The sequence below is a fragment of the Grus americana genome, chromosome 15 (genome assembly GCF_028858705.1).
Source record: "Grus americana isolate bGruAme1 chromosome 15, bGruAme1.mat, whole genome shotgun sequence".
Lineage (NCBI taxonomy): Eukaryota > Metazoa > Chordata > Aves > Gruiformes > Gruidae > Grus > Grus americana.
In genome coordinates this window covers 7,616,464-7,758,118 of record NC_072866.1, presented here as the reverse complement: position 1 = coordinate 7,758,118, position 141,655 = coordinate 7,616,464, and the positions used below count along the sequence as shown (strand labels likewise).

Genomic DNA, 141,655 nt, shown 5'->3' with positions numbered 1-141,655 from the left:
AGGATTAGCAGAGACTGAGCATGTCAGGGGGCTCGTGTTATTGTTTATGAGAGGTTTGCATGAAATTTTAGGATTTACAAAGTAGTCATATCATTTAATCCTCTTTAATGAGGTTTGGGGATTTATGGGCCAGACATTTTCATTTGCAGCTTGCACAATTAACCTTGGTTAACCTATAAAGAAAACTTCAGGATAAGTTTGATTTCTTCAATTATTAAAGCCGGGGACTGGAAGAGCGGCAGGCAGCCCGCGGTGCCCCGGCTCACTCACGCTATTAAGTATCGTGTACAGAGAAGCCAGCGGCATCCTGCGCGTTAGGAGCAGTCCTGCCTCCCAGCTGTGTACGTGCCTGTGTACAGTCATTCTCCGACAGTTTATCCAGGGATTAAACGTCTGCGCTGAGCTGTGGTAGAGCTCAGCAGCGCTGCTGGGTCAGGAGCAACGTTTGCTTGCATAGGGTGCCCCCCCCCCCCCCCCGATGGGGCTCTGCGGCGTGTCCGTGGACAACTGCTCCTCTCCTCCCAAAGAGGCACCACAGACACCCGCGGCCTGGCTGCGCTCTGCTCTCCAGCTGGGCCCCTTGCTGCTCCCCGCACAGCCCTGGCTCCGCAGCTCCCCGTGCCCCTGTGGGTCCCCGTGCCCCCGCACCCCTCGGGTGGCTGCGGGGTTGCTCCCCGCATCGGGGCTGCCACTCGGTGCCTGCTGCAGCTGGGGCTGTGCTCGGCCAGAAGCCACAGCGGGGACAGCCACGCTGCCGGGAAAGGACCTGACTGGGACCGAATCCCAGCCGGGAGCCCCAGCGGACGTCGCTGCTGTGGCTGGAAATGCTTCACAGAGACAGCAGCGCTGGCCGGGGCGCTCGGCTGTCAGCAGCGCGGGAAGGCAGCAAGACCTCCTCTCCCGGGGCACATCAAGTACACAGGGCACGGACGGCGCAGGGTCCGGGGTGATGGCAGCAGCACCTTATCCTGCTCCCCGGCTTTGCTGCAGCGCTGACGGCCCTGAGGAACCACCCGCAGCTCTTGAGTGCAAAGGGGTCCCCGTGCCCCGGCTCTGGAGTTGCGGGCTCCTCCGCCTCCAGCCCCCAGCAGTGCCTGAGCTGGTGGCAGCGGTTTGGGCAGCGCAGCCGGTGTCTCGGCCGGCACCGGACACATTGGGAGGACAGAGCAAACCCACGGCACAGCAAGGTGTGCGGCACATGGGAGGGGAGAGCCCTCGGCGTGAGAGGGAACACCTGGGCAGTGTCCCCAGCCGGTGGTGACATCTGGGCAGCGCTGCCAGCCTTTTAAAGCTCTTGTAATTCCACAATAAATCAGTATGGTAATTTCTCTCTGCAATAAAGCCCCTATTCCCGTCACAAGCTCTCATAACCGGCACCTCGATCTTTCTGTGCTCTTTGCTCTTTATTACCTTTCAATGACTTAAGCCCCTGAACTGAATAACTTCATCAAGGTGTCAACCTAAACAGATTTTTCCCTATAATGGCCCAACTCTCACAGGTTCTTAATGAAAAATATTGATTCCAAAGGATTAGTTGCAGATTTATGTGGTGGATGCTGATCCCTCTGTCACCTGATACCTTATCAGTGGATGAAGGAACTGATCCTCCCCGCATGGTTTTAAAAAAGCAATCACAGACTGTGTCAAGCAGGAGCTTATTCCCAGAGAAATGCATATAATGCTGTGTCTGGATCAGATACAATGCTTAACAGATAGCTAATAGCGGGGGCTGAGGAACAGCCTGCGTGGCCAGGCTGGTTTACATCTCCCTGCCTGGTGTGGCTGGGCAGAGCCGGCCTCGCTGGTCCTGCTCCCGAGGGGCACAGCACGGCCCCAGGTGCAGGAGGGCTGGGGTCCCACGACAGTGTCCTCTGCCACCCCTCGCTGGCCTGGCCTGGCATGTCTGCTCCTGGGCAGAGCAGGTCTGAGCCGTGGCTCACGGGGCTGCAAACGCAGCACCCCAGGTGGTGTGGTGGGAGTTTGCCGGGTCTCAGCACAGTCCATGCAGTCACGCTGTCCTGTCGCTCTGTAGCTCCAGAGCTGCCAGTCCGGCACCACAAACGGCCCCGTGTCCCTCATCTCCCCTCTTCCCTCCGGGTCCTTAACATCCCAGCCAACCCCTCTGCTTCCCACAGAACCCAGTTACGGCTGCTTCGATAGCATCTAAAGGAGGGTCCAGCGTGCACGAGAGTGTGGGAGGGGAGGGCTGCTTGTGACGGGTGAAAGAAAAGCAGTCTTTGCAAGGGCAGGAGCTCCTTGACGCTGCGTGGGGCTCATCTCGCTGGCTGCTGCCAGCCACGAGCATCCCACACCGCAGCCCTTGGCGCTGGCTGGGCACCTCCTGTGGGCTGGGTGGCTCTGGGGCCGAGGGGGTAGAGCCCTGTCCTGCCTCCTGCTCCAGGCTGCAGAGGAGATTTAACACAGGGAGAAGGTCCCTTTCCCTGGAGATGGCTGGAGGGCTGGTGAGCAGCGCTGTACGCACAGGGCAGTGATGGAAACCCACTGGCGTGGCCCCAAACTGATCCATGGTACATCGCCCGCCAGCAACTCCGGGCTAATCATTTGCTCTAAAGACCATCACGAGCTTCAGTCTATGAGCTGGCAGATTATATGACACATGAGAGACAAGTGCTGATGAGTGAATCCTCTACCACGCTGTGCCGGGCAGCAGCCGGGGCCACACGGCGCATCCCTGACCTGCAGCCTCCCCCTGCCCCGGCTGGCAGGGACCCTCCCAGCACCCATGGGGACAGGCTGCGGCTGCCCGGCCAGCAGGTCCCAGGGCAGGGACTGGCCGTTCCCGGTCCCCTGGGAGCTGGTGATCAGGTTTGCGGGGCTGGCTTGGCGTGCGGTGGAGGAGACGCTGGCAGCAACGGCATTTAGTGGCAGCCACACATCCGATTATTAATCTTCTTTTTCCCTCCCTTCAGAAACTTGCAACTGAAATTAATACATAAATTACAGCCTGGAGTGAGGCGTTATAAATAATAGCAGAAGGGCTTTGATTATTTACATTTTTATGGAATCTGAACTGATCAAATACATAGAAGTCACCAGGCACATGGGAGAATTATGTCGTGTTCAGACATGATTTAAAGGCCGCGCAAGAGGGACCCCTCCACGAGAAGTGATCAGGCAGGGCTGGGCACTCTGGACCAGATGAGCGATGTACAAACACCACGAAAGAAACCTCAGCCCTTCGAAACTTGAAAAAGAGAAGAGAAAGCAATGACTGCCCGTGACATCAGCCCCTCAAACACCCCTCTGTGTCCCCACCGTTCACTGGGTGCCATAATGAAAGTTTTGGCAACAGCCTTGCTCAAAATCTAATAAAATTATTCAGGATTCTGTGAGGAGCCTTGGAAATAGAGGCTGTCCTACAGCAGCAGTGTGCGACTATGGCAGCAGAGCTGTGCATTTTGGGTTGATTTAAAACCTCATTCGTTTTTCATTAGCTCAGAATTGCCGCAGACGAAGGTTCATTTTTACTACGTGCGTGGAACGCGAACAAAAAATCGGGATTTTGTTTCTTCCATTTACCCAGTGTATGAAGTCACCCGACTTAAGGATGAAAGGAGTTATTTACTTCCAATTACCTAAACATGACTGAGAGCAGGTATATCCCTTCCTCGCTATCAAACAAGTTTCACATTGCTCTTCCTGATAGTCTGTTCACTCCCCTGCCCACAGCAGGTCCTGCCGGGCAGCGCTGCCTGCAGCTGGAGCTCCCCCCCACCGCCAGGTTCTGCTCACACCCCGGGGCGCTGGGGACAGAGATGGTCCTGGCTCCTCCATGCCTGGAGGATGGGTCAGCATCGCCCTGGGCAGCGCAGCCATCCTGCCTCGGAGCAGTGCAGCCCCGCTGCCCGGGCAGGTGGGCCAGGAGGAGGGATGCCACCCACCTGCCCCAGAGGGATGCGATCCCCGGGCCCTGGGGGGATGTGATCCACCTGCCCTGGGGGGATGCGATCCCCCTGCCCCGGGGTGATGTGATCCACCCTTGCCCAGCTGGTCTCCATCCTGGCCACCCACTCCGGCAGCTCGGGGGATACTGGTGCCTGCAATGCACCATGCCCATTGGGCAGGTCCTGCGGTGAGCAACGGGGCTCAGCATCCTGCAGCCCTGCCACCACCCGCGGCTCTCTGCAGGAGGGGTGCGCGTCACACCAGCCTCCCAAGGATGGCAGCGGGCAGAAGCTGCCTGTGACAGGAGGCAGAGCTGGCAGAGCTCCCCAAAAAGGGGTGCAGAGCCCCCCGTGCCCACCCATCACCCTGGCACACGGCCAGCACCAGTGCACCGTCCTTGTCACGCTGACCCTGCACATCAGCCACCCCCCAGGCCCCCTCCCCGGTGCAGCCGAAGCATTCCTTCCCTCCCCCAGAGCAAGGAGCCTGTGTCAGGCTGCGTTGCTCTTCTTTCTGATTTTGTAATTTACACGATAATCACACTCCATTCACATTTCCAATTACTTTACCATTCAGTGTAGAAAAAACTATTCCACTGATTAAAACCACAATAATTAAAATTGAGGCTTTTGTGCTGCTTCTGCCTTTTAAACATTTTACAAACTCTCCCCCAAATTCCTAATTTCAAAGCTCCCATCAGGGTCCCAATTTCATGGCTAATTTGTAGAGCCATTGCCTGTGTAATCGTCAGCGCTGCTGGCGCAGGGCAGGCAGGCAGCCCCAGCAGCCGGGGCATTCCCGCGGCTCCCCTCCTGCGGTTATACATTTATTTCTTCACTTTTGCATTATTATTCTGCAAGCATTGGGTGTTTGTCAGCATGCCAGGCAGGAGCGGGGGCTTCAGGGGGCTGCTCATTTCCCACCCACCCCTATTTCACCTGCACCCAGGCAGCCGAGCCCCCCCCATCCCTTTTCCCTGCTGGGGTCCCAGCCCTGCCTGTCCCCTGCCAGGTTTCCCACGCAGCCCCCCTCTGCCGTGCAGCCCCTCCACAGCAGCCACCCACCCACCGCCCAGCCCGTCCCTGCCCGGCAGGCACGTGGAGCCGCTGCGTATTCCTGAACCGATGGAAATCGGTTGAGCTGTAACCACAGAAAGCTCTTTTCCAGCTGCCTGCCTAAGCAGCGAGGCCGTAATGCAGTTTTATTCTGATTTTTTTCCCAGTCTGGCTCTTCCCATGAAATTCTTCCCTGTAAGCTGGCTGCACTCTGGTCCCAGACATGCCCTTTGCATGGAAAAAGAGGAGTAGAAAAGCAGCATATATTTTGTATGCAAGAATAAATGAGAATGGATTTTAATTACATCTAACTGAGTCTCCAGAATTCAGACAACTTCCAAATTAACACCAATTAACATAGTATACTTGATATCCCATAACATTTAATTAAACCTCTTAAAATAAGATCTGTAAAGCTCCCCTCCAAGCTTTGCCAAGATGATCCCATCGGATGCTGCACCTTAAAGGTATTTAAATAAAATCCTTATACAAGCAGCAGTTTCAGAGCCTACTGCAGGGAAGCACACAAGCATGGCAGAGGTGATCTTCAGGTACTGCTGTTAATCAACTGGGCTGATTAATCAGCCCACGAGCATCGAGCGGGTGCATCACGGCAAGCGGAGAGTGTCTCCCGCGGTGCTGCCCAGACGCTGGGGAGGTCCCGCACGGCCGCCAGCTGCTGCCGGCTCCCCCCACCCTCACCGGGACCCAGCAAGCGCCGGTGCCGGTACAGCAGAACTCGCCTTTGTTTCCCCCAGGTCCCTGGGGCTCAGGCACCCCCCTCACCACTGCCTGGAGACCGCCCCAGGAGCTGGAAAGTGATGGACGGGCTCGGTTTAGCTCGAGCCCAGTTCAGCTCAAGCCCAGGGTGCCCATGCACGGGGCTGCCAGCCACACGCGCGCTGCCAGGGCTGCTGGCTGCACCCTGGGCATGACGTGAGCTCGCTGGGTGGGGGCACCCGGCGTGCTGCCGAGGCATGGATATACGTCCCCTTTGGTTCCTCGTTTATTATATGACATCGCTTGAACACTCTCCTTCCTTGTGGCATAAGCCAATTACGCAAGACCAACAAACAAGACGAGGCTTTGGAAGTAAACATCTGGTTGGGAGCCAGCTGAATAACTGCTAAAAATTGTTATTTTTCTGCTTGTCACCATCACAGATCACAGCCCTTATAATTTGCTACCTACAGCTCTCTGCTGGATGTACATTTCTTGTCCCTAACCTGCATCTAAGACAGAATCCAGCTGTGCAAAATCATATTTCACTTTATTTAGTGTCATGGAAACCTTTGCCTAGACAACAGAGGCACAATGCCAGCCCGGTGCAAGGAGCTCAGCTCCACTGCGGACTCGAGCCGTGAGCAGAGTGCGGTGAGTCACCGCCTGCAGCCCCCGCGCCGCCCTCGGCGCCTTGCTCAGCCCCTGGCCATGGCACGAGCCCCCGCGGCACTCGAGCCCCGCCAGCGAGCCAGCCCTGCAGCTGTGCTTCAGGGGCTGCCGGCTGAAATAGGGGTGTCTCCAGCCACGGGCATCCGTCCCCCTGGGCACTGAGCTGTCGCTTGGGGACACCACCCGTGCTCCCGGGTCTCCCCCCTGGGTCTCCTCCCCGCATCTCCTCCTGGCCTCGGTGGCTGGCTGGGAGGTTTGTGGGGTTCCAGCCCCCCAAGGCGGGCTCCATCAGTGAGGCTGCCAGAGCCCAGGGTATAAGCGGAGGAAAAGAGAAGCTATAAATAACAGGTAACAGAGGCAGCCAAGGCTTCTGGGAAAGGCCTGGTGTAGCATCCATAACAAATAAATTATAAAAACCTGATGAACTAATACACAGCCTCCCCTCCACTCTGACAGGCTGCTGACCTCCAGCTCTCAACCGCGGCAAAGTGCCAGGAGACGAAAATAGCAAAAAACACCAATTAAATATTAAAACTCACAAATGTAATGCAGGGCAGGAGAGGGGAAGGGGACACGCGTCACTTCCAAAGGCAGGGCTGAGCGCTCGACCCAGCATCAACGGGTTTTCACCTTCTGCAAGTAATGAGGATGAGTCGTATTGGAGATTAAAGACGAACTTCCAAGCTCATTTATAATGGAAACGTTCAACGCTAATGACAGTGTTAAGGGTGCGATGGAAATCCACCTACCGTTGGGGTTTCTTCCACACTTACTCCTGACATTTGTCTGCTTTGTAACTCCTCTGCGCCTGAATTTGCTCCTCCTTGCAGCAGGCAAGGAACAGGGAGAGACACACTGCTCCTCCTGCCCCCGAGGGACCTCCTGTCCCCCAGGAGCTCCTCGCAGCCATTGCCCTTCCCCTTCCTCTTCCTCTTCCTCTTCCCCTCCCTCTTCCCCTTCCCCTTCCCCTTCCCCTTCCCCTTCCCCTTCCCCTTCCCCTTCCCCTTCCCCTTCCCCTTCCCCTTCCTGCAGCTGGCTCAGCCTCGCTCAAGGAGCCATCTGTGGAGGCGGCATCACCCACGCGAGCGGGGCCGAGCAGGGAGCGTGCCGGTCGGCACAGCCCGGCACCGCCGGCGGCAGCGGCTGCAGAACTGCCAGGGGACAGTGCCAGTAGAGAATCCAGCTGACTCAAAGGCTCCTCATGGAAATGAGGCTTTAATTAGGCGAGAGGGAATCATGTTCCTCAAAGACAGAAAAGAAATCAAGGCCTTTAAAAAGGGGATTTAGACAGGACGTGCTTATTGAATGTGGAGATCAAATCTGCTTTGAAGAAGGAGCAGATGAGAAAGTTCTGCTCCCCGAGACACGCAGAGCTGTAACACCCCTCCGGCTCCCGTGGAGCCTCCAGCAGCAATGTTCACGCATGGCCCACGGCTGCCACGCTGATGCCAGGAGGGAATGCCGCTCTGCCCGGCCGCACCAGAGCCCGGGGCCCTCCCTGGGCTGCAGAGCACGGGGCCGCCCCGCTCTGGCCAACAGCACCTGCTCCACAGAGCAGCCCGCAGCCTCGGGGCCAGGGACGTGCCACCAGCCAGGATCCGTCCTCCACGGGGCACAGGAGATGGCACCTGGGGGACCAGCCAGCGGTCCCACAGATGTGTCCAGCCGGAGGGACCATGGGGTCCAAGCACTGCCCTGGGAATGCTCATCTTCCACCCGGGGCTCTGCACAACCCCCCAGTGCCCCCCAAATCCACCCACTTAATATTGAAATGAGAGGAAGAGACTGGGAGACGCTGCCCAGGAGTGAATGCTGTGGGGCCCTGTGAAGATGCTCGCCCACGTTGAATGCATAGACAGAGTGCTGAAACACAATAAATCAATATTTGTGCTGCTCTGTTTGCACGGTTCTGCTCCCCAAAGCTGCTGCTTGACCAGACTTCAATGGATCCTTTTCAAAGTGATTTAAAAGGTGATTTTTAAACATCACATGGCAACAAGAGAAGCACTTATGAACAAAGGCCACTGCGGGTTATGACAGAGTGCAACGAGAGAGCAGCTTCCCTCCTGCTTCTCTCCATCCCCACTCGACTGAAGAAGTCTGCAGGGACATTTACAAACTTCACTACAAATAATCTGGAGTTCGGAATGACCGTAGCTGTGCGGTGTTACCATTACCCCAGCTCTACCCTGGGAGCCTGGGCTGGCTGGGGCAGCGGGGGATGCCCCCGGCCACACACCCCAGGGGAGGCTGGGACGGACCCGCCAGGGCTGGGGCTCTGCCCACCCGGAGCCGCTCCGGAGCCCTGGCCGCAGAGCATCCCCTGGGCGGGCAGCGCCAGCCGGCAGCTCATCCTGGCAGGCTGGGACTGGGGGCCGCACGCTGCCTGCTCTCCAGCCCAGCTCTCCAGCTCCTGCAGCATCCAGAGATGTCAGGAAGGACAGACCGGGGCGGAAGGGGGGGTTCTCTGTGTTAAAAGGTGGGGAAACGCAATGTAAACTACAAGCAGATCAGTTTTGCGTGGCCTTTAAAGTGTTATCACACCTCAGGAATAAGCATAAAGGTCAAAATCATTAGTGTTTGAATTCCGAATTAAATCCATTGCAATTAGCCCTGAAAAGATAACTGGAGATGCTGTTGAGATAACAGAGCAAGTATCTTCTGTAATTGATAATTACTAGGTGTAAAGGTACGTGCACTTGCTTTGAAAAGCATAATTGTTTCTCATCTGAAGAGATCACTTTATTTTAACGGTTTGCAATTATTTTTATTTTAGACAGACTGGTGCCAACATCTGTAGCCTCAAACCAGCCCATTTCTACAGGAAATTGTTGTGACTTGCTGCTTTGCCCCCCCCCCCCCCTTACCTGCTAGAGGATCTCTTTGTTGTTGTTGCAGGAAAGGACAGAACTGGGGCTGTTTTCTAAACCTTACAAGGAAATCACACACCAAAGCACATTTGTGGGCATTTTTTTCTCGATCCAGTTCTGCGTAAGCCCCAGGTATGCCCAGGGTATTTGTAAACGAGGCTATATTTGCTGTGCCCTTCGTTTGCTGAATGCTAGCTGAGAGCCAGGAGTGCGAGAGGGTACCTGAGGAAAAGGGGAAAGGGAGGCAGCACGCCCCGAGCCTGGTCCTGCCCGCGCGAGGACAGTGCCGGGCTGCGTGCGGTGGCGGGGTGGGGGCTCAGCCGCCCCCTCAAGCCTCCGGTGGGAGTCAGACCCCAAAGATGCCGGCTGCCCAAACGCATCCCTGAGGTCTGCCTTAAAGCCTCACCCGCCTCATATAACTGACGGCGAGAGACAAACGCTGACGAGGCCCTTCCGTCAGAAGGAGACTGCAGAGCACCCTGCGTCCAGGCGGGGAATCCCCATATGCTCCGAGGCAGAAAAATTTCCTTTCAGCGGCCTCTTGAATGACTCCTGCTTCTTCTGCACACCAGCGGGACGCCGACGGAGAAAGAACCTCTTTTGTCCCTTCGCTCTGGCTGGACCCTCGGCCAGGCAGGACCACGGCACCGCTCACCCAGACGGCCATGAAGTGCAGCAGCACGTTCACCTGCGTGACACAGACTGAACAATTATTTCATCATCGCTGAACAGGACTTCTGTTATCTCTGCTTTGCACTGCGACTGCCAGAGACACTGGGGCTCTGTCCAATTGCCACTTTGGCTGATAGCATCCTGATATTATGGCCTTGAACAATCAGCGAGCATCGATCGTGTCATTAGTGCACAGCCTCATCAGAAAGCAGGCAGGACCTGCGAAGTCTCTGCATTTCCCACAGCAAAGAGCTTATCTCTTCCGTGAGGACAGATCACAGGCGGTCGCACTGGAGGATGAACCATTGTCCTTGCTTTCGGGTCTGCAGAGCTGCACTGCGAGCAGCAGCAGGAGTAGGAGCAGGGAGGGATTTAGATCAACCTCCGGCTGCCGGCTCCCCGCGCTCTGCCCAGCACCCCGGCTCCACCAGCTTGTGCCCTTCACCGCTGAGCCCTGTGGGGCTGGGAGCTCCAGCCAGCAGCAGGAGGGGGACAGCCCAGCACCGGTCCTCGGGCAGGTCCCTGGAGAGCGGCTGAAATACCATTAACCAGGAAAACGGCAATTTGCCTAAAGTGGACATGCTTCATCAATGCTAAGAGGAGCCGGTTATAATTTCACAACCTTTCATGCTGTCTGATGACAGCAAATACATCTTTGTTCATTACTGCAGATACATCGAGCATCACGTGCCCGGTGTGCAGCCCTCGGAGAGGGGGTGAGAACAGGGCAAGGGGGCTGAAACTCACTGCCAGTTACTGCTAACCCACCTGGGCGCCAGGAGCTGCAGGACCACGCTGCCGGCTGCGGGCACGATGGTGTGTGCCAGCCCCCGCTGCAGGAGGGGGATCGTGGGGCTGGGGCTGCCCCGTCCCCCAGCCCGGGACGAGGCTGAGCAGAGGTGCTCCCCTTTTTGCCTGGGAGCCGCCTGCGTGGCTGAAAAAATCACCTTGAACGCAGGGGAGAGGAGGGCACCCACGGGTGCAGGCCCGTGTGCCACGCACATTGCAGCAGCCTGTGGGACTCCCAGAAACGCCAGAGCACAGACAGGCTTTGCCAGAGGTGCCGTCGTGTGCAGAACTGCCCCGTCTATTTGCAATGCACAGCAGTCAGGTTTGATTTAAATATTTGCTCTGCTTATGCCAAATAGTTGTTCAAAATCTTTGGGGACATTAATATTTATGTATGAGTTTTGAATAAATCTGTTATGATCGAAAGGTCTCGCATAATTGCGGTTCGTTGCTGCTGTCCAGGACCCTTCAGAACCCACACAAAGTGGCAGGATGGAGCGGTGCCATGGCGAGCCCAAGCACTGACCTTTGTGAGAGCATGTGCAGGGCTGTTCCTCCTGTCCGGCTGTCCTGCTGTCCTCCCACACCCAAAAGCAGCCAGCCGCTCTGTCACTGCACCAGAGCCCCGGGCTCTCCACGCCAGCGCCCTGCCCTCGGCACTGCTGCTCTGTCCTGTCCCTGTCCCCGTCCCTGCCCCGTGGGGCGGCACACCATCCCTGAAAGGCAGCAGAAGCCCTCAGGCTGGCCAGGCCCAGCGTTTCACAGCTTCTGCTCCACGTCCTTCACGTGGCAGACCAGAGCCCGTCACCCGGCCCCTCTGCCAGGAGCTGGTGCCACGTGCCAGGCGCTGACGGGGCCGGCCTGCACACCCAGCCCCGTGCCACCTTGTCCCACCGTCCCCTCCTCTGCACTGGGACCCTGTGGCTCCAGGGCTCCTGCACCCCCGGCCAGGGCGATGCTCGGGGGCTGCGGAGGAGCTGCAGCGGGATGCGGGGTGTTCCTCCAGCCCTTTGCTGCTCCAGGCTGGGCTGGAGCCCTCCTCTCCCCACCGGTACCTTGGAGCCGTGCTCTTTAGCCCAGGGTAGGCTGTGATTAAAGAATGATTCATGTTTCACATGGAGGGTCCTTCCAGCAATCCGTCTCCTGAATTAGTTTCTCTTGCGCAGAGGTAAGTAAATCAGGGCAGCTGGCGGAGAGCCTGGCCGGACAGTGTCACCCAGGGGCCTCCCCCGCGGGTGATGAAAGGCTGTAATCACCGCTGCGGGGGGCTGCCTCCGCCTGGCAGGGATTTATCACCCCCGTGCTGCTGACACAAACACAGTTCGGGGAAGCAGTGGCAGTGTAATTATTCTGCAAATATAATTAGGTACAGATGTAGTGAATAAGTAATACTAAAATATATTTATTTCCCACTATTCTCCCGACTCCTGCAGCCCATTAAAATGCGTTATTATGATAATTTGTCAGGGAAATGACAACATTTATTAATGCATTAAAGTTAATTCCTGGTAAATTAGTAATTGGCTAAACAATGCCACTCAGATTACTGCGCTGGGGCTTTTAGCAAAAGAGAGAAATGCAAGAGGAAAACAATTTGTTTTCAGTGGTTTCTCCTTCTCTCCTCCGCAGCGGCTGCAGTTCAGGGCGGCTGGGTCGGAGCGTGCAGCCGGCGAGGCTCCCCGAGCGCTGCACTGGGGCTGCCTGGCCCTTGCAGGGGCTCGGGGATGGTCCCTCGGTGGGACGGGAGCCCCGGCATCCGGGTCAGGGACATGGCTGGAGCAGAGTGTGCTGGGATGGCTGGGGAGGCTGTTTCTGAGCCTTCAGGAATGTTTTAAAACTTCTTCGAGTGTGTGGCAGCAGGAAGCTCTGGGGAAGCTGAAGCCGGAGCCGGTTGCAGCCTAGCAGGCAGCTGCCCTCACTCCTCGGGACCAGCTGCTGATGGAGATGTGTCCCCACTGCCATTTCTCCATTAGACACCGGGGACGAGCCCATAGCTTTTTTTCCCCCCTTTACATAGTTGCGCAGGGAGGAGAAAAGCCAGCACCACTTGCTCAGCCCCAGCACCGCTCCTCTGTCAGCGAGCTGCCAGCACCGGGGATGCTGGGGGGCACGGGGAGCGGGGCCGGCTGCGCCGCTGCTGCAGCCACTTCTTCATTCCACCTCCCTGTCCAGGGTTAGCCGGGATCCGGCACAGCAGGGATCCCGCTGAAAGAGCCGAAGCTGCAAAGTGCTTCCTGATTCCCGAGCCCATCATGGAAAGGCCCAAACCTAGCAGCCTGCTGATGTATGTGCTGAAAGACCCAAAATGTGGAAACCCAGAAAATTATGTAATTTTTCATGTACACAACTGGAAATATTTATTGCGAAAGATAAATGCAAACGCGCATTTGCACCGTTGCTCCCGGCTGTCTGGGCCCTTTACACTGCCCGCAAATGTAATCTTAGCAGGGTTGTTTGGGATTTAAATGTTGATGTCATTTCTGTTTGAATGCAAAGAGCTTCAGCTATTTGTTAAGTCCAGCTCCTCCAACCCCAGCTTTCCATCTTGTTTATTATACAGAAAATAACAGAGTGATGTATGAGTCATCTTCCCCGGCACTGGGAAGAGAATTTCAATTACACTGTTTCTTAAAACATTCACACAAAGTAAACTCACATTCTTAGAAACATTTGTGAAATGCAGCCAGGAGAAGACTCGGCGAGAGAGGAGCTTGCTGAGGATTCCTCTCAGTGGCACCTTGGCTTGCAGCTGCAGTTAATGAGCTTTTGAAAACAAAATGCTTTCTCTACATTTTGCTTTTCATGCAGCTGAAACACTTGTTTGCAACACCAAAGCAAACATTAAAGCCCGGTGTTAAGCACAGTTATCATATCCACCCGCAGCGGTCCTGGAGCAAGACATCCATGTGAACGCTACCAAGCGTTTCCACCGCTTGCTCCCGCACAGACGTACTTCCCCTCCTTCCCGGCTGGCGCAGGTACAGGCAGGCAGGCAGGCAGGCAGCGGGCCAGCCCTGCCACAGCCCCCACCGGGCACTGCCATCCTGCTCCCTGGCTGGGCCTGTGGCATGGGCACGTGCAGGAATTTTTCCGGATTTTGCCTCTTTTGCTTCATCTTCCATGTAATGCTTTTATTGTTAGAACATTTCCGGGTGCTTGCGTTTTTCAGAGGCGAGGTCACAAATGTCCCTTGGCAGGCTGCTCCCTGATGTACAGCATGGATTGTCACCGAGCCTCTTGTGCCCCTCACACACCCCAAAGGGTGCAGCAGGGTCCTGCTGCAGCACGCTGCACCTCGTCCCCATCCCACTTTATCTGGGACTGGGACTTCAGCCACTTCACATTGTCTAGAAATAATACAAAGTAATAACAGCAACAACAACCCCCAAACGCTCCGTTGGGTTCGTTTTAAGATGAGATCTGTCAGAGCTGCCCCTATTTTCCCTTCTGATTTTACCTGCTCTGGGTTTTGCCCCTCTCAGCCATGCTGCAGCTGCAGCCGTGTTGGGGGGCACCTCACTGCTGTGAGCAGCAATGGGGTGGACAGCCCGGTCCCTGGGGGGTGGCTCCCTGGAGCACCCTGGGGTGGGACAGCCTGGTCCCTGGGGGGTGGCTCCCTGGAGCACCCCACTTGCTGCAGTGGGGCTGGAGGAGCACACCTGCCTGTGCAGGCAGGCTCGTGCAGGCAGGAGAGCATGCGCCTGGCAGCCTCTCTTCTTGCTCCCAGGGAGGACACGGTGGCAGGCAGGCGTGCACCGCAGGCCCAGGTGTCTACTAACTGATTAGGAATGACATTTGACTTTACCACATAATAAAAGTTTCCACTTATGACCTTTTCTACATTTATTCCACGCGCTCAAGATTTCATTCAGAAAGGTCATCAACAATCTTTTATCCCCAGCAGCGGCGTGCAGATGCTATATTTATCATACAGAACTGGCACTCTGGGTTCAGCTGCTGCCAAACTTTGGAGATGCTGAACAACTAAATTGCAGAGGTGGCTGAGATGGCAAGAGGATGGCGGGGATGCCGGCTGTGATGGGAGTGCAAAGCAATGGGGTCGACAGCCTTGGGTGTCCCATGGAGGGGCGAGCACGGCATGCCGGCGCTCCGGCTGCTGCCAACCCCTGAGCCACATCCCCGCCTTGGGTCTTCCGGATGGGAACAGGGCTGTGCTGTGGGGCCATGGGGTCCCAGGGAGGCTGGAGGGGCAGTGGGTGCCAAAGCTGATTCCACAGCCTGCGTGAGTTGCTGGAGCAGGATTGCTGCTGAGGGACCACCCTTGCCCAGGCTGCCTACATAATGAAGTACCCGAACTGAAATCACGGCCTCAGTTACCTCTGTCTGCACCCTGTGAAGTCGTGAGGACATGTTGTCCCTGTTCCTCCTAATTATGAGAATTTCACACAACATTAAGTTTCCAAGAGCAGATGCTTTTGCCATGCACCCTATGAAATGAAGATTACTGGACTCAAAGAAAGCTGCCAACTCCATTTAATTAAAATTCCTCTTACTTTGGTGCCCAAAAAGTGGTCCTTCCCTGCAGCCTGCTCCCAGGCACGGCTCTCGCCTCTGTACCCCTCGCACCCCCCTCGCACTCGGGAGCAGCTCCTGGTTTGCTTGGAGCGCCTGTTGTTTTCTCCTCCGGTGCCTGTGAGTTGCAGACACGTCGGCTGAGCAGCCCGGAGAGCAGGACCCACCTCCATGAGCGCAGCCTCCGCAGCGCTCGGCTCCGGAAAGAGCAACAAGCACAATCAGTGCCAGTTAATCAATTTCCCTTAATGAAAGTGCCAGCCACAGCCTTGGATTTGGGCTAGATAACAATTTCCTCCCTCTCTCCTCTTCCTTTCATACGTGGGGGGTCATTAACCTCCCCGCCCCCCAGTCAGGGCTAGAGGGGGAGAGACAGGTACGAGTGAGGTTTTTCAGATTTGATGTGAAAAAAACTCAGTGAAAAATCAGAGCTGACAAGAGACTGGGCTGTGCATCTGAAATTGCACGAGCTTTTAATTTGGTTAAAGCCAGACCGTGTCTGTGCAGTTACGCCCTCGTTATCGTGTGTCTGTATTACTGAATGCACAGCCCGGACGGTGTTGCCCCAGCTGCCAGAGGTTACTGTTCTCATTAAATATCAATTCAGAGTAACTCAGTTGAACTTAGCAAGCTCATTTTTCAGTCATTGACTTATCTAGGAAAATAAACACACAGCCTTTGGGTACGTGTTGGAAGAGCCACTCAGTGTGAAAGCTGTGTACAGCATCTCCCTTGTTTAAGGAAACCTGCTCCCCTGGTCGCTGGCGTCTCCGGTAGGGAAAGCTGAGGGTCAGGCAGGGAAAGCCAGGGAGGCCTTGGAGGACTGAGCCTTGCCAAGCTCAGCTTGGCCTTGGGTTTGCTTGTCCGTGCCCCAGAGCCAGGGGAGCGGGAGCGATTCGGGAGGGCAGTGCTGGTGGCTGGGGATGCCACGGCTGCAAGGGCGGACTCGGTCCTCCCTATCAGGAGAGGTCTCTGCAAGACCGGGCTGGGGGAGCAGGGAGCCGCCACCGGAGAAGGGGTCCGTGCCCACCGTGCCTGTGAGGGCGGCCGCAGGCAGGACGTCCCGCGGGACTTGCTGGCCTGAGCCCTGCTCCCAGCCGCAGCCGGGGGTTTCCCCCAGACAGGAGGGAGGACGCAGAAGGGCAGAGTCTGGGCAGGGCACGCAGTGCCATCCCTGCAAAAGCCCACTGCTCTCTAGTGTTCAAAGTGTAGCACTTTGCTGGCAATAACCAGTTTCAGGAGCAGAAACACGTGCTGCTGCAGGAACCCAGGGATTTACTCCCCTCTTTGCTCCTACAGCCCATGGGCCTTGGCTGTGCCCACCCCAGCTCCAGGGCTACAATTGCTGAAGGATCAATTTGAAGCATTTATTAAGGACTCCAGCTTCAGCTTCCCATGCCCATCAACGAGTGCTAAGGAGCATCATATCATGCACTGTACTCATTTCTATTGCACCTCTTATCCCCAGAGCCTCAGCCTTGTCTAAAACACTGCAGCCAGCTGGGATTTCCCTTCCTGCACCGTGCTCCCCCAGCCCGCGTGGCAGGACCCCGGGTGCCTGCCTGTCTGTGAGCATCTACACCCCAGCCCTACAGAAACGCAGCTGGTGACCACACAACCTGCCCCGGCCGCACACCACAGTCACTACCGCGCTTGGTGAGTGACCTGCCGTGGCTGTGCCCACTCGGGCAGCAGCGTCAGGTGCTGAGGAGCTCTCTGGACAAAACCATAATGGAAAGATTATTTCCGGGAGGTAACTCTGGCAGGCTGGACACATTGACCGCGCTGGGGTTTTTGACAGCTTGTTTCTGGGACGGGGGATAAGGTATGCTCTGTCACCTCGCGTGGGCAGCGGGACAGGCTGGCTGTGCACACTTGAGGGAACGTTGATAAGCCAGTGGGAAGCCCAGGCGGTTTGTTAGGCACTGATGGCTTTGGAAGTAACAAGGAGGAATAAAGAGGATTGACTGATGGATATAGAAATCAATAGCCCTGAAATATTTCATCCAAAGCCTCCTCCAGGTGACTGCAGAAAATGTTACATCTAAATCAGGTTCCCAGATGGCCCAGGAACCAATATAAGTTGTGTTTCTTGCTAGTCCCTCACGCTTTTAGACGAGGTGTGATTTAAAGGGTTTATGCTGAGAATGAAGGTGCCAAGACGTGTGAGCCTGTGGGGCAGGCAGGCGGGGAGGCACGGTGGCAGAGCTCTCCTCCAGAGCAGCAGGTATTTATAGGGCTGGGAAGGCGCTGCAGGCAGGAGGGAGCCTGAAAGGAAGGACAAGAAGGGAAAAGCAAAACTCCCTCTCCTAGGTAGCGGCACAGAGGGAAATGCTGGGACCTTTACACCCAAAGTCTCAAGGGGCCACAGGACGATTCAGAGCTGGGTATCTGCGTTCCTGAGGGCACTGAGCGGGTGCGTGGCTGCCTGGCACCCAGCAGAAGCAGGACGAGAGGAAGGGTTGGGGCAGTACACATGGAGCAAGAGCATCCCACACCCACCAACGACATGAGGCACTAGCACCTCTGTAGTAACCTTGCTTGCATTTCTGTCTGTGCAGGGCACAGTCCCGAGAGCCTGCGCCCTGCCCGGGAGCATGTCCTACTCGTGCCACTGGGACAGCATGGAGGGGCTCGGGGGGGGGGGCGAGCTGAAAAACACCATAGGTCTCTCTCAGCAACCCAAAAAGCCCAGCAAAAAGCCCAGCTGGTGGGAATGGATGCCTAATGCCCCAGTCCGGCTCTGTGACTACAAAACATTGCCTGGAAATGGTGTTTCATGGAAAATGCAAAGCCTTCACCATCCACACTGGAACAAGCTGCAGTAGTTGGGTTGTAAAGCCCAAAGAAGGGTTTAAGGGCAGCTAGAAGAGGTAAATAGTTGTGAGCGAGGAAGTTACTCAAGAGGAGGTCAGCAAAAGGATTTAATACAGCATGAAAGATGCAGGGCCACAAATTCACTCAGCCATTCAAGAAGGCAGCCTGGCCCAGCTGGTTTGGCTGAACCCTGAGTGGCTGCAGAACGCTTCAGCTCTTCTCAGGGATGGGGCCGCATCAACAAACTGCCCAGCTCTTGTGCAAATATCTCCTTGTTACAGTCTTCTCCCACTGATTTATTCTTCAGTGTATTCAGTGCTGCAGTTTTGCTTCCGCTGCTAAAGTTTCTGAGCCCAGTTCCAAACTGAACAAGGAGAACAATGCTGCCCGCTGTCACCCCTGCCAGCCTCCCTGCCTGCAGAAGTGGCAGGCACTCTTGCAGGCCCCAGGGAGGGACAGAGGCTGCAGAAGATGCTGTCTTGTGTCCTGCAGGGCTCCATCGGTCAAAACATTTTTAAAGCACCTGTCAGATCCTATGTGACATGGGAAACTTTTTATTTAAAAAAGCCCGTATTTTCCAACTTACTCAGCTGTAATGTTGTAAATGTTCCAGTTGCACTGTGATACATCGTGGTGTGAAGCTGTGACACCCCCCCTGCAGTGGTCCCTGAGATCTCAGAGCTCCTAGCAATGGTGCATCCTCCTTGGAGGCAGAAAGCAGCTCGTGAGCTCTGGACTTGTGCATGACTTTCACCTCTCCTGCGCTAGCTTTTTGCAAAGCATGAACTGGGCCAAATGTTTTCAAATGAGACTAGCAAAGGCTACAAGATTTCCAAACCTTCCTATGCGTGGTGATAGGGACCCAACTTTTTGTGGTGGAGTTGCCACGTCCTTTTCTGATCAGGCACTGAGAAACTGCTGCGTTAACAGCATGCCAGAACTCAAACACAGCGTGTTCAGCGCCATGTTGGGGTCAAACATGTTGGAGGGTGTCTGAGGGGATGGGGACCAGCTGCTGGGAGTTCCATAAGCACTGAGAGCAGCGAAAGGCACCGTGAGCCCTGGGGTTCGCAGCAGCCTTGGGAATTCACACCCTCGGCTGTGGGTGCTGCAGCAGTAAGGTGGGAGCCAAGCTTCTGCTGGCAGGCAGGGGGCCAGGGGTGCCGGCACGTCTCTCCTGCTCTGGCCCCAGAAGCAGCAGGCAATATTTTAGCACTTTGACCAATGAACATCGTAACCCGATGACTGATGGACCAAGTGTTTTAACGTGAATTATGGACCTAACATGATGCTAACAGTTATCGATTATAAAATAAGTCTTTGTCACTGAGGCCTCCAGAAATCTTTGAGGGAAGAATGAAAGCTATTTTTTAAATATTAAGTGATCGATATATTGAATAAGTGACAAGGGATAACTTTTTGCCTGGCTGTCTGTGGCCGCAGGGGAGAGCAGTTCTCCCGGGATGCGGGCACCAGGCGCACAGAAGTCCCCCTGTGAAGTGCAGGGAAGGTGGGTGAGCACCTCCCCACGCCTCTCCCCGACCCAGGCTGGGCACTTGGGTGTGCCAGGGCTCTGCCAAGGCACCGCATCCCTCTGCCAGCATGGCCGGGCTTTGGCCCATCCCCGGCACTGCTTTTTCCTCTGGTGAGATGGGAAACATATGGATGCAATTGTGCGATTACACCCCGTCCCTGTCCAGTGGAGCAACACCACCACGTTAACGCAATTAGTGACAAATTATGTTAAAAGCGTCAGAGAGAATCGCAACTGTGGCCATGTATTTTTGTTCCCATTCAAGCAAGATTGATTTTTAAATGGGTTTTGCATAGGAAAAGTAATAACGCTGCATAAAACTTGATTAGCTGTAGGTTTCGATTTCCTGATCTGGAGGAAATTATTCTGACTTCCTTGTGTGTGTACCCAACCCCGCAGCACCGGGCTGAGCAGCAGGAGTTGGCTTCGAGGAATCCCTCAGAAACACCCCGAGACGAGCGGGCCCGGCAGAAGCCCCTTGTGCCGCCCCTCAGGCACCGCAGCCGCAGGCAGGGGCTGCCCGAGGGGCTTCTGCCGGTCCCACGCATCTCGCCGTGACGGCCAAGGCCTGCGGCAGCGCGGGGCGGCCCGGCCGGTCACACCGATGAAAGACCGGCCCGTGCCCGGGGCCCGACGGCGCGTCCTCCGCCTCTCTCCCGGTGCCGGAGCCGCAGCTGCCCCGGGGGAGGCCGGGCCGGGCCAGGCGGGGCTGCCCGAGGCCTCACGGCCCCGCAGCACGGGGCTCTGCGGGCCGACACCGACCCCTGGCGGCCGCGGAGCGCACGGCCGGCGGGGACGGGGACGGCGACGGCGACGGCGACAGAAACAGTCCACACGGCCTGGCCGCCCGAGGGCGCGGGGGAAGCAGTGCCTGGGGCCCTGGGCCGGGCTGGGGGCAGAGGCCCCGCGGGGGCGGCAGGCGAGGGAGGCCGCATCCGCGGCACCGGGCTGTGCTGTGGGACCGCCGGCCACGCGGGACCCCCGGCTGCGCTGTGGGACCCCAGATCACACAGCCCCCCCAGTCACAGCCGAGCACCCCCCCAGCCCAGCTTGCAGGCAGCCACCCCATCCCTTGCCTGCGAGCCCGGCACGGGTCCAAGAGCCCCTCGAGCTGTCCCCTGCCCTCCCAGCCCCCCAGCAGGGCTGCAGAGCTGCCACCGAGCAGGGCAGAGCTGAGGGGGATGCTGAGGGAGCCCCACAGAGCACCCGTGTCCCCACCGCCGGGTGAGAGGCTGGGCCCAGGTGCCCAGGCCCCTTGGAGAGGTCCCTGCAGGCCAGGCAGCTCGGTCTGCTCTGCCATGGGGCCAGGGCAGCCCCTGCCCGCCTTTGGTTTTGGGAAGCTCAGCCCTGGGCCAGCGTGCACTCTCCTGCCTGCGCTGCCCTGCCTGCTCTGCCCTGCCCTTCCTGCACTGCCCTGCCTGCCCTGCCCTGCCTGCACCGCCGGCTCTTCAGAGCAGGGCCTCTCCCAGCTCCTGCCCTGTGGAGGAAGGGGACCCTCACTTCTGCTGTGGCCAGAGCCCCCGGGGCCAGCGAGCCCACCCACAGCCCGTCTGCAGGGCAGGTTTGGGGCCTGCACTGAGCCCGCGCTGTCAGAGCCGGGCCTGGCCTGTGTGGGGCCAATGTGGGGCAGGCGTCTGGCCCTGCACGCCAGTAGGTCGGGCTGCGGGGCCGGTCCCAGCCAAGGCACCCTTCCAGCTCAGGAGGCCCTGCCGTCGCCCACCATGCCCGGCCAGGCTGCGGTGTTGCAGTGGCTCAGCAGAGTGTGCTCTCCGCTCGCACAACGCTGCCTGCGCAGGCAGGGAGCTGCTGCTGCTGCACGCTTGGCATGCCTGCCTTGGAGGGGGAAAGTTTGCACATTCTTTTCCTGCAACACTTTGTATCGAAGCCCTGCTGCTCTGGAGAAAGCCTAGCTAGAAGAAGATGGAGCCCCATCCCTCTCCTTCACCAGCCTTTTCCATCAAGACAGGAGTCTGCAGCCCAGCCCTCTGACAGCCTCCTGCCCGGCTCTGCGTGTGGCTCACCTGGGGAGTCCCGTCTGGTTTCGCTAGTGTCAGACCCTCCCTCTGGGCAGTAATGAGCACCTTGTGCTCATCAGCCCCAGTGAGTCTCTGAAGAGGCTTCAAAGCAACAAAACCCTTCCTTCGCCTTCTGCAGTAATGAGCGAAGCAGGATTAGGCTGGGCTTTAGCCGCACTGCCATCCGTGCTGGCTGGAGATCTCTTTGGGGAAAAGGAAAAGAAATACAGTAGCAAAATACCCTCTGTTAACCCTGAGACAGTAATGGGTTGTGCTGAAGTGGCTAGATCACCACTTATACTGGATTTCTGGCTCACCTAGAAAACATGGCCATTTTGTATTAAGCGAGCTTGCACATCTGGAAAAGGCAAGGGAAGTAGGGATGCAGGTTGCCCAGCTCCCAGGCAAACGCATGGCAGGAACGGCTGAGGCAGAGCACTCACAGGCACTGCCCCATGCTGCCCGATGCTGCCCAGTGCTCCTGCACAGAGCAAGGGCCACCACTCGCACTGCCTGCTTCAGCTCGGCTCTGCAAACTTGCGGGCCGCTCTGGGTTTTAGAGAGGCCCAGGTGGCCTCAGAGCTGCTGTCAGTCAGCTCTGTACCCTGATGGTTCTGTGCTGTCCCCACCCGAATGGCCGCCAGCCGGAGGCTTGGTGGGATGGGGGAGCTTGGCCCAGCCACAGCAGTGGCACTGCCTCTCCCCAGCACCCGGGAGCTGTCTCTCCCTCAGGAAAGCACCGTGCTGCATAGTCCTCTACGAGCAGAAACTCAACGCGCTTGCCAGGCTGGGGCTGAACCCATTCCCTCTGTGGGCTGTGTGCTGCTGCCATGCTGGAGGCCAGCCTTCTCCGTTGCCTGGTTTTGTGCAGGTGGCTGGAGAAGACAAAGGAGGGAGGAGAGTGGGTGCTGTGGGGCTTCCTTGGCAGGTCTGAGGGTGTGCCTCGAGCCCGTGGGGAGCCAGGCCTGGTGTGCTGATCTGGAGAGCCATGTCCCTGTCAGAGCGAGAGCTGCTGCTGGGGTCAGCTGCAGCCTGCAGCCCGGCGGCAGAGTGGGGCTGGAGGATTAGCATTCACATCCCCTCCCTGCTAATAGATGGGACTCCAGAAAGCGCAGCGCCTGCATCTGCCGTTTCATTACACTTTGTTAAGCACCCTGTAACTATGACCGATGGCACTTCCCCGGGCGGCTGCTGCTATGTGTGTTTCAGTCGTATTTTTGCTGTGCTGGCAGCACAGAGCTGAGCAAAGGACAAGTGTAGCTGTGTAGAGTCGTTCACGTGGGCTTCTGAAGTGATGCTGAGGGAACTGCAGCAAGAAAAGCAACAGCTTTGTAGGGAAATCCGGAGGCGGGGAAAACGGCTGCTGACAAAGCCATTGTGGCATGGCTTAGCGAGCGCCTAATGAAGGCTGGCACTGTGCTTGAGCACCTTGCCCTGCTGATGTGCTCCTCCCTGCTCTGTGCCCTACCTGCAAGGAGACCTCCTGCCCTGTCCCCTTCTGTACACCAGTCACCAGGTGCCGAAGTGTGAGGTGACCTGGTCCCTCCATGCATGCACCATTCCTCCTCGCAACAGCCAGGACCATGCCTTGCCCCAGGGTACGCTGTGAATCCAGCTCCTTGTGCCATGGTGCAGCCGTGCTGTCTGCTGCCTGGGGGGCAAGGACCTTGGAAACGTTCCCATCTATCCCCTAAAAGCCAGAGCAAGTCCCGGTGCCATCAGCTTGGCACAGAGGGAAGCTGCTGAAATGGCACTGGATCCCACGGCTGGTGGGCTGCACTTGTACATTTAAACATGCTGAATGTAGGTAAACACTACCAATGACACTTGCTTAAATGGAGGATGGATGTCTGATGTCCCGTGGACAGTCACTTAATGGACATACTGTAAGGGATGTGCTGCCCTGATTAAGTGTCTCAGGGACTTTTCTGTCTCAGAGTGAAGGCAGACAGTGAAGCACCTGGTAACTCTTTGCATGCCAAGACTTGTGGTACAAGAGGAAACAGATGGTGCTTTGCATTCACACAAGACGAGAGCAGAGCAGTCTCTTCTGGCACTTAAAGTGTGAGCTAGGCGAGGAGCAGAATTTTGTATCTTCAGATAAAATCTTCCCTAAATATGCTCATGTTCTGGCAATAAATTTTAAAAAATCAAATCTTGGCTGTCCTTACTGGTGCATCAGCCTTTGCCCTTGTGGATCTGAGCTGCAACCAGCAAGAAAGAGCAGTCAGCGTCTTGGGGTAGTTAAACACTGTGCAGCCCCCTCTGAGCACCCCTATGGCCTTTCCGAGGGCATCACAACCCTTGTAGAGCTCCCAGAGCTCACCCTGCAAATACGCAAGCCACTCTTTACCCCTGGGCATGGGCAGGTGCTGTGTGAAGATCCCCAAAGTTCAGTTTTCCAGCAGCACTGGGTATGGGGGTGCTGGGGCAGAGGTGGCTCCCTGGCCGTACAGGGCTCTGTGGCTTCTGCAATGTCAGAGGAAACTTTGGAGCACGTTGCTGTTTTATTTGCTCAGCAGTAACGTGCAGCCCTAAGGATGAGATCATGAACCTGTGAGAATTGTCAAGTCCTCTCTTTGCAATAAATCAGCATCTCATTGCATTTGTAACCTATCTTATCAGCTTAATACAATCCGTATCCAAAAAGCACTAATCCAATTCCTCTAGAGAGATGTGTCTGATTAGATTAATTAATCTGTTTGCACTGGAGATTTTCCTAACACTTGAACTTCTTCGAGGCAAACTCTCCTCTGAACCCTGAGCTGTTCTGTCTGAACTGGGGAAGAAGGGGGAGAAGGGCAAAGGCATTGCCCAGGTGGAGTAAAGGCCCTGGTGCTGCAGCTGCTCCAGTCAGTCCAGGAGGGGGAACGCACGGTCAAAGGGATTTTGGGAAGCAGGGTGTTGCCCAGGGATGCTGTGAGCCCCGCAGCTGGTGCAGAGCCCTGCTTCTGGCCGTGGCTCACCTGCCCTGTTGTGCATGGCTGCCCAACGCTCGGGGAGCCCCGGCCGGGCACCAGCCCTGTGCCCTGTGTGTCCAAACCCCACGCTGCAGACACACGACGCTGGACACCGGCAGCGCCTGCCTCCCTCCAACGTGGCACATCTGACCAGGGAGCTCTGCAGGGGTCTGCTGTCTGGTGCTTTTCTGAGTTGTCCCACTTTTTATACATATTTTGATGAGTAAATTTGCCACATCAAGCTAATCTAACTCCCAGCAGAGCCCTCTGTGCATTAAAACATGATGGAATCAAAATGATGATGTTTTAATTGCCAGTTGGTAGGGGCACACCTATTTTTAGCCATTATCTTCATAGCTGCCGAGATAAAAGCTTTGGAAAATTGTTAGGTTTTGCTTAATTACACCAAGATTATTGTGTTGGTCAATGGTGCGTGGGTGAGGAACTGAGTGGGGGGTTGGGAAGGGCAGCGGGGGGTCCCCTCCTGCGGCAGGGCTCCAGAGGACAGAGCCTGCGGCGATGTCTGCAGCCCGGGTTGGCCACAGCTCCACTGAGGTCCTGCCAACCTGTGGTCTCCTCCAGTCTCCTCCAGCCACTGTTCTCTGGGGGCTGGTGGGGATGGCAACTCCTGCAACACTCTGGGAGCCCGGGCAACTCCGGGCTGCTGGATCCCGCTCGGTGAGCCCTGGGCTCTGGGAATAGCACTGCGGAGGTGCTCCCCTGCTCTCCACCCTGCCATGCTCCTGCCGGAGGAGGAACTAAAACAGCCCATAGTGCCACCAACTTCATGGGGACTCTGCCGTCACGCTGACAGCTGGCCTTGTGGGCACCCAGGGTGCTCCCAGTGCCGGGGCGTGCAGAGGGCATCGCTCCTGCCACCCCAGCGCAGGACCGTGACTGCCCTGTCTGTGCAGAGCCTCTGCGGGCGACTCTGCTCTGGTGCAGGCCCAGGACACGGGACGGCTGCTGTGGCAGGCTGATCTCAGAGATGGGGACACATCGCTGAACACCATCCCCAGGGCTGTTCCCAGTCTCTGGAAAGGACTTTAAATATCATTAACGTTTGTATTCAGATATGCTCTCCCTGGCCCTTCTCACATACAGCAAAAGAGGTGATTTAAAATTTATCAGCGAGTGTCAAGATAACCTATGCAATTCAGAATCAAAGTGCAAAAACCAGCACAAAATGACAGCTGCAGCATCCATGGAGTCACATGTTTTATCCCAGTACGTACAGGAAAATTGCAATGTGCTTTTCTGCTATTCAGGCTGAAGGGCTCCTTTAACACAGACCATCTCCTGATATCAAAGTGAATGATTTCTTTCATTATTCCCAGTTATGAAGCCTATTTTCATGTTATTTGTCATTTGTGAAGCAATTTGGTTTAAAGATGGCTCAAAGCTTTTGTACTGAGCAATCAGGGAGAAAGTAGGGAAGGAATAACTAAGGAGAGGATTGGGATTCTTCATCTGCTCTTGCATAACCAAACGCAGAAGCTGCCCTGTTGCAGAGCAGGGATCCATTCCCTGGCGACTGGATTATGTGAGCACTCTGAGGCGCAGACGATTTCCAGGCAGGTGGGTGCACAGGAGAGGCGTTTGGCTCTGCGGTTTCAGCTTCCCGAGAACTAACAGCACCTCTGGGACACATGGGAATTTAAGTGACTTCGGAGCCAGCGACTTTCTGCAACTCACAAATTTGGACTTAAGAGCCAATCAATTGTGCAGTTGTTTTTGCACCACCAGAAATGGAGTATGGATCTGCCGGAGGAATTTTAGAGGGACTTTTTATCCTCCCATCTGCAGCTGGGCTGCTATTCCTCATGCTGAAAAGCCAGCCATAAGAGCATCCTGAAACCCAAACCTTGCGCTGCTGCAGGGCTGATATATTGCTCACTGAGGAGTAATACTGTGGCACCAGCTAGGAGGGAAACAAGGGGCAGAATCAATTCTCCAGCAAGTGTTGTTTGATTTTGTCATAAACCCCTAATATTCTATATTTAAAAACGTAGCTGCTCAGCCTTGAGATGAAAAGCTGTGGCATTAAAATGCCACGGAGGGCAGCTGCAGCCAGTGAGCACCAGTTGATTTCCACCCCAGGAGATGGGCACATCGCCCTGCTGTGCTGGTGAGCCGAGCCAGCCCCAAGCCCTGCTCACACCATGACCCACACCCTGGCAGCGGGGCTGCTTCACATCTGCATCCCTGCGGTGTCCTTGTCCCCTGTGCTCCCACAGCCGGAGCTGGCCAGGACTCGCTGTCCCCATGCTGCACCATGAGACAGAGCCGCCCCCATGCAACACATCCCTGCTCACCACGAGGGCTTTGGGGATGCTTTGCCTCTCACCGGGTTAGTGTGTACGGCTGAAGGCGAGCCGGTATCCTGCCTGCACTGTGGTGCCGAGGGGGCGTCCCCATGGAGCGTTGCACCCAGTTGGGGCTGGGGGGACCGCGGCAAGAAACACCGAGGGGTGCAGGGACCACAGGCAACGGAGGCTGAGCAGCCTTTACGGAGGTGCCACAGCCATCCCAATATCAGGTGCTGGTCCTGCGGCCGCAGATGCTGCTCGCCGCGATGAGCTGAAGGCACTTTGCACTCAAGACAGCCAGCTTTGATCTAAGTACAGAGGTAAGAATCCCATCACTTCCAGGAGGATATTTTTATTGGCTGCTCGCACAGAAGTGTCATTGCGAGTCTGAAATAGCTACTGATGTAAAAGCAAATATAGGGAATGTGCCTGCAGAGGCCCCTCCCGACGGAAACAGGCTCCATCTGCTCTGGCACCAAGCACATTTCAAAAGGGTTTTAGTCCAGTTTCAGGGACTTTGTTCTCTCTCTTTGTACTATGTATTTTAAGACTGAAGTGAGATAGGGTGACATGAGTGGGGGTTTATCACGCACACAGCAAACCCCGTCTCGTGAGCGGAGCCTGGCACAGCAGAGCCCGGAGCAGCCTCAGCCAGGGCATCCGCAGCGGGTCCCTCTGGAGAGGCAGGGACCTTCCTGGGGCTTTCTGTCCTTGGGGGCTCTTACCTGGAGACAGAAATCGTGAGGCCTATAACAGAACAGAGCCAGAATGGGAGAAGCCTCTTCCCGCTGTCAGGTGTCCTCTGAGGCTCGGTGAGCTCCTGCTGTGGGGGCAGAGGCAGGGCGGCAGGGGTGCAGGCAGGGTGGGCAGGAGTCCTGCTGCAGCCATGTGCCCCGGATCCGGCAGCGCAGGCAGCAGCTCCTCACCCGGCAGACTCATCCCTGCCCGCAGAGCACCAGGCACGCCAGTCCCTCAGACCCAGCTGCAGAAGCAGCGTCAGCGGGGTGTTTACCTGGCGAGAGGCAGCAGCGTGGGCAGCGCGGGGCTGAGCCCTGCCTTTCCGAAACCAGCCAGCAGACAGAACGGGCAGGATCTGTTCTGAGCCAAGGATCCGCTATGAAGCGGGGAACAGTAATCCTGGCTGGCAGGAGGTGGATGGCTCCGGCTGAGCCCGGTTCCTGCAGTGGGGATCAGCAGTTGCCATGGTGTTCATGTGGAAAGCGATGGCTGGTGCTGGTGGGGCCGGGGCTCCGGCGCCTGCCGGCCTCGGGCGGCTGAGCCGCTGGCTCCAGCGCTGCAGGTGGAGGGGGTGCAAACGGTGCCAGGCCAGGCATCAGGCAGCGGCTTCTGAGGGTTGTTTTGGGAGTGTGGGCAAATGTCTTTTAATGAAATTCACCGATTTCATAAAGATGTTGGGTTTTTAGCAAAAAATTTAATTTGCTTTCAAAAGATGTATGAGAAGTTGTTGCTTTTAAGTATGACCTACATGTTCTTACTTTAACTAAGATTTATGCTTTTCAAGGATTTTTTTTTTAATATAAAACTTATTTTCCCCACTGAACACCCCCTGCCCCTGCAAGGCCATTCCCAGCCAGAGCAGCTCCGTGGTTTCCCTCGCAGAAGAGTCGGGGTCCTGAGATGGTGCCCAGGCTGCCGCGCCTCGGTGCTGGCCCCGTGGGGACGGGGACGCAGAGAAGCTGGGGGGAGCCCAGAGCGGCAGGGCCAGCTCCTCTCCCCTTGCCTGCCTGTACGCCCAGGCAGAAGGAGGCAGGTGTAGCTTGAGGGGTCCCTTTGCTCCCCGTCCTTTGTCTCCCTGTGTTGCCATCGCACCTCCCTGTCCCTTCGTGTCTCTCCTGGTCCCCACATGAAACGTTTGCTGAGAGCAACATAAATAAGACAGTCCCCTTAGAAATGTGCTTTATCAAACTCACCTTTCTCCCAGCAAACCTGCAATTAATTCTGTGCTGATTAGAAGTCGCTGCTAATGAAGGAAGCTGGTGGAGGTGGGCTGGGGTGCAGCAGGTAATAACTGCACAGAGCACTTCAGAATTAATTGTAAAGGCAGCAGAAAGGTAAAAAAAAGCTGCCCTAAGCGTAACAAGTCAGCAAAGCAAAGTGCCAGCTTCCTTGTGCTGCCCTTATTGCTGCATTCCAGCCCTCCGAGCTCGCTGGGACTCACTGGTGGGTGCTGAAGACCCCAGACAAGGGGGGTTACGTTATGCGCAGCCCAGCAAAGGGCTCTGCTTGCCTGGCTGCTCTGGGCACGGCACCCCAGCTTCAGCACTGCCCCTCGCCCGCAGGGCTGTTACTCCCCGTTGCCGAAGCCCTGTCGTTGGCCATCCGAAGGGATAACCCCGCAGAGTGGGCAGGGGAATCTCTGCCGTCCCAGGGCTGCGGCCAGGCTGGGAACTGAGAGGGGGTCTGCATGCCGGGGGACCCCGGGAGCCTTCTCCTGCCTGGGGCTGCGAGGGGACACCCAGACCTTACAGCTTCTCCTGCAGGACACACACGTGTAGTGGCTCTGTTCAAGATCGCATCCTTAAAATTACAACAATCTAGAGACGAAAAGAAAGCCACTTCTATGACTGAAAATTAAAGATACTGCTTCCTGATCATCATACAATTTACTTCTAAAATAAGATACTTAATTAAATGTATCCATTCTTCTGATACTACTCAAAAGAGTTAAGTCCAGAAATGATGCAGAGATACTGTGGGATAATGTATTCATGTGGATGGTTATCTTCCTCATAAAGGCATTATGAAAGTAGCAAAAGTAATTGCATTATATTTATGTCAATTCTCTTATTTAACTTGGCTGCAAATGAAGTATTCTGTATTGAACTGCAACCCATTTTAATTTACAAAACCAGCTCTGCTTTGCTCAGTAGTATTGCAACTAATGAAAAATGACTCAAAGGAACAGATCTTTTCCATATGAATGCTTGTATAGACCCCGAACAGACAGACTCGATAGATGGAGCAGCTGCCAGGGCTGAGGCAAGCTATGGGCTGAAGGAAAAAATAAACTGAGTTTTAGCTTGCTCTGAAACTTGCAGGAGCTGAGGGCTTATCTCCCTGCCAGGCCCCTCTCCTGGGGGACACAGCGGTAGGAGCCCCTCGCCTCTCCCCAGGGCACCGCTGTCCCCTCCGGATCTGTTGCAAAGCTGCCTCCAACCTCGTCCCACAGGGAGCGGGGTCTCGGCCGTGGTTGTCTCTGCTCCTCAGCACCAGAGTCTGCTCTCCCGGGCTGGGAAGCGCTGCCTCCCGCTCTCCATGCACGCCAGCACTGCCCCTCCCCGCTCCCTCCTCCGCCAGCAGCTCCTGGCAAGCGAAGCCCATCAAGGCTGCTGAGCACCAGCCCAGCACAGCCCCATCCTGCCACGAGCCGATGGGGTCTGGTCCTGACTGACCCGAAATGCCGGATCCCTGCTGACAGCCAGCTGGGCGCTCGGCATGATGACCTGAGCAGAGCAGAGGAGCCTGGTGCTGCAGCTGGATGCAGAGCCCATCACGGGGCCTGGCGGCTGTTGGGGACATGGTCACGGTGCCAGCCCAGGCCAAGGGACTGTCGCCGGGGACAGGGGCTGCAGAGGTGCCTTGCCCGGACATCCCCCACCAGCGTGGGATGGCTCACTCACCCACAGCTGGCTGCCACCCGGTGCCAGCAGGGACATGGTTTCCACTGCGGGCTCAGTTTGTGTCTCAGGCGCACTTGGGAGGAGCGGGGCCGTCCCATGCTGGCCCATCGCGTGACAGTGACATCTCAGCCGTGGCAGAGCTGCCACAGCAGCAGGACGTGCCCTCCGCTGCAGGCGGAGAGGAGGCAGCGGCAGCACCGCTCCTGTCCCCATGTCAGTGCCGTGCACTAATCCAGCCTGATGTTTCTGCACGCAGAGGCATTCCTGAGTGTGCTCAAACATGGTAATTTATTATTATTTATTTACAAGCGACAGAATGTCTTCTGACCTTTCAGTCCTGCCGGGCCGGCTCTGGAGCTGTGGTCTAACAGTGTCTTGCACATCCAAAGAATGCCAAAAGCAGTGCTGTCCTGGGCTCAATCCCGATGGCAAGAGGGGCTGGTGTGACCATGGGAGGCTGTGTTTGTTCCAGCTGAAAGGAGCACTTAGAGCCAGCAGTGCTGGTGCGGTGGGCTCAGGTAGCTGGCTTTCCATCCCGGTGGGCAGGGAGGGCTCCCTGGGCCAGGCAGCCCCTGTGCCGGCTCCTCCTCTCCGCCATCCTCCTAAGTGCTTTATCTCACCTCTGCATCCCCCTGGCCCCAGCTTGGCCACCCCCATCAGCAGGTCCCAGCGTATCCTGATCAATCTCCCAGCCAGGCACTTCGCATAATATCTGAGTAAAGGGTCCTGCCTGCAGTGCTGGCTCTCCCTGCACCAGCCTCTCCAGCCCCCGAAATAACTCCCTCCCACCCGGTGAGTGCCTCAGCACTGCATCCATCAGACCAGCCCTCTGCTCCTCGCCAGAGCCTGGAGACACGTGTGCACATCCCCATCAGCTCTCTGCAGCCATCGCACCCCTTCCTCCTCCTCCTGCCTTCGCCTGCTCTGCAGGTCCCTGACGTCTCGGGGATGCTTTGGTCCAGCGAAAGCCTCCCTGCGCTGTGGGCAGGGCTGGGAGCCCAGGGCAGAGCACGGAGCTGGGACAACGTGTGCTGGGGCAAAAGGCTCTCTGCTCCTTCAAATATGTCAGGAAAGGTTTTGTTTATGCAACCCTGGGGATTGCAGCTCACCCTCCAAGCCCCTGGGAGGGCCGGGGAGCAGTGCCTGGTGCGCTTCCTAAACCCTGCATACCCCCAGGGCGAGGGCTTGCCCCACCACCAACCCTGGCCCTGGCCCACTGCCTGGGCTCGGCTGCCTGGCAAATGGTGCCATGGCCCCAGCCTGCTCCGTGTCTCCCTCACCCGCCCTCTGTTGCGGGCACAGGAGCTCAGGTGCTTATTAAGCACATCTGAAGGCCACCACTCACAGGCAGATGCGGAGATACAGAGATTTTCATTGTCAGTGACAATATTAATGTTGCATGATTTACAATCTCCTGCGCGCCTGCTCTTCTGGCAGCAAAGCATCTGCTTCAGGTCTTTTTGGGTGGTTTAGATCTGTCCTTGAGGATGTAATAGAGTTATTGAGAGGGCACAAACATTGATTGATTCATATTGACTCGCTTGGCAGACAGTTTCACATGGTCGTATGGGAGGGAAGGTTTGGGACAGGGGACAGGGACCCGCTGAGTGATCGCCACACACCCCACAGCCAGCCCCACTGTCCCTTCCTGGGAATGCCACTGCTTGGTAGCAGCGATGTGCTGAACCACGTCCCTGCCACCGGCGTTTGGTTCCTGGCTCCGAGCAGCAGCAAAGCCCAGCCTGGCATTGCCCCCCGGGACTCCCTGGCCCCCCACGCTGCGGGGAAGGGATGGACCTCATGCCTCTGGACCCCCTGCCTTGAGGAGCTAGCCTCCTCTGCTTCTCCTTACAGGCATCTGGTCCACAGGCCAGTCCTGTCCCAGCAGCACCGATGGCCACTCAGTGCTGGGTCCCTGCGTGGGACCTGCTCAGTGCCATCAACACTCGCTGACCCCAAGGCAGCCACGAGTGGCTGCTCCAGCCGACACACAGCCGTGCCCTGGGTGACTGCAGGGAAAATGTCCTCAAACTGTTCCTAACAAGGTGACAAGTCCTGTTTGTGCTGTTCCCGGTGCAACGTGCTCCCCATGGAGGGGCTGCCAGGACACGGCTCTGGGAATGGCACGCTGGGGTGTGCACACTTAAACCCAATGGAAAGGATGGGCAACTCCCTACTTCTCTCGGGCAAACCCTGGCTTGATGTCCCCTGGTTTTGTGCTTCTCCAGCGTGTGTGCTCTGGAGACACTCAGATGAATAGAGATGAGGAGAGGAAAGAGATGTCCATAAACATTCACCCTGTTCAATAAGCTGGAGCAGAGAGGCACTGAAATCCATCATCCTGCAAAGCCATCTCTATTTTAAAGCTTGCAGTGTTTTCAAGTAGCCAGAGCCCGCTGGATCTGGTGATGTGGGAAGCAAGGGTTTTCGAGATGGAAAATTCATGCAGATCTAGCTAGCTGGAAGGCAATGGGGGGTGGTGACCCTGCAGCCCAGGCCTGGCCTCTGGGCTGGCTCCGCACGGCATGGATGGGCAGGGCAGGCAGCCCGGGAGGGTCAGTGTGTGCTGCCTGTGGCTGTGGGGGCTCGGGCACTGCAGCCCCCAGACGGACCCCAGAGTGTGCCAGGACAGGACGACATCCCCACCACCCTGCAGCACGGCCAGCGAGGACCTCGGGGGCTTGCTTTAAAAATGCTCCTGCAATATCAGTGCTGAAGCACCCCCAGAACAGAGGCAGATTTTGCCTGATCCCAAGCACACAGACCGTGTGCCTGCACAGCACCCACGTTGGTTTTGGGGTGGGAACCCCCCCAAAGCTGGCAGCAGGCGTGGGTGGGGGTGCGCAGAGGGAGGACCTTCTCCAGAGTGCCAAAAAGGGACGGTGGGTCTCACCACTGCAGGTGACAACCTCAGGGTTCCCTATGACTGCGGGGGACAGCTGTGCAGCCGCAGGCAAGGTGGGATGCCAGCCAGCGCTGTCCCCTACCCACAGAGCCCCCTCCTGCCCCCTGTAACCCCCTGGGCACTTCCCTGGGGCTTCCCCCGCTCATCCCCTCTCCCTCTGCAGCGGTTCTGTCACATAAGCTGCTCCCTGATTGCAGAGATGTTTGAGCCAAGGTTTCTGCCACCCCAGCGGCTGCCTCCAGCCAGGGCGTCTAGGGGGAGATGAGCATGAATGCCGGCAGCCGATCCATCCCGTTCCAGTGGCACGCTATCCCTCCTCCCAGCCAGCCATCCAAGGCAATTACGGAGATGCTGCCGGTGTGCGGGCTGGAAGGGGCAGCACTGGAGGAGAGGGAAAGTTGTGAACATATTTTCTGCCAGCACAACTGACTGAATGACTAATGCCCTGCACATTCCCAGCTCCTGCCGCACAGCTAATAACCAGCCGGATGCAAAGCTGCGGCCACTGCCGGCAGCGCCGGGGCGGTGTGATGGGGACCAGAGGGCAGGAGGCGGGGGAGCAGCTGGCCCAGCAGCAGAGGAGCACAGCAGGACACGTGCCACCCCGGTATCTATAGGCACAGGGTACCGGCATAGGCTGGGTCCCAGCAGACCATCGCCAGGTCCTGCCCCCGGCACGGGCCAGCCGAGGGGGTGAGGGGCAGGGTGGGTTTGGGGGATCCTGCCCACCGTTTCTGGCTGCCCAGGGCCCCGGGGAACTGCGGCTCTGCATTGCCCTGGCTGCAACGCGAGGGGACTGGGGAGCACGGCCAGCAGCCGAGGTACCGGCCTGCTCGGATGGGAGACAGCCCCCCGAGCGCAGAGGGAAGCCTCCCGGGCTGGCAGGTCGGCCGCCCCCCGCACTGCTGGCACTCCAGGCGAGCGGCACGCACTGCGGCAGCTCCCGCCGAGCAGCACCCTGAGACGTAATTGAATTCACACTCTTGGATTTAACTCGTTATCCTGTCAAGATTTTGGCATTTCAAATGATTCACAATTGCTTCAATTATAAGAATTGGGGTGTTTAGACAATTCTACCCACCCTGTCTTCCACCGTTCCCGTGCCTGGCGTTCCAGGCTGTCAGGCACGTAACCCATCCCCACTCCAGACCCCCGCTCGGAGAAGGGCTCGGCTCTCCCTGCCGCTCCCCTCTCCTACCTGGGCACACTTGGTGTGGCCTCTCACGAGGTCCCTCACGGGAGCGGTGCAGGGTGGCACTGGGGACCCGGCCCTGTGCAGTGCATCTCCCCTTCCCTCCTGCAAAGGGTAACATTTACTTAAGGCAGCATCCGTCCTGGAAGCGCCCTGCAGACTCGCAAGGAAATTAATAGCTCTGTTTCCTGCTTTTGTGGTGCAGAATTGTAATTCTTCACGGCGCTGTAAAGAGCTGCGCACAGCGGTGCAGGGGGGGACAAACAGGAGCAAGCTCCACAAAGGGACATTTACACCTGACCTCCGGAAAACATTTGTTTATCACGGTGGGACTGGCTGGAATAAAGAGTAGCTGTCTGGAGGCGGGTGCGCAGGAGGGGACAGGCAGGAGATGAAACCGCATGGACAGTCCTGCGAGGTGCCAGGAGGTGCTGCCGGAGCCTACAAGCAGCTCCCGTCCCCCCCGGGGCGGGGGGGCAGTGCCGGGGTGCTGGGAGGCTGTCACCGTGCCCGGCATAGGGGTGTCAGGTGCCTTCGCCTGACCTGAGCTGCCCCACCAGCCTCCTTGGCAAGACCCTCTCACCGCCCCAAGGGGGTCACCCCCTTCTCCTTCAGCCACCACCCTCCAGCACCCCCAAACCCCTCCGTGCCCCTAAGCAAAGCCTTCCTCTGCAGACCCTGTGCCTGCCGGGGCCTCTCTGAGAGCAGAAACCTCCCGCTCCCACTTTGCTCCATGGTTATTTTATCCAAATCACCAGGTCAATGCCTGATCAATTTATAAGTACCCAGAACCAACTTTGGAGTCTTTAAATAAAGAAATAACCACACACCCCCAAATTGAAGAAGCAGTTACAGCATTTGCTACTTCTTCAGGACAAGAGATATTTTAATACAATTCCTTGAGAAGAGCTTAAATAATTCACGTCTAAGCACCATCCCAGCTCAGGGCCTGGGCACTGGCTGCTCCCTGTCATACACTCCACAACCTCTCCCTCTCTGCAGGAGCCCACCTTTGGATCTGAGTGGCTCCAAACCAGGAATGTCCCTCCAGTCCCCCCGAAATCACTGCAGTGCAGTCCTGTCAGCCCTGGCTGCTCCCCACACCTTTGCCCCAGGCCGGGTGCTGCTGCCGAGCTGCTAACCCACACCTGCAGGAAACGTGCCCTGAATGGACACGAAACGTGAACTCCGAGGGCAGTTTTAATGCTAAGGCCATTTGTTTGGTTTTTGTTCCTTCTTTTCCATGTTGCCCCTACCTTTTTGTGCTCTGAAAATATAAAATAGCATTGCAACACTTGAACTGTAGTCTGAAAGTCATCAGTCAAAAGCATGTAAAGTATGTATTTGTAACAGGAACACAAAATTCATCATCTTGCACACATTAAATATTTCCTATTTGGAGTTTCATGACAAAGTGGATATCAAGACACATTATGTAAAATGGACAAGTTAAATCCAATTGGCTCTGAGTTAACATCAGTATTAGAAATTTAACTTTTGCATTTCCTAGCTTTTTGAAATTTCCAATCCATAATTTCACTGTCGAGGTAAGGTTGAAGAGATTGCTTTTGATAGCTGGGGTCCCTGTGCTTCACACAGGTACTTTTAATATATTTCCTGAAATGCGTGGTACATCAGCACCCAGTACTCCCAAACAGCTGTTTAGCAGCACTCGCCAGTATTTGGCATGGAATATATTCATTAGACACCCACAGAAGTTAGCCGCAGTTTCAAAAAGCCCAAGCCCTTTACAGGGAATGCAAACCAGTTAGGTAAACGATGGCTCTGTGCTACGGCGCTGGGGAAGCCGGGCTCCAGGACAGTGCTGCCACTCCAGCTGCCACCCCAGCTGTGGAGCGGTCCCCTCCGGGAGCTCCCCCTCCGGCATGCTGGTCAGCCCACGGCGGCACCGGGGACCGGTGGTGGGATCCGCCAGCCAGATAACCCCAGAAAGCGTCTGAGCTGCGAGCACTAAGGACAGGCATGCCCAGCGCAGGGGCAGCACGTGGCACTGTCAGCGAGGAGCCGTGCGCGGCCCGTTAGCTGTGCACACACCGGCTCTGCAGAGCTCACTTCAGAGAGTCACGCTCAGGAGATCTGCTCGGAGGCAGTGGGGCCTGTCGGCTTGTGTATAACGGGAGAATCTCTCACATCCTTATAAATATTTCACTTGCTCCCTGCTTCTCAGCCCCTTTCCCAAAGCAAACCAGCATTAACTCTGCCTGCTGCCTTGCCCGCCCCGGCCCAGAGGGGCTCATCCCCGGACTGCGGGTGGGTGCCCTGTGTGGGAAACCTGGCCGGGCACTGGGGCACGAGGCAGCCTCCCCCACGCACGCAGCCTCGTACCCCCCAGCCCCTCCGCAGCCTCCGCGGGCTGTGTCCTGTGCTGCGTGCGGGGGAGCCCTGTCGCGTTCCCCTCCGCTCAGCTCGCCCCAGCCTGCTTTCCCGTAAGTCAGGCTCCCAGCGCCCCGCCAGCCTCCTCCTGCACACCGTGGGGCACAGCCCCAGCCCGCGGCACGGCTGAGACCCCCGCACCTGGGGGCTCCTCCTGCAGCCCCACACCCACGGGCACAGCTACCCTGCTCTGTAACCCTCGTCTGTACCCAGCAGAAATACATTTATACCCACGTCTATTCCTCTTTGTTCTGGTAGCCAGGCTGCTTTTATCCCGGAGGGTTTCCAAATGCCAGTCTGCTGAGGACAACACTTACACACATCTGCTCGGCTGATCGTTAATATTCCGCAGATTTTTTTAAACAGTACCTATTATTTTCCCCAAGCCCCATTCAAGAGCACGGTGCCTGCAACATGCACAATGCAGAAGCACTGAATCCCACAGCCTGTTGTGCGTGGACGCGCAGAGGGAGGGAGGCTCTGAAGGACCACTCCTCCTCATTCCCAGCGCCAGTGCCGGGCAGGGCCAGGGCAGCGAGAGGGCAGCGCTGCAACAGCATCGCTGTGCTGAGCTGAACCGCAGCAGCTGGGATTCATCACATGTGAAGCACCTTGCCTGCGGCTTTGGACTTTGCTCTGTGTCCGTATTTCTCCATTAACCCGATATACTGGATACACTCAGAATATAGTCTGGGGGATTCATATGTGGTGGCTGCTTAACTACTCAGAAATCACGCTAGAATTTCTCCCTTGTGCGGCCACCCTCATGCTGGCAGGATGGAGCTGTGTACCCATGGTGCCCCATCCCAATGAGGTCCTGCGGACCGGCAGCACCAGGCAGACCCTGGGAGAAGCTCTGCCAGGAGGGAGCAAGGGCACCAATGAGGGACAATCACAGATGCTGGAGCGCTTTGGGTGGGCATTTGCACAGATCATCCCCTGACCTTCCCCAGATATTTCAATGATCAGCACAAGCATCTGAATATTAGCACCACAGCTCATTACGCTGAAGGAAGGGGAAGGCAGATGGCGATGATTTGCAATTCCCCTTCAGAGAGCAGGGCCTGGCTTTCCTGGCCACAGGCTGTCCCTGCAGCTCCATCGTGTCCAAGGAAAGGGCTGACCTTCCATCCTCACTCCCAGGAGTGGCAGGCTGCACCCTGAAACCCACTGCACAAATCTTCAGTGCAAGCTCACACCGCCGGCCCTGGTCTGCCACAGCTCTGCTGCAGCCCCACGAGGGCTGGCACGGGCTGGCTGGCTGGTCATTCAACGCAGATGTTTGGAAACAAGAGACCTGCTTTGGGGGATGTCTTGTAGGACAGCCACCTTTCCGGTTCCGATGGCCGTCTTGGAGCCGGCTGGCATGGGCTCTATCAGACACAGGGGAAGCTTCTAGCAGCTTCTCACAGAAGCCACCCCTGTAGCCCCCCCCGCTACCAAAACCTTGCCACGCAAGCCTGATACAAATGATTTCACTGGAAATGCCAAGGAAAGACTAACCCCCCGGGGAAAAGGAAGGGGAGGTTGCCGAGCGAGAGCCCCTTGGCGTGCCCGGCACCTGCCTTCCCGGGGCATGGGCTGGGCGCTCCCCTGCCCCCTCGGAGGGGCAGCAGCTCTGCGCTGGCTCTGTCCCCAACTGGGGTGAGCCAGGGAGCCCCGTGACCCCGGGGGGGTGGCGTTTGGCTCCTCCTGGAGCCCAGGGTGGAGGGCTGGGGCACTGCTCTTTCTCCTGTGGTTTTCAGACCCTTTTTGTGCTGGCGAGAGCCCCAGCGGGGGGGATGCTCTCTCACCTCTCGCTAATAGTGGAGCGGAGGTTGGTGCAATATGTCCTGTTTGCGAGGGAATAACAGCATTTCAGAAACCGCTTTCCCCGATCACAAAGGAAAGCCTTCACCTAGAGAATATTAGCTCAGACCCCCTGATGTAAGTGTGGTTGTTGAAATCCATCTCAACTCTTTAATAGAAAAGGTAGAAATTCCTCTGCTATTCATCTCTGATATTTATATAACTAACCACAGAGCTAAGGCGCACTCTGAGCACTGATCTCAAACAAATACTTATTCAAGACTAGAGATTTAATCATTACTTTTGAAAACATAGTTGTTATTTTTCTTATTATATTTTAGAGAGACAGAGAGAGAGGCAGAGCAGCTTTTTCGGGCCAGACTTGGGTTTGCTGCAGGTATGCTCCATCGCTGCACATTCTGTGCCTGACCAGGGAGCAAGGGGCTGTGCTGACGTACCTCTCCTGGGTCTTTGCAGCACCCAGATCAGCCCCTGTCTGCAGAGTCATTCCTCATCGCGCAGGTCAGTTCTTGCCCAAGCCTGGGAGAAGCTCCAAGGGAAACTTCCCCTGATGGGAAGCTTTGCTGCTGCTGCTGATTTCAGAGCAGAGGTAGGGATGAGGTGTGGGCTGGGACTTGCTCTAAACTGGAGAGGCTTCAGCGTGAAAGATGCTCGAACTCATGATGGAAAGCGGATTTTGGAAGAAACTTCTGAACTGCAGTTGGTCTCAGATCTCCCAGCAGATTCAGAGTGGCAAATGAGGGTGCTCCTGCTGATGTCCAGGGCTTGGCTCCTGAGTAGCCTCCAGAATAACCACGTGAAGAGGCACTTTTGGAGGTCAGCGCGGCTCATTGGGAGCGCTCACAGCCCTGCGATGCTGGGAATGGGGCAACAAGTGGTTCCCTATGAGCATCCCTGCATGTTTCCCCTGCACGGCTAGCAGAGCTGTCCCCACCATGCAGCTGGGCCACCGGGCTCCAGTGCAGCTGGCTGCGGGGCCCGGGGGCTGTCAGTGACACCAGCACACTCCCTCCACACACCCTCTCAAAGCAACAGGGCAGCATAGCAGCTTATATTAATTAGGCTTTAAATTGTACCACAGCACAGACAGGAGTGCAGTTTGTTTGTTTTTAAACAGGGCACATGTCACAGTAAATGCCAGCAGTCCCAGTGCTTGGAATAATAAATGTGCAAATAGCAATTAACAGTTGCATCTTCTACTCACATGCAAAGGACATAATTAGCTAGTTCCATCTGTTAATTATACCTGCCATGGTTCAGATATTCCTATCCCAGCCAGAACTCAGAGGAAGAAGGTGAGCTTGTGCAAGCAAAACTCTTGTCATCCAAACATTAGATCCAGCAAGCTTCTGTCCCCTCTCCCTTGGCTGCTGCTTAAGCACCACGTGCCTGCAGGGTGCAAGAGCGCGGCAGCTCCCCTTCCTCCCACTGCGCCAGCCCCTCGCAGGGTCTCTTCCCAGCACCCTCCTGCTGGAATTGCACTGGTTTGGGAAGCCCCAGCAATAACTGCTCACTGGAAACCCCTGCAGTTGCAGAGCCCTTGGTAGGTGGTTTCCAGAGATGACTTCACCCGCAGCCCTTTGAGGCTGGGTTTGGGCAGACCTTTGCCAGGGCAGGAGTCGGAGCACGAGTTCAACGTGGTGAGAGGTTCAGGTCAGACCTCGGGCTGGGACTTGGTGACCGATGAGGCTGAACCCAACACGGACTTTAACACAGCACTTTTGCAGCAGGCTTGGTGCTTGCACTCCCTCCCCCTCCCCCATTTGAATTTTTACCTCCAAGGAGATACAGGACAAATGTGCCTGTCTCACCACGCAGCAGCCGTGGGTAGGGGTGGAGATGATGCGCAGCACCAGGGAAGGGGTTAGGGACGGCGCTGAGGAGTAGAGCACGAGGGATGCTTCCAGGTGGGGTGCATCAGTCCGACTCTTGCCCCTGCCAGCTCTGCTGCCGCTCACCCGGAGCGCCCCAGCCCGCCCCGCAGTGCCCGTGCCTGACCCCGAGCAGCCCCCCAGCGCCCAACCCTGCCCTGACCAGCCTTGCAGCGGGGCACAGCCCTGCAGCACCTGATCCTGCCGGGTCCGGCCGCTCACTCTCCCCTCCTGTCCCACTGCTGCCCCTTTCACTCACCCTTTGCAAGCAAGGGCTCATTCTGTTCCACCACTGCCTGAGCCTAGGAACAGCCCCTGAGAAAGCCCTGGCGCGGGGCTGGGAGGGAGAAGGGCAGCGCACCGCGTCGGAGCCAGGAGCAGCTGCTTTGCCATTAAGAAGTAACTCCAAATTCAAGTGCGGAGGGTGAGGACTGAGTGCTGGCTCGCCAGACGCGTTCCTGTATGCTAATTTCAAACAGACTTTCAGGATGTGCTCTCGTGGATCTAAGCAAGCAACAGAATCTTAACTATCAGAGCTCCTCGCTGGCTGATAAAATATGGATAAAGGAGCCATCACTTTAGAACAGCAGGAAGAAAAATAATTGCCAAGGTTGGCTCTCATTTGAATATTGTTTAAAACCCTTGTAGCATGGAGATGGCTGTTGCAGTTTCATTCTGCTTGCGTGAATAATTTTGCTAGACAGGATTCCTACTTGGCACAGCCAGAGCAGAGGTAACGAAGGGCACCTCCTAATTGCCCCATCAGACCCAAGCGATTCACCTGCTCCAGCCAGGTCCCCCCCCACACCCCGTGCAGGGGGGATCCCGGGTGTCACGACCGCACGTGCCTGTGGGGTTGCAGCCGCCTGTGCAGGGCCTGGGAAGGAGCAGCAGCAGTAAATAGCGTGAGCCACGAAGGAATGAACCATGGAGAGAGGAGCTGAGTCTTGGCTGGATTTGGTTTGGTTTTAACAGGCTTTTGTTTGTTTGGTTTTTTGTTGTGGGTCTGTTTTTTTTTTTTAACCTGAGCTGGTGCAGAGGCTGACAAGGACGGTAAAGTGACACTGACTAATTGAATTCTGAACTAGCAGGAGCAATGCAAATATCTGACAAATTGATTTAATTGCATTCACGTACAATAAAGCTGAGATCTAAAAGGTCAGCTAGAAAATGGAAAGGGTCCCTGGAGTGCTAACAGGAGGAAGCTGACTTTAATACACATTCATCACATTTTATCATCTAATTAGTTCACACAATGCCAGACTGATAGACAGAGGCCTAAACAAAAGTATTGATTGATTATTAGCCACATATCTATCATATTGCCTCCAGCCGGCTGTCAGAGTGTGCTGGCAACTCCTGTCCAGTGTATCAGCGGGGGGGGGGGGCACTTGATAAATAGTTTTTCTATAGCAGAATTTAGACTCTGGAAAGTGTTTTACACAGACACTGAATGATAAAGATCCTCACAAAAGCTCTCTAGCAAAACCGCGATCAAAACCCAGCCGGTCTTGCCTGCATCGAGAATATTTATGAACGTAGGGGCAGCCAGCTCTGCCTCAGCCCCGGCATCGCCTGGCACCCGTGGTCACCAGACCCGGGGGGTGCTGCCCGGGCAGGGTGTCCCGCTCCACTCCCTGGTACGTACACCGTCTCTTCTGAGCCTCTCATCAGGCAGTTTCCCTTCTTGACTTCTCTGAAGCAAGATGATTTTAAGCAGGCAAGAGGAAGGCTCTGTGCGAATCCACAGCGCGTCCTGTTTATTGCAGCACATGGGGCTGACACTGGGGTTCCACAGCCAAGCTGGGGTTCCTCCGAGGAATAAACCTTGGGGCTCTCCTGCCTGTGTGCTCAGGACATTGCAACCCCAGCAAAAGCAGCCGTGTGAAGCCTGGCAGAAGCTTCCTCCTGCTCGCAGCACCTGACCCCGATGGCCAGGGCCTGGTGAGCGCCCGGCACGATGCCGTGGGCTCTGGCAGGAGGACGATGGCTTCAGCAAAGCTTGCCGAGAGGCTGGGTGCTCCCGCTACTTCCCTCACCAACCCTTCTCCTGTTCCCACCACACTGGGGAAGCCTGCTCAGCCTTGATGGCTCTGCACTGCCTGCTGAGAGCATGTGTGAGCATCCCCAGAAACGCTGTTACCCGATCAAACCCAGCAGCTTTCCCAGAACGCGACTGCTGTTTCACACGACATACAGCTCCTGCTCTCGGGCTCTGAGCTCACCTCTGCCATGGGGGAAGCTCATCGATGCTCATCCTGCCAGGTCCACACGGGGCTGGCACAGGCGTCCAGGACCTGCGAGATGCACGACAACACAGAGGAGGGAGCCGAGAAGCATCTGTCCTTGGCAAAGAGAAAACCCCAGCCCATGGGAGAAGATGACTGCGAGGCCTCTGCAGTCCACGTGTCCCTTTTGCAAGCAGGGATGTCCGGCCTCTCCTGGGCCACCTGGAGCAGCTACACACACATAAGCTCTTCTGCACACACGGGTGCAGCCACTGCACAGGGCTTGGGATGCAGCGGGTGTGCTGGGCTGGCAGCTCGGATGCTGCTCCTGCCCCTCTCTGATTCCCCACAGTGCCAATGAACTCCTGGGAGACCCGAGCTCTTCGCACGTGCTGGTTCAGAGCAAGCATTTCACCTTTCCTGGGCTAGGAACCTCCCTGAAGATCCCCACAAGAGGGAAGGTCCTGAGTGCAGCTCAGCATCCCCAGGTGCTGCGAGGCTGAGCCCAGCTCACTTCGGTTCTGCCTGTGGCAGAGAGCCCGTTCCGCTCCCCCAGCCCCAGCATCACATTAGCCACGCGCCTTGGGAAGGCTCAGCATGTATTTACTATTGATTTGTAAGACAGCACATTTTATGAGCTGTAATTTCATTAAGCAGGAAGCGGTCGTGGTTCCCCACGACCCGGCTGCAGGGTGCGGGGCAGCCAGGATTGATCCCCGTCAGCCGGGCAGGGAGTGGTGGCAGCACCAGCAGCCACCGGCCGTATTAATAACCTGCAGCAGGGGCTCCTAGCAGAGGTGAGAGACTAATTAACGACAGCCAGCTCCATGCAACTTCACTCAATTTGCCACTTTGCTGCTCGTACTGGAATCAGCCCAGAGCAGGCACCGCTGAAAGGGATGTCCTTTAGAGGGGGCGAGGGGAGCGCTCCAAAAAGCAACGCGCAGAGCACACGCAAACCAACAATTTGAACCGAGTGCTGTAAGGTTACACACTGGTCTCCTGCCACACATCTACATCTGCATTTATTTGCATTATTTTTGTCAGAACATATGGGATGGAACCTCACTAAAGCGGCTTGGTTTTCCTTTTCCTTAGGCTTTGTTCATTTGTATTCTGGATTATCTAATCATTCGGGCTTTAAATATCTATAGAGTTAGAAAACAGAGATTTGACTATGGCCTAATTCAGAAGAATTAAGTTCTGCTAAGACTGACATGTTCGACAGCTGCCAAAATAACATCAGCCTTAAAAAGAAAATGTCTTCACTTTTTTTATGGTTAAAAAGTGAGTAGAGTTAATAACTGGAATGGAAGCATTTAATTGGTGCACAGAGTGTGCTGAATCTATTTGTTAATTAGACTGCAAATCAGGCCTTAGAAGCAATGCAGTTCTCAGCCTAAATATTCAGCCGGAGCTGCGGCGCCAGCTCAGAGACGTGCAGGGAGCCTTGGCCAGACCCAGCTCACCTGCATCCCGCAGCTCTCTCCCAAACCAGTCCTGCTGCGGGGAAAATCTTCCTGCAGAGACCTCCTCCGCCTCCTTAAACTCGCCAGCGATGCAGGGCTGGGCAGGGAGCATCCTGCAACAGCTTCAGCTCTGCGCAGCCCTCCTGCCCCCCTGCCCGCGCGCCGCCCCACGCTCTCCTGCCCACCGGCAGCTGCGGGCAAGGACTGTCCTTTTCTTGGGCGCTTGTACCAGACTTGGCGAAATGAGCCCTTGCCTGGCAGCCCTGCCAGGGTCCGGAGGCAGCAACACGCACCAGCCTGCAGCAGCTTCATCTCCCACCGGCATTGCTTCATTATCCTCAAATGCTGTAGGAAGGGAGGAGGAAAGAAAGTCCTGAATGCCGTGGGATGTGCAGACTCATCAGGGCTGGGTCTTCAGCCTGGCTTGGCCTCAGTTAGGTCTCTGACCTAGAGAAAGGCTTCTTACATTCTGGTGTTTAGCCTGGCTCTAATTATCTCTCTGAACAGACTACCACAGCTAATTTATTTTGAACAAAGCTAGAAATAAAAGGATAATCAGGTTATCCCACATGACAGCTGCAACATCTGTATTTTCTGGTACACTGGGCACATTTGATGTACAGAATATTGTAATGAGGCTGAAAAACTTGTCAATGATATTTCTTTTGTCCCTTTCTCAAAGGAGCAACGGTTAGCTCTCCAAAAGAATATTAATTGGTGCAAAATGTGGAAAACAGCATTTTTCTGCAACAATATTTGTTGTTTGCTCCTGACTTTCCGCAGAGAAACCTCTCCCTGCAGCAGTGAGCACACACATCCCCATCCCATCCCCAGCCTTTGGGAACCTTCGCATCCCCCTGACGAGTTTTGTTTCCAGCCAAAGACCCTCGCTGAGCTGCCCACAGCCCCCAGGGCAGGAGCTCTGCACTCCCCCCCGACCCTGTCTCTTGGGTCTCTGGTGTCCAGGCCCAGGCTGGTGTCCATGTGCCGAAGCACCCTGCAGCTGGCCCGGGGTCCCGCTGGCTCTAGCGTGGGGCAGACCATAAATCATCAAGCCTGTTCATTTAATTGCAGGGAAACTGGGGAGGTCGGTGTAATACAGGGCAAGGGCAGAGCACTGGGCCTGCCCTGAGGGGGAACCCAGCGGCTCTGGGCAAAGGCGGACATGATCCAGCCCAGCCTGGAGAGCAGCAGACAGCCCGGTGGTACGGGACCTGTGCTGCAGGCATGTCCTCGGGCTCTGCCAGCCCCTTGCCTGATCGCAGGTGGGGACCCCCTTCCGGGTATCCTCCCCACCATGGCCCCCTTCCCCCCAGCCCTGCCGCAAGCCCTGAGCCTGAGCCCCCACCAGTGCAGGGACCCGCTCTGCCGCCTGTCACCGTGTCCCCAGCTCCGCTCAGTCCTGCCTGCTCCTGGGCTGGTGCACAAGGGCCCTCCCAGCTCTTCCAGGGGGTCTCTGCAGGACTCCCCTTCTGTCAGCATGGTCACCCAGAGCATTTCTCTGCAGAAGACACGCAAACCTGCCGCACCATCTCCTGAGGCCGACCAGCAGCTCCAACGTCACCCAGGGCACCCAAACCGGCCGAGAGGAAGAGCCCCCTGTCCTGCTCTGCTGGAGTCACCCCCCCAGCACCTGGGGGTCTATGCACAGGAGGGGACTCGCCCCCGGTCAGGATGTCCTCTGCAGGCACTTCTCACGAGGGTTTCAGAACAGCTTTGAGACAGCAAAGCTTGGAGGACAATTACAGATTTTCTGTTTATACTCATTTTTGCTTTCAGCTTTTTAGCTCTGCTTATTCTGCAGGGGGATTATATGCTACTCCCCACCAGGCTATTGCTTGAGTATTTTAATTTCTTTTTTAGCTATAAATCCATTTTCCACTCTCTTTCAAGGAAAGCAGCAGCCACCACAGATTGCTGCTGGCAGGCTCAGACTGAAGGCAGGGCAGTTCCCTCCCCACGGCCGGCAGCAGAAGGTGCTGGGTGCCCCCTGCACCAGGAGGTGCTGGCTTTGCTGACTGCGAAGGTGGAGACTCTTCCTTAAGCCCTGGTAAAACTCAGGGCAGCGCTCCCTATGAAGTGCCCCGTTACAGCTTTTCTGTTTCCCAAAATTGTTGCTGCTCACATCAAAATTTTTAGCACAGTCTCAACTGAGCTTCCTATTAAGGCTGAAACCACCATGAGAGCAAATCTGTACCTAAAGTCAGTTAGAACAACAAAAAACAGAAGCTGTTTTCTTAATAGACTCCCCTCTCCCCCCCATATGCAGTAAAACCACTAATTCAAACAACACAAGGTGCTCCAGGGAAGATCCTGGTGTAGTGCAGCCTCTCTCCCTTCTCCCATCCCAAACACAAGCACAAGCAGCAACAGGCATCCATGGCTCTCTTTTACCGTAATTAAGTTTCTGCTTTCCCCTGCGTGCCCAGCTGCTGCCCCTTGCCCTTAGTCTAAACTAGATGCTGCTGGGGAGCAGGGTCTCCATCCCTGTACAGTGTGCCCGGATCCGGGGACAGCTCTTCCCCTGGGAGGGAAAGCTGCTGCACAGCGTAATGTTTTATAGCACTAAAATTACTGTGTGCTCTTCTCAGCCCTCTGCAGAGCCGACAGCCAGCGACCGGCAGGCACGCGAGCTGGGGAGGCTCTCGTCCTTCTCACCTTCGCCTGACTCCCCGCGCCCACCCTCCCTTCCCACCCGCCCCGTTGTCCTTGAGGGGCTGCGCAGATGCAGCCGCAGCTGCCCCATGGCCCATCACGTGCCGCTCTGGGTGCGGGGACTCCTGTATCTGGGTTGGCACGGTGGGGATGGGGTCACCACACCTGGGCAGACGGGCAGAGCCGCAGGTGGGGGTCTCCCTGCACGGAAGGGCTGCGGGAGCCCCCGGGTGGCCGTGGGGTAGGAGGGGGTGGGGGGACACCAGGCTCGCCGAGGGATGTGCTGGAGGGACACGTCACAGGTCGTAGCTGGCCATCTTCTGCAATCGGAGGAATTCTATTTGGCTGCAAGTTTACAATTCATCTCCTGCTTTCTTTTGTCCCCAACAAAAGTGACCGGAGCCACCCCGGGGCGGTGCCACCAGCGCGGGTCGCCCACTGTGCCGCTGGCGACACTGCCAGTTCAACGGGACTGAACGGGGTGCTGGCTTGGGTAACACTCTGTAATTCGCTAGTTTTCATTTAAATTGAGCTTTGTGCTGCTTTGACGAGGGAACGTATTAAAGCCAGCGTGGCTGACGTTTTTTAAATAAATTCCAAGATGAATTCCAGGCATATCCTGCATTAATGTGGAAGGTGGAGATAGAGGCCGGGGTGAGCTGAAGCAGAAAGTATACTGTAAATTGAAGCTTGGCATTGAATATAAATGGCAAAGGTTGCTGACTGCCAATAACAGTAAATCAGGTTCAAACAGCACGAGGCGATAAGGCTGCGAGATGGATTGTCTTTCGGCTGGAGCTTGCTTGGTCGGGATGGCGGCTCGGGGCCCGTCTGGCAAAGGGGACGGTCGCTCACCTCAGCCAGCAGCTCCCAGCAGGTGAGGAGCCTGCGACGGCAGCGCAGTGGGTGCGTGGTGTCTGCTGGCCCTGGGCAGGGGACATGGTGGTGCCCCGGGCAGCAGCCACCTGCCTGCTGGAGGGGACAGGGGGAGCTGAGAGCCAGCACTGCTTGCATGGCTCCAGACTCCCTGTCTGGAGCTGGGGGCTCAAGGTTTATGTTATGCACTGGCTAATTTGCTTGGGAGGTAATGGAGATGATTAATATTTCCTTCATGCCTGAGCCGTAACTATGCTGTCACAGGGATTCCTGCAAAGCCGCAGGGGTAAGTCCAGGGAATTTTCTCCAGGGGGTGGCAGCTGACACCTGCAGGGAGTGGGGGCTTTGCAGAGCTCTGTCCCAGGGCATCGCCCCTCCTGCTCCCCTGGAGCAGCCGAAAATCACATCCAAAGCTTCCATCTGCTTAGCAGTTCCCAGGGCGATCCAGCAGAGCCTGGCAGGACTCCAGCCTCTCCAGGGCAGAGACTCGGCTTTAGCGAAGTCAATTCCCAGCCCCCCTCACCGGAGGGGGCGATGGTACCAGAGTCACAAACTGCACCGTCCATCCTGCTGGCATACGCACACCGGGGCAGTGGCTGGGATCCGTCCCCACAGAAAACACTGTGCTTCGTCTGTCCTGTGTCCCCAACTTCCTTCTCCTGTCCTGGGGGGACACGGTGGTTAGACCGGGGAGCCGGGAGCTGGCGCAGTGACGCACGGCTGAGGAGTGGCCCTGCTGCGCGGGGGGACGGGAGCCTGGGACACCAGGTCCCCGGGGAGCGGCAGCCCCGGCGCAGGAAGGGCATTGCAGGGGTTTGTTTGAGCGTGTGAGTGTGGGGAAGAGCTCGTCTGCTGCAGGGGGAAGGAGATCACTTGGGTGAGCTAGTTCTGCCTCCTTGAACTTGGCAGGGGGTGGGAACTGCTTGGTGATAAAGCCGATCGCAATTTGTGCCACACAGCCTCGGTGGTGCCGGCGCCGGGAACCCTTCGTCAGCCTGATGTGTGCTGCGGCTCCCTTGGGACCAGCAACGTGGTTGGCAGCAGAAAGAAACTGCAGTGTGGGGGCCTGGGTGAAAATTGGTGAGCGTGGAACTCCAGGGCTGGCCAGAGCATTGAAGTGGGATTGCACAGACGCTCTCCTTCCCGTGAGCACATCAAAAGCACAAGGAGACTTCAAAGCTCTGCAGCTGGCCTTTCCGAGGGCAGAAACCCAGCGGTGTGAGCGCTGTGAAAAAGAGAAAGCTCAGAGCCTGCTGGGTACAGAAGAACGCAATGGAAAGGGTCTGCGGGCGCCTCGCCTGCCCAGAGGTCGGGCATGTAGGAAGCCGATGGGAAGAAGCAGTGCCAGGAGAGGCCGGTCGGTGCGGCCGGGAAGCCCGGAGCTCCCTCGCCCATCCCATGCAAGCCCAGCCCGGGGCTCTGCCAGCTGCCACCAGCTCTGGCCCCACTGCAGGCACTCTGGGCATGCAGAAGAGATGCTGCTTTGCAGCAAATGCAGCCTCGTGCCATGGCAGGAATTTTAAGTATCTCTCCTGAGGACACGCCACGTGCACAGGGAGGAGCTCCCTGTACCTCTCCCATGGGAGGATGCAGGAGTTAAGAAGTTTCTGAGGCTTTTGCTCTCCTGGCCAGCCTGTGTTAGGGGAGGGTAATTTGTACCAGCAGCATGAGGGGCGAGGGCAGAGAAGGAAAATGACCACAGAGAGACAGTTTGAGAAATGAGAAGACAGAGAAGAATGTTTTTATAATGAAGAAGGAACCTGTGCAATATTGTTTTCGATTAATCTGCAGCTAACTGAGCTCATTAAATTGAAATTATTTCATACAGGGCCACGAGAGACCGCCTGTGAAAAGCTGTGTTAGAGAACAGGGAGGTATCAAACCCTGCATTGCTGGCAAAGTTTGGCCTCAAGTCCACCTGAGCAGGAGACACGGGTGGGACGTCGGCTGCCTGGCCCTTGGTCAGCCCAAGGGGCTGCTGGTGGGAGGAGCGGCAGCGTTGGAGCAGAGTGCTCCGGGAGAGCCTTGCCAAAAGTAACCTGGGGGGTACACACACCTCCTGCCCACCCCTTCGCACAGTCACTGCGGTGCTGCGGGGCCCTGTGCTGCCATGGTCCTGGCACCGGGCTCCTCTGGGTTTCAGCGCTAGAGAGGTGTGTGAGCAAAGCCGGGCTCTGCTGCCCTCAGGCAACCCAGCTCCCAGTCGCCCAGTGTTCGTAAAGCGTTTGGGCTTGCTGGGATGACTGGGATGTGTGGGAGGGAGGGTGACCTTCTGGTAAGAGCCAGATGTAATAGGGTGGCTCAAAAAAGGAGACATTGAGGTACATGTGCCTTAATTTAGCCCCTTTTTGCACTGCTTGTTTCAATCCCAACCTCAGCTGGATTTAGCTGTCTCTGTAGGTTTTTCCCAAGGCAGCTGAAGAAAAGGCACAGCAGGAAAACGCTGGAGCTCCCCACGCCTGTGGGAGAGCAGGCAGGATGCCTGCCGGGCTCGATGCCCCTGCTCTGTCCCCTGACATCGCCACTGCGGGTCTGGGTGGCCGCTGCTCAGCCCAGTCCCACCTGGACTCGGTCCTGGCTCAGCTCCGCAGCCCCGGGCGCCCCTCACCCTGCGGCCAGGGGGTGGCGGGTGGGGGGTCTCTGTGCGAAGGAGCAGAAGAAGCTGCAGATAATTGTCTGCTCTGGAACCGCCCAGCGGGTTCTGCAGCCCCAGGAAAGGACCGTGATGGATGGGAGCTGAGGCAGGACGACAGCTCTCGCTAACCAAACCTGAGGATCTGAACTGGCTCCAAGTTCCTCGTGGAAAACCAGCCAGATCGGCGTGCTGCATGCAACGCTTGGCTGCAGCACTCTCTCCTCAAAGGCAAAGCTTCAAGGTTACGTATGCAAAAATCTGCGTGGCTCAGTGTCAGTACTAATCCCACGTCTGCTGCTCAGGAACAAGTCCTGTTTCTGTAAAAATATCCCCCAAATCATCTCTGTCCGTGCTCTCTTCCCAGACTGGGTTTTGCCTTGACAGCAGCCTGATTCCTCTGACCTGGAGGATTATTCCAGGTTTATGCTGGGATGTGAGAAAAACCAGGACTGATCAGACCTGGTGGGAACAACAGAAGGCAAATCCCAGCTGTCTTCCTAACGTGTCCCTAATAATTAAAACCTTTTAACATGATAATTTTGCAAATGGATTTATCTCAAATGGGTCTGACGACCAGTCTGCTAGTGGAAATTAATCCTCCCAACCCCAGCCTGGAGGAATACACAATACGGGGGCTTTTATGGTGGCGAGTCCCAGCCCCCTTGGCTTGCTGGTGCCTCTCCCAAGGGAGCAGCAGTCAAACGGTTTCAGGCACTTTGGATCTGTGGGGCGGGAATGGCCCCAGCCTCTCCTGGGTTTTGGGTGGGCAACCCTCAGCCTGCAGAATGTGTTTTTCTCTTCCAGGAAACGATGAGCATTCACTGAAACTCCATGGAAGTGCCATTGCCTCTGCTCCTTGAGGATCAATTTCCACTCCTCTCGCCACAGTAATGCTCTCTGTGAGGCAATATGATTTTCTTCTATGTAAACAGCAATAACTTCAGAATTACTCTGGAAAGACAGAGACCTCAAGAGATGTTTAAATTACTGGCTATCTCATTAATCAAACACAAATGCAAGACTAGCAAAGGCTCTAGTTGCTGAGCTGGAAAATGCTTAAATTCATTTATTGAGACGGCAGGGAAAAGCAGATCCCTGCCAAGGTCTGGGAGGTCCGAGAGCCAGGAGGTGACCATGCTGATGTGCAGCTTTTGCTGCGGTTGTTTCCGGAGGCTCCAGAGCCTCTGCTGGCCCGGGTGCCAGTTTCCTGCACCAGGGTTTGCTCCCACCTTGCCTGGGCTGAGCTCAGCCCTTCAGCCAGAGGGAATCTGAGCCCGGATGCTGGGCAGCGATCCCAGGAGCTGGACCCAGCATTGCCCACAGAGATGCTCTGTTTGGGATTTTTGCACCATCTGCCTGGATCAGCGGGAGCACCGGCATGAAGGAGCCAGGATGTGTCTCACAGCCATGAGAGCTGTAGCAAGGCTGTGCCATCTATCCTCCCGGGTTGCCATGCCAACAAAGAGGAGACAAGAACTGATTTAATTTGCAGAATCACCCTCTTGACACAAAATCCAAGCAGCTTGTGAGGAGTAGGGTGAAAGATGTCAAGGGAGCAGGGAGAGATTCTCCGTGTCTCTCTGCATCCAGTGTGTGGCTGTGTTTCCTTTCCCAGAAAGGTCTCTGACACCTCTGCTACACAGCTGGAAATACGAGAGCCGGACACAAGCCCACGGGAGGGTCACCTGGCTAGTCTTTGGAAAGCAGCTGGGAACCCACTGGATATCTCAGCGCAAAGCATGCTGCTTTGATATGGCATGGCTGGGTCACAGGTAGGAAGCACTGTCCCAAGGCATGGAAATGCCTTTGCCTCAGATGCTCCTTCCTCATTGTAACGAGAAGGGGGAGAGAAATGGGGGAAAGCGTAAAGCCACTTCTGCTCTTCGCCCTCTTATGTTCATGCTTGGAACCAGCTGGGACTGTGGATGATGAAGACTCAGCATCATTCCTCTCTGACCAGCTTCTGTCTGGACTTGCAACTCAAAGAGGCTCTTCCCCTGGAGACACGTCCAAAGACAAGGGCCAGAAACAACTGCCTCCGCTGCGCATCTTGCTCGGTAGCTGACAGTGTGCATGTAGCATGATATATCATGTCTGGCCATCCCTGGAGCCCTCAGGTCTGCCTTTCTGACTGCGTATCGTATTTGTATCATACAAACTGACACTGGAGACACCAAGAGCTTCATGCTGTGCTGCCAGGAGCGGGGCATGCCCTGACATTGTTCCAGTGTCAGAATGTCCTGTGTGGTGGGGGCTTCCTGTGCCATGTTTCCTTGTGCCCAGCTGTGCATGTCCACACACAGTGAGATAGCACTTGTGAAAAAGAGAAATTATTTCCTCAAACATCCTGTGGTGATGTTCCGTCTTTCTCTGCAGCAGCCTCTGCTCCACCTTTCCTCTCCATCTCTGTGCATTTTCCATCCTGTGCACCCTGCTGTAGCCCAGGTTAAAATCTCATTAAAGAAACCCCACCACAATACGTGTTTTTGGTGTGCCCGGCAAGGGGCCGAGCTCCTGCCTGTGGTTCTTCCATGCCAGTGTGATGGATGTGATAAACAAGGGTAACGGTGGACACGGTGTCCTTAACAGCAGCACAACATTTAATTCTGTGTTTCTGCTTCAGCCTCTGATGTGAAATCTGAAGAAATATAGATTGCTCTTGGAAGGGGTTTTGGAGTTTTCACGGCTGTCTGGAGCACACAGGATCGCAGGATCTGGCCAGATTATTTCAACGTTGGACTGCCATCATCACCAATCAATATCCCAAATTACTTCTTCATACCAAAGGTGCTTTGCTAATTTTCATGGATCCCCTGTGTTTCATGCCCTTGGTGTCCTGTCATGCACTGATAGTTTTAGTCCACAAGCTAGAGTGCAATATGCTTATGAGTAATAGCATCTTATTGGAGTGTAAAGATCTTCCTATTTCACTGATTTATCCTGCACTTAAACTAATTCAAAATTCACTTACTTCAAAAGTACTGGAAGCAAAATGCTCTCTGTAAATAGCCTAGCTTTTTCTAAACTGATATCACTGAAAGGGAAGATGGAATAACTTGCACTATCTATTTTCTCTTGGAGGTAGCGTCACTGTATTATTTTGACTGTTTTCCATAACGAGGGCCATACTTGATTCTTCTCTGTAAAAGAGGCTCATGGGCTGGCAAGGACTGTTTGACCTTTATATCCGAGTCTTTAGAAACTCTGCTCAGATGAATCTGAAGTTTGTTTAAGCAGCTAGTTAGGCAGCCACTTTGTTTTCAGTTCACTGCACAGTGGATTTCTGAATCACAAAATGCCAGATATCCAAACCCAGTCCCTTTGCTTTGTGGGGTCTTTTTGTTTTTCCTTTCCTCAAACATTTCAGATACTCTTTCAAGTTTATAAGCTGTCACTTCTCACATCATGGAAGAAAAACTGAACCTGGCCAGGACTGGTCGCATTGCTCAGCTGTGACAGAAAGTTGCACAGCTGGAGACGTGGAAATGGGGAACGAGGCAGGGGATGTGAAGGCAAGCACCAGTCACCAGCACAGCTCCTGCCATCCACAGGATGGGGATGAGGAGAGCAGGGTGGGAAATCCGCGAAAGGGTCCGATGATCCCTGCGTAGGCATTTCCAGCTCCATTCTCCACCCTTTCCCCGCAGCAGCCTTTCCTTCTCAGTCACTGCCTCCAGTCTGGAGCCAGCCCAGGAGCACCCCAAACCTACTCTTAGATTTAAGAGGTCCTGGGAGTTGAGCTAGTGCCACAGCAAGGACAGCACTGGACCACGCTGGCCATCTCCCTAGCAGTTGTTGGAGGGAAAAACCAGAGGCACAGATGGGTGATGAGGGCTGCTGGAGGCAGGCAGCGTGTGCTGCCAGCCTGCTCCTGCTGCTGCACTCCTGGGGTACCCGGGGATCGCCGGCTCCCGGAGAGGCCAAGCCCTGGTGTTCCCAATCTGGTGGGTACCAAGGGAGAAGAAGGTACAGAGAAGAGCATGGTCGAAGTGCAGCAGCCCAGGAGATATGAGTGCAGCCCTGCTGTGGTTCCTGACAGCCTCAAGAGGAGGCAATTTGGGGAGGTATGGGCTATTTCCCTGTGGACTCTGTATTTTAGCTGCAGATAATGCCCTGTCGTGACATGCAGTGACACAAGCTCATGAAAGTCAGTCACTTGGCACACTGCAGGGGTTTTCTGCTCCCGAATGAAGCCAAATGTTTTACGTGAGTCAGTTCTACCTAGAAATTGCACCTACAGCTGAACTAAATTACAGGCTGAATACATTTCCTGGATTCTAGCACTGCAGAGGACAAGCTCAGGTTGCAAAATTTATCAGAGAGGGTTCCATGAAAATTGGTGAATGAGTGGCAAACGCATTTTGTTTCCTGGTCCTTTTCTTAATCCCTTGATGTTCTGTACTCCAGAGCAGGACTGCTCCATCATTTGCAGCTATGGGATGAGAATTGTCATCACTGGGGAATGCTTTCAGGGGTAGGATTCCTGAGTACTTGTGAGCAATAAGGTTTTCATTTGCACTAAACTATCCAGAAACCTTTGGCTCCCTTCCTGCTTCCTCTCTTCTCTGTTGCCTCTACCAAAGGCTCAGATGCTCTGAGACACCCACGGGGAGGTACAGTTGTTGCCTCTCCCTTCTGCCTCTGGGGGATGTTCAGGGTGGTGGTGATGATTGCATCCCACCCCCAATTTTGGCAAGCACTGTCAATGTCACCTTGCTCTTCTGTGCAGGTGGTGGCCTGCCTTGGTTTGCAGCCGGTGAAGGAGGGGTGATAGGAAGTGGCTCTGCACCGCAGCGGGCTCCCAGGAGGTCTGGAGTTGTGTCTGCGATGCTTCTGGCCAGACGAGGCTCTGATCCCACAGCGACAGCTAGCTGGTAGCCAGATGAGGATGAAACAACAGACAGGTTTGTAAAATTTAACATCTCAACAATATTTCTAACATGAGAGAACAAGAACTTCTCATTTTTGATAGAGAAGAAATGACTTCAGACTTCGCTAAATGTCATCCCAGGCTACATTAACTGCTGTCTTGTTCAGAGTCTGCTGTCTAGTTGGTCGTATAAGGCACGGAGCATAGTTCATTTCCCCACTTGAAATTCAGGTATTATTTGCATCGCAGCAGTTAGGGATACATCAGCAGAGATTTCTTCTTCTAGGCTATAGAAGATACCAGAACCAAGGCAGGCAGATGTGGTGTCAAAATCTAGGAGATGAATAGTCATGATGACTTATTAATCCTATTTCAATCCCAAGTAAAATAATTCAAAATCCTAAAAGAAAGAGTCCCTAAGCAGCCAAGAGAGCAGAGCCCCGCAGAGTAGGTGGCATGGGTGTTTCTGAAGAATAAATCTTAGTGGGAACACGCTGGGTACCTCGTTACCAGGCAGAGAGTGATAAATTAGGCAGCTCACAGAAGATCTACAGAAATGATGAGGGAGGTGGAGGATCCATCTAATGAGCAGAGATTAAATTACCGAAATTGGCAGGGCTTGGCTGAGTGGCAACTGAGGAGGGGAGGAGGAACTGTGCAGGGAAAGGAAGGGATGAGTAAGAGCGGATGATTTACAGAGACTCACCCTGGGCATTGCTCCTGCCAGTGAAGGGCAGTAGATCACGGGCAGGTCCTGGGAAGCCTCATTGCTGGGTCCCTGTAAAGCCTGACGCTGATTCAGGGGGGCAGCCCTGTGCCATGGGTGAAAGCCCTCCTGGCTGAGCACCCACTACCAGCAGCGCTGAGGCATGCGGCAACGAGCAGCAGATGAGCAGCAGGTCTCTGCGGCTATCCCCCACTACAAGACCAGAGATGTTAGGTGCTGAGCCGTGTCCGGGGCCATGACAGGGAATCGCAGGTTATGGTGCAGAATCAGGTTCTGATGCAGGTACAGGTTTGTCGGCTCTAATTTAACAGTTTAAACTGGCACCATTGCTGGCTACCACAAGGTCTTCCGCAGAGAAGGGATGAAGTGAGCAAGATGGTGTCTTTACTCCATGGCCCAAACATCAGTGTGTGATGGAGAGGGCTGGTACGGCTCTGGGATGGGGCTCAGGGGTAGCTGCACCCCCTTGGACACACGGCTCCAGAGGTTAGGCTGGCCGTTCCCTCTCCAGGCAGCCTATCCAATTGCTATGGTAACACATGAGGAGCACCTCAGAGCGCGGCATGAGCCAGCTACCTGAGGTGGAGCTGGGAGGCTGGCACGACTGTGCTGATTCAACGGCATCTTGCCATAGACAGTCATGCCTGGCCCGCCAGCAAGCGCAGGAGATGTCCTGCATCGGAGGGGGTGATGCTGTGCAAGGCTGCAGCACAGTGGCCCAGCACACTCCTCAGGCAACCAAGCCACCCAACCATTGCACTCTTCTCCTGGAGTTGACCATGCAGCTGGTGAAGGGCATTTTAGAAAGCACAGCGTATGTTGGCAAAACACTTCTAATCTGGCCTCCTGATGCAAAGCTGGCAGCGGGCCGTGCTGCGGATGAGCCGTATCCAAGGCCCTAGGCTCTGCGCTGTTTGGTAGGTACGTCCAACTCCTTCCCAGTTCAGGATTTGCCCCAGTGCTGTAGAGACTCTTCCAGCACCAAATGAGCAGGGCACCAGCAGCATCGGTGGAGGGGCTCAGATGGCAAGGTGGAGAGGCCAGGCGCTCTCCTGGCTGTTCTGCTAATCTCTCATCCTTGGCTGGCTGGCTGCATGATGTCATGATGGCTCAGAATGAGCTCACTGCAGCCAGCAGTGTTGTAGTCCACGTCATCAGTAGGACGTGTCTGCGCTGTGGTTACAGCTGCCCTGGAATCAACCCTGTCTGCAGAGCCTCAGCGTCAGCAGCTAGGGCCAGGTCCCTGCGTGATGTGCTGCCGGCCTCTGCCAGCCGCCGGCGCTGAGCACCGAGACAGAGCGGGGGGCCGGGTTGCGCACACTGTGCCTTCCGAGACTGGGACCAAAGCCACTCTGTGACCACAGGTGAATATCTTCCTCCCTCCCTGCCTCGGTTTCCCCTTCTGTAGCCAAGCGATAATGTACTCAGCCACCTTGCAAATACGAGACTGCTCCTCTGACTGCTGCCTTCCCCTTTCCTACCATCCTCACCACTGTAGCACAGGATAGAGACAGCCAGCTAACGCTTGTGTTCAGCGTGACTTTGCTATGTCATCCTGTCGTGTGATCAGCGAAGGGCTTCCTCTGCAAGCCCTGGTCCTCATTCTGCAAGAGCCAAGATTAGAAGAGGAGATTATCTCCTGATAACGTGCAGATAGAGCCACTCACCCACTTACACTGAGTACTTGACAGATGGGATAGGTCCTGCAATACCCTTCCTATAGGGAGAGCAGCCTGCTCTCATGCTTATCAGTGAGACCGAGGGCAACTGTGAGGGGAACTGGAGGCTTCGGTCCTGAGCAATAACTGGGGTTTGCAGAGTGGGAGCAGGTTGCTCAGGAGCAGCAGGAGGTCTGAGCCTCTGGCCGTGGCAGAGCGTGACCAAGACGTGGAGCCCCCCGTAGCGGGACACTCATCAGTCTGAGCCCCGCGTAGCCTTGCTGCCTGGGGCCATGCCTCTGGGAGTGCCGGCAGCCCCAGGCTGGGCTTGCTGCGAGCGTGGTGGCCGCAGCCTTCGTGTTTCTCCATCCGCATCTCCCTGAGGAGAAGCAAGGCCAGCTCTGCCCACAGTGCCGCACGGATCCATGTCGGCAGCAGGCTGCTTGTAGGAAAAGCGAGGGGGAGGAGGGAGAGCCCCAGCACCGTGAGCGTGGGGAGGGTTAGAGGGAGCAGATACGTAATTCAGGTGTTCAGCAATGGAAGGAAAATGCCTGGCTTCAGTCTTTTCACAGCTTTCCCAGGGGCTGGCTTATCACAACAGTGACAGCAGAAACTAAAAGAGCCCAGGAGCCCCTGCTTCCCCCAGCATTTGCCACAACCTCTCCGGTTGCTTATAGGGACCTTTACAATCTTTGGCCATGCAGAGTGTGCAGAAACAGACTTTAAGGGCTGGTGGGACCTTGAGGGACCGTCTTGTCTGTTCCTATGCCTGTGTCACCTGTGACTGCCCCTTGTCTGACCTCGTCTATTGCCTTTGCGAGCATGCGCATCTCAGACTGAATGGCTTTCCCTCTGGCTACGTTTTCAGGATTATTCACTGTATAAATCATGTGCCACAACGTATTTGTTGCACATACACTTTTCCAAGTCTAAGAGCTGTTCCCTTTTTTATAGCAACTGTGAACAATGCGTCAGTGAAACCGGGTGTTTGGTTTCTGAGCAGCTTGCCCAGAGATGCTCTTCTTCCACCTTTTGTTAAGTTTAGGCAAGGAAGATGGATGAAGGTTCCTAGGCTGTATAGTTTAGATCACAGGAGCCACTACTAAAAGCCATCAGAACAGACACTTATTCTAAACCTGAAGCTGTTTCTGTGAATGGGAAAATGCTTTGACAGTGCGGAATGCCACTGCAAAACATCTTGAGTGCCTTCTTGGACTAGAGTTTAAATGTCATTGCATTTCTACTGTTTGTTTTCTATTCAGTATATGTTTACAAACTTCATTCATTCCCTGCAGGATGTAGAGGACCATGTGAATTAATCTACCTCTTTTCAAGGTGTTTCAGTGCTTCTGATGACAAGTAAATAATGAGGAGGAATTATGGGAGGTTAACCTCTGAAGTTTTCTGAAACATATATTTCTAGTGTTTGTGAAACTCAGGAAATAAATGTGATAATCTCTGGAAGCTTACCTCTTAGCAGAAACAGTAATTAGGACAGCGGCATGTAGAGATTCACAGGCCAGAGACTTTCCTGCAGGGACTGCATCCCCGGCTTACAGCTTGGCCCAGTAGGACCATTTCTTTCAAAAGATTTCCAGTCTCAGTGTAAAGCCTTCCAAGAGAAGTAACCTGCCATATTCCTTCACAATTTATTACAAAAGGAAATTACTGTCCCTGTTAAAGTATACACTTTTCATTTTACTCGTGTCTAATTCCAGTTTCCCATCAATGAGTCTTGTTGAGCCTTTGATAGATTAACGAGCCCTTTCCTGCCAGAGGTCGTCTTCTCAGATTGGTGCTTGTGAATCACAACAGGAGTGTAGAACTGGAAGGGACAGCTTGGGCCATCAAATCCCATTTCCCTGCAATTGCTGGCAACCATGTTATAAAGTCCATTTCAAACTCAATCTTAAAACTAATTGCATGCCTTGCCCCCAGTACTCCTCTCAGGAATCTGTTCCAGAAAAACATTTCTCCCACAGTTAGAAACCATCTGATTTCCAGCCAAAATGTATTTGTGCCAATTCATACCTCTTTGTTTTTGTGCCAGCACTGCCTGCTATCTGAGGCCATTTTCCTCCTTCCTTGGTGCTCATCTGCTTCTGTGTTTAGAGAACAGGGATACAGTCCCCAGCCCTCCTCTCACTTGACTGAATATGCCCAGGTCCCCTCAGATGGGCTTTTCAGTCTGGAGGCTGTCCTTGGAGTCTGGCTCTGCCCCTGCCACCAGCCTTTGCACAGCACCGACCAGGGGTGCGAGACCCTTCTGCTGCTTGGATGCGCTCAGAAAGGCCTTTCCAACCTACCGTGTGGGAAAAACGGCTCTAATTAGAGTCTTGCCTTTAGTATGTGCAGAGTCAGGCCCCACCAGCTCGTGCAGGGAAGGGTTCCCAGCTGCCTGCCATGACTTATTGTCATACGTCCCCATAACCAAGAGTTTGGCATGAATCTCAGTGCTACTGTCCTTTTGGAGATGAGAGCACCACAGGCATGTCCCCCAGGCTGGGACAGCCACAAGTCACTCTAAATGATGGGGACTTAGAAGAAACTGCACCTCCATGGCTGCCCACTACAGAGTTCATCCACCTTTCTCCAAAGCACCTAGTCTTGATCCTTGCCAAAATTTGGGGCATGACCTAGATGATCCACCAGACTGACCTACCCTGGCAATTCCCACTCAGGGCTAACAGCATCAGTTGCCCTCGCTAGACTGGACACTTACCAAATGCTTGGGAAGCAATCTTACTGCTAATTAATGTGAATAGAAGTGTGCGGGTATGCAGTGTAAATACATAAGCCTTTAAAAGCAGAACTGTCAAATAAAGTGTTACACTCCATCAGCTCCTATCGCATCCACTGGCTGAACACCACCAGACACTTGGATAACACTCAGATCTGCTCATGGATGCGTTTGACATCCATGCAGGAGAAATACACATTCTATGATTAATAAAAAGAGTCAGAGCCCAGGCAGCAGGCATTTAAGGCTAAACCATTTGTTTTAGAGGGCTTTACATTCTGGTTGTAAAATTTCCTCTGGGCTGGAAGCTGGTGCCCAAGAAGAAATAGTCTTTCCGTTATGTATGATTTGCTTGCAAATCCTATTAGTCTTCTGTGCAGCACATCACAGGAGAAGAGACACAAGGATGTCAAACCAGGGCATTTTGCTAAGCACTGCGGTTTAGATGTGTGCTCAGTATAAGAAAGACCAAAGCACTGCGACTCTTCATTAAATGGTGTCTATTTTGAGGTTTATCTTACATTTTTGGAACTGAAAAAATGTCTGGGTTTTTTTTGTGTGTGCATTATTGGGAAACTCAAGAGCAGACTTGTTGATGCCAGCAGACTTCTCTGTGGATTCTCCAATTTGGAATAAATACGTCTCCATGTATGAGGAGGATTAATCTCTCTCAAGGTAGATCTGTACATATTATAACAGTTATGTGAAAGGACATATATATGAGCTAAGCAGAGCAGCAGAGCAAACCCACTCTGCTCAGGGCTGCCTGAGAACGTCAGTCTGTCCCCAGTCCTGCAGCATGTGCTGTCCCCCAACATGATCCATACTGCACCCACTCAGGATTTTCATTTCAGGTTTAAGTCCTATTGCTAAATTTGCAGCCACATATCTGTGGGCTCAGCCTATCCAGGCAGGGACCGTGTTCCTCCCCTGTGGGCTCTGCAGAGCTCCAGGGGACACCCCCAGGCCAAGCACCCACCGCCTGGGCACGGGCTGTACAGCCTCCTTTGAGCGCCGGGGCAGGAAGCTGTGAGTGAGGGATGTGAGGCTTTGCTTCTGTCAGTTCAAGTTAGTCCCTTAACATTCACATTACTGTAATGCAGTTGAAAAGGAATCCACGAGTTACAGGAAATGATTTACAGGACACAAGACACTGCATTTCAGAGGTCTCATGTGTACCATAAAAAATATATTATGAAGGAATAATCTCTATCGGAACTGGAGCTGCACAGAGAGAACACATGTCCAGCTGAGAGCAGCATTGAGCTTTTGTTCATTATGGGAAAAGTCTGTGCTCTTCCTCTTTTTTGATGAATATTTTTCTCAGCTCTGGATATCTAGTTAATATTGGCACTTTTTTTTTTTTTCTCATATGTTGCTTTTGCCATGAGACCAAGCATAGCTAAGACTCCAATGGCATGTTGCTCTGAGATGTTCCCTGCTGAGCTCCACATAGTAACAGTAAGATTTGGAGCAATCCCTGGACTTCCCCTGTAAAATCTAGGCTATGGCTCAGCAGCTGGGGGATCATGAGGGAGCTCCACCAGCTCCACCTTTGCCCAGAGCATCTCTGCATGGTGGAATGCACAGCTCTGCAGTTTCCCAAAGCGGAGGCTAGTGGAGAAGGGTCACTACCTTCAGACACTCCTCCTCGCGGGCAGGATGTGGTACCCAGCACTCACAGCCACATGAGGCTGGAAAATGTACTCTGTTCTTTTCCAGCGCTTGCTGTGGCCCTTGTATGTGTTAACATGCAGCTTCTCCGCAGCTTTTGTCACCTCGATCAGAAGCTGGCTCTTTGGGTGATCTGCAGTGTTCAGGTGGTGCAGGTGGTTTGGGGGTAGCAGTTCAGGTGCAAAAGATTAGATTGCTGCTCGTTCACCTGTGAGGGCTTTAGCAATTGACCATGTGCCTCAATTCATCTCTGTACCACAGTGATGCCAGCACTGTTCTGCTGAGGGGGACCATGGTGGCCAGGATGCCAAGAGCTGTGATGTGCCCCAATGCCACAGGGCAACACCTATGAGGGAGAAACTCCTGGGAGACCTCAGAATGAGGGATAGGAGGAAGCTGAGACACTAAAGCATTTCTTCCCTTCACAAAATCCTTGCTGAAGCCAAAGCTGAGAACTGGAGGAGGGAAGTGACAAAATGTGGACCTGGAAAGAGGTGGTGGCTGCTCCAGAAAAACTGCAAGGAGGGAGGCTGTCAGTCCCAGCCTGCTCCACCAAGGCTGGGGACAGAGTTCCTGAAAGAGCAGTGTGTGAAGGTGTAGTTGGCCTCACCTACTAGTGCAGCTGCTGGCACCTAAACTATGAACCCTCCAAGCTCCAAATGGCCCTTAGCTCCACTGTACCAGCACATAAGCTAATACCTGCCCCTGCCCACAGTCTGCTACCTCTCCTCAAGGAGCTCCCAGGAGTCAGCAGGTTGCCCTATGAAACCTATCCACTCTGCTCCGGAGAGGTCCAGAGCCCGGGGGCTGACCCAGAGGACCTGTCCAGGCATTCCTCTTTGGGGAGCTGGAAGATTTGGGCAGGAGCCATGGGCTGAGGGCAGTGGGGAGAGAGGTTGACAATACAGAATGGGGGCACGGAGGGGAGCAGGCTAGGACAAGGGGTCAAGGAGCTGTGGCGTGGTGATTTCTGCTGAGGGAAAGGAGAAGGATTTGTAGAGGATAGCTGGCACTGCCAGCTGCCCTTGGGGGCCTGCGCCTTTGCTGCGGCTGTGAGTGCTGCCAAGGGGTAGCTGTGGCACGGAGGGTGGATCTGGGGAGCAGATGAGGTGGGCGGGGTGTGGGGCTGCTGGGCGCTGTCCCCAGCACACCGGGGGGCGGCACGGCCGCGACCAGCCGGGGCCTGCCCTGGCCAGCGCTGTCCCCGGCGGGGCTCCGAGCTCCTCCCGGCGCCGCCCGGGGGCTGCTCCGGGGGCGCCCGCCGCTGTCCGCGGTTCTGACGTGCGGCTGTCCCCGGTGCTGCCCGGCCGCTGCCCGCGGCGCTGCCCCGCTCCGCCCGGCGCTGCCCCCGGCGCTGCCCCCGCCCGGCCCGGCGGTGCCGGCGCGGCTCTCGGCGGGGCCCGGCGCGCTCCCCGTGCTGGCGGCGGCGGCGGCGGGGGCGGGCCCTCTCCGCACCGGGAGCGCGCTCCCGCCTCCCACCCGGCACAAAGTTTAGCAGCAGGAACTCGGGCGGCAACAGTGCGGAGCCGGCGGCACCGGGGCGGCACCGGAGTGCAGCCGCGCTGAGCCCAGGCGCCCCGGTGCCCGGCGGGGGCCGGCGGCGACCGTGCCATGCGGGGCTCCCCCCCGGCGGCGGCGGGGCGGGAGGGCAGCGGCGCCCCATGCGGCTGGGGCGGCCGGGCGGCGGCTGACACCATGTGCGCCCGGTGCCCGGGGCGAGGAGCGGGGAGCAGCCATGCCCCCCCCCGCCCAGCCGGGGGTGCCGGGCGGGCGCGGCTCTAAGGTGCCCCCGGCGCGGAAGCTCCTCTGCATGTGCAGCCTCTCCCTCTGCCTCACCTACCTGTGCTACAGCCTCATGGGGGGCACCGGCCCGGGCGCCCTGCGCTCCCCCGCCGCCCTCCCCGGAACGGCGGTCCCGCGGTCCCCCGCCGCGCTCCCCGGCACGGCGGCTCCGGCGGCCCCGCGCTCTCCCGTCACCCCGCCGAGCAGCTCCGGCGCCCCGGTTCCCTCCGCAGCTCCGACACGGGCCTCCAACAGCAGCCGGGAAGGGGCGGCGGGCGCCTGGCTGCGGACGCCGCTGGCCCCCGGGGAGGTGATCACGGCGCAGAGCGGAGCCTTCGAGAGGGACCCTCAGGAGTCGAGCACCACGGACGAGGAGCTGAGCCGGGCCGGCAGCCCGGGGAGCCGCGGCGGCGGCGGCAGCACCACGCCGGACTACGGGGAGAAGCGGCTGCCGCAAGCCCTCATCATCGGGGTGAAGAAGGGGGGGACGCGGGCGCTGCTGGAGGCCATCCGGGCTCACCCCGACGTGCGCGCCGTGGGCACCGAGCCCCACTTCTTCGATAGGAACTACGAGAAGGGGCTGGAGTGGTACAGGTGAGGGTGCGGGGGCTCCGGGCGCGACCCGCGGGGCCGCCCCGACCGCGGGGGGGGGGGGGGCGATGAGTGTCCGTGCGCGTCGGGGCGGGGGGTGCCGGGGGTCCCGGAGAGCCGCGGGGCCGAGGATCCCCGCCCCCCGGTGGCCCCGGTAGGTGGCTGGGCGGTGGGACCCGGGAACCCCGCGGAGGACCCCGGACGATGGCGGAGCGGGGGCCGCGGTGGGTCCCGGGACCGCTGCGCGGGGCCTCGGGGGGTGCGGAGCGCAACAGCGAACCGCGCTGTCGGGGCAGGCCGGGCGATCGCGTGGTGCCTCGCCTGACAGCTGCGGTGATTTAAAATGCGGTGTTCTGATGGGAGAAGGCAGAAAAATGTGTAAAAACATCCCTCTTCTGTAACTCCCGTGCACAGAGCGCTTGAGCACACTGTAGCAGTTCAGCTGCACTTGGTGTAAAACATGGCTAAATAGGTTAGTAATTAATAATTACTGAAATATTACAAGTTGTTCTAGGTGATACTATGGGCTTTGAAGTCAAAAAGGATGCCTTCTTTCATACGAGCTGCAGGGTTCACTTCACAAATAAGATTTACTCTTTATTCAACAAGTTCCACGTCAGAAAGTTTGTTTCAATTGAAAAAAATCTAATTTTATTCATGAAGAAGTCTCTAAATATTGTTGTCTGATGCAGCGTAACATTTCAATGGAATTTTATGCTAAAAGTCCTGATTATTAGCAAATGCTGAATTGCAATAATGAAGTATTACATGCTTTGGCAGGTTTAGCAAATCAATGAATTTTGATGGCTCAGGGTTTCTCTCTCTAAAAATCTCAAAACTAAAAAAATAATGCACTACATCAGTGGAACTTGCAAATTACTACTAGTTCTTTAGTTTACAGTTAAGAGCAACCCAAACTAGTTTCTTTATAATAGTCTGCAGCTAAGCTGATAAAGTTCTGTCTTCTTGTTGCACTACTAGTATGGTAGTTGTTTAGCTGCTCTGAAAATGAAGGAAAAAAATAAAAAAAGGCAGCAGGTTAGTTACTGCTTGGATTATTTGCTCACTCTTTATTAAAATAGAGTATACAGTCTTCATGTCAATGGCATTTAAATGTGAGGAACTCCAGGCAATTTTCTGTGCAATTGTGGAAGCAAAGTCTTCATAACACTTACTTGGTGTAGCATCCACTTGGCTTTGTTAAAATGCTGAGGGATTTTCTTGAGGGACTTCAATAAAGTGGAGATTGGCATTGGGAAGTGCATTTGTCTCTGAGAGTGTTTTCAGTGTGCTGTATCAACATGGGGAAGGAATAAAGGATTGACCATGGTTATTGTGTTCATATATATAATTTCATACACAGTATCTTATTTTACTGAGTTTTCCTGCAGGAAAGGCTTACCTTGAAAAATAAGTTTAGAAACTTGCTGGAAAAGGCTAGAAAGTGGCATATAAAAAGATTTGGTTTTATTCAAAATAGGCAGGAGAACATCAAACACTGAATATGGCAAGCATCTGCTTTTTCATCTTTAAAGTCATGCTACAAGAACAGGGCTAGAGAGAGTGTAACTCCTCTCGTGGAGTAAAAGGCACACACGGGTTTTCATTTGCAGAATGCATTTTGAAAATTTTCATCCCTGCAGTAGCTGGTTTGTTTAGCTGATTTGTAGGACTGGTGCTATGCTGCACTGGTAGAGAGGTGGCAGAAGAAAAGGTTGGGTCAGAGCTGATTTGTGAGGATCCTAGGCACAGTAGGCTGGGGGATGGATTCTCTGGTCATGGAATAAATAAATTACGCTGCTGCGTAATTGCCATTAAGGATTTGCCCTGACTGTTTACCCTAAAGCCATTTTCACGCCTGCCCAACCCACGCAAAATTCTTCTCCTTTCTCCTTGCAAAAGTTTTTCAGCCTTGCTGGGAGAGGACACCGAGTCATGCAGCGTTGGTGGTCAGTGCCTCAGTGGGATTGACAGGTTTCCCCTGGTGCTGTACCAGTACCGGGCTGCTGTCACGGACCTGGAGGCTGGCGACCTTGGTGCTCTACAAATACTAAGCAAAAATGGAAGGGGGGAAAGATTGCCATCCACACTTCCAGCTATTTCTTCCTGACCTTCTCTGAGATTACCTGATTGAGTGCACCAAAGGCTGACTGCTTGCAGCTGTGTCCCAGGTAGAGTAATTGGAGATTTTTCCTATCCACAGAAATGTCAATTTTCTCTAAGCAAAGAAGCAACTATTGAAGTGTTTATACCAGCATCTCCTTACAGTGACTTCTATCGCTTGTTTATATTTTGCATATAACACTTCTTTTTATGTATTATAAACTGTTAGCTTTTAATACTGTCAAGTTTTTTCTTATGTAGTGAAATAAGGAAACGGCAGACCTTCAGGATTCCTTGTTTTGTCATCCAGTACTGAGAATATCTTCTAGTCCGGCAGAGCCGTAGGGAAGAGAAGCCCATGATCTGGTCCAGCCCCTGCTAACACAGCTGAGGGCTGCTCTCACAGCAGTTTCATCACCTTAGTTTCTCCGCCTGTAAAATGGAGAGTCCCTAAACACCACCATTTCTTTTTTTTGTGTCCCATGCTGTGTTATTCAGGTCTCTGCTGCCTTGAGGTTAGTCAGCCATAAACACTGTGGCCAGGATCTATATTGGGACAGTAGTCAGAGGCTGAAGTTAGTGCAAATATAGCTTTCTGCCTGTTGGCTGGTGCAGCATGGCAAGCCTGTTACACCAGCTCTCTGCAGTCTGTTCTGTTTTCCTGGTAACCTTTAGGGAAAGCTGTGCTGTCTGTGATTGCTTTAGCTCTGCAGTCAAAGTTTATGTAGAAATTACCGAGCTGAGGTCTTCCTACACATGTACGGATGCAAAGTGGGTCGAAGGCTTGTTTTGGTTGGTTAGTATTATGCTGCCAGAGTTGTTTGTGTATTTGGAATTTGTGATTCTGTACATCCCAATGTTGGGCTGTCTGAAGGACAAGTTCAATGATACAGCTTTCCTTAAACTGCACTTAATACCCTCATGTATGTTAACTTTAGTCAATAAATTTCCTTGCTTGATTTTATTTTATTTTTTTCCTTAATGCAGAATGTAACTTGACTACTATTAAACAGTGTGGTGAAGGCTGAGTGGGAAGTGACTTTTAACCTTTCCTTTTGTTAACTGTGTAGCAATACTTCTCTCTGGTGTATGTATTACTTGCCTATCTTCATCTCTCTCCCTTAAGTCTGGGACACTGGTACCTGGCAGTAAATATTATTTTTGGTGATGAACTTCGCTGACTTAATCCATTACAATATGCCAGAACTTGGTCCCACGGTGGACAAAGGCTGTGTCAAGGAGCAGGTACCTGCCTTTCCTTTGGAAGTCACTGGCGGCTCTTTTTCACCTGCTCGTTCCTTCTAAACCACGGGATACACCATCATTCCCTGTAGGAACTGCTGCTGATTTTCAGTCAGCACTGAGCGTCCTTCTGCTCCCTTGCACGCCCAGGGCAGCTCTTGCTGCCCACTTAGCCCAGGCACAGGGTAACCCCCCTGCACGGCCCCCACCACCAGGCTGACCAGAGGCGTTTGCACAGGCAACGTCCTCTCTCCAGCGCGATGCTCATGCCTCAGTGGGCATGGCCCATGCCGTGAGCTCTGCCCCAAGCATTCCTGCAGTTGGAAATGAATTGTGAGAGCCTTATTCAGAGTGCAGCAAGGACAGAAAAACTATGGGGAGACTCTGGAGGTCCCTGAGCACTGAAGGAATTTAGCTTACATCTACAAATGCTCATTACCAGCATAAAACAGAAGCAGTTTCTGGGATATGCCTGAGTTCCTTGCCTGGGCATGAAACCAGGGTGCGTGAGCATGAGAGGATTTTGTAGATAACAGGAACTGCAAATTGCCTGCAGTGTCTGTCCCTTGGACAGGTTTGTCACTTTGCGATGCTGGAGGCCTTGGTTTGGTGTCTGCTGCAACAGCTGTTGGAGAGGTGGTGTACCGGAGGGCTGGACCAGGGGTCTGCAGCGGAGCCCTGGCTGCAGTGTGGTCCTGGGTGGCTTTATGTGACTGGAGGAGAAGGGGAGGCGATCCTGTTGGCATTGCACAGCTGCCACACTGCCCCTCTGCCAGGGGTTTCAGCAGTGGGACAATTTCACATGTGCAGATGCTGACACCTCCGGATGCTCAGATGCCACTGGTGACCAGTCTGGAGGTGTCAGAGGAAAATGGCTTTTGGGTGGTTGTGCAAAGAGAGCTGGGGCTCTTAGCACTGGGACAGATGGTGCTTTAGTTGGTCATTTGCACGAGCAGAATAACCCAACACAGTAGACTTCAGCACATCAGCGTCTCGGTGGCTCTCTGAGCAGAGTGGAACAGCCCAGTGCTCCGAGTCCACCGTTCCCAGCTGCTCGCAGGCTCAGCAAGGTGAGGTGGTTCAGTTTTGCCAATCACACTTTCAAGGCTGTCTCGACATCCTATGTTTAGCAGAAAAGTAAGGATTTGTAACAGTATTTTGAAAAAAAAATATTGAAATTTTAACAAAAACATGGTCTCCACAAGGCAAAGAGAGTATCTGATAGTGGTGACCTTAAATTGTGGAGTTTTAAAGTTCACCGATTTGAAGTTTATTCCAAATAATCAGGAGTTAAATTCTCCATGTACATGCACGTTGCTTTACCCTTTGCCTCCCTCTCGGTGGAGCGTTCACAGAGAAGCTGCAGCAATGTGTCTGTAATTAGACCACGTTCCTCTCGCGCTGCCCTAGGCCCCCACGCGTTAAGCACTTATACAGGGGCGTAGCTTTACGCGTGGAGCGGCCCCATTGCAGCCGCTGCAGGGAGCAGTCACCATGACAGGCAATGAAATGGCTTGCATGTCTAATGCTATTTTCACCGCCTGTCTGGGTTTTTTTGGAGCGTTCTCCCTAACCATCGGGCCTGCGTGTTGTTCTGTGAGCTGCTGCCCTCATACGAATAATGAATAACACCATGACAGGGAGCTCTTCTCCCAGTAATAAACATGTGCTCTCGAGCCAGCGGTTCCAAGCAGCTGGCTGTGGCTGCGGAGCCAATGCTCTCAGTCATGTCCCTGTGGACATTAAACTCGTCTGTACTGGGGAAGCGGCTGTCATGCACTGGTATCGCCGTAACAGGCTCTGCTCCCCCCGGGGGCTGCGTGCCATCTCACCTACCCTCCTGCTGTGCTGATCCGGAGGCTGGTGCGGCGGGGCCGTCTCTGTGTGCGCCGGGGCTGATCCTACCCCGGAGCGCCTGGCTCTTGCCACCATGATTGCTGGCAGAAACGGTGCCGGTCGTGGCCGAGGATGTGCGATGAGACCCCCCTGCAGCATCCCTTAACAGCTGTTGGACAGCAATAGCTCGGGGCCATTTCAGCCTCGTCCCACACAGTGTGACCCTCACTGTGAGCTGTAATTGCGTTGCTGGGTAATGCTTGTGCCTCTCCAATCAGCTCAGGATATTCAGAAAATCAAACCACTTCCATCAGCGCTGTAAGTCCATGCTGATGGGCACTACAGGAACACCTACGGTGGAGAGATAGATCGAGGTTTGCTGCTAATGATGGGCACTGCTGCAGATGCCTAGTAACTGTTGTATTTCTCTGCAAAAGGCCTTCCCAGTGTACCATGCCCTCTGCACTTCTGGTAACTTAGGAAAAGTGTATTGATTTTTTTTGTTTTTTTTTTTTTCTGGGACCTGCTGTGAGTTGGCTTTTGCTGAAATGTAGTGACTCAGCTGCCCTCTGTCCTCTGTGGATCCAATGTATCGGGATTAATCTGGCTTGAAGATTGTATGAGTATTTCCATGCAATGTAGCTCTTTCACTACCTTGTCCCCTTCACCTTCCTAAACCTTTAGGTCTGGGTTAGATACTCCAAGGGCACAGTTTTTTCTAGCCCAAGCCTTCCACGCAGAGCAAGCACAGGTGTGCGGCACCGACCTCCCACCGAGGCCAGGGTCTGGCTCTCAGCAAAGCTGGTGGAGGGTCTGGGCTGAGCCAGGTTACAGGCTGGAGGCTGGGAGCAGGGGTCTAGGCTCCCCACTGGTCAGTCCCTGTGTTTCACCCATCTGGGGGTTGGAGAGAGGCCACTCCAGCATCAGGCATGGATTTCTTCTGCACCCAGAGCTACTGGAGTGAAGCCACCGTGTGCCAGAGCTGGGAGTCTCCTGGCCTCTGCCCTGGGTGCTGGGCCAGGGGAGCCCGCCCTGCACCCTTGCTGGGCAGCAGTCTTCTCCCAGCCTTTCCGCTCAGTCTCAGCTCAAAGAATGGGATGCAGGAATGAGTCGGGCCTCTTTGCAGTATTTTATCACCTGATGATGGTTACCCACAGGCTATTCGATTGTAGCCATGGGAATGGCAGCTGCTTTCAGCACCCGCAGCCCCTCCACACTGTGCTTGTTCTTCTTGCAAAGAGAGTGAGAGAAGCGCGAGGGAAAACACGCTGGCAGGGCAGAGCTCCGCAGCACTCGCTCCTGCAGAGCTGGTCACTGCTTCTGCCTCCGCATAAAATGTATTTGTTTGCAGACAGCGGTGGGCACACGGTGCAGAGAGAGGCAGCGCGGCTGCGTGCTGAACCCCCCCTTGGCAGCTCCCCTGTACCTGCCCTGCTCAGCCCTGGGAGGGATGTGGCCGGCACTGCTCGCTCAGCAGGGTGGAGGGTGGGGGGGTGCATCAGGGCCACGGGTCCTGCCCTGCTCCCCCTCTGAGCCCTGGTGTGTGCATGGACCCCACGAGCGGGAGCAGCCCAGCACCTCCCCGCAGAAGTGCTTGGGAGGGTTATCAACCCAGGGCTCAGGAAACCAGCCAAGCAATGTGGAGATGCCTCTTCGCATAACTTTTGGAGCATCCCTTGGAGCACGTAGGGAACTGTCGTATGTCACCAGGCCTGAAATAATCTAATTGTTGCACTGTATTTTCAAGAACCCTCTTTCTCTAGGATTTTGCTCAGTAATCCACTAAATAAACACTACAGTGCTTTGCTGCTAATGGTGTAAGTGTTATTTGAGTGCCAAAGTTTGTGAGCGTCACTCTGTCTGTGAATGCAGTATCGCTCAAGCATGTAGATGCTACAAAAACCCAAGAATAGGCTGGGGGAAAAACAGCCCCCTTGGAAAAAAGAAAGGCGAAGAGTCAGTTGGTTGTGTTCATGGGTTTAAATGATGAGCCTGACCCCTGCTCAGTTTCTGATTTAGCGAGGCTCGCTCTGCTCTGTTCGAAGCCCAGACTAGCAAAGAAGGAACAACAGGTTCTCAAAGAAAGTTATGGACAAAAGCTTTTGATTTTTCAAAGTGAAAATTCCAGCACAAATTGGTGACACCTTGTATCGAGAGAGGTCGGAGTCTTTTGCTTTTCATGGATTTCTCTTACCTCTTGTTGTCATGGGGACTTCTTTTCCCTGAGTCATTATATCATCCACTTCAGCAGAAATTTTATTGCTTTGGGGGCTGGAGAGGCTCATGTGGGACATTTCTCACTGCTCATGGTGTAATACACAGAGGTAATTTCTTTCAAATGATTTTTGCTTGAAGTGGCTTCAATGAATTGAGAAGGGTATGAGTATGAATGAATGGCTGAAATGTTCGTACTGAGTTCAGGTGAGGAATGTGCACTATCAAACTTTCCAGAGCATTAAGTGTGGATATTATAATTTCACTGTAGTATATATGTAGGCAGCAGTCCATTTTATCCTTTTTATTCACTTTTTAAAAAGTATTATTTAGGATTTGAAGTGGTTTAAATTGGTTTCCCCTCCCTTTTAAAAAGTTTAAAAGAAAACCCTAAATTATAAGAGTCTTTTCAATCACAGTGAGAAATTACTGTGTAGTTGTGTAGATCGAAGGCTGGGTGAGCCCCAGCAAAGCATGGCGTTGCCTTTGCTCCTGGGGTGTGGGAGGTAGAGAGGTCTGGGCAGGATCAGACCCGTGACCCAGCGCAGCCCCGCGCCAGCCTCCCCGCTGACGGCAAAGCTGGCCGTGAGCGATGGGGCTGCAGGAGCTGCTGCTCAGACCTCTGCCATACCTCTGTGCAGCTGGGCACCACTTTCCATTTCTGCTTTTTTGGGGACGTCGGGGGACACTGGTGCACGGGAGTGCGGGGCTGGGGCAGCCCTCCCCTGCCAGGGTCCTGCCACCCCCCCGTGACCTGAGGCGAGCATCCCCTGGGGAGCCCTGCGTGCCAGGTAGCTCCTGCCCACGCGGGTCCCTGCCCGGCCGTCTGTTTGTTTATTTAGGTAGCTGCTGTTTCCAAGCTGAAGGAGAGTATTTAAAAGCCAACTGTTTGAAGGCTGTGGAAAGGATTCATATTTATTGGAAAAAAAAGAAAAAAAAAACCCAACCCAACCTCAAAAAACCCTCCAACCTGTTTTTTCAAATCTCCCATTTCCATCCCCAGAGTCAACACACCAATTTAGTAAATGTTGCAAGGCGCACTATTTTCCCCCTTGTCATATTATACATCCAAGCATCAAGGATGGATCATAAACTTGCTCTTTATGGCTTTAACATTTCAATTGCTAGTCACATTTTATGTAAATGAAGGTATTTACCTTGACAAGCTCTCCTGTGAAGTACAGTACTTCTTTAAAGAATTTATTTGGCAATATAAACAGGCCAAATGCTGAGGGTGGATGCAAAATTCACAATTGATTTTTACAGCTAAGTAATGTAGGATCCTCCCAAAATATACCCGTGGTTGTCTGCTCCAATCTCGTCAGTGCCTCGGAGAAACTGAGGCAGGGGGACCGGGGGGAAGAGGAAATAGCAAAGGGACATCAGTTATAGCCACAGACCTACTAAACAGAACTGGCTTTGGATAAAAATAACTCCATCTGCCAGACTTTATTTTGTATTACAGAGATTGCTGTAACATATTTCAAGCCAAAATCTGATTTCCATTCCCTCCAGAGCCAGGATGGAGTGGACTTGGCCCCCTCCTTTATTAGCGGGTAATCATTTTGGATCCGAGTGGAGCAACGTTGCTCTGGTAGCCCGAATTTGCAGCTCTCCTTTGTTTTAGAGCATATTTCCTTTCATCTTGCATTGAGATGGGTACAGTAATATAATATACTTTCTATTAGTGTTCATCCAAATCTGCAAATAACTTTATTTCAGCCTTAGCTCTGCCCTTTCTGTATTTGTTCTTGATGGACATTCATATAATTAAGCTGAGCAGCGAGCACGCTCATGGAAAGCTAACGTCAGCGTCAGAAGCGTGTGTTAAATTCGCGTTTGGATTCAGCAGCTGACAGCACGAGCTGCCATCATGTAGCCAAGGAAAAGACAAAACCACCCGACCTGTGTTACACCAGTTCCAGAAACTCCGGGGCTCCTCTGAGTGACCCCGGGGGGGGGCTCAGCTTCCACTCCCCCCATTTAGGACCCACCTCTAAACCCCCAAATGCACGGGGAGGAATCGCCTCCTGGCTCACCTGTGGGTGGAAGGTGCTGCATCCCTTGGGCAGGTTATTAATTGCGAATTCCTCGGCTCCAACCCACTTGTTTGAAAACAAACTGACCCTTTTACGTGTAAAGCGCTGACTCATGAAATGCTGATGACAGACCATGGATCCTGAAGTCGTTGCTGCTGGAGGTCTTTAATTGGCCGGTGGTTCATCCCCACTTGGTCTGTCCCCCGGGGAGCACCGGCATTGATCCCGCTGCCGCTCGCCTGCGCCGTCAGCACTCGCACCTCTGAGCTGATTTCTGGGCTATTTATTTGAATCATGTTAATCCCAAATCACCAACCGCTGCCTCTGCTCTGCTGCTCCGCAGCGCTGGGGACCTGTAGAGCCGGGTGATACACAGCGGGGACAGAGGTACCCCAGGAGAGGGCTCTGCCTCTTTTTACCTGAGCCATTAAAAACATACAGAAAGGCAAACTGCGGCAACCAACAGCTGGGCATGAACTCGGGAGCCAGACAGCGTGATGGGGAAGGTGGTTTAGCTGGGGTGAAGGAAGCCTGGCGCTGGGTGCTGACCTGTGCTGTGGGCAGGAGGGGATGAAGTGAAGAAGAGGCACGTGGCAACGTTCTTGTTCGCCAGTCTTCCTTAATGGCCACCCAAGGTAAAATAAATGTCTGCCCAAAGCAGAGCAATCCAAGCCAGGCAGGCCTCTGCTGTAATTGCTGTTGTAACCGCGTGCGCTGCCCCCGGGGAGCTGGGTCTGACGGGGCAAGCACTCAGCGGGGCCAGGGCAGGGAGCCCGGGGGGGCTGCACAGTCCCGACCCAAGACGGGGGTCCGGTCCCTTCCCGCAGCCGCTCTTTGGGATGCTCTTCCACCCGCTGCCGCCCGGCCAGCACTGCCTGCGCATCAGCGTGGGAGGAGGGCATGCAGGCAGTGCCGCTGGGTCTGCTACACATGCCTGGATCAGGAACAATAAAGGTTCCTTACTCAGCTCAAAATCCTCTAGAAACCCCGGAAAAAATCAAAGCACTGTGGAGAAATGCCTGAGGCAATAACTTCATTGGTAAACTAACGCATCTCGCTGAGAATTTCTAAGACCCAGCAAATCGTAATGCAATTTCCTATGCAAAAAGGGTTTATCTCTATCTAAATATTATTCTGCATCGTTACTCATTGTAGGGAAGCTATTGCTCTCCTAGGTTAACTCATTGAACTTTGGAAATAAAGCTGCAAGCTTATCATACAGACAGGAGCTTGACTTTTATTGCTCCTAAATTGTAGTGATATTGTTAGATGTGAGTAAATGTATACTCCATTAGAAAATATTAAAGTTTTATAGTACTTTAGAATTAAAAAGATTAAAAGAGGCATTTCTTTGGTCTAGCCCACCATGAAATTGGAGTCTATTTGGTATGTAAAACGTGTAATACAAATAGCCTAACAATTAATGACAAAGGAAGAGCTGAGATGGATTTAAGCCTCAAACTACCCAGGATTTCTCAAGGCTGGAGTGGCAGCAGGGGAAATGTGTTATTAGATCACTACAGGCTTTTCTGCTAGAGCCACTGCTGGTAAAGTTACATCAAGGTGTTTTATTATTACCCTGTTCCCACATAATATTCTGAAACACTCTTGTCTTGGGATGTGGTTCTCTCTGTGGGAGACTATCCGTGTCTCTGCCACAACGGGTTCATTTGGGAAACCTGAACAGAAATTCTTCGGCCATTTTTTGCAGTAGGCAATGGGGAGAAAGTGTTTTCCCACTGCCAGAGTGTTTAAGGAGCTCGTTTATTAATGTTTAAGTTCAAAACTGCTGACTGCAGTCGAGTTAATGTATTCAGGAGTGGGGATTCCTGCTGGCCGAGGTCCCTGCAGGGCACCATGGTGGATGCAAGTCTTCTGCTGCCTGGTTCGAGGTCCTTCCCCAGGGTAACCCGGCGAGGCGCTTCCCAGTGCCTCTGCCAATGCCCCCTATTAACTTTTGCTAATGCTTAGAGTGCATCGCAGGCGGAGGAGAGCGTGAAGTTCTTTGCTGTGCCCGGAGGGGGAGGATTTGGGATGCTGGCAGAGGGAGGGACTGGGGGGAGCTCTGCAGAGAGGCGGATTTTATCCTGTAGCTCTGTCCTCCAACGAGCTTGGGGAGAGCTCAGCCCCCGGTCACCACTGACGCTGGGTGCACAGTGCTCCGCAGCAGCTCGGGGTGGGGGGAAGCCCCTTCCTCTGTGGCTCTGCTGGCTCCTGCCGGAGGAGGGTCTGTGCTGCAGACACACAGACACCCCACGGGTGTTGGGGTCCGGGAGGAGCCTGGGCACTGTGCACCCCCACCGGCAAACCCACGCAGCCTAGTTGTGCCTTGGCTTTTTTTCTAGGGGGGGAAAGGTAGATTGAGGTACAGCAGGCTGTTTGCTACGCCTTTGGGATGCGGGTTCGGGGCCTACAGTTGTGGTGGTGCTGAATGAATGTCGTGTGGCCCTTCAGAGTACAAATTGCATTTCTAATCCGGTTTTTGTCCCAGAGCACCCCCCTTGCGCTTCATGTAACCATCATTTTGTACACTGGGGCCTCTGTGCTTAAACGTACAGTGCAGAATATGTAGCTCCTTCTTCATTAACGGGATTTATATCCTTGGTGTTTCTTGCTGGATGACTTAGTATTGTAATGAAGAACATGAATGCTGCCTTAATTAAAATGCAACCCCCTACATTAATATATATGTTGCCACTGAAAATTAAGGTTCACTGAGAACAGTGCATTGAAAAGCTGGTGGCAGGTTTAACTGGCAGCATGTGAAATGGGAAGTGATTTGGGATGTAGTGCCCCTGCAGCCCAGCCAGGCAGGACTGTGCTCAGCCCGTGGCAGGGACAGCGCATCCCAGCTGCCTTCGCAGCCCCGTAATCCTGCAGGCAGCTGCCTGGTCTCCTGTCTGTCCCTGGTGGGCAGCAAAACTGTCCCAAGTGTGCCTGCTGCCTGCGAATGTGGCACCGCAGGGGTTGGCAGAGCTTCTCTGGGCGCTGCTGCCCGCCCGCAGGCAGGACGCAGGCAGCATGGGCACCTTGCCCTGCCCAGCCTCGCGCTGCCGGTGGGAATTGGCGCTGGCTGTGGTGCTCGCTCCCCGGCTGTTTTGTTTTACCAGGGAGGTGCAAAGCAGCTTAATGAACCAGAGAATTTGTTCCATAATATTACTTTAAAAAAATATATTGTAAATGCAAACATTCCCGACTCCCTCTCTCTGAGCACTGTGCATGCATCGCCGTTGGCAGTATTATCAGTTATGAAGATATTTTGCATTCAAGGATTTGCAGTTTCCAGGCCCATGAATATTCAGGCTCCAGTTCGCCCTTTCTGTCTGTGCACTGCACCTATCCTTTCCTTTCCTTCGCTCCTTTTTTTTTTTTTTTCCAGCAGATTCAATTAGTTCTATTTGCTGCTTTAGCAATAAAACAATTCCCTCTGTGGCATTAAAATGAGTTTCTTTCATTATTTCATTTGGCTTCTTGTTCTACGTTGAAGGAAAGGGAGGGGGCTCTGCTTATTGTCTGCCCCACTTCGCAGGGGCAGGCTGCCAAGCCGAGGAGGACACTGGATGTACTTGGGGCAGCATTAAGAATTAATGAAGGGCACTTGCTAGCGCAGAGGCACAGGATCCTCACTGACAGAGCCGCTCTCGGAGCCACGGGTAAAATTTGACCGATCCCAGAGACTTTCAATAGGACTTTGGCACCCGAGTCGCTGAGTTAGCCTCGAACGTGCTGGGCTTCTGGACACGTTCAAGGAGTTGGGTCTGATCGGTTCCCAAGCACGCAGAGCCTTTGCATTAGCTGTTGGTAATGAAATGCAGAGACTGAACCCGTATTTGTTTTAGCTAAGGCACAAGTTAATCTGAGCTGAAACATCGATTTAAACCCAGCAGATCAGTTCATGGAAACGGTGAGGGCAGTGGCTGGCGTGTGGCATCGGGGGCTGGAGGGTCCTGGTCCTATTTTCTCCCAAAGCAGAGCCCAGTGTGGCATAAGGAAAGCACAGTGGCATCGTGAGAGCCAGAATAAAGGTGATTATGTGGGCAGGGGATACAAATAATTACATGTAATGCCAGAACTCTCTCGTCAATCTGCTCTTGGAGTGCCCTTTCGGGGGGCTGAGATGGCATTAGGTAGCCGTGTAGTGCTAACAGACCCATAAATCATTCTTGTTTCACACTGTGCTGAACACAAATCATATTAGTTACAACACTGAAGAGCATCTAAGTAGAGAAAAGAGAAAGGCGAGGTAGAAAGAGGAAACTAGATTTAAATCTAATTGCTTTTCTGCTTGTGTTTCGCTGCTGTTTGGCTGGGACACGATGGCACGATGCGGAGAGGGAACCGGGAGCTGGCGTGGGGCGGGAGGTGGGAGCCGTGCGGCATTCCTCCTCCGCTCCCCCTGGACAGCAAACAGCCGGCACAGGTGTTAAAGGTGGATGAGAGGAGACGTGGCTTTGTGTATTCAATTTTTTTTTTTTTTTTAAATTACTTTCCCTTCTCTTTCTGTGACTACGGAAGGTTAAAACAGTTGCTCTGGTTCCAATTCCTTTTTCATTACAAGATTAAATCTAGAACCAAATGAGAATTTCCAGGCTGGCGGAGCAGCTGTGACCCTCCCGGGTCTGAAGAGTGCCCAACTTTTTGGAGAAAGAGGTTTGTGCTTTTGCTGTCCCCACGGAAAGGCCCGAGCCCCTCTGCAGAGGGAAGCGATGTGACTAACGGTGCCCACTGCCTCCAGAAAGAGCTGCAAAATCAGGGACGGGACGGGCGGCTGCTGGGCAGGTCCTGGGGAACCAAGGAGGCTTTGCCAGTAGGATTCGTTCTTAACAGCAAGCTTCGGTGGGACAAAGTAAAGGAGCTTAAAAAGGAAATATGTCTATTTGGGATGGAAAAGCATTTTTAAAGGAAGAAAAATTGGAGCGTACAGCAGGGTAAGCAGGACTGCAAAGTTAAGTAATTAATCACACCGGTTGTAACTTGGAAAGGAAATAAATGTGATAAAAGGATTTGTCTGAGCAGATTACAGGCAAATTAGAAAAAAAAAAAAAAGAAGAGGTCATCACGGACTTGGGAATTGTGCTCTTCAGAAACCTTCAATCATCCTCACAATCAATTCTGCATTTCCTTAATAGCAGTGTGAAACGCGGCTCGCTCCGCATTGTCTTAGATTAACCACTAACTGCAAACCATACATTAAATGAAGTATTGAATATTTGTCTCTCAACAATACACTTGGAAATGGTTTATTTCCCTACTAGGTCTTCTGCAATGCATTTAGGTACTGTAACCTAAATTGTAAAATACAGACTTGCAATACCTGCACTCGATACCCTGCCGGTGCCTGGCCCTCATGGCGGCTGCACCGAGGACCCACAATTACAGAGAGGGTTTTTTTCTTGTAAACTGATTGTTTGTTTCTGGGGACAATTACACTGACTTTATTATACAACGTATGTTTCTCTGCAACAAACAATCTGCTTTATGGGTTTTCTTAGTAAAATACCAAGTTGCTATGCTCACTAATATGATTCGATTGTATTGTGTTATCTGACCTTTAAGGAACTTGCAATCTATAATAACATGGTTCTACAGCAGATCCACTAGTAAAAAGCCTTGGCTTCTGGGAAATTCAGTCTGCAAATAAGTGGAGCCCAGGTATGAAAGGAATAACAAGGCACTTTAACCCCTTGCTGCTGGCCCGCCTGGGGTGGTTTTGCCTGTGGTGAGGTGCTGTAGGGACGTGTGTGCACGAGGAGGCTGGAGGTGGGAGCGCAGCTGGGCGCATCCCGTCCCGGAGCATCCCGAGCTGGCGCGTCTCGTCCCTCTCCCCAGAGGTGTGGGGATGTGGAGGAAAATGGAGAGGACCTGCTCTCGGCCAGTGGAGCCGCGGTGGGTTGGCTGTGCCGAACGGGCAGCTTTTGCGCAGAGCCGGTTGCCCGTGCCTTCGTCCTCTGTGCGCAGCGCTTGGCAGCGGAGCGGCGCAGGCTGTGCGCTGCTGCGTTCGTGTACGGTGGCACGGAAATGATTAACGCTGGTATCATCCCCGCCTGCCCACCCACTCCCGTCTGTTCACTTCACTTTGGGCACCCTGCCACGTGCGGAGGCACCCGTGAGCTCCGCTGCGGACGGGGGAGCCCACGCGTAGCCCCTTGCCCTGCCGGCAGCACGGGGGTCCCGTCACTGCTAGCGCCAGCTCCGGGCTCCTGCTGGAGAGTGTGGGACTGCTCTGTGATCCGGCACAGTCCAGCCTCCAGCCCTCCCTGCTCCCCTCCTCGTCTGCCGGAGGGACACTGCGCTGCAGCCAGCTGACCCCACAGCACGGTGGAAGCTCAGGAGCCACACCACCATGTGCCCACATCGCCCCTTAGCCCAGGCTCTTCTCCTGCCTGGAATTTACCCACAAGGTTCTTAGAAGAGGTCTGCAGGTCTTTGTCAAGGCTGGAGAGACCCCCGGCTCGTAGGTCAAATAGCCCCGTCTCCTCGGGAAGGGATCTGCCATCCCGCTCGTGCTGCTGGTCCCTCTCTGCATCTCTCCTGGCATAACCAGGAGAACCTCAGGGCCATGCAGGACACAGTGCTGCTGAGGAGGCATCGGGGTGCCCCAGCATGACGGGGCTGTTCACTCCCTCGGGGTCGGAGGGGTCCCCGGGCAGCGTTGCCGCATCGCATCGTCTCTGCCCAGCAGACAGCCGTGGGGTCTCCTGCCCGCGCGCTGTTTCCAGCCCACTAATCACTCTCTAATCACTCTGATTGCTTCTGTCTGACCTCTCTCCGCAGCTGTAATGCTTCTCCTAAGAGGCATTTAAGTGATTTTATTTAGCTAAGTGAATGATGGGGATAGTTGGGAATCTGTTAGACCCAGGGAATTGGCAAGAGACTGCGAACTTGAACAGAGAAATACTTCAGAAGTTTGTAATGACTGCTTTCTCAGAAGCTGGAAGACAACCTGTGCCTAACTCTAGGTGTTGGGTTTTTAAGAAAGTTTTCTCAGCCCACTGCACGAACTTTTAGCAAAGATCTTTGTGAAACAACTTTTCCACCAAGGCACAGGAGATCAGAGAACTGTTCTCTTTAACGCTCGAGTGTGCGTGAACTTGCAGGGATATCGTTTGAGGCTCTGCTAACCTTGTTAAAGGTCACCTTTTGATCCCGTCAAATACCCTCTTTACCTGGAGATAAGATTTAAAAATGAAAGACGAAAGAGAAAGAGCTTAAGAAAGAAGGAGATCCTGGAAGCTCACTGAGCACACCCACGCCCGGCTTGCGGCGGGGGAGAGATTAAAGGGAGCGCTGGCACAGCCGGGCAATGGCCATGCGGGGTGGGAACGGAGCGGGAATGGCACGGCTGGGGCATCTCCGGGGCCGTCAGGCAGCCCTGCACTGCTGGCGCTCCCCTGCCCGCCGCCCTGCCAGAGCTCCTGCCTGTTGTCGCCATCACCGCGGCACGGAGGCGCTCGTGAAGGAAACCGCACCGGGCCAAGGTCGCGGCTCAGGTCAATAAATAATACATGACAATTAATCTTAGAAACCTGCGACTCGGGGGAGAAAGGCGAGGACACTGCGGATCCTGGGCTGGGCTGTCAGGCGGATGCTTTGGCTCCATGTCAATGGCAAGTCAATGAAAAATAAGCCTCTGCTGGGATGCCGTGAGTCGATGGCGAGTCACGCGGCACGGCTGGCACGCTCCGGGTGCTGGCGGGAGCCGGGTGCCACCGGTGCCCTCCCTGGTATGCAGGCAGGTGGGTGACTGTCGCTGCCCGGGCGCGGGGGGCTCGTCCCTGCTCCCCCACGGGTGCCCACCCGTGGGAGCCACGCAGCCTTCACACGCGCCAGCTAGCCATGAGCCCTCGGTGCTGGGGGATTTCAGCAATTGTTTGCCTTTTACAATCAATTCCCATTTGAGATGTTTTAAAATGTATAACCGTCTCCTTGAGACTACAGCATTCAGCAGGTGGTAACACTCAAAGCTTTTTTTTAATCTGTAGTAAGGATTTACAAAGGAAACCTTGACTTTTAGATTGATTTTTAAATAAGCATATATTTAGCTGTTAGTGCTTGAAGTACATATTGGATTATATTCTTCTGCAAACAGAATATTCTAATTGATCTTGCTAATAAATAATGAAAGCCAGCCCTGCTACATATAATTCAAGGTTACACTGCATTTGTACCAGCAGCACTGGGGAGTTTTTTAATGCTTAAAAGATTATTTCTTTAAAAAAGGGAAAAAAACTCTGTGTGTGTGTGGAGGAAGACTAAATGCTGAGCTTTTCTCTAGAATTTCCTTTTGTTACTTTCTAAAATGTAATTAGCAAGTGTCACCGTATGAGACTCTCATATACATATAAAACTAAACTTGAAAGCTTTTCCTTCTCCCCAGCAGCTGCCCTCTCCGGAGCGGCTGCAGGCGAGGGAGCACGGCTCAGCCCTGGTCTCCCGCGGCGGCAGCCTCCGTGGCTGGCTGGTGGGGTGTGCTGGGGCCAGACCCCTCCTGTTCGCATGCCATGGCATTGGGTACAAATAATAATGGCAAGTCTGCAGAAATCATCGGGAGGAGGGCAATGCTGGCTACTGGAACGTGAGATCGGCTGGAGAATCAATTTTAATGTTCAGCCTCGTATCGATCAGCGCCGTGATGGGTTGCTTGGCTGTGGCATGAGCAGAATCAAGGAGCCTCCGCTCTGGGACAGGCGTGAGTGCCTGCACGCCCCAGGGGTGCGGAGCTGCCGGGGCTGAGGAGGTCTGGCACTGCATCGGGAGCCCCTGCGCCGTGCTCACTGCTCTGGCACCCAGGGACCAGCCAGGGCTCTCTGTGGGGGCATGGGGAGCGGGGCTGTCCCCACGCGCTCCCACACCTTGCTGCGGGCGCAGGGCCAGGCAGCCGGTGCTGTGCAAAGCACACAGCCAGTGCAGCTCAGCTGCCCGCTCCAGTACGCAGCGACCAGAGGGTAACTTTCGGGCTAGGTCGTGAGTCCGGCATGGCCACAGGTCTTGACGCGGGTGCAGAACAGCCTTTCTTTGTCAGCTTGTGTCCTGCTGCAGACATTTTCTGGCAAGTCTGGAGACCACCCTTTGTGTCGGCTCACCAGAGCCCAGCAAATGACCAGTGACAGAAAGGCCATGCAGAGCTCGGTAACTCCGGGGAGCTGGGTTATTATGGTTTGCAAATGTTGTGCAGATTCTCAGCTTGTAGAGCAGGCATTAATCACTCAGTGACATTGCAATTACCATACAGGATAGGGCATTTATTTGGCATTTAACATGTAATTAGGGGAAATAACTATTTCTTCCCCGTGCTAAGAAAGTGCATATTGTAAATGGCCAGATTTGACCTGGTGAGTTTATGCAGCTCAGCTGCATTGGCTTTGCCACAGGGCAAAGAGGTTTTTTTGTCCAGCTAAGGTGAAGCCTACTATTAAAGCTGACATTCGTAGCAGTCATCCCTGCTCTGTACAAAAGCCTCCCACCTGCTGGAGTGACAGCAGTGACCGGAGCAGTGGGGAGGGCACGATGCCGTACAAGTGGTCATTGTGGGGCAGGTCACCAAGCCCAGTATCCTGCCTTTTGACAGAGACCACAGGTGGACGCCCAGGGATGCAGACAGGGCATCCCTGTATGTATGTAAGGTATTTCTCCCTAATATGTATGACATTTCTCCCTAATAATCTCAGATGTTCTCAGCTCTAGGATTAGGACAGAGGCCAGCTAGGCACCCTGTGCAGGGCTGTGTGCAGCTGTGTGGCTTTATCCTTTGCTTCCTGCTGGCTGCTGGAGGAAGGAAGAGATCTCCAGGGACAGGGCAGCTGTCCCAGCCTGCCAGCTGGGCAGGGCTGGAGGGATGGTGTGATGCAGAAGGCTACATCCAGTTCCGCCCCTTTGAGACCAACAAAGCTCTTCATTTCTGAGCAAAATCCTACGTACCCTGTGGCTGGGACCTGCCGCTCCACTCCCCGTTGGGGACAGGGCGGCAATCTGTGGCTGCACACGTTTGCTGCTGACCCTCTTGCTGCCATCCTGCTACCATTGCAAGAAACCATCCTTTTGTAGAGTCAAGAGTGGTGCTCGAGGATGAGCCAACGCAGGTCTTCCAGACAAGAGGAGACGTTGCTATCTTCCTGTTCCTGTAGGCAGCTGGCAGCCACTCTCCCCACCAGCTGGAGCGATGACATGATCAGCCAGCAAAGGCAGCATAATATTAAAGAGCTGCTGACACCTCATGGAAAACTCACTTAAAAATATTTTATTTAGGTGTATGTCTGTGAATTTTTCTGTTTCTCTCCCCTTGCTCCATACCACAGAGAACACCGCCTGGAGCACAGGTGCCTTGCTGGATGGAGTCCTGTGGCTCTTAGTGGGGAGAGGACAGGGATGCAGAGCCAAGTGCATAGGGCATCCAGAACCCTCACGCTGCCTCCTACCTTTGCAAGGTGCCTCATGCCCAGGGCACACCGGGTGCTGGGAATGGTCTGATGTGGAGCTGCAGGGGCCCCATGGGCAGAAGCAGAGGAATGGACACAGCGAGGGAGGCAGGGGAAGAGGACAGATGGACTCTGCTGGACCTGGGCAGGACACAGGGCTGCAGCTGGTGGCTGTTTATTAGCAAAACTACTCCTCATGGTTTTGCCTTATATTTGTTCTAGGAAGTCATGATGAATATGGATGTGAGCATGCAGGGAGCGGGGATGGGTAATTAGAGCGGAGTCCTGGGAGTGGGAAATCCTGGGCTGTAGTTGTACCTTGGGGAAGGAGCTGGTCCTGGAGATACTGCAAGATCTCCTGGGTTGTGTGTGCTGTCTCTGCGCTGCCACGCCATGGGACCTAGGGCTACTGACTTCCCCTCTCCATGGATCTAATTGTACCTGCCTCACAGGCGTGTTGTATGAGTCTGAGTTAATTAACACTCATAAAGCCACTCTGCATCCTTGGAGAAGAGCAAAGTATCATAGCTGCTGTTATGATTTGCTAGGCAATGCAATTAGTTTAATTTCAGAAAGTTCCCAGACAGCCAGCCCTTTCCCCAGCCACCGCGCTGTCCCTGTCTGCACGCTGCCATGTGCACTCTCACGGAGAGCCAGCTCTCGCTGTCTACCAGAGAGGAGACAGCAGCACCCTGCGTCTGCTCCCTGTGACCACCTCTTCCCCCCGCCTAGTCCCTGGTTCTTGAATCATGCCCAGTTGTCACCCTTTTGTCCCATTAAATGCCTGATGTCATCGTGACCTGTGGCTCTGGTCACAGCAGCCGCCAGTGATATCATGAGCAAATGAAGAATATAAGTCATCCCATTTATCCTCAGCTGTTTACCTCGATGTGAGCTCTGGGGATGCCAATCCCTCTTCTCCAGCTGCAGAGGGGTCTGGATGACACCCTTGTACTACAGCTCGAACTACTGGGACCCCAGATGAAGGGTGTGAATCCAAACCAGCATCTGCTCCAGTGACAATCTCCTTTTTGTCCATGCTGCCTCTGGCCAGCAGATGTGAGGGATAAACTCTATCTCAGGCTAGCTCCAAGCTCTCTGTAGGGCTGAAACGCTCCTCTTTCCCAAAGACCGGTGAAAATCAGAATGTCCTGGGCAATGGAGAGAGATGTCCTTCCTCACAGCTACTCTGGCATCACCCTGAGTCCAGGAAGAGTTGCAGGATGTATCACATGTGGATCGCGATTTTTGCCAGAAAACCTAAGCTGGGTAAGAGCTGCAAACCAGACTGTTGGAGGGTGGGCTGCACACCTGCCTCCCCAAAAGTGCTGTCAGGTTAAGGAGCGTTTAAGCCGCTCTGTCCCAGAGAAAGAGAACAGGGTGTGCATTGCTGGTGAGCGAAGCAGCTCACGGCGCTGCTTTGCAGCAGTCCAGCCCAGCCACGTGTGTTTGCAGGACGAGGCGGATGGGGGGTGTCCAACTGGGGGGGGGGGGTGTGTGTATTTTTATCTATATATGTATGTACATGTATGTGCGTGTATGTATATATTGAATAGGTTAGGAACTTGAGGACCATCTGTTCCAGCTTTTGGGGAAGCTAAAAGTAATTTCTAGCATATGCCGAGGCTGTAAGTAATAAATCACCAGGGGCTCAATGGTTCACTTCCGCAGACCGTGTTTTTGCTCCGTGCTGGCTGTGACACCCCGTTTGCTGCCTCTGGTGCAGCTGGGGTGACCTCTGGGACTTGCAGCCCCCCCAGGAGCAGTCCAGGCCAGGTCTGGGGATGGCAGCGGTGAGAGGCAGTGTCCCCCCATGCGCAGCCCCTCAGCCCCCCCCAGGGAGGGCAGGGCTCAGGCCCTTCCAGTTAGGCCCGAAATAATTAGATTTCTTGCCTCCCTCCAGGCTGCCCGGGGAAGAATGCCTGGCCTTTCCTGTTGTGCCCATCTCTTCACAAAGCCGTCCTTTGTTACTGGCTCTTTTTTCCTCCCAAGACATGAAAACTGGGGCCTGTCGTCTTTCCCTCCACCTTTGCAACAGATGAAGATGTCAGGGAGCTTGACTAGCTGTTTAAGAGATCTGCCATTACCTTTTTCCTCCTCCAATTCTTGAAATCATTTCATAGGGATCCAATTTTCTCTTTCATATTCACTCCTGCAAACAGATTTGAAAAACTCTTTGTTAGTTGAAATAGTCTCTGACATGTGCTGCTGTATTTCTTTTTGCTATTCTAATTAGCCTTTTAACTCAGTGCTGCTTGTATTTATAGATGGCTAATCCTCCCTCTTCAGTCCTCCTCCTCCTCCATAGCAGAACATTTCCACTGTTTAAAAGCCGTTTGCTCTTTCCTGTTTTCTGTTTCCCAGTTCCTTTGCTATTGCTGTTTAAACACTCCAGCTCTTGACTGAGCTGCCTGATCAGACGCAGGGTCTCCTTTGCTGCGGCACCTTTCCCTGAGCGAAATTCAGCTCCAGGCTGGCACAAGCCTTTGAGCAGCTGCCTCGCTTCTCTCCTTCAAGATTATTTCAAGACCGCCTATTTTAGCTGTTCAGCTCCCACCATCCGCTCCTGCAAAACTGGGCAACCCGGGGTGGGCACAAACGCACACCTGATTCACTTGCGCCTTTCTAGCTGTGCTAATGAGGGCAGGAGCCTCTCACACGTTTTCGGTAGCCGCGGTCTCACGTCCTCCTGTTCTCCATGGCCACGCAAGCTGTGACCATCCAGAGCAACATCTTGTTCTGAACATCTCGGATTCCTCCACTCAGAACAGCTTCTGCATCTGTGCAAAGGAAGCAACATAACCAGATTTGTGTCCCCATCCATCATCCTAATTAATCACCGTAGTTTAAAATACATTTTTACTTTTGCATGCTTTTATGTACTTAGGAGCTTGGACGAATTGGTCTGCTGTAGTTTTTCAGTAAGCCCTTCAGCTTAGCATTGGTGAGCGTGTTGCAGTTTCCCTGGGGTGGGGGGGTGTAAGCATGCACTTATCCCCCCCAAAGCCAACAGGAGAGTACCCCATAAGAACCCTTTTTGCCGTGCGCCTCTAACCCTTGACTTAGGAACAATTCCCCTGCTAATGCTTCATCTCTGCATTTATGAAGCTTAAGATAACTCAGAGCTCTTCTGGAGCAATGCCAAATTGTAGCATAAAATATCAAAATGTCTTGTATGGTGCAAAGCTTTATCTGTAGGCTGGAGATGTAGGGCTTTCCCTTTATGTGGCCCTCCTGCCAGAGCTTTTCATAGCATGGTTTCAAAGAGCAAATATGCAGGAGATCTGCTGGCTTAGCGCAATTCCTAAATGCAGATAAGGCTTACAGCCCTCGCGCCAGGTAGGAAGATTCCAGTGACAGTTAAATGTGCTCGATTGTGCAAATCTCTGGCTGTGGCAAGGAGAGATGGGGAGCACAGACAGATGGTCTGGCACAGAAAGCACGCTGGGAGCCTGCTAACACACACTTTCTAAAAGGCGTTCTGATTGCCTGGTGGCAGAGTCCTTTAAAGACATGAAGGTGAGTGTAACAGGAGTCCTAACTCCCGGTCACGCTGCAGGCTGGGTCCTTCCATCACAGGTCACTGTTTTCACAAGTCCCTCAGCACGTCCTCTTTCTCTGGGGTGGACTCAAACAGTCATAATGTATGGTAACCGCACAAGCATAAATAACTGACACTGCTGAGCTGAAGAGCATCCCCTATGCAGAGAGAAATGCCCTCAGTGGCAGGGGGCAGCGGGCACGACGCAGCATCGGGTGTGATGGGGCGACTGGAGCGCGTGGGCTTGGGCACTTCCGCACCTAAAGTCTGGGCACAGGGTTGTTGCTGGCGGTCATCGGGAGAAAGTGCTCCTCCGCACTGGGAGATGGAGCAACCATCCCGTCCCAGCATGCCAGGCTCCAGTGGGGAGGGGAGAGGAGAATGTTTAAATACAAGGCAATGCTGAGTGCAGGGTGAGGAGGTTGTACTTGTCAGGGACTCTGATGAGAAGGGGAAACCAGGACTTTCTTCCTAATACCACATTCTAAAATGTGCTTATCTGTTACTAGTGAGTTATTTGCTCCACATAAAGTATTAGTCCTTGTCAAGATATATCTCTCCTGTGCATAAACTGCATATTTTGATGCCTTGTTTCTTTATTCAATCTCTCTGCTCCCAAAAATTCATCTCCATTTTATCATTTGCTCAATTCTCTTTGTGTTTGTACGGCATTTACGAGACAGCCACGGCATTAATCCTCTGCTTTGGGAATCTCCCAAAGCCCCAGCTGAGGAGAGGGGTTTGCAGTGTCGCCAGTCACCGGTCTCCTCACCGGCATCAGGATCCGCACAGCAGGATCAGGTACCGATAGATGCAGCACAGAGGAGCAGATGTAGGTGGGTGGCAGCTTCCAGGGATGCTCAGGTTTGTTCCAGGAGCGGTGCTGAGAGGCTCAAACATGGGCTCCGGCCGGAGGCACAGAGACCAGCTCGCTCCAGCTCATTGGTGCACCACGGCATGGCGACCTACCATTTGCTTCTCAGCAGCCACGAGCTGAGGACAAAGCACCAAAAGGGTTAGTCTGAATGAGCACGGAAAGCATAGACTGTGCCGGCATCTCTCTTACTGCTGCCACATGGCTGCTGCTTCAAGGAAACCTTGGCAGACACCAGTAACAGCCCTGAGTTTCACAGATGTTTGCTAAGGAGAAGCTAAGTGGTTTCCAAAGGACAGCACTGCAGGGAGTCACAGTGCGAGTGGTCTGGGGAGCCCCCCCTGCCCAGCACCCATGCCTCCTGTGGACACAGCCCCCGTGCTAGGGATCTCTGCAGCACATGCTCTGAATGCACCCCCCCACCCCGACTTTGCTGAATGCAACCTCTTTAATAATTCTCCACTCCCAGAGGGAAAGAGGGTCTAGAGATCTCAGAGAAGGTTTCAGGATGAAAAATAACTTTATTTCATTTAAAACTGGGTCATAGCATAGGAAAAAGTTTAAAAAGATAAAGCAAGAAAGCCCACTAAGAGCATGTGTAGGTACCAGGATTAGCCTTGGCGGCTTCAGTGTCTCAGCTATCACAGGACTCTCCAACTTCACCGCCCCAGTGTGGATGTGATGCCCTGACCTCCCTCACTCAGCCCCCATCAGATCTGGCATCTCAGCGCCTTGCGTCTGGCTTTGGGGTATCACACAGACATGGAGGAGACAGGATAAATCTTCCCTGCCTCTCTTCTCTGGGCTTATGCTGCTCCCAGCCCTTCCCCAGCCTCCCCAGATTTGCCTTTCGATCCTTCCCCCGAATTGGCATTCCCTCAGCTGGTGTTCCCTGCTCACAGCCTCCTTAAAACCTTGCAGTAAAACTTTACACATCATTTATCATGAGATGTATTAACGGTACAAACAATCTCTTAGCTTCCTTTTATCTCAGCATGCCCACCATGTGGTCTACTCATGACTATTAGCAGCACAGATGACAGACTAGGCAGCAAGAGGATGTTTTCTAATTTGCTTTCCTCACCCCATTATATTGGGGGAGGGGGTGCGTGCTACCACCAGTCCAATCTGAGAATAGACTGGGAAGAAGTTTGCAGTATGCAAGGGGTTAAAGTTTTGTGTGTCATTATGCACAGACCAAGAAGATTTCTGTCCGTTTCCCAGTCCAGTCTGTATTTTTTAAGCATCATAAATCTGTCTCCTTGCTGCTAAAGCCAGCAAGAAATCACGCCTCACTGTGTCAGTCTCCAGTCAGTCTCTTGTCCTGATTTAAGCAAAACCATGCAACTGGTTGCTACTGTACGCGAATGCAAAAGCAAATGCCTCATCTGCTATGCTGCTGGTGGTTCTGCAATCATTAATCTAATGAAACTGATAATAACTCTTGGGGATGTGGTTCTGGGTGAAATCTCAACTCAACCAGAGACACGCTGTGCAGCCCGTACATTCAGGGAGTGATTTGTCATCTGCAGGATGGAGGCACCTGTAATGAGCAAGACAACTCCCGGAAAAACTAGATGCTGTTTCTTGGTGGGGAGCAAACTGGGAAATGTTTACTGAAGGAGCTGTGCATGCAGCTCTGAACCTACAGGTCCCGGGTGATCAGTGGGACAGGGATGGTCAAGCAGGACATTTGCAAGAGAACCTAAAGAACCTTGAGTCTCACTGCCAAAACTGACTGGGCACCTTGGAGCCCAGGTCAGGACCGAGCCCAGGCTCCCGGTGTGTCAGCATCCATTCCCAGCAGTGTGAGATGTCCGCGCTTCTGGGGGCTTCACCATCAGAGGCCAAGGGAAAATGCAAGTGCTCATTTTCATTCTTGCTCTCAATGAAGAGCTGAGAAAGACCAGCCAGCAGATACATGAGATTTCTGCTGTCAGAGAAAGGGTTTTCATTATTTTGCTCACATGGAAAGGTCTACTTGCTATCTGGGCATGATGCACGCAGATTTCCATGGTGGCATCTTCCCACTGCTCAGCCAGAGATGTACTTCCACACCAGGGCTACCTGAGAGTGATTGGGGCCAGCAATGGCCCAAGCTGCCAATGCACAACCCCAAGGACACAGAGCCATAGCCAGGAGATCGTGCTCTGTTAAACATTACACCATTTTGTCTTCTTTACGGCTGGAGGCTTTTACAAGAACATGCAGTTTTTGTCTGCACTCCAGCAAGAGGAAGAAGGATGCTTATAATCCAGTGCTGGAGAAATTGGCTGAGGATCAGAGATCTGTGCCAGCCCCCTTTGGTCTCCCGGAGTCTGCAGCAGAGATGCCTGGGAGCGTTTCTTAACCGTTCTTTTTGCCACAAAAAAGCTGCTAAGTCAAAACCTAAACAGTTTGCAAACTGAAGTTGATTTTGATGAACCTTCAGATTTTAAAGTGTTTTGGGGAAAAGTTCCATTGTTGACAGAACACCTTCTTTCAGCTGCTCTGGTGAACAGGTTTGAAAATGAGTCAGAATTTGAAGGCTTAATTAAATCAGTCCTAGGATGTGAAAAAAAAAAAGACAAAACTAATAGGGCTGAAATCTGGGAAAACTGCATTTCTATAGATCCCATATAATTCACTGAGAGATCATAACATTTTCCAAGATATAGATCTTTCATCCATACAGAAAGAGCTTTTGGTGTTTCAAAATCTCTTCAGGAGAAAGGAACCATTCCTGGCTAGTCTGTAAGCAGGACCTCCTTCCAGACAGCCCCTGAGAGGTGTCCATATGAACCGGGCAGGCTCTGATTTCAGCGAGCAGGAGCTGATTTCAAGCCAGCCAACCCGTTGTATCCAGAGGTCCCATGCTCCCCAGCACATGCCCAGCCAGGAGCATTGCCCACGGAGACCTTCCCAGATGGCAGCCACAGTTGTGGAGAGCAACTTTAATGTACAGAAATTCAGGCTCCCTCGCTTTGCGCTTGTCCTCCCTTCTCTGCTCAGGCTTGTGAGGGAGGTGAGTGATGGGTCCCAGTTTCTGGGAGCTCCCCCCAAGACCTGCCCGGCTGCTGCTGCCCCATTTTAGCTGTTGCCTCCTCAGAGAGGTCTCCTGGGAGGATGCTGGTTATCCTGCAGGTTTTATGCACTTCTGAGGGGGCAGAGGGAGGAAAGTTTACGGCCGCATTTATGAGGAGCATGAGATTATCTGCATACGCTGAAAAAATCACAGAGGCTATATAAAGAAGGGAAAGTACCATCCTTTGGCAAATGGAGTGAATTGGTATTAGCCTGTAGTCAAAGAGGATCTTAAATTATTGTTGTCTTTTTTTGTATTGCTGTACAGTAGTTTAAAGATAACAGCCATCTGGGAAGAGTTCAGATAAGTTGTGGGGGGAGCCAGACAAGCTTAGATGCACTGACTGCAACGTGCTGAAATGAACCTGCTGCCTGTAAGTGTTTCCACATTGCCTCCCTGGGTTCAGGCTGATAGAGCTGAGATACCCCGGGGCGGGGTAAATCCTACCCAGGTGCTCCAGCCTTTTCCCCCATGGCCTGTCCCCTGTCCCAGCATGTGCTTTTGCAAAGCAGCATTGCCTCTGCAAATCTGCTGACTGTAGCTGCCTATTGGAAACACCTGCTCATTAAGCAGCACTGGCTATAAATTCACTTTCTTTCCTTAGAGTGTATTATCATTGCACATCCCCCAAAATAGGAGCCACGAGTCCTGATCAGAGTGCTGCCAGCTCATCTCCATCTCCCTGTTGCCTGGGACATCTCCATCACTGGCACAGACCAGACGAGGCGTTTGCTCCTGGTCTCCCAGAGCTGAGGTGTGTGATCGGGCATGCGGTGGGCCCCTTCGGGCTGTCCCCAGGCCCAAAGAGGCAGAGAGGTGGCCGAGACCCTCAGGTGTGAAAGCCCCCCCCCCCCCGGCAGAGGAAGGGGGGCTGCAGAGCCCCGTCCCAGCCGATCGTGGGGGGTGCAGTGGAGGGCTTTGCCTGGCCCCCAGCTGGCTGCAGTAAGGCTAATGGAGTGAAAAGCCCTCAAATCAGCTGGCCCCTGCCTGGTTCTGTAATTTAAACGTGGGTTTATTAGAAATAATTAATTTAGCCTGCAGCAGAGCGGCGCAGGGAGAGCAGCACGGCTGTTTGCGCAGGAGCTGCCGTGCGATGGAGGGGGAGCGGGCAGCGCTGCGTGCGGAGGAGCCCGGGAGTGCAGGGCTGAACCCCCCCCCCCCCCCCCCCGCTGCCCTGCCCGCCCCGCGGAGCCCAGGGCTGAGTCCCACGGGGGTGGCCCAGGAGCATCCTCCAGCCGTGCCGCCGTCTGCTCCCCGCTGGTGCCGGGTGCGTGTCCGGGGTGCGCGGTGGGCTCCGCAGCCCGGGGACGATGGGGCAGCACGGTGCCCGGCGTGTTCCCTTCTCCGTGGGCACATGCAGGGAAGCGTGGCCGGCCTCGGCGCCCCCGGCTGCGGTCATTGCTTGAAGGTGTAAGTGTCACTTCGGACCTTTCCTGGGAGGAGGAGGTTTCTGGCAGTCGCTTCCCAGGCAGTTTTACACCAGTCCAGCGGAGCATTACCAGACGTGTTTGGCCCCACGAACGCCAGAGCAGTGTTACTCTGCAGTGCAAGGCACGATCGCTGCCTGCAGCGAGGGGTGAGCAGTGAAACAACCGGGGTGCTGCTAAGAGCAGCTGCCCTCCTGGTGCAGCGGAAAGGCAGCTGATGGAACACCAAAGGCTCCTCTGCGAGGGGGCAAACCTGAAATGAAAGCGGTGATGGTTGTAGAGCCCCGGCAGTGCGTTGTGGACAGGGCAATGGGGGCACTAGGAGTGCTAATTATGCAGAGCGCTCATTAAAGCTGGTGACCTGGAGCACTCTTCTTTCAAGACCTTTCCAAGAGCAAGAACCACCCGGGACCAGCCCTGGGGTGAGGTGCTGGGTTCACAGTGGCCACGCTTCACGTGTGGCTGTGGCACTGCCCTGCGGGTCTCGTGGCTGGTAATCAGTCCTCCTGGCAAGCCGGCAAGCTGCAAGGCATTACTGTAATCTAGTCTGCAGGAGATAAAAGTGCGAACAAGCTTTGCCGAGTCAGACAAGGATAAGCACTGACAAAGTCTGGAATGTTTTTTCAAATGATGATGGTTCTCCTTAATAAAATGCTAAATGCAACACTCCAGCAGGGCTGAAAGCAGCAAACGGCAAAGGCTGCATGGCCATCTCAGCCTGGGAGCACTGCCCAGGCAGGCCAGCCGCAGGCTGGCTGATTGCAGCGGCTTGTAGCTGGTCACAGCGTTGATCCGGCAACCCGGAGGCTTGCTCCAGCTCTGCCTCAACCAGCGCATGCCTGGCACCCATTGCCTCCAGCACCTCACCAGGAGCCTGCTCCCACCCTCCCTCTAGCAAGGAGCTAGCCCTTGCAGGTACGGGGCCTGTGGGAAGTCCGAATACCCCACTCTGCAGGTAGCGCAAGGACTTTTCCTGCCGCCAGCCGCTAAATGGGAAATGCCACCAGGGATGTTAGACCTGCACTGGCCTTGCTGGGACTAAGTCACCGCCTTGGGACTAGCAGCGCTGGAACACAAGCTTAAATCAGGCAGGACAGGCGCAGGGCGACTGAGTCTTTGAGAAACTGTATTACTGGTTCCCCGACGGCTTCAAAATCTGTCTTTGTGCAGTGCTGCTTTTTGAATTGCTTGCGTTCACACAGCAGCTTGAGGGGAGTGATAAGACTCATGAATATGGAAATTCTTCTCAGAGGGTGGGAGGGGGTTTGCTGGGACCTGGGGTGTTTTCCTGAAATGCTCTTGTCCTGGCTTTCTTTGAGCACCACATGCCGAAGCGATGGGTGGCTTGGGTCCGAAACAGCACCAGCAGCGCCCAGCCCTCCCTGGGTCTGGGGAGCCAGTGCAGTGCTGGTGCAGGGACCGAGAAGCTTCTCAGCTGGTTACCCCTCAAGAGGAGAAGAGCAGGGCCCAAGGAAGCACCTGAGGGTGATGAGGCGTTACCTGTGCCTGTGCAAAGGCACCCAGTTTTCCATCAGTCACTGCAGGACAGGGATGCACCATGCGGTCTGCGGAAACAGGCATGTTTCGTTCAGCACGCGTCGTCCCCACCAGCAGCACAGCTCAGCATCACAGTTTGCCCAAGGCAGATGAAGTGGTTTTCCAATTTCTTGGCATTGAACACTCCTCTTCCTGCTAATCTGCCTGCCAGATTGAAGCTAAACTTTCCCTTGCTCCTCACAGACGTCTGTGTGCCCACAGCCTGCCCAGGAAGCAGGCAGCAGCCAGAGCCTGCAGCTCGCCATGGGTGTGCGGGAACCCTAGTGCAGTTGGGGCTCGGTGTGCCCCCAGCTACAGTCCTGTGCCAGCCAGACTTGATGTGCCCTGGGAACCCCCCAGTACTACTGGCCTGGCTTAATGCTGCCCAGGTACCCTGATGGCCTCTGCGCTCAGTGCCCCAGTGCCGTGGGGCTCAGTGTCCCCGTCCCCTGAGCCCTCCGGTGCTGGGGTGCCCCTCAGTCCTGAGCTGCGGGGGACGATCACCACCACTGTGCTCAGCACGGGTGCTTCTCGTGCTGGGAGGTGCTCCTGGTTGCCACTCCAGACTGCTCTGCATACATCCACTTGTTATTGATCGCTCTAGAAATCTTTAAAGATTAACTTCTGGGAACAAATATAACATCTTTATGGAGCGCCGGGAACAAACTGCTTTAGCATTCGGGTGGCTGCTCTGTTGCACGGAGACATCTGTTTGCAACAGGACGCACAGAGCAAATGATCTGTCAGTGTTCGAGGGGACGCGTCCTACAAGCGCCTGCCTCCCCTGTGATGGCAGGTAAAGGTAACCTTGCCATCCATTGCAGCTGCACAAGTCGCACTCCAAGACTGTGTTAGTGACACTTGTTACTACACCGAGTTCCTGGCATGTGCTGTAAAATCAGCCGGTGTCTTCTCTGTTTTCGACCTCCAGCATCATGACAGGTATGGCACAGCCTTCTGGAGGCATTGAGGGAGCAGCCAGCAGCAGCTGAGTATGTCCCAACCCTTCGGATTAATTTCTTTGCCACAGCTACGGAGAGGTTTTTGGTTTCCATGATTGCAGAGCACACCTGGAAATGGGGGGGTCTGGCTCTCGCGCGTACAGGCACCGCGGCACAGGACAGCGGAGTCTCCGTGGTTAAAGGAGGGATGGGAGGAACACTGGGCATGTTTTGTCATCTTGAAAAATGCACAGTGCGCATGGTGGCGCGTAGCAAGCAGGCTTTGCGCAGCCCGGTCAGAGCTGTGTGGGTGACATGAGCAGGGAAGAGGGCGGGTACCATGACCAGTGGATTTCAACCTCAGCCGAGATCTGTGAGTTCAGCAGTGGGGTTCACTGCGTCTACAGGGGTCTCCTGGGAGGAGGTCAGTGCAGGTACAGCAGCGCTCTTGCACCCATTATGGTGTGTCTGAATTTCTGGGAAAGCTGCTGTAAAAATAGAATTTATGACTTGGGGTAATTTTATTCCTTCAACTTGCAGTTTTTGCTCTTTCAAAGGCTGGCTAGAGCCCAGCGTTCCTGCTCACAGCTGCCGTGCAGGAGTGGGTCTCTGATGCAGAGCTGCGGGATGCTCCGGGTAGCTGTCAGGCAGACACGCGGTTTGCCAGGAGCCAGACCTGTCCTGCTGCACTTTCTGTGAGCCTCCACTCCCAGGCGAGGACGCAGGTGTAACTCCTCCGTAGATTGCAGTTACCTCTGCTGCCATTAACATATGTGCAAAGAGCAATCCAAACTATCCGATTGTTTTTATTCTGTGGGACTGGCAATTCCTAGGACGCAGTACAGCCGGTTGCAGTGCCCTGCCAGGCAGCTCCCTGCAGTCTGCCAGCAGCTCTCGCTGCACCCGCACAGGGGCCGTATCCCCGGGCGAGGGGGCTGCAGTGGGTGCGAGCTTTAGCGCTCAGCTACAGACAGCACTTGCCATGCCCAGCCTGGGAGCAGCCAGTCCACCAGAAACCAGCGCTGGCAGCTCCTCGCTCCTCTCGGGTTAGGCAAACAGCGGCCAACACGTTCTGGGCCGCTCCTGCCCACTGGGATGTCTGCAGGTTGATGGCGCGTACACACAGACTGTGTGCTGCGAAGGAATAACCTGCTGCAAAGGAATAACCTGCTGCAAAGCCCAGCCTGTGGCAGGGCAGCAGAATGAGCGTGGAGACCTGGGTAGCAAATGCTCTCACACAGGGGGAAGGCCTCAGTGAATATGTTGCTGCCTTGTCAGGCAAGCTGTGAATGAATGCGCCTTTACCCGGAGTAGTGAATCATCGTTAGAAATCACTCAGTGATTGATATTAGGAAAAGCAAGTCATTCATTGGGTCATCCTGTCCATCTCATGAGCCAGCATTCATGCATTCCCTCTGGGATATTTGCCAGGATCTCTGACCTGTATCATGCTGTGGAGTTTCCCCTTTTCCCTGGGATGACAATTCTCTGATTAACATGGTTTGCTGCCAGAAAACTTTCTCCGATATTCAGTCTGTGTTTTCCTTATGTTAATTTCTTGCCATTACAGCACCCTGATTAATTACTCTGTTTATGCCTCTAGAATATTTGCAGGCTGTTGCCATTGATGCAGGAACGCTTTATAAAAAAGAAATGTCTGTAGATCTGTAATTGCTTAATGAAGTGCTGATAGACAGGAATCAAGAATATTCACTGTTATCCAGGGTTTTGTAGGACCAACAAATGTCTTTGTGGTCCGCAAAAGATTCAGCTATGCCCCAGTTTATGATCACCTCGTAGCCAGACTGGGCTAGCTCAAGCCTTCTGCTCACCTTTGTAGTCTCTTCCACAGCTGGGTGACTTTGCTGCCATTGCTTGGGCAAAGTGATGTCCGTACAGACTCATGCCACAGACTCCGTGTCCCAGGGGACGCTGCTTCAAAAATGCAATCCAAAAATGGGACAGGGCTTCTGTATGGCTTTATTGACTTGCAAATTAGGGTAAAAAACGACTGGGAAGATGTCTAGCAGTGACTGCATAGGGGTCCAGATTCCTTGGCCCCACTACCCAAGCGTGCATGCATTTTGCACATCCTACCTGTCAGATGAGCCTGTCAGTTATGTCTCTGTTTCCCCAGCTCTGGCTGTTGTTTTTGCTCCCTGGCACTCGTCAGTACCTCCTCCGCAGACTCGTAATGCTGTGCATCCCCAAGCAGGGGCTGAAATCCAGCCTGTCCTGCATTTCCCAGATTGTCCCATTTTTCCTTGTGGCATCATTGAGACCAAGCTGCCTGCACACCCCTGGGCAGCAGAGGTGCGATGCTGGCACCTGGCCGCCGTGAGATTGGTGGTGTTTTGTGCTTCTGCCTGGGCATCTGCTTGGCAGAGGGAGCTCACAGGGGCAGACGCCGGCTCGGCTGATACTTCCGCAGCCTCAAAATAAAAAGATGCTCCGAAAGGTCTTCTGAGTCCCCTGCAAGGCTCCCCTGCCTTCTCAAGTGAGAAGAAAAGGATCCATTAATGTTTCGCTTAATTTCTGTTTATCAAAGAAAAGAAAGCTTTTGTCAAGCATCAAAGGCAGGATTTAGGACACAAAGCAAACTGCTTTGCTGTGGGCTTCTGAGAAACCATAGGAAGAAAAACAGTTGTTTGAAATTCCCAACTAAACTGGTCAATCCGAAACCTGCAGTTTCTGTTTAGCTGAACAGAAGAGGCTGAAGAAATTACCTGTCTGCTGTAAGCCTCTCTGAAGTCCGGAGCTCCATCCAGGTCTGAAATCCGGGGGCACCAAGGATGCAGACTCTGCACCAAGTGTGTGGCGTGGTCCAGGACTGGGTTTTCAGGGCCACGGGCTGGGGTGGGTCGGCAGCTGGAGCCGGACCTGGCCGTGCCGCGGAGCAGCCCTGCGCTTTGCAAGGGCTGGCGGCAGACAGCTTCAGAAAGCCTCAGAAACACCAGAACAGGGTGAAGCAACTGCAAGGAAAATGTAAAATAAACATGTGGCCTGAAGTCCGGATGTGCAGTTTATTTTAAAACCTAATAACTCCAGATAATTGATAGTGGAGTGCAGTATTTTCAATGTGTTGGATTACGAGCGTCTGTCGCTCACAAGAAGCTGTAACCTTGAGCTATGAGACATTATTGGCAGTATTTAACAGAAATCTGTTTTCCATCATTGTCAAATCCCACTTCAATATGCACCACATGAAGAATACTAAATTGATTTCTTTAATGGGAAGTGTTCTTCAGGAGATACCAACCTGTGTGGAGATGCATTAATAGGATTACAATGGAACCTTTTTATTTTGCTTTATTTTTTATGGAGATTTTTTACGGAGATTTCCTATCCTGACACGCCTGCGATACGCTGCTTGGCCGCATGTATCGCAAGGCAAGCTGCCGTGAGGAGAGCATCTTCCTCTGGAGCTCATGAACTTGGGACCGTTTCTGTGCTGGGTCCGCCAAGCCATTGCTGCAGGAAACAGCCGTACCTGGGAAACAGCAGCCCTTGCCAAACACCAGAGAAGAGCTCACCAGGCACTGCCGACCAGGATAAGGTGCTGCATCCCACTGGGATCTGGGAACACCCAGCGTATCCCTCCAACTCCTCACCCAGAGCCCGTTAAGCTGCAGGCTGCGGGGCAGCAGCCCTTGGGGAGGGCATGAAGAAGCATCTGTAGAAAAGGAGGAGAGAAACGAGCAGGGGCACAGAGCAGAACCGGGTGCAGGAGCGAGAGGCTCAGCACAGGCTGCATCCAGGCCTGACCCAGACCTGCCATGAGCCCCCCCCTCGCCAGCGGCCGGTGGGGTTCGTGCTGCTGCCATGGCAGGCAGTTACTCTGCAGTTCTCATTTTCACTCCTTTCCCAAACGTTGCAAGCGCTGAAAGCCTGATCTGCCGGGGAACAGCACGGGTGAGCGCGCTGGTGCTGTGGCCAGGGCAGCCCGCGGCCGGGGGCACCAAAATCAGTGGCACCGGCCATCGCCCCCGCAGGCAGTGGGGCACCGAGGCTGGCCGTTAAGTGCGGGGATCATTTGTGCCAGGCAGGGAGGAGGAATGTTTGCCTTCTCTGGGAGTGCAGGAGTACTGTAAGTGATAAGGTAATTACCTTCTTCAGTGTAAGCTAATTGACAGAGAGCTAATTGACTTTTTAAAAGTTGTTATTTCACTTCCCTGGGCAGGGTGACAGCCCCTGGAGCTCCTCTCGCTGCTGCTGCTGACGTGGTCTGAGCTCCCCCGGGAGCAAGGGGCAGATCTGAGGCTTGGCTGGGAGTCCTGAGCCAGGGCAGCCGCAACCCCCCAGTGCACCGGGGGGGTCCGCCCGGCGGGGTGAGGAGCCAGGGAGCGACACCCCCGCTGAAGGGCTCCTGGCCGTGCCACAACCCCTGGAACAGGGGGTTCGCGTGGCAATTGCTGACTCAGGTGCAGCTTCAGCACACAACCGGTGCCACATTAAAATGTCTATGTCAGAGTCGTGGGCTACTGTAAAGTGTTTTACAAGTCTGTCTGGCAAAGCTAAACCTTTTCTTGTGATATGCCGAGGATTTATGTCTGTAAATAGAGAGGAGATGCGTAGGAGGCGTAACTGGTAACTGGACTGCCAAGGGTGGATCCTTCACAGGCTGAAGGTTTGCTCCTCACAGTGGCTGTGCATCCAGCACAGGTCATTGCTGCCCATCGCTGCGTGGAGCTGTGGCTGTGGAGCTTCCCACTGGGGCTGGGAGCAGCAGAGCCCAGGGACCCCCAGCTGCAGCGCAGACCCAGGCCAGCAGGTCGGCCACCCTCCAGAAAACCATCGGAGCCAGCTGGATTAATCGGGTGCTTAAAAGCAACCCAGTGCACAAAAGGTCCTGCTGCCTGGGGTCTGCAGAGCCACCCCTCGCACCACCAGCAGCGAAAGCAGAGGGAGGCTGAGGCTCTGCACCCGCCAGGCCAGCAGCAAGGGAGGGAAGGGGGGCACAGGTAGATGCTGTTCCCAAAGCTGGATATGCTCCTTTGGGGACATTCTCACTGAATGCAGCTTTGAGCAACTGCCGCTGCTGGACTGTTTGCTCTCTTGTCAGAGAGAGAGAGATACAGACACATGCAAACAAATGTATGAACATTTTCCCCCAATGTAAAATGAGGATTCTAAACCTTCAGCTCAATACCAAAACTGTTTACTGCTCCTTGGTGGTGACATGTCTCCCCACATGTATCTCCGGGAGTCTGACAGCCTGTTTGGCATCCCCAGTCCCCACAGCCATCCCAGGATCCAGGCTCAGCTCCTCAGACCTTGCCTAGCACGCACCATTTCCCAGCCTCAAGATTACAGTTTAACCCCTCAGGAGATCAGATGGAGATAGCAAGCAGATGAGCACACACCCCCCTTGCCTGCTCTGGCCTCACCTGACCCCTGTGCTGATACCTGCCCGCATCCTGCACCACATCCTGGCAAATATGGAGAGCAAGCAGCCCCCACCCTGCCCTGGCATACCCTTCCAGGCTGTTGAGCGTGACAGTCAGTGACGCTGTTGCCGTGACAACTCCCCAAATCTGCTCTCCCACTCTTGGAACCGACCTGGGCCTCCCACTGCCCTGGGGGTGCACAGTCCCATGGCGGCCAGGGCCTTGTCCACAGGTGCCTGCCTCTGGCTTTGGTCGGTAGGACTCATCCTGCTGGTCCTGCTCATCTGGCTGCAGTGGCGGGGAACAGGGGACACCCATCAGGTCTCCTGCTGCCTCCCTGCCAGCTGCCCCACTTCTCCTCCAGTGCCAGAGCCGCAACGGCTCCCAGGCAGGTAGAAATAAGTGACAGATAAGAAAATCATAGCAGCAGTTAGGGCGGATTATTTCTTCTCCGACAGGAAGGAGACATCACTCCGTAAGAGCCCGAGGTTGCCCAGGGCAGCCACCACCACCATCCATCACCGCAGGTCCCCAAACGCTCCCATACTGGAGATGTGTTTGGTTTGAAACACGTCCGCACGGGGTGAGGCTGCCAAGCGTCCCCACGGTGCCCGGCAGCTGAGCAGGTCGGAGCGACGGAGAGTGCTCTGCCCTGGAGCTCTGTCTCTGGCAGAGAAGTTGTCCCGCTGCCTCCAGCAAGCGCTGCCGGTCCCTGCGAGCTGCAGCAGGCACAGCAAATACCTGGAGACTGGAAAAGCCCCAGGCAACGACAGGAAGAGCTGCTCGACCCCGGCCCCGCAGTCTGCCGTTCCCTTGGGGCACAGGGCATGCACGGGGCAGGCAGCAGAGAGCTGGGGTCTGGCAGGGCTGCCCCTCGCCGGGTACCGGGGCTGCTGCTGGGACCAAGCAGCTCGACAGCCAGCCAGCAGCGGGGTCACCATTAGTGCCTGGGGCTTTGGTGGCTTTTGGGAAGGGTATCCCTACCCTGTGGGGTCTCTGGCAGCCCAGCTGGCCAGCACGTGTGCTCAGACTGGCCGCAGGTCCCCAGCCCTCTCCCCGCTCCCGAGCCCACCACCGGCTGGGATGCTGTGTGAGTGCCTGCCCACAGGCAGTGGTGACCACATTCAAACTGAGCATTGCTGGCTGGAGCCAGCAGAGCCAGCTCTTCCTTAGAGCAAGGTATTTGTGACCGGTCAGATAACACAGCAATATCTAATGGGATTACCTGCGTTGCCCTAAGTGTTAAACATGCAGGCGGCTTTGTCCCGTGCTAAGCTCAGCATCAAAAGGGCAGAGCTGCTGAGAGCCCTCTGTGGCAAAGCTTCTCGGAGGGCAGGGAGTCAAACAGAAATAATGGCCTTTCCGGAAGAGCTGGGACAGTGTCGGGGTTTATCGTTCCTGGCAATGTGAACAAGTTCCCTCGGGAGGCTGGCACCTTCCCAGCAGAAGCTGAGCGGGGAGAGCGGTGCAGATAAGCGGTGTCGGCAGGGCAGCACAGAGCCATGCCAGCCCCGCTGTGCTGGAGACGTCCCTCCCCACATCATGCCGGGGACATTTGGGCCATTCGGCTCTGGGAAGACGCCCTCCTTGCTGGACAGGAGTGCTCTCCAGGCCGCACACCGTGCCACGTTCACCGCTCAGGGGTCAGGCCCTCCAAATGCCCAGCAGCACCCCAAGGCCACGTGAGCAGGCTGGCAGGGAGTGCATCGCCTGTCAAACAGCATTGATCCAGGCTCTGTCTTATCTGAAACGGCCACGGCCCCGACCAAGGGCAAGGAAGGCATTCCACTTAACAAGCACAATTAGGGTGGCGCAGCTGTGACACAGTGGCAGGAAAGGAGCTTAGCCACGGTGATTAATTCCCTTGTACCACTGTGTGCTGCAGCGGGGATGCGCGTCTGGCGCAGGACGGGCTGACCCCAACTCTGCTTTACGGTAACCCCAATTTGGTGGAAACTTTCAGGAAACTTTCAAGTAGAGAAGGAGAAATATTTACTCTTGGAAAGCAGAAGAGCCGTGGTGGGATGCGGTATGCCGGGACGGCTGCCTCGGGCAGGACAGGGCACAGGTTGGCACTCCCACGGCACATCGCAGCACTGAGGCTGCTCGTGGCACAGAACCCATTTGCTGCCGAGGTCGTGGCCACGTTCCTTCCGTGCAACTTGGGGCTTCTGCTATCCTTCCCGGTCGTGCTTCCCCGGCGCTGCCAGCCCAGCCTCTCCGCAGGCAGCACTGTGCTCACACTCCCAGCGCCGGAGCCCCCGCTCTTGGCAAGCACCGGAGATTTTATTGGCTGTTTGCTAACGGAGTTGGAAATTAACATGATTATTTTGCATAGTAATTGGCAGCATGTATGGTGAGGAGATCAAAATGCAGAGAAACTCGAAGTGAAGAGGTTTAGCGAAGCAGAGCGTTTGGGGAAGCTAAATGGTGTGTTTAAATGCCTTGAAACGATGGTCTGCAGCCAGGGTCCCCGCGATGTGTGTGACACTCGCTCCCTGTGCTCTCCTGGCTGGGGGGAGGTGGTGACGGGGTGTCTCACTGACCGCCGAGCAGCCAGCGCTATTCGGGGGGTACCGACCCATGCGGCTGCCAGCCCGCTGCCGATGGCAGGCGCCCAGCGCGCCGTTTGGTATCCACCGCAGACAATGGCGGGCGGAAGCTTTCCCTCCCACGGCGCCATACGGGAAGGCTTCTGTCACCGTGCCACCACGGGGAGAGGAATTTAAATGTGACAAGGCAGGTTCCTCTGAACCGCATCCAAATACCCACCTAAGAATAGTCTCTCCCTCCAGAAGGGCGGCTGGTTCCAGCCCCTCAGCTCCACACACAGCACCCCCATTCCTGCTCCTGGCTCCTGCGAACCTGCGGCTCGTTACCAGCTGCTGGTGATGGATGTATGCAGGGCCTCGGCGTAATTCAGGAGTCACACAGAGAGCATGGTTCTTCTCCTTCAACCTAAATCTGCGCCCCACCTGCATGAAAGCAGAAGTCCTGGATTTATTCACTGGCTCTGTCCGCTGTTAATAGCAGGCGCTCTGCTCTGCCTGTAATGTCTGGGCGTAGCAGCTTTTATCAGGTGATAAACCTGGCTCAGTGAAGCCCGACTTTGTGTCAAACACACTGCAATATTCGCAAAACACAGCTCCAGCAGTGCGCGCAGACGTGCAGCTCTCGGGATTAGGTGGCAGAGCCCCCGATGTCCTGTCAGTCAGGATACGGCAAATCCTGTACGTGCGGCACAGGGGGAGCTTCTGTTCGAGCAGCGCAGCGGCAGGAGCCTTCCTCCCTGTTTGCTTTCTGTTGCAGACATTTGTTTACCTTTGGACCAATGAGCTGGGAAGGTTGTCTTGCTGATTATAAGCCCAGCATTAGTATGCAGATGAAAATGCAAATCGGCCTAGATGAGACTTCCTGGACGGCAGTGGAAGTCAAGGATTTAATCTAGCCTGATCTTGGAAATAGTTTAAGCTCCTCAAAACATGAACACATAACCTGATGCAAAGATTTCATCTCAATAAACCTCCCTGTCAACAAGCTCCAGGAGCCTTTGTTTGCCTTAGCAAAGACGTTCAGGCAGAGGTGAAGTGCTTGGCATCGGTCCCCATTCCCGAGAGCGTCTCTGCTGCTCTGCCTCAGCAGCACCCAGCCCCTGCCTCTGTCCTGGCATCCCTCTGTACTCCCGGGCTGTGCTGCTTCACCCCCAGCACCCCAAGAAGAACCTGCTCCTCCAAAACGCACCGGCCCGAGCCTTCTGCCAGCTCCCCGTGGCCATCGGTGACTTGGCTGGACTCTCTCCCACAACTGTGGTCATGAGCAAGCGTGCTTGCTGCTGCCCCTCAGAGACCTCGGGCAGCATCTTCCCCTCTCTTCCGTCCACCTCGCGGGGTTCGTGGGAAACCCCCATGTCATGCTCTCCAGGTCCCTTTCCAGGAACCCACCCAACTGTCTGCTGCAGACCAGGATGTTGACTCTGAGCTGCGCTGGAGTCCTGACTTGGGTGAATGAACCGCATCTCTCTGAGTTTTAGTATTTCATCATAAGAAACTAATTGTCTTCTCTGTGCCAGGTTCTGGGATTTCTTCTGCCAACTCCTGCCCGCTTCCCTTCAATGTAGAGGCCAAAGCTGCGGAACAGCCAACCAAGCCCCGGATTTTGATCAGAGTTTTCAGTGGCTCAGTTTGCCAGCTACGAGTCTTCAAATCCAAACAGAATTCACGGGCTGCAAAGTCCATGAATTGCCCAGCTTGAGGGCACTTGGGGCAGGTCCAGCGGCGATGCCGAGCCCGGTGGCTGCAGGGCTCGACACTTCCGCGCTTCCCATGGCAGAGGTGCAGCTCGCACCCCACGGCATGGCAGAGCCGTGGCCAGCAGCGGGGCGGGGAGCGGGTCTCCTCCTCGCCGCCCACGACTCAAATGGCTCCTTTGCCAGGCGGGGGGGGGCGGGGGGTGAGACATGACGATGCTCCCGTCTCTGTCCCAAGGGAACCGTAGGGAAGGCACGTGGGGATGCCACACGCTAGCATTCAGGGATGGCACCTCCTGTGCAGCAGCCTCCAGACCCTGAGTGCAGTCAGGTGCTGTTCTCCGGGCAGCAGGAGAAGGGCAGGCTGAGAGGGGAAGGTTCAGGCATGGTGGAGCAGGACACCAGCCTGCTTGGTAAGTGAGCACTTAATTAGCCTCTGTGTTAAAGGCCCAGTCCCCAGGAGCTGTACGTAGGAGCTGTGGGGACAGGAAAACTTCTTCAGCAAGAACAAGCAGGGAGACTGTGGGCTTCCCAGACCTTCCTTCCAGAGCTGGAAAGCCTTCACACGCGCAGCACGAGCCAAGAAACGCTGGCAGCGCCAGGCAGCTGAGCACAACCCTCACTGCTCCATCCTTGCGCATAAATTACCTCCAGGCTCTAAGCTAAACAAAAGACCCTGAAATAATTCTGCATTTTAATAAAGTCAGCGTTCATGCCACTGTCATCCTTACAGAAAGGGAATTTGCATTTCTTTCTGCCAGCTCACTCTGCACAGCCTGCTGGCACCGGAGATCAGCCGCACTCTCCTGCACTCCCCACCAAGGACTAAGTTACATTTTGTTGCTTAATCACTGGAGCGCCAGAAATGCAGAGTAGAGCTGCTCTAACCCCCCAGACTAGAGAGCACACCAATATTTCAAAAGCCCTCCAATGTGCAAGTTTGTCTAAAAAGCAGCACTCTGCAAAACACTTCTGCTGGTGACCGTGCATCTCCCCCCGCCCATTTCGGGCTGCTCTCCCGCAGTACCCTGCGGGCAGGCTCACGCTTGATTTACCCGAGAGCCAAGGGAGGAAAATCTGCCACTTGCACTTCTGCTTTGTGTTTCTGTAAAATCTGGAAAGAAACAAACTGCAGCTTCTCCCTCCCAAGGGAAAGGCATCCCCTGGGATTACAGCCTGTCGCTAGCCGTGGCTCCTGCAGGCAGCACGCGCCGCGACGGTGAGCTACGTAACGGTGCTTCCCCTGCCCGGGACTGCCGGCAGCCGATGCACTCCTTCCGTGACCGTCCCTTCACTCCTCGCATTTCTCTGCCGAGACCCCTGTGCTGGACACGTGGGCCATGGGGGCTTGTGCAGCCTGGAGGCTGCTGCCTTTCCCCTTGAGAGGCGAGATTGGGGCTAAAGCACAAGTGTGTCCTGCCAGGGAATCTGGGGCTGCAGCGGGGTGAGGGGCACCTGCCTGCTCCTGGGGTCACCCTCTTGTTTTGTCACGGTCCAGTGAGAGTCCCCCAGCCCACAGAGCCCTGTCCCTCTGGCACAGGATTGCTACGAGCTGAGCGAAGCTTAGGCTGCCCGAGCGGCAGCAATCCACCTGAGCATCCCTGCTTCCCGGGCGGGGTGGGTGCAGGGCCGGCAGTGCCTCTGCCAGGTCCCTCTCCTGCCTCCCACCTCCGTCCGCTCCCCTCCGCTGCAGCAGCCGCACCAGGGCCCCCCGCTGCCGGGGAACGCCGTGATCGTAGCTTTCAGCATGTTCAATTACTGTCAGTTAATGATGATTAATTTACAATTAAGGGCCTCTAAAGGGTAGTGTGTGTGTTAAATAAATATTGATCTTTCATTTGTGGCCACAGATATATTACCCCAGTTATGGGAAACGTGGCAGTGGCAAGAGCTGGGCTGCCTGCGCTCCCGGTCCCAGCGCGGGGGGAGCTGCCCCGCAGCACCTCGAGCTACTGGGGGCTGTCAGGAAACCAGGGGCTGCCGAGAGCAGGAGGGTTCGGCTCAGCCTCATCCCAGCCTGGAGCTCTGGCTGGATGAGGATTGCTTCGCCCCAGGTGTTTCAGTATCGACTGCAATTGCTTGGTCCTGTTTCCACTTGCAGAAAGCGTGTGAGAGCAGGGCGGTGCTGGGACCTGGCGGTTTTCCTCTTGCACAGCCCCTAACAGGCCTTGTAAAATAAACAAACCGTCCAGACCCCGTTACGGTTTCATTAGCAGCTGGACAACTTAACAAACTCGTCACTGAATGCACAATGTGTTTTTCATCCCAGTTTTGGCCGTGCTCTGGAGCCTTTCTGGCCGTCATGGTCACGCCACGGCCCGCGCACACGTGCCACATCACGTGCCGGTGGGAGGGCAGGTGCCCTCAGCACCCTCCACAAAGGCACCGTCAGGAGACGTGACCTGACGCCTGTCGGGGTCTCGGGTGGGGTTTGGCGAAGGTGGCCGGGAGGAGCCCTGTCTCCGCAAAGACGCTCATTAGAGGCACCACGAGGGGATGAGCAGTGCGGACTCAGGGCTTCGGCTTCCCTGCTGCCCTGGGCTTTGGCTGTGCCCTGCGGGAGCCCTTGCCCTCACCCAGCAGAACCAGCCGTGTTGCACAGCTCCTCGTTTAGAGCCTTGAGGCACAAGAATTGCCACCAGTCCAGATGACTGTCATTTTCTCATCCTGTCATGCACCTCTATAAAGTTTTCTTTGTGCAAGAGTGTTTTCTGACATCTGTCTGACTTTTCTGTCTGTAATGAGCGCACTCTCCAAGATGTACTTTTCTAAAAACCTTTTATCAGTTAACTGTTAACTATACAGCTCTCCACATTTTCCATTTTTATCACTGTTTTTAACTTGCATTTGTAACTGCTTTGTTGGGCTATCAGTGGATATCTCTGTGTTATCAATGTTCACATCAAGATCCAGACTAAGCTTCTGGAGGGTCCTCCATGCAATGTACTGCGGGCCCTTCCCAGGCCACCACCAGTTAAAGCACATCTGGAAATGACAGCTAAGGCAGTGCTAAGGGTCCCAATCTGAGGAACATGCCTGAGTTGCCCTGCCTCCGGAATGTGCTGCGGCTAGCGGCTCCTGGTGCTGTGACCGTCAGCTCCTGGGAACCACCACAGTGTGTTACACCGGGAGAGGAAAACAGCACAGGCAGAGGTAGAGCATAAAGACAAGGGACCGGCAACAGTTGGAAACATTGGCAAGAAACAGAGTCATCTCCTTTGTATTATTTTTCTCCAGAGACACAAAGTTAGTGTACTTGCTGCCATGTCATACGTTGCTGCTTCCCGTATGATGGCTGCATGGATAGTGTCATCCATGCGAATGCTTTTACATCCACCCAAATCCATGTGGAAGAACATTCAGAGGCTATGGGCATCCTCCCACGTATCAGAGAGTGATGTCCACGGAGCTGAGATTATTTTTTTTCTTTAAATTCCTTCTGATTTCCCAGTACCTGCTACTCAGGAGTCTAGAAAAAGATCTAAACATGGTGCAATCCACCCCAAATAAATGAAGGCCATTTCAACAGGCACCAGAGCCAGCACATCCTGAATGCTGGAGCTCAGCGGGCATTTCTGCAGCACCATAGCACTCTTCTTTCCCATCCGGGATTCTTTTCCACATGTAAATGATTCAGGAGGTGGGAACGCCATCCCACCCCACCTCCAGCCGTGTCCCAGGCAACTTCTGAGTGATCTCTGTTGCTTGTCCCCAGCACATTCCTAGCACCATCCCTTGCCAGGAGCTAGTCTGCCTTCTCCTCTACAGTGCATTTCTTGGAAGCAGGCTCATAAGAAGAATATTGTCTCTCGCTTTCTCTTTTATTTGAGGCATGTATTTAAAATGATGCTTTTGTTCCAAATGAATGAGTTGATTCATTCAGAAGTGCAGTTTCTGTTTTTGAATCAGCGGAGCTGTTTATGCTCATAGTGTCCATAAAACTGTTATTTTAGTCCTGACACTTGATGCTTATGAATAAAATTTAGATCTCATTCAGAAGTACATTAGCTGTAGCTATTTGGCTTCTTGTTAAAGCATTAATTTTTATTGAGAAGACTACATTGCCAAGCAGCTCCTCCTGCATCTTACAACAAACTAAGTACCTCCAAGTACAGACTTTGGTAAAACCAAATTACAGCACGTGCCCCCGTGCCCTCCCCTGGTACCCTTGGGTCTAAACGTTCGGTTTGCAGCTGGTTTTGTTCTGCTGCTGGATCACGGTGGGAATGTCCCAGTTACCTTGGGTGAACAGGGGAGACTGGAACAGATGCACCATTGCTCAGGAGGAGGCGTTCGGGGTCTGCTGGAGCCATCAGTAAGCTGGCACTGCATTGCTTATTCATGACGGACTGGATGTTGGGTGTACTGGAGCCAATTAGCTCTCCCATGTATTTATTGCACTTTTTTGCTTGAAGCAAGCTGTTAAATGTCAAAAATACTTTAGCATTTTAGCAGAAAGATAATTTTTTAATAGATTCCACCTACAAAAAGGAGCTGACTGGCAGAATATTAAACTCAGGGAGATTTATTTTTAATCCGTGCCTCCAAACAGCTTGAGATAACCATTTTTGCATCGCTCCTGGCTGATTAATACTGTTGTCCCTTGCCTGTCCTCCTTACTTGGTACTGTGGCAGCTGTGGCTTCTCACATCCCATTAACCTTGTCTGCAGAAGGGACACCTGGCCAAACCAAAGAATTAGCTCTTGTAATTAGGAATGTAAACATCACACTCTGCCTGCTAACATCCACATGTCCCATCCCAGCCTTCTCCTGGTGCTCGTTAGGGCAGGATACCTCCAGCCGGGCTCTTCCCATCATCAACTTCCCACACACCAACTTCCAATAGTTTCTAAATTAACAGCCCTATAAAACCCAAATCAAACCACAGGTAGCTTTGGTTCTTTGAAGACTAGGGTTGGTGTTTTGTTGGTGCTGGTTGCACCTAGCTGTACTCCAGAAAAGGGCACCAGCAGTCGGTGGTGTTTGCTGGGACTGTGTGGTAAGTCTTGTGCTCTTCTGTAGAGGAGCTAGTTGATGCTGGTGACTTGTGTCTGGCACCAGCAGAACAATTGTATTCCTAACAATGGCCAAGTTTCTATCCTGGCTCTGTAAGCTGACTGCACAGCACCAGGCTGGTGTGCTGAGTGTTTCCCCAGTGAAGCTACCTGAGGTGGCACAGAGATGCCCGCTTGCTGCTTCTGCCTGTGGTCCTTCTAGGTTTAATTTTTTAGGCTAAGTAATATTGGTCTGTTCTCAGTATCAGTAGTAACTCCCTGGTGTTGGATGGAGCAATTAAGTCATTGTTCATAATACAGGAGGTTCTGAAAATTAAGGTGACTTCATTTGTTTCTCAGTAATATAATGAGCTATTTTGAGTGATGCTAGATTTAATGGCTAAATCAATATGTGTATTTAGTGTTAGGCTTTATTTTAGCACTAAGTGACATGAGATAAGCAGACTTAGAGAGTGTTAATTGGTTTGTGTTTAGCATTTACACTAATCAGAGTATGCAGTGCTGCCCAGGGCTCTTCAGCACTAGTAATTCTGTTTATCCAAACCAGGAATTGTTTACTCTATTGACTGGAGTGGAATCAGTCTGTTTTTTCACTTACTTGAATGTTATACTGCATGTGTGAATTTAAGAGTCCTGGCTGAATCTAAGCTGTGCTGCTCACAGTGTGTATGTGTACGGGGAAAAGATGGCTAAACAAACCCTGAAGAAAACAAAACATTAGCAGGTACCTGTACTGACAGAGTCACTATGCAGAGACTTCAGTATTACAAGCAAACAGCATTTATTTTCCCTTCACGGCCGGGATATTTCTCTGCCTTTGTTTCGAGGGTGTGCATAAGGGAAGACAAGCCCACGTTCCCCTTGCCAGCTCACCGCCTGCTACAATCAAGACAGAGCTCCCATCACCCTGTTTATTGGATGAATCCATGGACCCTGCCAAACCCTCATTGCCAGGGTCGCGGTGCTCTGTTTTCATGAACCAGACACAGGAGATAGGGTTTATCGGCTGAGATTTGAGAGACCGGCTCCACTGCCTAAGGAGGGATCCTGCCCGGCTCCGCTGGGTGGCATGGATGTACCTGTGGGGTCTCTTGTGGGTACAAAAGCGTGTGATGTGCCAGAAGCCTCCTCTGCAGTTGTCACTGAGCTGCCTTGGCCAGGGTTCATGTCCGTCTCGCACTGATGGGAGCAGATGTCTGGGGAAGAGCCCACTGGAGCATCCCGAGAGCCAATGCCAGCGGCAGCACACCATGGCCAGCCCGCACGCGTGGCATGGCATGGCTGCCTTCAAACCAGCTTGGAAACAGCCTCCCCACCGCTATGTTCATATCACCTGGCTCTTTTTTTAATAGAGTTGCTTTTGGATCATTTAATTTTTATCTAAACATTTGCTCCCCAGCTGAGGTCTTGGAGAGCACAGCTCTTGCTTTCTGGACCAGTGCTGAGCCCTGGAAATAGAGCTGTCTGTTGGAAGCACTGACAAACCTTTCTGCCACTGCAAGCTGCCTCCCGAGCCGTTCCCAGGCTCCCTCCTCGCTGCAGACCCGGTACTGGCTCTGTTCCACCCCCCCCCCATTGCAGTGGGGCAGGTCTGACTTAACACCGGTGGCATGTGCAGAACCTGCAACGCGGTTCCCCTGGGAAGGATGCTCTGTATGGGGAAGGTCAGACGCACCCCAGGCTGCTCCTGCTGGCTGCTCTAAGCTGTACTGAGAGGCAGAAAGTGATGAAATCCCTTTTGTTTTGCAAAGTGCGATGTTATTGATTTCTGCCAAACAGCCTCTAACTCGGTCATGGTGCCCCTCCAGTGCTGCTGCCCAGGAGGGGGGTGCGTGGCTGTGTGGGGTGGGGGGAAGCCCGGAGTAGCTGTTATCTGGAGCTGCAGCAGTGTTTTGACAGTTCCTGAGATGGACGTTAAATCACTTCTGTGAGGGAGAGTGAAGGGATGTCACTCGGGCTCAGAGAGGAAGCTCTGCTGTACCGATTGCACTGACTGTGTGATCCGAGTCAGAATGAGAATCATAAATCTTGATTATTCTCTGTCTCAGCTGATTTGAACCAAATGCCTTGGACAGGGATATAGTTCACATCTCACTGAAAACTGCAAAAAAACTGATTAAATGTACAAACTGATATAAATAGCACTCTATCTGTGTTAATGCCCAAACTGTCACTGCTCAGGGAGAGGATCCTGTGTGGACAGGGCTCTGTCCCAGCCTGGAACAGGTTCCTGGGTATTTTCAGAGGCGGCTTTCTCCCCACTGCCATTTATTTTGGTACTTTGTTCCTGCAATGCTGGCTGTTATTATGATGCTGTCAATTACAGATGGCATCTCTGATTCTGATTGCACTTTGCTTACAATTAAGCATCCTATAGAAAAATGGAAATGCTGGGTCATTAACATAAAGTAATAATAAGGTAAACCATTCAATTATGGAGGGGAAAAAAAACATTTTGAATAATAAGGATATTGTATGCCTAAAAGACATTCAGATGCCAGTGAATTACCATTTTTGCATACATAATAAATGAACTTAAACCCCAAAATAATCGACAGAAGGAAATAATAAATAGCTGTGCCCTCAGCAACAGCCTGGCTGGCATCTCTTCTTCCTGGGGCAGAAGAGCACCTCCTGGATGGGGACGGAGCAGTCTCAGATCTGTGCAGTCCTTGGCAGTCACTTTGGGGGACGCCTTGGCCACCATGGGCTCAGCTGATGCTGGGACCAAGATGGTGCAATGTCATCTCTCAGTGCCTCAAGGGTGCTGAGCAGGGGAGATTGGGAGTTGGAGGGAGGGGACAGCAAGGGGGGATGGATGGTGGTGGTCACTTCTGCCTGGCAATGGTGAGGGAGGGCAGTGGGGCTCTGCCCAGGGTGTGGGCTGGGCTCCAGGGGCTGGATGCAAATGGTACCCCACTGTACAGGTTTAAAAAGTGGGATATTGTGTTTGGACAGCTGAGAGGTTAATGCAATTGGGAAGATCTGGCCACCCAATGTCTATGTGGAGGTGTTTAGAACTGGCTTTGCAAACTCCAGCATTGCCTGTCACCTCCTGGCAGGAGCCCATCCTCCTCAGCCCCATCCTCCTCCCCACCAGCCCCTGTGCTCAGCCTCTATGCCTGTGCTGACCTGGCTTGGCTACAGCTAGAAATCAAACTGGAAATTGCACAGGTTTGAAGATGCAGAAGGGCTGTGCTCCTGGCCACCTGCCTCTGAGCAGCCAGGAGCTCCTATGGCAGCCTTTACTGGTGGTTTTGTCTCAAACCTTTCTGTGCCGGTGGGGTGAGAGTCCTTCCCTGTTCCCCTGGCTGCCAGCGGTGCAAGAGCTCAGCAGTGGGATGTGCGCAATTACTTTCATTATTCAACCTATTCTGCAGATATCGCTCCTCTGTTGTGCCTCCATAACAATTCCCAGCCTTTTAGCTGTTGATGGCTCGCCTATTACTCTGGCACTGTTAGGATAACATCCAGATACATCTGAAGAGTGGAATTTATTTACTGTTTTTCCCTGAAAAGCTTTTAGCATGATACAGCAGCAGCGCTTTCACTCAGGCAGCCATTATTGTCGAAGTGTCTTTTCCAGATAGAACTAAATTTTCCAGAAGACGATAAAGGGCACCTCACAATGTATAGCTCTATACTACTGCATTTTAATATTCTATTTTCATGGTTGTCTTTCTCAGGAAAGGCCCATCTTTGGAAACAGGGATGGTTTGAACTGCCCAGTTGAGTCAAGTAGTATTTAAAGTGAACTGGACTGTGTGTATAGCACTCTCTTCCTCAGCTGGCTCTTTTCCATATCAAACTGGCTTTTCCAGGAGCTGTAGCCTGCATCATCAATAGCACATATTGTTAACAGTCTTGAAACTTCCACAGATATTACTTGGTAAATCAGCAAGGCAAAGCTGGATGGAAAAACTTCTGCATGGTGCCGCACAGACGCCCGCCAGCCGTGTTCAGGGCAGGAGGACACGGCCGGCTGCGCTGGGGCTCGTCCCGCTGTGTGTCCGAGGCCAGTTCCCGCCTCAGGAATAGGCCTTCCCCAAGGAAGTGGGAAGGGAAGGTCTGCGATGACCTGCTGCCAACAAAGTGCACTGTATCTAGTGCTTCAGAGAGGATTTCTGTCCTGCAAGCACAGCCCGACATGTGTATTGGCATTTCCTGCAGTTCATGCCCGTTTTATCTGCAGGCGTGCTGGGGACTGGCAGGCACGGCTGTGGTCCTGCAGCTTGCCCGGGGCTGACGAGTGGACTGGCACAGCCAGGGGGGTGTGCGAGCCCGTGTGTGCCTCGGCTTAGCTGGCCCCTCGCCGCCGCTCAGGCACCAGCGTGCAAGGGAAGATGGAGGGAGCCCCATGTGCCTGACTGATCCCAGGTACCGACCCCCATCAGGGGATGCTCCTGCCTGAGCTGGCGGAGCAAGGACTGCAAATGGCTTTCCGGGTCAGTCTGGGTGGTGACGGCTCTGCAGTGCACAGTGGTTTTGGCTGATCTCAAATACCAACAGTGAGGTTTGATTGCTTCTATCTGGGATTTTTCCCCCTGGCAGCTGCTACAGCTGTATTGGTACTTCCCAAGCAGGTGTAGGGAAGGCACTCTACCCTGCTCCCCTTCCTGCTCCGCTGCTAGCTGCGGTCAGCCTTGCACTGGCGCGGCTGAGCATTGGCACACACATCCCCAGAGCCCGGAGGTGCAGGTGGCACCCTTGGCGTGACCACATCTTCTGAGTGGGTGGGTAACAGGAGTGAGGAGAAACAGGAGCACCCCCGTTCTCCAGAGGATGTACCTTGCAGAGCAAGCTGTCCGTGAAGGAGAGACAGATATTGGGACACCCCAGGTTTTTCATGCTACTTTGTAGTTATTTGCTTATTATGTAGTCTCTCTTTTCCCCTGGGGCTTGCCCCCCAAACTATCTGAGCCCCTTCTGCATGCCCAAGCCTCTGCTGAGTGTGAAGCCTGATGTGGTTACACCCAGTCCTCAGGGTGGCTGTGCTTCTTTCTGGGTTGGCTGCTTGCTTTCTCAGCCCTAGGATTACACCAAGTCGTGGATGTCCAGGTCTTTTTTCCCTTCATCTTGTGACAGTGGAAAATGAATGAGCTAGCACTCAAGGGACTTGTACCCAAACGTTGAAGGGAAACCTGGACTCGGAACAGACTACGCTGATTTGAACATCCTCAAAGGAGGCAGGACTCACCTCTACCTCTGTCAGCAAGTCCCTGTTCCAGCACGTGTGTGAGAAGCAGGGCACTCAGACTAGTACTGCTTTGCTATAACTATGATTAATACAGTAATTAAATCTGGTAGACGACACTGAGATATTCCAGTGAAGAGCATCACTGTGCTTCTGTACAGAATGGTAGTGAGGCTTAGTCAAAACAATTTTGACTGCAGTGGGGTTAGAAATATGCATTTCCAGCCTTTTTCACAACCTGTTTCATGGCTGAGTGCTGACCAACAATAAATCTTACACTAAAATTGGAGAGATTGGGCCAAATTTATCCCTGATAAAACAATGTCATGCTGAACATGCATCTCCATCCACAGGACTGAGATTGCTTTGCACAGCTGAAGCCAAGTGGTGCTGAGGGCTGTGTCTGTGAGCCACCTGAGATGGTGCATGCTGGTGCAGATGTGCCAAGCACTTCCAGCTGTGCCCAGAGCTTGCAGAGCTCTGGTGGCTGGTTCTTGGTGAGCTGCTGGGCCAGGGCGGGCAGCTCAGGAGTCAGCACACCCCTATGCATTTGCCACAGCTGCTGGCAAGGAAGTCAGTGGTTAAGGGCACCCATTAGGAAGGCAGTGAAATCATAGCAGCACTGTCTAACCTGAGACTCTCCAGTTTGTGTGAGAGCTGTGCAGTCAGGTGGGCGAGGGATTTCGGCACAAGGCAACAGCCATATCCCAGAGGAGATCCACTTGAAGAAAGAACAGAAGAAAGCAAGATTTAGCATTAAGATCATAATTTCAGATTGCATTGTGCAAGCATCAACAATCTATATACATAAGAGTCTTTGGGGAACACAATGCTGTAATAACTATCCAAGCCAGCCTGAACAGCGAGGGTTATTTTTAATTGCAGCTGAATGGATCTAACCTTGTGATGTCTGTTCACAAAGCATTGCTGGATTAATACAGGTTCCATAGTTGCTTCTGCTAAAAGACTTTAATGGATCAGCTTAGTTCTCTGCTCCATGATTATAGCATTCTTACCCGCCTATCATGCATGAGCCAGATGGTCCCAGTGAAATCAGAGCATATTTATATTTTTGTCTGCTACTCAGCCAGCTGCCCACTGATTTTGTTGTGTAGTGGTAGGAGGAGAGGAACCTTCCTGGGTGAAGTTCACCCACCTCTTTCCCTAGCCCTAGTATCTTTCCCCAGCTTCTAAAATGCATCAGAGGAACCACAGAAGGGTTCTGTCCCCAGGGCTGCCTGGGAGCAGCCACACTCCCACAGCAGTGGCACGGCACTGTCTCCTGGCACAGATTCAGCCACTTCCCAGCGCGCAGAGGGATGTTTTCAGTTCTATTGGCGATGAGAGCCATTAAGGAGGTACAAGTACTAAAGAGATCCTGAGCGATGCCTATAAAACCTCTGAATCCCTGACAGAATCAATAGTGGGCTCTCAGGAGTAACTTCTTATCCAGGCCAACTTAAGCACATGCCAATGAGCCGTTAAAGATTTTGCATTTTGTGGAGACACAGAATCCCTTTCATTGCAATTGTTGGACTCTAGACTGGGTGAGATGATGAAAAATCACATTAGAGATGTGCTGTACTCCAAAGGCATTTTCCTCAGCGTCTGGGAGAGCGACTCAAACGATGCTCGCAGGCGGCGTTCTTCCTCCAGATGTGTGTCCAGCCAGTGCCAGCGGTGCCCTGTGAGCCCAGGCTGCCTGCACCGTTGCTGGAGGGGAGCCCTGTCCTTTGGGGTTTGTTGCGATGAGAGGCACGGACCCCTCTGGCCATGTCTGCGAGGAAAGCAGAGGCTGAGGAACAGGAGAGGGAAGAGGGAGCAGGGAAGCTGTACCCCATGAAATGGAGGTCCCGGGGCTGGCCGAGCCTCCATGGTGCCTGAGCTGCTTCATCAGCCCACGAGCAGGAGCTCCAGGCGTCCTGGGCAGGCAGTTGCCCGCGGGGGCTGCCAAGCAGCCTCTGGCCAGGCTCAGGCCCGGTGCCTTGCTGTGCACGCTTGCCTCCTCTTGGATAACTTTGCTATCAACACAATTTCCAATTTGGCATTTTGGTTACCATAGCAACTCGATGCTGCCATTCTCCGATCAGATCAGCTCGCAGTTATTCAACACTGCGTTAGCACCTGCGTTGGTATGGCAACACAGGACCATTCTCCATCCTGGCTGACACTGCTGCGGGAGGGACGGCTCAGGCGGCCCGGAGGGGAGCAGAGGGTGCAGAGGGGCACGGCTGGCCCTGCTGCAGGGCAGCGAGATGCTCCGAGCACCCGGCTGCTCCTTACTCCCCTGGCTGCCAGCTGGATAGCTGTAGTGTCCTGGGCTCCTGAGTCCTGCACGGCTCGTGAGAAGCTTGGTAGGGACGTGGCTGGCATGGAGCAAGGAAGTGTCCTTGCAATCTCAAACTGCCCCTCATGAGTGTTTTACATGGACACCAAATGGCTTTGCAAATTCGGGACAAAGGAAAGCTACTCGTCTTGGAGAGGGAAACCAATGGTCCCAGGCAGCCCTTAATTTTGGACATTAAGTCCTGCAAGAGCAGAGCTTGAGTCGCAGAGAAGGATGGTTCGCTCTCTTCTCTCACCACCGGCAGAGTCACACCAGCTTCCAAACTGTGAAACTGTTTCAGTGAGTCTCCCAGGGGAGATTTGTTTTGCTTTAGCCCCGGTCTGAACTGGCATCCGCTTTTCTGAAAGTGCTTTACAATTTGCGTTTAATGTTTTTTAACAGGCATGTGCAAGCCATTTGAATTAGAGCAGTATGAATCTATTAGGCAGCGACAGATGCAAGTTTTGTGTCTCTTATTAGAAGGGATTGGATTCTGAGGTTTAGTGATGTGCAAAGGATTGGACTTTGGAGAGATTAAAATTATTTTCAGCGTTAAGCACAATATTTCTAAGCTAATGCACTCAGTCTTGAATATAGATTCACAGACCAAAAAGATTATAAAACATTAAACCTATGTAAATTCAGCTGTAAATTTATGTTTGAACAAATTCAACAAGAGATTTGACTTGGGGGCTTACAGCAAATAGGTTCTGCTTTTAATGCGTATTGCAGTCTTCAGTTGCAATGCCGTTCTCCCCTTGAAAGTCCCACGCCTGCTGAATTACTGGCAGGTCACAGTTGACAGCTCAAGCAATTATACCGGAATGTGTTAATAATAAAAAGGAAAATGACTTCATGTTTGTCTTTTCAGAAGACAAAAGCAGATGTTTGCTCCACACTGAGGAGCAGCAGAGATGAGCTCCACGGGCAGGTGACACTGTTGCAGCACCTGGCCATCGCCTCTTTTGGATAGCAATTGTGCAAATCCACGTCCTTCTCTGTGGTTCTCCAAGCCCTGGGAGTTGCTGTGAACTTTTTTTTCTCTTGTTGAGAACATGAAAATACAGTTAACAAAGCCTCCTTTTGAGTGGGATTGCAGGAAACCTGCAACATCATGAACAAGCTGCCTACACAGAGATAAATGACAGCTGTGACTGAAGGAATAAACAAGATAATCTGGATTTAAATAAACCACAAGGGGATTTTGGCAACATGCAAATTCACAAATTTATAAAATGTATCCTTTGAAAATAAAGAGCTTGTCTGAAGCCAGCAGTTAAGAACAATTACTACAGCACATTTTCCCAATGAGGGCTTAGAGCTGGCCTTTGCCACAAACCGGAGGAGAGCGGGAGCCAGATGTCCTGCCCGTCGCGGCACAGAGGCTGAGCGGTGTTTTTATGCACAGAGCAAAAAAACTCGAAGAAGCGATGGCAGCGAGGCCCCTGCCTGCCTGGAGAGCTGCAGGAGTGATGGGGGTACCAGGGGGGCATGCAGAGCAGCCTGGACCTCCTTAGCCTCCAGGCCACAGCACTGGGGAATGGGTAGGAAAGGAGAGAAATATCAAAAGCCCAAGCAAGCACCCAGTAATACATAGCTGATCATCTGTGGGGAGGACCAGGTAATTCCTGGATCCAAGCTCAAGAAAGACAATAAAAGGTTCATTTTGCCATTGCACAGTGTAGGGGTGCCACTACCAACGAGCATGAAGAAATGACACCCATCCCCGTAACTGAGTGAAGAGTCATTAATGCCGGAGGGTGGTGGAGCAACTGCCAGGGGCAAGCGGCTTGTTGTCATTGCCCCTCTTTCTCAGGTGGGTAGTGATGAAGGCAGGGGAGGAGCGGGAGGTGAGCAGAGACCAGTGGCAGAGCCAAGAGTAGACGTGTCCTGTTCCAGCACTACATCTCCTGGGCTGCCTTGTGGAGGTGGTCAGCAGCACAGCAGTGACTCTTCATCAACCAGCCTGGCATTGAAAGGGAAACAAATGCTGCAAGAAAAGCCAAAGGTTATCCAAGAGGCTAGGCAGTCCTCTCCAGGAGCAAAGCCCTGGCCCAGCATGGTAAAGAGCTCTGCAGCAGTTACCAGAGGAGAGCGATCTGGAGCATCGTGTCCTGCCCGAGCCGCGGAGCTGGTTAGCATTCTGTTGGCACGCACGCAATTAGGGCAGAGCACATGGCAGCAGCTCTGTGAAGGTTAACTGCTCTGAGGAGTATCCCTGCCGCGCCAGAGGCTCGGCAGCTCCAGGTTTACCACCCTTGTTATTGTCAGTAACAGGAGCCGGCGGTGCCGTGTATTGCTCTCTGCTGCGTACTTGGCAACAGCTATTGCGTGCAGCAGGACGTCTGCAGGACACGCTGGCTGTTGGGGCTGACAGGCTCCAGCCTCCTTCGCACCTGCCTTTGCACGGTGGGAGCTCAGCAAGGCGGTCCGCTTGCCTGCCCAGGAAAGGCAGCACCTAGAAAGTAACTCTGAAACAAGGCAGTTTGGCAAAAAGCATTTCTGCATGTGCATCCCGGAGCTGCAGTAGTTCTGGTGCTCTGCAGGGCCAGGGGTGTCTCGAGGACACACTGCAGCTCCCAATATTATCCTTAAAACTGTACAGCAAAAACTGAATCTGCTTTTCCTCCTCTTTTCCTTGATCACTACTTCCCTGCTGTCTCTCCTCAGTGCCGACCTATCTATCCATTTGTCTTTATTGTGCGTGGAATTAAACACAGTCCTTAAATGTGGCAACACTTTCAGATTATTAGCTCTGCAATTTCTTGGCTCCTGTTTATTGTGATAACATCATCTGAAGGGGCTGTTGTAATTAATAGTTTGTTCGTGCTTCTTTTATAAACCCCTGGTGTGTTTGTTTTATACTTGAACATCAGCCACTACAACTTGCTTCCAGTGTGCTCTCTGAAGCGTCCCCACCACAGAGAAAAGGCTTAGCGGTTTGGGGGTTTCTCTTGCATCGGCTTATTGAAACCATAATTTAAAGTAAAAACTAAGTAAGTATACTATTAGAGGCAGGACAATCGTCTTGCCCTGACCCTAGAGCAGAGGGGACCAAATTCCTTGTTTACCAACCTGTCCATGAAGAAGCTGTTGCCACGGCATGGCAGTGCCTGGAAGGGGAGGGACCCGGGGAGGGACCCCCCCTCCTGTTTGTCACCCAGCCCCTGTCAGCGGCGGGACGGGCACGGGTGAAGGGGAGCAGCAGTGCTTCCTCTGAATTCTGATTAATTTCCGTCTCCTAAAGCATTGTCTTTTAAAACCCCACAAATCACACTCACAAGCCATCATACAAAGCAAGTGGCGGCTTGTGAAAGCACCGGCTCCTCGGGAACTTGCCCAAATGTCCCAGGGGCTGCAGAGGGCTCGCAGTGCCAGGGAGATGCTGGTCGGGGGGAAGCAGGAGCAGATGCAGCACACCTACCATCAGTTACACCCTCCGGTCTGGTTGCAGAGCCAGAGCATCAGCACAAGGGGCGGGGGCCCAGCCAGCCCCCGTTTGTTCTGAGCTTTTAATTTGAGAGTCCACAGGCGCTTCTTTGCAGAACAGCATCTCGTCAGCTAGGAGAGAGACCGGCTACGAAGATGTATTACAAAAAACCCAGGAAGCTAGTGGCTGCTAGACCAATTCACGCTGCAGCCGAGGTGCTAAGTAGCAGTGGGTGGTGCTAACTAACCCCGGGAGCTCCCCCGGGGCCGCCCGGCCCCCCCTCCGCTCCCCGGAGCTCTGCGCTGCGGAGCCGCTGTGCCGGTGGAGGCAGCGCCCGGGGCCGTCCCGGGCAGGGCAGGGCTCTGCTGCGCCATGCAGAGGGTCAGAGCAGAGCACAGCAATGGTCCCCTCGAGCCCTATTGTCTGAGAGTCCATCGCTGGCAGTCCAGCAGAGCTTTTAGCATCTCATAATCGCCACATTTTGACATTTGACAGCCTGCTGCATGCTGCCAGGGTGTCTGACTCAGAGGAGCGTACATCAGCCAATTCTGCCTATGCTGGTCCCTCCTTCTGCTCAGACAATTGCATAGGAAAACAGCTTATCCTGTCTGAGACAGCACAAACAAGTGTGCAGAGCTGCTGCGCGGGTGTCAGGGTAATTGAACACCGTGGGGTAGTGGTGTTTGGTGCTTGCCTGGCAGCCCAGCACCATTTGCAAAGTAGAAGGACTTTTACGCTCTGCTCCTTTTCCTGTTATCCTGGCCGATGCTGTCCCAGCTGATGTCCTCTTCACTCAAAAATCAGAGCTGCCTCTTCCTGTTCCCAGTAGTGCCACATGCCACAGGTTCACCCCAATCCCGTTGGTCCTGTTTGACACTCTTATCTGAGAGGACTCATCCAAGCTCCCAGCAGCAGGCGCAGTAACAGGTCAGCCTCCCCAGAGCATCACCCCTGTTATCAGCTTGTGTTGGGTTTGCGTGGCAGGGTTTTGGTAGCGGGGGGGGCTACAGGGGTGGCTTCTGTGAGAAGCTGCTAGAAGCTCCCCCTGTGTCTGACAGAGCCAATGCCAGCCGGCTCCAAGACGGGCCCGCCGCTGGCCAAGGCCAAGCCAATCAGCGCCTCTGTGATAACATATTTAAGAAGTAGAAAAACACTTTGAGGGAGAGAGCTTTTGCAGCCGGAGAGAGGAGTGAGAAGATGTAAGAAACTCTGCAGACACCAAGGTCAGTGCAGATGGAGGGGGAGGAGGAGCTCCAGGCGCCGGAGCAGAGATCCCCCTGCAGCCCGTGGTGAAGGCCATGGTGAAGCAGGCTGTCCCCCTGCAGCCCATGGAGGAAGGATGAGGGGGTGTAGCGATTCCACCTGCAGCCCGTGGAGGACCCCACGCTGGAGCAGGTGGAGGCACCTGAAGGAGGCTGCGGCCCGTGGGAAGCCCACGCTGGAGCAAGTTCCAGGCCGGACCGGTGGACCCGTGAAGAGGGGAGCCCACGCCAGGGCAGGTTTGCTGGCAGGACTTGTGACCCCGTGGGGGACCCCACGCTGGAGCAGTTTGCTCCTGAAGGTCTGCACCCCGTGAGAGGGACTCCATGCTGGAGCAGGGGAACGATGAGAGGAGTCCTCCCCCTGAGGATGAAGAAGCGGCAGAAACACCATGAGATGAACTGACCATAACCCCCATTCCCCGTCCCCCTGTGCCGCTGAGGGGGGGAAGGTTGAAGCCGGGAGTGAAGTTGAGCCCGGGAAGATGGGAGGGGTGGGGGGAGGTGTTTTAAGAGTTGATTTTATTTTCTCATTCCTCTACTCTGTTTTTGCCTAGTAATAAATTAGATGAATTCCCTCTCTAAGTTTGGTCTGTTTTGCTCGTGACGATAATTAGTGAGTGATCTCTCCCTGTCCTTATCTCGACCTGCAAGCATTTCGTTATGCCTTTTCTCCCCTGTTTAGTGAATGAGGGGAGTGAGAGAGAGGCTCTGGTGGGCACCTGGCCCCAGTCAGGCTCAACCCACCACAGTCTTTTTTGGCGCCCAACGTGGGGCACGAGAAAATTGAGATAAGGACAGTAATTGGAAGAGGTAACGAGCAAAACATTGACTGAACGTAGATTGCGAGTGAAATAGCGGTGAAGGGACGAGAGGTGGATTCTGTGTGTATTGTCTACTCTTGTTTAGTGTTGTGATAGTGTTGCTTTGATTCTGGTGGGGGGAATTCTTTTTCTTTTTCCTTGTTGATGTGATTAGTGTGTGTGTAGTTTTTCTGTTGAATATGTTTTAATAATTCTTAAATATGTGATTCACAGAGGCGAGGGGTGGAATGTGTTGGGTTTGCGTGGCAGGGTTTTGGTAGCGGGGGGGCTACAGGGGTGGCTTCTGTGAGAAGCTGCTAGAAGCTCCCCCTGTGTCTGACAGAGCCAATGCCAGCCGGCTCCAAGACGGGCCCGCCGCTGGCCAAGGCCAAGCCAATCAGCGCCTCTGTGATAACATATTTAAGAAGTAGAAAAACACTTTGAGGGAGAGAGCTTTTGCAGCCGGAGAGAGGAGTGAGAAGATGTAAGAAACTCTGCAGACACCAAGGTCAGTGCAGATGGAGGGGGAGGAGGAGCTCCAGGCGCCGGAGCAGAGATCCCCCTGCAGCCCGTGGTGAAGGCCATGGTGAAGCAGGCTGTCCCCCTGCAGCCCATGGAGGAAGGATGAGGGGGTGTAGCGATTCCACCTGCAGCCCGTGGAGGACCCCACGCTGGAGCAGGTGGAGGCACCTGAAGGAGGCTGCGGCCCGTGGGAAGCCCACGCTGGAGCAAGTTCCAGGCCGGACCGGTGGACCCGTGAAGAGGGGAGCCCACGCCAGGGCAGGTTTGCTGGCAGGACTTGTGACCCCGTGGGGGACCCCACGCTGGAGCAGTTTGCTCCTGAAGGTCTGCACCCCGTGAGAGGGACTCCATGCTGGAGCAGGGGAACGATGAGAGGAGTCCTCCCCCTGAGGATGAAGAAGCGGCAGAAACACCATGAGATGAACTGACCATAACCCCCATTCCCCGTCCCCCTGTGCCGCTGAGGGGGGGAAGGTTGAAGCCGGGAGTGAAGTTGAGCCCGGGAAGATGGGAGGGGTGGGGGGAGGTGTTTTAAGAGTTGATTTTATTTTCTCATTCCTCTACTCTGTTTTTGCCTAGTAATAAATTAGATGAATTCCCTCTCTAAGTTTGGTCTGTTTTGCTCGTGACGATAATTAGTGAGTGATCTCTCCCTGTCCTTATCTCGACCTGCAAGCATTTCGTTATGCCTTTTCTCCCCTGTTTAGTGAATGAGGGGAGTGAGAGAGAGGCTCTGGTGGGCACCTGGCCCCAGTCAGGCTCAACCCACCACACAGCTCAAGATCAAACATGCCCCTGGCCCGGAAGGGATGCTTCGGGAGAACCTGCGGTGAGCTGAGACCGTCAGTATTCCTGTGGAGAGCTGGCAAAGGGAGCATCAGAGCTGGTCCAGCCCTTTCAAGCTTTACTATGGTGGAAAATGAAGGTTGGGATAAAGGGAGAGGGCGGAGAGCTCCATTCTCCCATCCTCACGGAGCAGGACAGCAGTGAATACAGAGCTGGCATGAAGCAGAAACACTGCCTGAGCACTGAGAGATGAGTCCATGGACCCTGCTGCTGCTTGATGTCTTTGAGCACAGAATTTAGCAAGACACAGGAGGGACACCTGTGCATGTTAACCATATCTAGAGTTGCCACTAACTACAGAGATTTCTGCTTCAGGACTTCATTAAATCTTCAGTGTTAGGAGTCAGGAGGAAAGGAGCATGGGCAGAGAAATCCCATAGCTGGTTGAGAGATTCTTGGTCCTTCCTCGGGTGCTCCCATTACTGATGATCGGTGCCAAAGACAGGCGACCTGGCAGGAGAGGTCCGGGCCACCACCCAGGCTGCGGTACCTCTGTCCCTGGGGGCTGGCAGCTCCGGTACTCTGGAGGTGCTCTGGGTGTTAGCACAGAACAGCAAGCAGCTGGGTAAAACGTGGTCTGCAGCTAGCTTGTGATAGAATCCGTTAAAGAGGAAATGCATACAAATTACTAGCTATAACTGATGATAAAATAACTATTTTGTGGAGCAAGGTACAGAAGAGTAATACATTGATTTTGGTAATTAATGGTTCAATAGAAACCTGTTCTGGGAGCGCCTTGGGCAAAGTCACTGCATTGGAAGTACCTTTATTCCCTGGTCTCAGTTCTTTGCCTCACTCTTCCGCCTGTTCTCTGAGGCCAATTGCACAGCCCCAAGGACAGCCACAGGCGCTGGCTCCTGCAGCGTGGCTGCTGCTCTTCCTCGCAGGCTCCCACTCTTCTTCTGGAAGCTCTTCGGGGCAGAGATTGAGGCTCAGTCTGTGCGCAGTGGTCATCTCAACAGGGCTGGAAACTGCCTCCAGCCACTACTAAAGTGGTTTCCAGTGCCGGATGCTGCCCCAAGGGCTGGAGCCTGGAGCCTGGCAAGATCGATGTAGCACCACAGCTGAGTCGTGCTCGCTGCTGGAGTAGATTGCAACATGCAGACGGCTGCAATGGCTAAACCTCAGCCAGCACAGTGTTGCCTCCTGGCATCTGGATAGATGATGGATGATGCAGCAGCAGGAGGGAGATGGCAACTCTGCGAGCGCTCTGCCAGGTTGGGGCTAGATCGGATGCGGGAGGAGAGCTGCAGCCAGCAATATCACAGTGCTGCTCCTGCCTCTCCGGGCAAGCGAGCGAGTGCAGCAGAGGGTGGTGACGGCAGGGAGCGATTGAGCCCCTGCAGCTGAGTGTTTGGAGCAAAATGCCTGATCCGAAGGGAGATCCTGGTAGCAGGGAAGTGGAGTCGTTCAGGCTTTTCTTAAGAGAAAATACCCTAGATGCATCATTCTGACTAATCCTTGCTCCCTGCACATCACTGCTACTCAGATGGCCGATGAAAGGCAGGGTCAAAGCACCGAAGTGCTCTGAGCAGCAGACAGGACTGCAGACACCCTGCTGCATCAGGAAGGCGGCTCTGGTGGGACACGACTCGGGTGGGTTGAGCTCCCTGGCAGGGCATGGCCACCAGCGTGCTGGCCTGAACCGGGTGAGCTGGAGTCCTGCAGCCCTGCTGCCCTACAAGCCCCCATCGCCAGGACTCAGCTAGAGATTTTTCAACAGGAAAGATGCTGGCTGCAGGAGAGGGGGAGCCACAGGACCCCACTGGTCTCTTTGCCCCAAAATGCTGAAGGCACGAGCAGCCCTGTGGCAGCACCAAACCCACCTTCGCTCTTGCCTTGACAGGAGACTCAGCACCCCTTCCAGCAGCACCTGGGCAAAACAAGCCCCATTGCATGGATTATACTAGCAATAAATACAAAAATTACAGGGAGGTTTAAAGCAAGCCAATGCATTTAGCAGTCACAAATATGAGGCAAGACTGACAGGCTGGGCCTTGCCTGACAGCCACTTCTGCTTGCAGACTTCAGCTGCGTAATTCCTGAAATGGCTGTTTCCTGGGGCTTGGCGGTTTGACGTCAGCATCGCTGCGGTCGCCGGTGCCCAAGGTGCTCTTACAGAACCATTTCCAGCCTATTCACATTGTTTCCTCACCATATGGTTGTACTAAAAATAGTTGCAATGTGAAGGGATAATCCAGCAAGACCCTGAGCATCGCCATCCTCTGTGTCTGCTGCAGACTTGGCCAGTGTGGCAAGCGCTTCCCAGGAGCGGACGCCACTCCTCCTCGTGCCTCCCAGGCAGCAGCACCCTCAGACACCACCTCTTCAGGGCAAATTAGCCAACAGGTTAAACGGATTACACTTTGTGGGGGTGTGCCTAGGCACAAGTATTTGAAAGGCTTAAGATAAAAATATTGTTAAAACACACTTAAGCAGCAGTCAGTACTGTGCCTGTAAAACCTTTGAACAGGTACACTGCGGGTACGGAAAGCTTTGTGCGGGAGCGCTCCAGCAGACATGGTTGTACAGGCGGATGCCGCAGCTCCTGCCTTGTCTCACCTCGCCCGGTCCGTGCAGAGGGTGCGGGAAGGGCGGCAGGGGCTGGCGGTGCTCCCTCCGTGCTGTGCGGGGTGACCGCCAGCGGGTGAGGCAGGGCGTTTCCAGCTTTCGGGATCCAGCCAGCTTCCCACCTGGACATCCCTATGGCGGACGTCATAGCAGGTGCTGCAGTGGAGCCCATCGGGGCAGAGGGCATGGCGGCAGGGCTGGGGCTGCCCACGACCACGGCGCGGGCAGGAGCAGGAGGTGGGTAGGTGCCTGGCTCCCGGCACTGCCCTCCAGCCTCTCCAGCACCAGGTGGCTGAGGAGGCGTGAAAGAGGCTGTAATGCTCTTGCAGGGGACATCGTTTAATACCTTCTGGCTTGCTATGATAATCTTTAACTGGGGGCAGCTGGGACAAGCATTTACCTCTTCATTTTCTTAGATATAAATGCTATCTCGCTGCAGTTTCATTCTACAATATGGTAATATGCTATCCAGGAAAGTCTTGCTACATGCTAATTTATCCAGTAGGCAAATTCCTTTTGGCTAATAAAAGTGCTTGCACAGGAAGCTCAAAACCCAGCAGCAATTAATTATTGACAGAGCATGTGAATTAGAGATAAAAGAAAAGTCATTCTTTCTCACACACAAGATAGTAAATAAATTTAATTATTGTACTAGAAGCAAGGGATCTTATTCTGTATTAAGTTTTATTAGCTGAGACATTTAAAAGCATGTCATCATAACAAAAAGGTCTTGTGTAATCCTAACTGCACCACTCTGGTACAAGGCTCTGAAGTGAATAGGCTTAATTGAGCAAATGGAAGCAGATGGCTTGCTGAACAGACAGGTATTGTACAGGTTTATTGTCAATTAACTTTTGTCTACATATGCCTATGGCGAATTGACTGTATAACGTGTTACCAAGGTTGATTTAACACTTCAGGTGCCCACTGTGTCCAGGGTCCAAGAAGAAACAAAGCCAGAAGTGCTTTGGTCCCCGGGGCTCGCAGGTGTGGCAGCATCCCTCCTCCTGAACGTCCCGCCAACATCTGCATGGGGCAGGAGGGACGCCGAGGTGTCCGCCTGTGCCTGGCCCCTTGCTAACCACCCCTCCTCTGCTTCTGCGCAGGAACGTGATGCCCAAGACTCTGGACGGCCAGATCACCATGGAGAAGACCCCCAGCTACTTCGTGACCAACGAGGCCCCCAGGCGCATTCACTCCATGGCCAAGGACACGAAGCTGATCGTGGTGGTGAGGAACCCGGTCACCCGGGCCATCTCGGACTACACACAGACGCTCTCCAAGAAGCCGGAGATCCCCACCTTTGAGGTGCTGGCCTTCAAGAACCGGACCCTGGGGCTAATCGATGCCTCCTGGAGCGCAATCCGCATTGGGATCTATGCCCTGCACTTGGAGAACTGGCTCCAGTACTTCCCCCTCTCCCAAATCCTTTTTGTCAGTGGTGAGAGGCTCATTACTGACCCGGCTGGGGAGATGGCCAAGGTCCAGGACTTCTTGGGGCTCAAGAGGATTGTGACAGAGAAACATTTTTATTTTAATAAAACCAAGGGGTTCCCCTGTCTAAAGAAGCCAGAGGACAGCAGTGCTCCTCGGTGCTTGGGCAAGTCTAAGGGTCGAACTCACCCCAAAATAGACCCAGACGTCATCCACAGACTGCGGAAGTTTTACAAACCATTCAATGTCATGTTTTACCAAATGACGGGCCAAGATTTCCAGTGGGAGCAGGAAGAAAGTGATAAGTAGAACCACAAAATCAGGAAAAAAGCTCTTTTCTTTTGAGATGTGAATGATCATTAAGAGACCAAAAACTCAGTCGGGGCTAGAGGCTCAGCCTTGCGAGCGCAAGACTCTTGCGCTGTCAGGGTTGCAGCCAAAGCCGCCCCACGTTTCCAGCTCTGAAACCTTAGTGGCACGTCACCTTGGGTTGCACTTGGGCTGCCCCCCTCCCCGTGATGCTGAGGGGGCAGGGGGCAGGTGGGAAGAGGAGGAGGAGGCGGCGGCAGAGGGAGCGGGGCTCCTTGGGGTGATCGGATGCTTCATGTAGACATTTCGCTGCTGGTGTCCCCCTCGCAGCCAGGCAGGCGGGACCAGCACCTCCTGCCATGGCTAGCTGAGCAGGAGGGTGGCTCACAAAACCCAGCAGCATTGAGACAAACCAATAGATTTGATTTTTCCTGCCCTGGCTTTTAGTTTTGCCCAAACAAACAGCAGCATCAGATCTGGTAAATTCAGGACATGTGCATTCACGTGCACGCTGGTATTTGTGTGTGGAAGGAATAAAGCCAGTTATGCTGCAAAGGAACTATGTACAGAAACTTCATTTGCACCAGACATTTCAATTACTTGTTGCACTAAAACTAGTATTTACCAAGTGCCACAAAACACCTCGGCCCAATTCTCCTCCGACGGATGGGTGTAACTCCACTGTTGGAAGAGAGTCGTTCCTGCTTTGCTGGGATGCTCGGTGAGATCAGGGCCTCCCCTGGCCCCCCCCGCTCCTCCTGGAAGCCATATCGAAGACCGTTCCCAGGGACCCGCTCGGACTGAGCCGGGGTCTCGCTGCCTGGCCAGGCTGCCGAGGTGCAGTGCGGAGCCGTGCGTGCCCGTGCAGTGCCTCCCGGCAGGGCCGTGCTGTGCCCTGCTCCGCGGTTTGGAGCCAGGCGTTCCTGGTGGGAGCTGAGGGGGTGACTGCAGGGCAGAGGCGTGGGGGACAGCCCCAGCCTAGGGACTGGGCAGGGCTCGCTGTCGGGGCCCCTGGCACTGCCCTTCATTTGCACCTTGAAAACGAGATCTCTGCTGCTTGCTGTTGACAGCCGGGTTTGCAAAACGGGGAAGCAGCCTTTGTCTTTACTTCACAATTACAAAAAAGCAATTAATTCCCAGGGTGAGCACTGCTCTGCACAAAAAAGGTGTGCTTTCTAGTGGAAATGACCAAGCCACATGCTCAACCAAATTTGCAAATCCTGATAGAAACTGTGGAATAAACCCATATCCCAACTGGCTCCTCCTGCAATGTGATGTGAGCTGCACGCTGGAACCAGCGGAGAGCCGGACAGCAGCACGTTTACACAACTGCACTGTTGCCATCTCCATTACTGAGCGAAAAACAGTAAGAGAGGGAACAAAAGGAAAAATGCAGAGCTACCGCTGCTGAAATGTTCCCTTCGCATGGGCGATTTCTAAGGGCAATTGAATATTGCTGGCTGCTTGCTTCGTTTTAATGAGGGGTAAGGATGCCTCCAGGGTGGACCATCGCTGAGTGCATGTCCCCTGTCCCCTTTTGGGTACTGGGTCCCTGGCTGTTGGAAAGCGGCAGAGATGCAGTGTGCGATCGCTGTGGGAGGACCAAGACTCAGTTTTGATTAAGGTGGCAAGAAATCCCTACTGATCCAACTAACTAAATGAAATCGCTGTTATGCTGGGTAACAAGCTGAACCTGCTTTGGGTTTCATGGCCTGTCGTGGGGTTCATTACACCATGAAGTGGTGCTGGTGCCTTGGATTGGATGAAAAAAGAGCTAAAGTCATTTGGAAAATTTACACCGTGGGCCATGCTGGAGGGGTACCGCAAGGTCCTTGCTAATGTCATGTCAGTTCCTGTTAGCCTGATTAGATTTAAAAACAGCTCTTGACATAACACAGTATTTCACAGACCCACAAATCCCAAAATTATTACATGAAAATTGGAAGTATGTAATAGGCATAATTTTCCAGTGTTTCCCACGTTATTAAAATATCAGATCAACTCCTAAGTGAAAACTGTTTTTACACAATTTGATGTAAGCTGCTCGATGGATTCAGTTGGAGGATGAGGGGCTCATCGACGCCCAGTGTCCAGGCTCCTCACCAGAGGGATATCCAGAAATTTCTGCCTGTTCCCAGTATGCTGCAGCCCTGACGCCATGGTGGGCTGGCCCTGACGGTGCTGAGCAGAGCCTGCCAGTGGAGATGGCAGGACCGGTGGCCCTGGCTGCTTGCCGGAGAAGCTTGGGTCCGGGAGCACGCCAGGACAGGACCTGGCAGGTTGGTGGCTGCGTGTGACCGATGCTGTTAGAGCCATCAGCGTGGCACTGTGTGTTGCCTCCATGGACAAAGCTTGGACTCGCTCAGCCCCCCCCCCCCCATCCACAGCTTAACCAGGAGCAGTTTTTCTCTGAGCAAGGTCTCCTTGAGCTTGAAAGAGCCCCTGAGAACCCCCATTCCCTACCCAGCAGGTCTCCCTGCACACCCCAGCCTTGGTCTGGTCTGGTCCAGCTCAGGCTTCTCGTGGGAGTAACCTCTGGTCCCTGAGTGCCATCAAGCCACCATCACTCTTGCCATCATGCCCACCGCTGGAGGGACAGGAGATCCGAAACACATCTTTGTCTGAGAATTGCAACCCAATGAAGCACCCTGTTGGGGAAGTCACTGGTGGCTGGGCTGGGCAGGAGCATCCATCCATCCTGGGATGAAGCACAGTCATGCCCGGGGCTCAGTCCCACAGCTGGAACAAGGCGCTGGAGCAGGGATCCAGAGGAGGGCTCCCCCAGCAGGCTCCGGAGCCGGGCACAGCCAGGCACAGCGGGGCCCGATCCCCCAGCCCCGATGGTTTACAGACGCGGGGGGAGCCATGGGAGGTGCTGGACCTGCCCGTGGCCCCGTGCCTCACCTGTCTGCCTCCAGCTCTCCCTCCCGTTCTTTCTGCCATATATTCAGAGGTTTATTTTTTATATCAACTGCAATCTCCAGCTCGTGAGGAGCCACCGAGTGCCCGGCAGGAGCGGCTGCCCCTGGACACCGACCGCCCCAGCATGGCGGGACGCGACCCCCGCCTCCCCGCGCACCACCGCCGTGCCACCGGCCCCGTCACAGCGCTGGAAGGGAGCGGGGACACGCCAGCCACCCCGGCACGGGCTGGGGCACAGGGAGGGAGCATCTGGGGGGGGGGTATTCTGTTTTCTGAAATGCACCCTGGGCCCCCCCGCCCACCGTGCGCGTGGCTGCAGGCGTCTGCCGTGCTAATGCAGGGGTTTGACGGGGGAATTATTTTCTATCATCTGGCCCGAGAGTGGCCTGCCAAATGAGAGAGAGTCAGGTTAATAACACTTTTTTTTTAAACTATTCAAATGTCAGCATTAGAATACACAGGAAATTGAATTTTGTATTTGATTTCAATTAGCAAAGCATAAATTATATTTAATTTTATACACAGACTGGGTGATTCATTGTTCTGGAAAAGCTGGTACTTTATGGTTCAGAGACTGGAACTGGAGAGTTAGTCTTTCCTGAAACCAAACTGCTGTGCTGTCACCTCCTCCCAAACGCGTCTCTGTCGGTGTCACTCTGTACCTGAACAATATGAAAATCCTGAACTGAACACTCGAACCCACAGCACTAAACAATAAAACGTTGTAGCAGCTGCATTTCTCTGCGCCATTTCTCCCGGGCCCCCCCAGCAGCACCAGCACCCCACGAGCGGCAGACCCACGGCAGGCGCTGGCTGTGACCCACTGTCAGCCGCCCCGACCCGCTCCGCAGGACACAGCCCCACCGGTGCCAAGAGGGCTGGGGGAAGGCGCGTGCTGCAGCCGGGATCAGGAGCAGGAGCAGGAGCAGGACCAGGACCGGGAGCAGGAGCAGGACCCAGCCTGCAGTGTCCCGGGCATGGCGGGGTTTCCAGCCTGATGGGCAGCGGCCCCAGAGATGTCCTGCAGGGGATCAGGTCAGGGACCCACGGAAAGCACAGCCTCTGCTTTCCTCAGCAGGCAGGGACCAGCCCCCAGCCCCCCAGCCCCAGCGCTGGGGACAGCAGGATTGTCCCCGCAGTGGGGGACAGCTTTCCTCGCTGGCCTCGCAGCTCGGGGTGCAGGTCCCAAGGTCACAAAGAACAAATCCCCGAGCAATGCCTGGGAAGTTTCACTTACTGCTGATTAAGGATAAATCAGTGGATAATAAAAGGAGAGTGAGGGTTGGCTGCCAGGCCAAGAAATTAGAGGGAAAATTTTTTTATCTTATTTTGTACACACAATTTCCTGCTAGTTTGCAAAAACAGCTATTTCACAGCATGGCCCTATTGTGTCATCTGATAAAACCACTGAAAAACTTTTATCAACAAAATTAGGAAGTAGTGAACTATAAAATTGTTAATTATTTTCTAGTAAATTTACTTTTAAATAACTTTAGACACCAATTACAGGCACCATTAAGCACCATTAACACTGGGTATATTTACCAAACAAGGATAGAATACTTATTATTCAAATCAAGATCATTTTGGTGTAGATTTTGCTGTTTGGAAAGCTGTCCCCTCTTACCAGATGTTTAAAAAGTCATCAGAAGATCAATTACACCTCCGATGTAGTCAGATTCCTAATATTGGAATTGTGGCGTGATATAATTCAACCCTTGAAACAAGCACCCGTGGGAGCAGGGACCGTAATCCTGAGGAGCTGCCCCAGCAGTGCCTGTGCCTCGGCGGGCTCCTCTCTTGCAGGCTCCAAGAAAGCGACTCCCGCATTTAGGTGATCCAACTGTCTCTTGCTATGTCTCCTTGCCCTCCTCTGTGCCGGGCTTCACCTCCCTTTGCACACCCCTTCATGTTGGGACAGCCAGCATCGCTCCTCGCGGCTATCCGCTGCCGTTTTGTCTCTCAGTGCCGTAGCCGGGCGCCGTTCACTTCCTCCAGGGATTTGCTCCCCAGAAGACTCGTGCAACTGCAAAGCGTTTGCCTGCTCCCTCCGCCTTTGGGAGCGCGTGCTGCAAGTGCAGTGCTGCAGGCTGCCCTGGTACCGGCATCACGACAGCCCCGGTCCCGGTGCCGGACGTGCTCCGCGTTGGGCTGAACGGCGGCGTGTGCCTCTTAATTGGACGTTGCCAGGCGGCTGTCAGAAAGCTGGCTGCAAAACTGTTACCTGCTCCCACTTTCCTGCTGTTATCTTTGACATCCTCATTATTTATTAACTGCCCTGTACCCAACAGGCTGCCACTGATGCAGAGATGCTCTTATTATGCAGGTTCGATATTCCGCCTGCCTTCCAAGGTCACATCCTCCAGGATGTCTTGCAAACTAGATTGAAGAGGTACCAGCAAAGATGCAACATGTTCTGTATATGCCGAAGCCAGGTTTCAAACAGAGCCCTTTGAATAAGGATGACATACTAGATGGTGAGATAAGACCCCGTTGCTTACTGTTTTTCCCTATTCTGTGTGTAGCACTGAGCTTTCTGCACCTACATCAGCAGATAGAGGAAACCAGAGCATCAGGCAAGAGCAGCCATCAGCTTTTACATACTGGAACAAAGAGTTTTTCTCTGACACCCGAGCCTGGGAGGAGGGCAACACGGGGATTATTTAGCTGGCCAGGTTGCAAACCCTCAATGACCTGTTATAGCTTTGTCAGCATGAATAAACTCCTTTTTTCCAGCCCCCTGCCCTCTGCCGCTGCCTCCCTGGCACGGTGCCGGGTGGCTGTGACCCCCACGCGGTGCAGCGCGGTGGCTTTTGTGCCCTGTGCCAACAGGCTGCGATGTCCCAGTTGTTCCAGGCAGAAACATCAAAACAAACCGATGCCCTCACCTCCCCAGCTTTCATAGTGCCTTTTGCTCGGGGTTTTTTTGGTTTTGCTGACCTCAGAAATGATCCCTCTATGAATCACTCGCTGGAAAAAAAAAGAAATCTTATTAGAAAATTCTTGATGCCTTTTAAAAAGCTCTTACAACTTCAGGTAAAAGACTTGAAACCAGAAGAAATAATTTGATGGTCACTTCACTATTACTTTATACCACCAACAGGGATATTTTGGAAATTTTTAGGTGTAACGCAGGTTCTAATAGCCCAATAGACATGCACAATTGCCCATATGCACCCCATGCAAGGATAGAGGCTGCCAGATCACAAGGTTTCTCCATGGAAGGATTTACCTACAGACTAACAGGAATTTCTGCGCTAACCTAGTGATGCTCTAGGATGTCAGAGGAGAAAGACATTGGGGCTTTGCAGAATAATGCAGAGAGCTCCCCGTGCCACCAGCACCTGGCCCCGCAGCTGCTCCGGGTGGGGTAGGACACATCCCACCCGTGTTAGAGAGGATCCGCCAGACACCGCAGCAAAGGCGCTCTGTGGGATCCAGCACCCTCAGAGGACCGTGGCCGGGGCTTTGCCTCGTGCCAGGCTGGCAGCTGCGGGGGCAGCGGGGGCTGCGCACAGCTGAGACACCTCAGCTACTGTGAAGACGACATTTATTTGCTGCTAACTCACCACGCTGCAGGACAGGCTGTGCAGCTTTTGCTTGGCTCCTGCGCTGGCAGCGCAAGGCTGGTTTGTTGGCTCACTGTTAGGGTGGGCCCTGGGATGGAGGTGGGCATCCCCGGCCCCCGCAGCTGTGCGGGGAAGGAAAGGGGCTCAGCCGCTGGATCCCCTCCCCGCGCCCCGTCCTCAGAGGCGGGATAGAGAGCCCTCCTGCAGACCCCTCCTGCGCTTTGCCCTGGGGTGGGCTGCCTGGGAGGTGGGCTGCCCCGCTGCCCTCCGCGCTGTGCTTGGGCACGGGCTGGGAGGGAGGGTGCACCATGTGCGCAGTATCCGAGGAAATCGGAATTGAGAGGAACTGGGATTGTTTCGACAATACATTTTGTGACTAAAGTCATTATGTGCAGAGAGATGTACGGGTAGCTGAAGGACAGAATTAATATAGTAAGTAATCCTCTCCCTTTAGCAATATCTTTCTGCATGAAATAATGATTTAATGTCTAACTTTTTCTAGCATACACATTTCCTCATAACAAACACTTATAGGATATGCAGCTATTTATGTTTCAAGGCAAAAAGCATGGAGTGTAATGGACTCTACTCTGATTATCTGTCCGTGAAGAAATTTCACTGTATCATGGGAAACAAGGAAAAACATTTTATTTGGAGGCAGTTTCTTTCTATTTAAGCCATTCTTATCTTTCTCCCTTGTTCTGTGTTGGAAGGGATATCTGCATGACTCTGAGTTGCCTCTCCTGCACGTGGGGCGTCTGTGCTCTGCAGGACACCCTGCCCAGCTGGGAGCCCCGTGCTGCTCCCGAGCACTTTGCACAGCTGGCGAACAGCCCCGTCCAGCGGTTTTCCCGATGCCTCCAAAGCGGCCGTGGGTGGCATGTGGGATCAACTCCAGCAAACAGTTACAGAAGCTCCTGTATTGAGGTAGTGTGCCTGTGTGGACCTTACAGCTGCCAAGAAGAGTAATTCTGTAACCTTACGTAGCGGCGGGCACTATAATCTGTGTTTGAGCATGGGACACAGCCCCTGGTGGTCCCCGACACGGTGATGGTAGAGCTCATCGCCGTCCTGGGAAGGGGCAGCCGCTGTCCGGCCAGCTGACTCCAGCTCTGTGCCGGCCGCTCCACCCATCCTCCCCGTGCCTGGCTGCATTTGCCCAGAGCCAGCTGGCCCCGCGGCACGGAGCCGTCCCCAGCGAGCTGTACTGCTTTCCGAGGCTGCAGTGCCCAAGCCAGGCAGCCCTGGCGGCTCTGGAGCCCCAGTTAGGAGGCTCTCAGCTCTGCTACTCCCTTTTCCTTCCACAAGACTAATAGCCAGAGCAGCAGAGGACAGAGATCTGTCCCATATGGAGGCTTGCCTCCAGGGTGTTGCTTTCCGTACTCTCTACGGCAGATCCCACAACCATCAACACCATGCAGAAGAAATGAGCTTTTCCCTGGTAGTGACACACCGCTTAAAAGCACTGATCCAGATAACACGAGAGATGTCTGCGTAATGAAGGCAAACGACACATCTGGCAATTTTCCACCCAACTGACAGAGATAAACAGTTATAAATATACCCCATTAACAGTTTAAGCATGCTTCAAAGCTTGTCTTGAGCGTCTGTGGGGCCAGCATGCAGCAAGCAGGCTGGTGCTCTGGCTGGACACCTGAGCGGCAGGTACAGCAGAGCCGCCAGGCTTGCAGCAGAGGCGAAATGAAGCACGGCAGTGGCAGAGGAAGACACTTCCCAGGAGGAGACAAGGGAACAAAGCCCTAAGTGCCCCAGGCAGTACTGCCAGGGCAGCTTGCATCGCCCTCTCAGGTGCCGGCCAAGCTACGTACCCCCGGCTGCTGCGATCACCGCCAGCCCAGCACCTGGCATGTCGACCGGTGCTCCGGTGTCCCTTCCTGGGGGCTGACATCCTTCCCCCTCCCCAGGGACCCTGAGCAGCACCCAGCCTTGCCGAGCAGCTGGACTCAGCTGGGGTTCAGCCCTAGTTTAACAAGGCAAAGCTAATGGATGATTTTTGCCTTTATCTGTGAAAGCTACCCACAGAATAAGTTGCAGTTAATGAAAGGAGTGAGGAATACTCAGGTCACCAAGAGTGACCACACTCACCTCTTGAAGGATTTCATCTGAGCAGAATAAGCAGCTGAGAGCAAGTCCTCTGACAAATTCAGCTTTTTTCAGGGAATCTTTCCATTCACGTGACAATTCCCTGGGCATCGGTCCCTCTGAGTAGTATTTCTAAGGTTTTCACTGTGTCTGTGACCCACGGCTTTTAGTTTCACTGGCCAGGGCTCAGCTGTGTTTCCTCTCTTTCGGGAATCTCCTGCTCGTGGAAGCGATGCTCATGGCCTTGGCTCTGGTGGCAACAGGCTGTTCCCAGCAGGAACCATACCGTGATTGTGGACCCAACGAGCAGGGGCTCTGCCGTGCACAGGTACTTTCTCTCGCTCCACTTCTGCTGTGCCCCAACCCCAGTCCCGTGTCACCCTGGGCTCCCTGCAGCACCTCGCTCCTGCTGGGAGCAGGGCACCGCTCAGCCCCCTCTGCCTGCAGCCGAGCAGGGGGTTCTGGAGCCCTGGGCAGCGCCAGGCACACGGGCCAGGGATAACCCTGGCCAGAGATCCCACACGGCGGCAGAGCCTCTGTATGACCATGAGACGAAGCAGCCATTGCCTTCTGTACCCAGGACACACCGCCATCATTTCCCTCCTCGGTGACAAAGGGAAGGGAGGATGGTCCATGACCGTGCAGCACATGGTCACGCTACGGGAGATGCTGAAAGGATTCCCACCTCCTCGTGAGAGCTCCCCACTGCAGCTGCAGGGTTCCTGGGTCCCACGCAGGTGGGTGCTCTGCTCTCACCACGTCCTGGGGCAGCAGCGCCCGTGTCCCCAGTGTGTCCCGCACGGCTGGGCAGGTCTGGCATCCCGATACGTCCTTCTCTGAGGAGCAGCAGGGCACCCAGCCTCCGGTGCAGAGCAGGCAGGGAAAGCGGGGGGGTCAGCATCTTCCCTGTGCTCAGGCCCCAACCCCAGGGCTGCCCCCGAGCATGGCCCAGCCCGGGCAGCCCATCCCACCCACGGGCTGAAGGGGCTCTGCCCCAGGCAACCCAGGCTGTGCCGTGCCTCAGCTGGAGCGGGGCTGCTGCAGAGACCTTTCCAGCCAGACCCTGCACGGACAGGCCCTGTGGAAGGGCAGATGCAGGAGCTGAGAAAGCACCAGGAGGTGCGCTGCCTCCAGCTCCCCCAGCTCAGCGGGCTGCGAACCAGGGGATGAAACCCAAGATGGGGGTCAGACTTCAGCCTGGCTCTGAGCTGGAGGGGTGGGTGATGTTCCTGAGTAGGAAATCTCTCCTGTGGTCCAGCACTGTGGTAGAGGATGGAGAAGTTCTCCATTTCTTCAGTGTTCCCAGTTTACCTGGAAAGAAGTGTCTCATCATGGTTAATTCCTGCTAATTTCATCCAATTTCTCAGCATTATGACCGTCTGCTCCACACTGTCCCATGGCTTCGAAAGCGCTTGCAGGCAACGGGTGCTGCTGAAGTAACATGACTGCGCGGCCTGGCAGATGAAGATGAGCCACCCTCAGCTGATGATCTCCTTGGAGGAGGTCAAGCAATTTATGGTGTTTTGCCCAGGTACCAATGATTTTGGCTGCCCTTTGCAGGCTGACCTGTTTGTCTAGCGAAGGTTTACAGTCCAGAAGTTTGCTTTGTCTTAAAAGCCCACTGCATCTCCTGAGCCAACTGTGGCAATTTCTTAATCCTAAACACTGGCACCACAACAGCCTCCACCTAGCGTGATACCACTCTGCAAAGACAGTTCATTAGTGACTATGCAAAAAGGCTCTCTTTATCCAGGCTGCAATTTGGCCACTTTCCAGTCCACACAATCTGTCAGAGTTCACAGAAGAGAAGGTCCTGCTGAGAGGGGCTTTGCAGCTTCTGAAGAGCTACAGCTCCTGCGTGCATACACAACAGCAAATACTTGGCTCATCCATTTGGTCGGGGGCCATCTCTACAGGCTAAGATAGAAAAACAGTTTAACTAACATTTTCTTCTAGCAAGATTTAATAATAAAATCGTAAGTCTGGTGTTTTCCTTCCAGGTATGACAACTTATGTGGCAAAGTAGATTTGTTAGATTTACAATATGAGAATTACTCTCGGAAAAGAAAAAAAACCAAAACCCAAGCCTGTGTTCCCAGAGACATATATTAGAAATACTCTAACACCCTGAGAACTGTGAGTTTTATCCCCATTCTATTAGGGAAAATGTCTTTTCATGCAACTCAGAGAGGGAATAACATATGCCACTGGCTTGTCCATCTGTCTTGCTCTGTTTGCAGCAGTAGAGCTCTCAAACCAGCCTTCGGTCCTGTCAAAAACTGCAGCATCCACTTTATTATTTTAAATACAGAAAGCAAGAGCTACACAGTAAAACTAGCTGGAGTCATGACCGTAACACGCGCCGGTCAGGCATTCCCGAGGGTGCTAGGTACAAACCAGTGCACAGCACCGCAGAAGAAGAAACAGACTCGGTGCTAAACGAGCTCTGCAGCAGAGGAGACGCTTCTCCCGTGACGTGAACAAGCTGAACTGCACCTTCTCGGAGGGTGTTATACATAAAGACGCAGCCTTACCATTAAAGCCTGTGCCTTGCAAGGACACAGGTGTTTTTAGGACGTTCCTGTGTGCCCATGCACCTCGTACGCTGCATAGCCAGTTTGGGAACCGCAGCTTTCCATCGCTCCTCCGCGCAGAGTTGCACCATTGGCATCAGGCAGGTGGAATTCCCCTTTTCAGGTGGGAAAGGTTTTGCGCATTTTGAATATATAAGCAAAAGCCAGGCCAAATAATAGACTCACAGCCCTGTGCTCATGCTGGCCTAGTGATCTCTGCAGGAGAGTAGGGCTTTTGGAGATTTAAATGTATGTGCTCGTGCAGACGATATCTTAGGAGCCGTGCACCGCTTGCTACTGTTCCTCCTCTACCCAACTGCGTCTTTCTTTCCTTAGCTCCTTCAGCTGCTGGCCTGATTGCAGCTGTCAAATCGTTTCTGCTAAAGCCTTTTTCTCCCCGCTTTTGAAGCAGTCTCTTCCATCCACTCTTCCCAGCTGCGCCCAGGTGATAGCAAATGCTCCTGCTGCGGGGCCTTACTGGTTTGTGTTCTGGAGAGCACCCGCAGCCCCGTCAGTCATTTTGGTAGTGCTCTCGGGTGATACTGGCAGTTCCCTTTGGATGCCCTTGGCAAGCACTGGATGGTCTGCGTCCAGAGAGACCTGTGTGCACTGGAGGTGTCAGCCCATATCCCAGCAGAGAAGGAGCAGGAGCCACACAGCTGGAAGGCAGCAGAGAGAAGCGGTGCCTCGGGATGATGCTTGCACGGTGCTGCATTTGAGTGTGCTCCTACTATTAACGAAGACACACAATGTTATCTCCTCTCTCACATTAAGGGCTGTTTTATCTCTTGTAAATGACAGAGCAGCCCGAACAGACGTGATTCAGGGATGGGTTTCAGTTTAGATGCGAGTGTACTTTACCCATGGTGCATACCTCCAGAGAAGCAGGTTGCGGACTCGCTTTTAAAGCTCCCTGGAGAAGAACAGCTCTGTCACCCCTGCAAGCATGCTGATGGTGCTGTGCGTGTGGCTGCCACCCCAATGAGATACGGAGCAGATGGAGATGGTGCTTGCAGCCCGTGGTGTCTGGCTATGCTGGTTTCTGGGCCATTTACCCTACGGGTTTCTTACAGGTTACGTATAAAATGCTGTTGGCACGTTTCAGCATCACCAGGTGCACGTCTGCTGCTGGAGCCTTCCCAGTGCCGCTGAGGAGTCCTGCGTTCTCTGTGGGCACAGCTGCTCGGATTTAGCCCACACAGCACCTACAGCTTCTCTGGTATTCACCTTCTTGTGAAGTGTTTAATAAGTTTGTGTAACTTTTTGTTAAGCAGCGAGGAAATGTTTTCCAGGGGAAGCTAATTCCAGTACATCCTCCTTGTGTAGGTTTGATGTTATGAAACA

At 53.9% G+C, this 141,655-nt stretch overlaps 1 protein-coding gene across 1 annotated transcript; it reads left to right on the top strand.

Annotated features, from left to right (window-relative positions):
• The first annotated feature begins 63,711 nt into the window (after positions 1-63,711).
• HS3ST4 (heparan sulfate-glucosamine 3-sulfotransferase 4) lies at positions 63,712-132,763 on the top strand. Its single transcript, XM_054843695.1, has 2 exons — positions 63,712-64,572; positions 128,508-132,763. The coding sequence occupies exons 1-2, from the start codon at positions 63,932-63,934 to the stop codon at positions 129,142-129,144; spliced, it is 1,278 nt and encodes a 425-aa protein (XP_054699670.1). The 5' UTR covers positions 63,712-63,931; the 3' UTR covers positions 129,145-132,763.
• The last annotated feature ends 8,892 nt before the right edge of the window (positions 132,764-141,655 follow it).

Excerpts from the sequence above, each read along its gene's own strand:
- HS3ST4 (XM_054843695.1), top strand. The coding sequence starts at position 63,932 with ATGCCCCCCCCCGCCCAGCCGGGGGTGCCGGGCGGGCGCGGCTCTAAG. Across the intron at positions 64,573-128,507 it reads AAGGGGCTGGAGTGGTACAG|GAACGTGATGCCCAAGACTC; the intron begins GTGAGGGTGCGG and ends GCTTCTGCGCAG.